Below are 144,179 nucleotides of genomic sequence, written 5' to 3' on the forward strand. Positions count from 1 at the left end.
TGCTATAACAGAAATACCACAAGTGAATGGCTTTAACAAAGAGAAATTTATTTTCTCACAGTCTAGTAGGCTAGAAGTCCAAATTCAATGCTTCAGCTCCAGGCGAAGCATTTCACTGTTGGCTCTGGAGAAGGGTCCTTGTCATCAGCCTTCCCTTGGTCTGGGAGCTTCTCAGCACAGGAACCTCAGGTCCAAAGGATGTGCTTTGCTCCCAGCACTGCTTTCTTGGTAGTATGAGGTCCCCCTCTCTCCTTGCTTCTACTTCCTTTTTATCTCTTGAGAGATAAAATTTGGTGCAGGCCACATCCCAAGGAAACTCCCTTTACACTGAATCAGGGAGGCGGCCTGAGCAAGAGTGTTACATCCCATCCTAATCCTTTTAACCACAGGCAGAGATTATGATTTATAACACATAGGAAAATCACAAAATGGTGGACAGCCACACTTGGCCTAACCAAACTGACACATATTTTGGGGGGACACAATTCAATCCATTACAGATTATAAGATCAGAAACCAAAATCCAAATTATTTGTCATTTAAATTTTTGCTCACATTTCATTACTAGTTGTTTGATGACGATAAAAAACATCATGAATATCTTTTGTGACAATATATCTCAAGTACACAGGACAATTTCATGTAAATTTAAAGATAAAGAGTTCATATAATGTTACTTATTAAAAAAAAAAAAAAAAAAAGCCAGAGCCAGTTGCTGTTGAGTCCACGCCAACTCTTGGCGCTCCCATGTGTGTCAGAGTAGAACCCTGCTCCATAGTGTTTTCAGTGGCTGATTTTTTTGGAAGTAGGTTGCCAGGTCTTTTTTTGAGACATCTCTGGGTAGACTTAAACCTTCAAACATTTGTTTAGCAGCCAAGAACTGTTTGCACCACCCAGGGGCTGCAATATTGTGTATCCCAAACTAAACCCACAGCCATTGAGTCAATTCCAACTCATAGCAACCCTGTAAGGCAGAGTAGAACTGTCCCATAGGGCTTCTGAGCTTTACAGAATCAGACTGCCACATCTTCCTTCCTCAGAGAGGCTGGTGGGTTCGAACCACTGACTTTTCAGTTAGTTGAGCACTTAACCACTGTGTTACCAGGGCTCTTTGTTACATGTACATAAAATTATAAATATGCTCAGATTCCTGAATACAAAATATAAATACTATAGACTTGGTTCTGTCAAACATTTCCATGCTTCTCAATCTTTCTAGGGTAAAATTCCTCACTAAGAATTTTGACATTTCTTCTTAAAAATAATTTATCAGCAGGCTAAGGTTTCTGAAACATAAAAGAGACTTGGCAGGGATGGAGGACCACTTTTATACAGGACCACTGATGATATAACAAAAATATTGTTTCTGTTGTTTTGTTGTTGTGTGCAGTTGAGTCGATTCTGACCCACAGTGACCCTACGTGACAAAGTAGAACTGCCTCGTAGGGTTTCCTAGGCTGTGATATTTACAGGAACAGACTGCTAGGTCTTTTCTCCTGTGGAGCCACTAGTGGGTTTGAACCACTGACCTTTTGGTTAGAAGCTGAGCGTTCAACCATTGTACCACCAGGGCTTCTTATAACAAAACTACCATAACCTGGCAGTCATTTAGTTCAGTCCCCTGGATCCAGGTTGCACATTATCCAATTCTTAAATTAGAGACACTACCCAGTTGCTTCAAGTGGAAACACTGCTCAATTGCATTAAAATAGTCCATTTATTGCTTCATTCTATTCTGAATTCTTTCCATATTATTCCTTTCTGTTGTTGTTGGGTGTCATCGAGTTGATTTTTGACTCATTGTGACCCCATGAGACAGAGTGGAACTGCCCTGTAGGATTTTCCAGTCTAATCTTTATGTAAACAGATTATCAGTTCTTTCAACCACGGAGCCAGTGGGTAGGTTTGAACCTCCAACCTTTCGGTTAGTAGCTGAGTGTTTAATCATCGTGGGTTCCTTTCATTTCCGTTATTGCCATTGTCAGGTGCTGACAAGTCAGTTCTGACTCATAGCAACGCTATATACAACAGAACGAAACACTGCCGTGTCCTGCACCATCCTCACAGTTGTTGCTATGTTTTGGCTCATCATTGCAGCCACTGTCAATCCATCTCGTTGAGGGTTTTCCTCTTTGTCGTTGACCCTCTCCTTTACTTCTCCAGGGACTAGCCTCTCCTGATAACATGTCCAAAGTACCTAAGACAAAGTCTCGCCATTCTCACTTCTAAGGAGCATTTTGGTTGTACTTCTCCAAGGCAAATTTGTTTGTTCTTCTGTCTGTCCATGGGATATTTAATATTCCGTGCCAACACTGTAATTCGAAGGCATCAATTTTTCTTCAGTCTCCATTATTCATTGTCCAGCTTTCACATGCATATGAAAAAAAAAACCAAACCCGTTGTCATCAAGTGGATTCCAACTCATAGCAACCCTATAGGACAGAGTAGAACTGCCTCACAGGGTTTCCAAGGAGTGGTTGATGAAATCAAACTGCCAACCTTTTGGTTAGCAGCTGAGCTCTTAATCACTCTGCCACCAGGGTTCTATGTGTGTATGAGGCAATTAAAAATACCATGGCTTGGGTCAGGTGCATCTTAGTCCTCAAAGTGACATCTTTGCTTTTTAACACTTTAAAAGGGTCTTTTGCAGCAGATTTGCCCAATGCAATACACTGTTTGATTTTTTTGACTGCTGCTTCCATGGGCTTTGATTATGAATCTGAGTAAAATGAAATCCTTGACAACTTCAATCTTTTCTCCATTTATCAAATGATGTTGCTTATTGGTCCTGTTGTGAAGATTTTTGTTTTGTTTATATTGAGGTGTAATCCATACTGGTCTGTAGTCTTTGATCTTTGTCAGTAAGTGCTTCAAGTCCTTTTCACTTTCAGCAAGGAAGGTCGTGTCATCTGCATATCACAGGTTGATAATGAGTCTTCCTCCAATCCTGATGTCGAATCCTTCTTCATATAGTCCAGCTTCTTGGATTATTTGCTCAGCATGCAGATTGAATAAACCAAAAAACCAAACCGGTTGACATTGATTCCGATCCATAGTGACCGTATAGGACAGAGTACAACTGCCCCATGGAGTTTCCAAGGAGTGCCTTGAATTCGAACTGCCGACCTTTTGCTTAGCAGCCATAGCACTTAACCAGCCATCAGGGTTTAAAACCAAGCCTGTTGCCGTTGAGTCAATTCTGATTCATAGTGACCCTATGCACAACAGAACAAAACACTGCCCAGTCCTGGACCATGCTCACAGTCGTTGTTATGCTTGAGGCCATTGTTGTGGCCACTATGTCAATCCATCTCGTTGAAGGTTTTCCTTTTTTTCACTGACCCTCTACTTTACCAAGCGTGATGTCCTTCTCCAGGGACTGATCCCTGCTGAGAACATGTCCAAAGTATATGAGACATAGCCTCGCCATCCTTGCTTCTAAGGAGCATTCTGAATGTTCTTCTTCCAAGACAGATGTGTTTGTTCTTTTGGCAGTCCATGGTATATTCAATGTTCTTCCCCAACACCACAATTCAAAGGCCTCGATTCTTTGATTTTCCTTAATGATCGTCCATGTTGCATAATGGAGGTAAAAAGAGTATGTCTGGAATAGAGGAGATCCCTTAGGGTGTCTGTTAGTGCTACCATGCCCTGTGATTAAAATCAGTGGGAAACTACAGCAACTCAATTCTGAGGTGACTGCTAATGGGCCAGACCCTTCAGGAATGAAGATTTGGGTCACCCCACCAGGCAAACTTTTTTTTTTTTTACCAGGCAAAAACCATGACCAGCTGAGATACTTGCTGAGGGTAAGGGGAACATGAAATGGGTGATGGAAGAAGGTAGTTCTAAATACCAGTTATGACCATGGGATCAGTTGCAGAAAGAACTGTAATTGTTATACATATTTCTTCCTTGTACATGTGCATCAAATATTTTTGTTTTCTCCACTTATAAAACATAAAATGTAAATGGGGCTAGTGTGTTTTGGGTTGTACACAAGTTAGTTGTATCATGTTGGGTGCAAGTACGACTTTGCAATTGTGTTTATTTAGTGATTGTGTATGGTTTAAGGAGATGTGTATAGGTGCTAAGTTGACAAGGAGTGGATTGTGATGGTTAAGGTTGTGTGTCAACTTGACTGGACCATGATTCTCAGTGGTTTGGCAGTTATATAATGATGTAGTTTGGCAGTTACACAATGATGTAATTTGGCGGTTATGTAATGAGGTAGTCATCTTGCACGGTGTGATTTGATGTGATCAGCCAATCAGTTGTAAGGGAAGTCTCCTCGGGGGTGTGTCCTGCGTCCAATATATATATGGACGTTCTGGCAAAGCTTGCTTGCTTACTCTGGATCCTGCATCTGGCTCACCATTATCTGACCTCCGGTTCTTGGGACTTGAGTCAGTGGCCTGCCGTATTGATTACAGATCTTGGGATTCATCATCCTCCGCAGGCTGTGAGCTAGTAAACTTCTGTCTTACCAGCTGCTCTTGGGTTCATCAGCCTCTGCAGTTACATGTGTCAGAAGCTTCCAGCCTTACTCCTGACCTATGGACTTGGGACTTGCCAGTGTCTACAACTTCGTGAGTTATTTCCTCTAGATAAATGTCTGTCTCTCTCTGTATATACGCTTCACTGGTTTTGCTTCTCTAAATAACCCAGCCTAAGACAGAGTGTGTCTGTGGTGGCATACTGGTTAAGTGCTACAGCTGCCAACCAAAGGGTCGGCAATTTGAATCCTCCAGGCCCTCCTTGGAAACTTTATGGGGCAGTTCTACTCTGTCCTGTAGGGTTGCTATGAGTCGGAATTGACTCGACGGCACTGGGTTTAAGACAGCGTGATATTAATGATATTGTTCAATAATTTCTGCATCCTGTTGGATCACCTTTCTTTGGAATGGGCACAAACATGGATCTCTTCCAGTAGGTTGGCCAGGTACCTGTCTTCCAAATTTCTTGGCATGGACGAGTGATAGCTTCCAGTGTTGCATCTATTTATTGAAACATCTCAATTGGTATTCTGTCAATTCCTGGAGCCTTTTTTTTTTTTTTTTCCGCCAATACCTTCAGTGCAGCTTGGATTTCTTCCTTCAGTATCATTAGCTCTTGATCATATTTTACCTCCTGAAACAGTTGAACATTGACCAATTCTTTTTTGTGCAGTGACTCTGTGTTTTCCTTCCATCTTTTAATGCTTCCTGCATCGTTCAATATTTTGTCCATAGAATCCTTCAATATTGTAACTCAAGGCTTGAATTTTTTCTTCAGTTCTTTCAGCTTGGGAAATGATGAGCATATTCTCCCTTTTTGGTTTTCTAACTCCAGGTCTTTGCACATTTCATTCTAATACTTTGTCTTCTTGAGCTACCTTTGAAATCTTCTGTTCAGCTCTTTTACTTCATTACCACTTCCATTCACTTTAGCTCCTTTTCTCTCATGGATTGAATTGTGTCCCTAAAAAATATGTGTCAACTTGGTTAGGCCATGATTACTAGTAATGTGTGGTTGTCCTCCATTTTGTGATTGTAATTTTATGTTGAGAGGATTAGGTGGGATTGTAACACCACCCTTACTCAGGTCACCTCCCTGATCCAAGGTAAAGGGAGTTTCCCTGGGATGTGGCCTGCACCACCTTTTATCTCTCAAGAGATAAAAGGAAAGGGAAGCAAGCAGAGAGTAGGGGACCTCATACCACCAAGAAAGCAGTACCAGGAGCAGAGCATGTCCTTTGGACACTGTGTCTTTGTGCCTGAGAAGCTCCTTGACCATGGGAAGATTGAGGACAAGGACCTTCTTCTGCAGCTGGCACAGACAGAAAGCCTTCCCCTGAAGCCAATGCCCTGGATTTGGACTTGTAACCTACTAGACTGTGAGAAAATAAATTTCTCTTTGTTAAAGCCATCCACTCGTGGTATTTCTATTATGGCAGCACTAGATGACTAAGACAGCATTTGGTACTGAAAGAGTGGGGTGCTGCTCTAACAGATACCTAAAATGTGGAAGCAGTTTTGCAACTGTGAATGGATAGAGTTGCGACAGTGGCAGAGGACTAGTTCAGCAGAGAACCTGCAGTGGCAGAGAATCAGCAGCAGCAGAACCAGGAGACCAGCATGAGATGGCACTGGGGCAGACCCAAGGAACGAGAGAGCTGAGTGCCTGTGTGCAGGAGGCTTCTTGGAGGAGTAGGGATGCCTCCAGGCACTTATCAGTGAAGCTAGGCTTGCCGACCCATGGAGCCAGAGAGCTAAGTGCCTGTGTGCAAGAGGCCTTCTGGTGGAATGGAATGCCTCCAGGCATTTATCGGTAGAGCTACAGAGCTTTGGAACATTTGCCCCAGCAGAGCAGATGCGGGCATGAGGCCCGAGGAGCCAAGAGGCCAAGAAACCAGGAAGCAGAAGCTGAAGAGACAACACAAGAAGCCGAGCTGCCTCAGTCTCGAAAGGTAGGGCCATGACCTCAGGGGTTTCAGAGGGTGTAGCCGTGGCCTCTGGTGTTTCTAAGGGTGGACTTGCCACTCAGAGGGACTAGGAGAATGGTGTGTCTAAAGCCAAGGGAGCAGAGTTGCTGTCCCAGGGCCAAGGGTTCTCCACTCAGAATCTGGAGAATGTGGCCAATACCTAGAGTCTGGAGGGCAGGGTCATTGCATAAATTGTCTCGGAGAACAGAGGATTATTTTCAAAGCTTTGCGGGCTAATGTATTGTGGTCTGCTGACTTGCTTGGTGCCTATTATGCCTTCTTTCCCTTCAGTTTCTCCCATTTGTCATGGAAATGTCTAGCTTGTGCCTATTCTGCCATTGTACCATTGGAAGCAGATAACTTGCATTCTAGATTTCACGGTTGAGGAATTTTTGGATTTTGGACTTGGAGTTAAGACTTTTGCTATGATATGATGGGGTGAATGTGTTTTGCATATTACAAGGATGTGATTTTTTGGGGGCCAGAGGGTGGAATGTCATGGATTGAATTGTGTCCCCTAAGAAATGTGTCAGCTTGGTTAGGCCATGATTGCCAGTAATGTGTGGCTGTCCTCCATTTTGTGATTGTAATTTTATGTTGAGAGGATTAGGTGGGATTGTAACACCACTCTTACTCAGGTCACCTCCCTAATCCAAGGTAAAGGGGGTTTCCCTGGGGTGTGGCCTGCACCACCTTTTATCCCTCAAGAGATAAAAGGAAAGGGAAGCAAGCAGAGAGTGGGGGACCTCATACCACCAAGAAAGCAGCACCAGGAGAAGAGTGCGTCCTTTGGACGCTGTGTCTTTGTGCCTGAGAAGCTCCTTGACCATGGGAAGATTGAGGACAAGGACCTTCCTCCAGAGCCCACAGAGAGAGAAAGCCTTCCCCTGGAGCTGACGTCCTGAATTTGGACTTGTAACCTACTAGACTGTGAGAAAACGAATTTCTCTTTGTTAAAGCCATCCACTCGTGGTATTTCTGTTATGGCAGCACTAGATGACTAAGACATTTACATTCAAGAGCAACTTTCAGAGTCTCTCCTGACATCCATTTTGGTGTTTTTGTTCTTTTTAATTACCTTTTGGTTTTTTCACGTGTGATGTCCTTAATGTCATTCCACAACTCGTCTGGTCTTCGGTCATTAGTGTTCAATATGTAAAGAATAGTGTTGAAATATATTCTTGAGATGATCTCTAAATTCAGGTGGGATATACTCAAGGTCATATTTTGGCTTTCTGTTAGGGTCATAATTTTAACAGATATTTAAATGACTTTCCATAGAATCTCCAAGGCTTTATCTGCTGCTCTGTCTACAGTTGTAAGGTCCTGCTCTTGGCAAGTTCAGAAAGATTTTAATTTTGCAGACTCTCTTAGTGTCTTAGGGGGCAGTGGTGGTTCAGTGGTAGAATTCTCACCTTCCCTGTGGGAGACCCTGTTCAATTCTTTGCCAATGCACCTCATGCATAACCGTCGCCTGTCTGTAAGTGGTGGCTTTTGCGTTGCTATGATGCTGAACAGGTTTCAGTGGCACTTCCAGACTAAAATATACTAGGAAAAAAGACCTGGGAATCTACTTCTGAAAATCAGTCAGTGAAAACCCTATGGATCACAGCAGTCCAATCTCCAACTGACCATGGGGTAACACAGGACCAGGTAGCATTTGGTTCCCTTGTGCACCGACTCCCCATGATTTGGGTCGGGACTCCATGGCAGCTATCAACAACTCAGTATCTTAGGCTCGTGCAGCATTTCGTTTTCCAGCCAATGCTTTTCCTTGTGGAGCATAGGGGCGAGAATTTGAAAAATATACTTAAATTTTATTTTCAGAAGTGATCATGTTTGCATCTACTTGTGTGTTATGACTTGGCTGCAGTCATAGGAAATTCAACGTCAGTGATTCATGATCCAGTGGTGCAAATCCAGGAACCAGATATTAAGATACGACATTGTAGATTTAGAAGTTTTGCTATGCAAAATCAACTTCGGTGTGGAGCGTATCCGTCATGTTATATTTCCAGGTGGGCCTGCCGTGGCCCCCAACAATCGTCTGGAGCAGGCTGTGTCTAATGGGATAACTGGTGCTTCAGAAATGAAGTGTTAGGTAGTCACCCATCAGAAGCTTAAATGACCTCATAATGCGTTTTTTTTTTTTTTTTTTAATGCGTTGAGGTTTTCCAGCAAAGGGGTGTGTCAGACCTAGCCTAAAGTTCTATTCGGGAATTGGCTTACTGATTCAGTCCTCTTGGCGGATCTCATTTATTTCCCCCTCCCAAACGTTTTATTATGCAGAAATTTCAAAATTCAGAAAAATTGAAAGAATTGTACAGGAAACACCCATATGCCCACGACCTAGATTTTTATTAACATTTTATTATATTTGCTTGTCACAGATCTGTCCATCTCTATCTCTTTCTCCACCCATCATTAAGGTCCCTCCACTCATCATTAAGAATTCCAGGGGATGCTGGTTGCACACCTCAGCTTCAGCGTCCGGGCAAGTGGGGGTATTTCCTCCCTAACCCGATTTCCGGGTCGAAGGAGGCATAGTCGCGGCACCAGAGCGCGGCGGGCCCGCCGGCAGTTCCGCCCATAGCCCCAGCCGCGCCTGCTGGGGGTCCGCTTCGTCTCCTGCGCGGCAGGAGGGCGGGGCGCAGCGGGCGTCCCGAGGCCACAGCTGGGCTGGAGGGTGTGGTCCCGGCCGGCGGTGGAAGCGGGAGCCCTGGCGGCCAGACGCGGCAGTCACACGCGGGAGGCGGACGCTGAGCGCGGGCACGGGCGCGGACAGCTACGTGCGCGGGGAGCACGGCGCTGCGCTCGTGTGCGCTCCTGTGAGCTCGTCGCCGCAGCCGCCGCGCCTTTGAGTCAGCAAACTCCGCCGCCGGTTCGCCAGGCCGCCTGCCCGCCGGCGCTGCCCTGCCCGGCCCTGCCCCGCACTGAGAAGCGGCCGGTAAGTGAGAGGAGACCTGTCGGGGAGGACTCTTTTGCACTGCCTGGGCTTGGGACCGCGGCCGGAGCGAGCCGGTCGCTTTTTCCATTTCAGAGGCGCGGGGCCCTTCTACCCGCATCTAGGTGCCGGTTCCCTGCGGGCCCCGGAGAGGTTTGGGTCCCTTGGGATTGGATCCAAGAAGGTGATTCCTTTCCAGCTGAGGTGTGCAGGGGAGAAAGAAGTGGGTTTGTCGGACCAAGGGAGGGCGATGCAAAGTATTGGTCCAGGGGTTCATTTGCTAAAAAGACACCCCAGGGAGAGGGGGTGGGGTAGAGGTGGAACCCTGAATTCTAGAAAAAGTGCTGTGGCATCTTACACCAGATTGGGTTTGGGTAGGTGTTTTTTTTTTTTTTTTTTTAATTCATGAAACGGTAATTTTGAGTTTAGAAATTAGGAGGAGGTGGGCAGGGTTTTGTGTGTGTGTGTGTGTGTGGGATTGAGGGAAAAGGCCCGAGAGAAAATCCACGTTGACTACCATGCCAGGGTAGGTGACACGGGAAATCAACGGCCTTGCTCTTCAGTTCTGGATGAATCATGCTACTCTAAAATGACACGGAGTATTGACGGGAATGGTCTCTGGAAACGTAGAGCAACATGTCCTGCTTTAAAGGAAGGGCTTCTATCCCTGCAAGACACGTTTACCTGTAAGAATAATGGAATTAGACATTTAGAGCAGGAAAGAGGCCTTCACGGGATATCGTTCTAATCTTTCATTTTACAGACAGGGAAACCGAGGCAGGGGGAGGGGCGTGTCTTGACTAGGGTCTTTCAGCCAGATGGGAGGAGAAACAGGCCTCCAACCTGGTGGTCTTCTGATGCCTACCCCGGAATTCTCTGTACCCTTGGTGGGTGGAGAGAGGGGAGGGTTTTGGAATGCATACACTCCCTCCACTCTAGGAGTTGGCTGGTCCCTGAGAGGGTGAGGTGGAGGACAGTGTGGACAGGGGACTCTCATCCAGTGGCCAAGCTGGGACAGCGTCCTCAATAGGACAATTGGGGTGAGGCGAGGGGCCCCTGAGGTGTTCCTGCCTTGCGTACAGTGATCAAGGGAGGCAGACTCATTCTAAGGCCTATATACACTTGGCCTTTTTTTTTTTCTTAAAAGGATGTGCCTACTTTTAGGTTGACTAGCAGCACTGTCCTAAATATACAAAAATAAAATGCATGAAGTAAATATATGAAGATGTGAAATAACGTGATTAGCGTTGACTTGTATTCCCTGATTGTCCTGTTTCCTCTGTCAGTCCTTTCATCTCACTTTGGGGTTACCATCTCAGTGGTGAGGAAATTGGTGTTGAAAGAAGGATGTGCTCAGGCTGACACATTTCCTCCTGGCAACCCCTTGAGTGCTATTCCCCCCCCACCACTCTGGGGTGTGGTAGGCACTTCCTCTTATTTAACCTCCAGCTCGGTTTCCTAAAAATAGAAATAAACACCTTTATTCTTTTTCAGATAAAAATGTATTAATTAAAGACAAACTTGTGTGTTCTACTACAGCTAGTCTGCATGACTTTGGAGCACTCTTGATATCTTTTTTCAGCCCGAGGGTCTCTTCTGCCGTTTTGAAGGGTTCACTTTGCTAGCCAAGCTTTTGTGGGAAATGGCTTCTTTTTCCTCTTCTGCTGTCAGGTCTGTGGTTTAACAACTACTTGTGAAGGGTAGAGAACTAGCTGGTTGAGACCATGGCCCAGGCAGGCTTTCATTTCCAGGAGTGGTAAAGAAGGGCTTTTGGCCGAGGTCCTGGTTCACAGCCATGGACAATCTTCTAAATTTTGGGTTGTTATCACCACCCATAGTCTTTCTCTTACTAATCTGGTGAGTATGAATTAGATTCGATTTTTCCTAAGCTTTGTTTAAATAAGAGATTGTATGAGGTAGTGGCTACAACTTCTTGTTTCAGACCTATCTAAGCCAAAATCTCCACACAGTCATTTGCTACCTGAAGTTCTGTAGCAAGGCACTTAACTTTAATAGATCTGAGTTATTCTTTCTTGAAAAATACAAAAAGGGTGATGATAATTCTCACCTCTCAGGATTTTTAATAATAATAGCTGAGATTTAGTGAGCTCCTACTATGTGTGAAGAATTGTGAGAAGAGTTTTTAATGTGGTAATCTCATTAATCTTCACAGCACATTTATGAAGCAGGTTCTGTTATTGTCCTCAGTTTACATCTGGGGAAGCTAAGCCCTGAGGATGTTTATGACGTCCCTAAACTCCTCAGCCTAGAGTTTTAACCACCTGGCAGATGTGTCCCAGATTTCTGTAAAAGCCGATAATTATTTAGGACTCTGTGTTCCAGGCCCTGTTTCAAGTGCCCGATGTATATTAACAACCCTTGAGATAGGTACTGTTGTACAATTTTTTCACAAATGAAGAAACTGAGGCATGGATAGCAAGGTCAGATAAATGGTGGGATGGAGATTTGAATAAGGCAAGCTGGGTCCAGAATCAGTATGCTAAGACCTCAATCAAGGACAGCTCTCATTGGTGCTTTCATTTATTTGTCCCTAAATAACCACACATCCCTGCCCCCACCAGTGTCTGCAAAGGATGTGCTTTCAGTTCTCTGAATGATTCAGCTTTGCCTGAGCTTTCATGATTCTCTCTACATTCCTGTTGTATTCTGCCATTTTTAAAAGCTTGTCTTCATGTGTTAGGCCTTGGCGATCCTGACCCAAGGGATACAGAGATAGGCCTTAAGGGGTCTGTGGACCCCTAAACATGTATGATTTCATAGTCATGTGCAAATGTGCATTAGTTTGGGGAGGGTTTCCACAGCTTTTGTCGGATTCTTAAACGATCACACATGGTGGAAAAAAAGGTTAGTAATGACTTTTGTATTTCAATAATCTGATTTTACAAATGAGGCGACCACGCTCCAGCAGAAAGGCAGATATGACTTAATCTGAACTACACAGCTAATTAGAGGTAGAAAGAAGACTAAAGCTCAGGTCTCCTGACTTCTAGTTTCAGATTCTTTCCATCACACCGCAGTAATTCCCTTTGGCATAAGTGGTGTCCCCTGAAAAAATTATAAAACACCAACAGACTTGCTCACCCCCCACTTTCCCATGAGGCTGCCCAGCATGTGAGAAACCAGCACAGCTTCCTGGAAGCTGCCATCACAGTACAACATTCTTGGTATGTTCTCTCTTTAACAGAGCCACTTTTCCACAATGTTAGATGGGCAACTGTGGCTCTTTAGCCAGGAGGATAAACAGTGCTTGGGAGAAAAGAGGAGAGAGTGAGAACATGCCTGAGGTGAGGTACAAGGAGGGTGTTCTGACCTCCTGGTAGAATTGTAGTGCTGGGAAATTTTTGCTTAGCAATTAGTAACGTCAGATAAAATTCCATGAAGTCCGAGGATTCTGTGTAATGTGTGAATCACTCCTGAAGTCAAAATCGCTTAATTTAGAAGAACATTTTCCTCGGATTACCTTGTCTTTAGCATTAAAGGAAACCCTGGTAGCATAGTGGTTAAGTGCTACGGCTGCTAACCAAAGGGTCAGCAGTTCGAATCTGCCAGGCCTCCTTGGAAGCTCTATGGGGCAGTTCTACTCTGTCCTATAGGGTCGCTATAAGTCAGAATCGACTCGATGGCACTGGGTTTGGTTTTGGTTTTGGTTTTAGCATTAAAAAACAACCAACCAAATAAACAAAAAAACGCGTTCGTTTCTCCATTCACATTTATTTCCTGGGTATAGAGCAAGACTCTAGTCCTGTTACACTTTCACTGGTGTTTTCCTTAACATACCCCTACCTCCACCCTCACATTCAAAACAAAACAAAAACCCATTGCCATCAAGCCTATTCGGACTCATAGCGACCCTATGGGACAAAGTAGAACTGCCCCATAGGACCCGCTGGTGGATTTGAAATGCCTACCTTTTGCTTAGCAGCTCAGCTCTTAACTACTGTGCCACCAGGGCTCCAATCCCACATAGTGAACGTCTAACCTGGCTTTCTGGCCTTAACAGTCCAGATCTCATATTATTCGCCTGTGTATGCAGAGTTGAAAACATGTATGTTTTCTTGCAGTCAAGAAACCCTGCTCCTTAATAGTGGAACTGACCATGATCTACGGAAGTGTTGTATTTCTAGCTGGAGTAGATGTCTCAGTTACCTGGTGCTACTGTAAAAAAAGCACCACAAGTTGGTTTTCTTTAGGGACCAAGAATCCATTTTCTCACAGTTCTGGAGGCTAAAAGTCCAAATCAGGATATCAGCCATGTCGATTCCTTCTTTGAGCCTCTCTCCTAGCTTCCGGTGTCTACTGGCAATCCTTGGCCTTCCTTTGCTTGTCGACAGGTCCTCACAGATGGGCCTCTCTTCCCCCTGTGTGTGTCTCTCTCTCTGTTCTGCTCTTTTAATAAGACACAGCTCAGAAGGGATTAGGTTTAAGACTCTGAATCCCTGATATGTCTTCATTAACATAGCAAAAGAAAACCCGTATTTCCAAACCGGGTCATATTTACAGTACAGGGGTCAACCAATAAAAACCCAGTGCCATCATGTCGATTCCGACTCATAGCGTCCCTATAAGGCAGAGTAGAACTGCCCCATAGAGTTTCCAGGGAGCGGCTGGTGGATTCGAATTGCCGACCTCTTGGTTAATAGCCGTAGCACTTAACCGCTACGCCATCAGGGTTTCCTAGTACCGGGGTTAGGACTTTTATATTTCTTTTCAGGCAACACGGTTCAGTCCATAACAATGCTTTTGATCCCCGCCCCTCCCCCCCCCCCCCCCGAGTCCGCAGCAGCCTGGATACCCTTAGAATATAAGAAACGAACATTTTACCTCCAAACTTTAAGTCTTGAACCCCTTTCTGGTTCAGACTGACAGTTCCCAATTAAATTCCTATTAGCTGCTAAGGCACCCTTCATCAGAGAGCCCTGGATCCTGGGGATGGAAGAACAGAAAAGGGGTGAGGGGAGGTAAAGGGGACACCGAAGGACAAAGACGGACTGCCTAGGACCAGTCCTATGCCCAACGTTTGCAATAGAGTTTTCTAATTTGTTTCCAGGCACGTTTTATGTTTATTTGGCATGATGACATGTTTTAGGAAAGACAGGGAGACCAACATCTCTTCAGTACTTAGTGTGCACTGCATGCTGCCTGGCACTTTGATTTACATGATTTCAATTAATCCTATGAAGTAAGGGTTATCAATTATACCTGTTTTCTATGGTTCAGAGCTCTTTCATGACTTGAACAAGTGGCAGAGTCTGGATTTGAGCCCACAGCCGATCCTGTGCCTGTTTTTTTTCAGTGCTCTGTGTTAAGGTTCCCAGCATTGTTTGGATTTAGGGCTGAGAGGGCATTCTCACTGATAAAACTGTCAACGGAAAATTTAAAGAACAAAATGGGGCAGGTTGTTAGATATAGGTCTTTGAGGTTCCCACTCGTGATCCTCAAATGTATTTCGTGTAGGTTATAAAAGACTAATTATGGGGTGGGGTTATCATACATTTTTTCACTCACATTACAGGCCACAAGGGCTTTGTCCTGGTTTATTTACAAAAACCATGAAGTAGATGTAAAATTTCTGAGCATTTTAGCTTTGAGATCAGTGGTGGAAGGTTATTCTTGTTTCCCACCTCTGTCCCCATCTCAGGTGCGCATTTCCCTTCTTTGTGCCTCTTTATGCATCCTGGATTCTGCACCGTTCCTACAGCATTTGGCCGTGGTTCCCTGGGTATCAGAGGAAACATGAAAATAAACAGCTTAAGCCTTGTGGGCTGTGTACCTTACATGACTGTCATCAGTGTGGGGCACTTGCCTGACGTGACCTTAGGAGCCACCTCCTTTGAATGCAGGAGACAGACCCTACCCAGCCTGACACCAGCAATGACAGTGGGAGCCGCCACCTCTGCAGACCCAAGAGGAACCCACATTAGCACTGTTGTTTTCCATTCAGATAGCCTCCATCTGCCAGTGGATTCCTGTGATAAAATGAAATGACTTAAAGGGTTAATAAGGCCTCTTCTTGCACACTCCTCGCACAGCTATCTCTCAAGCTCAGTGTAAGTCGAACTGCCCATCTATCTACCAAGCTATCTACCAAGCGCAGCCTGGGACCCTTGTAGGATCTCTTACCCATCTTGTGTCTGTGTTCTTATCCTTTGTTTTCACCACAGGTCTTCTTTTTGACTTAGTAAACCCATTGCTGTCAAGTGGATTCCAACTCATAGTACACCCATGATTTTCTGGTCCTCCCTACTCTGGTTTCTGTGACCAATTTTGCTTCAAGGCTTGGTCTTGGAGCTCAGAGGCTGGTGTTCTGACCCCATCAAGCCCAATTTTACCATCTCTACCAGTTGTTGTAAAGTCAGTTCTGACTCATGGCAACCCCATGTGTGTCAGGGTAAACTGTTCTTCGTAGGGTCTTCAGTGCCTAGTTTTATTGGAAGTAGATCACCAGGACTTCATTCTGAGACACCTCTTGGTGGACTTAAATTGCCAGCCTTTCAGTTAGCAATGAGCCTCTTAACTATTTGCATCACCCAGGGACTCCTAGCCATCTCTAGGCGGAAGCTGTTTTTGATAATCTTAGAAAGAGCAAACCCTAAATAAAGGAAGGTCAGATCAAGGTAATACTTTTACTTGGATTCTCCTCAGCTAAAGCTAGCTGCTGGGAGTTAGAAATGCATTAGCTTCAGCGTTGTCAGGGGCAGATCACCTAAGGACTTTGAACGGTTTTACCACTATTCTTTCAAGACTTACAGTATTCTTCTTCTTTTCTCTTTTTTTTTTTTATTGTGCTTTAGGTGAAAGCTTACAGCTCAAGATAATTTCTCATACAAAAATTTATACACATATTGTTATGTGACCGTAGTTGCAATCCCTATAATGTGACAGCACACTCCCCCTTTCCACCCCACATTTCCTGTGTCTGTTCAACCAGCTCCTATCCCTTTCTGCCTTCTCATTCTGCCTCTGGACATTTAGTCTCGTTTATCTACTTGAACTAAGAAGCACACTCTTCGTGAGTATTATGTTTTATGTTTTATAGTCCAGTCTAATCTTTGTCTGAAGAGTTGGCTTCAGGAATGGTTTTTGTTTTTTGTTAACAGAGACTCTCGGGGCCATGTCTTCTAGGGTTCCTCTAGTCTCAGACCATTAATTCTGGTCTTTTTACGTGAATTTGAGTTCTGCAGCACACTCTTCTGCTCCATTAAGGTCCCTCTGTTGTATTCCCTGTCAGGGTGGTTATTGGTGGTAGCTGGGCACCATCTAGTTCTTCTGGTCTCAGGCTGTTGGAGTCTCTGGTTTATGTGGCCCTTTTGTCTCTTGGGCTAATATTTTTCTTGTGTCTTTGGTGTTCTTCATTCCCTTTGCTCCAGATGGGTTGCGACCAATTGATACGTCTTAGATAGCTGCTTGCAAACTTTTAAGACCTCAGATGCCACTCACCAGAGTGGGATGCAGAACATTTTCTCAGTAAAATTTGTTATGCCAGTTGACCTAGATGTCCCCCAAAACCATGGTCCCCAGACCCCTGCTGCTGCTATTCTATCCCTCGAAGTGTTTGGTTGTGTCCAGGAAACTTCTTAGCTTTTGGCTTAGTCCAGTTGTGCAGACTTCCCCTGTATTACGTGTTGTCGAGACTTAAAATATTCTTGCTAATTAATTTATTTTATGCTTTAGCATGGTTATAAGGAACAGAGACCCCCTAAAGTTAACTTCGGCTGAGGGGACTTATTGTAAGGGTAAGAAAAGCCAGTTGCTGTTGTTGATTCTGACTCATAGCAACCTTATAGGACAGTAGAACTGCCCCATAGGGTTTCCAAGGAGCAGCTGGTAGATTTGAACTGTCGACCTTTTGGTTAGCAGCTGTAGCACTTAACCACTGTGCCACCAGGGTTCCTTTATTGTGAGGATACCACAGGCAATCTTCAAGGCAACTGTTTAGAATTGAAAGTCAGAAATAGAAGTTGTCCTTTCCTTCATTTCTCAAGGATTGTGAGGTCTCTAACTCCCCTTCTCTGCCCTTGCGTTCTCTCTGGGTTTTCTCTGCTCAAAATGGCTAGCCTGTTCCTGACTTCAAAGCTTTTCCTTTCACGTGTTTATCGCCCTCTGATATAGCCTCTCAACCTCTTGTCACCCCTACCCCCCTCTTTTTTTTTTTCCTCTGTGACGCAAAACTCAGTTTTTCCTCTGCTTCTCTGGGCACTTCCTCTCTGCTCCCCTACTTGCTCCTCTTTTCCCCTGACTCCTCCAGTTGGCAGCTCCTCAGGGCCTGTCCTGGTTCTCTTTCTTGTTTCTGCACTTTCTCCCTAAATCAGTGTTTTTCAACCTTTATATGCAGCAGAATCCTCTGGGAAGCTTGTTTTAGCAGCTGTCACTCTCTAGATATTGTAGTTCGGTAGGTCTAGGGGAGACCTCGAATCTATATCTTAATTCCCCAGGTGATCCAGATTCAGTGACAAGCGCTGGACAAGCTGGTTTTATTTATTTCCATGACTTTAAGTATCATCAGTAAACCTCTAACTCCTTGATGCATGTCATGGATTGAATTGTGTCCCCCCAAATATGTGTCAACTTGGTTAGATCATGAGTCCCAGTACCATGTGGTCCATTTTGTGATCTGATGTAATTAGCCTCCATTTTGCGATGTGTTACGAATCTTGGCTTATGTGCCTGTGTTTATGGTCCCATTTGGGAGTGAGTTGTCTGTTATGATAATGAGGCAAGATTAGGATGGGGTATACCTTGAGTCACTACGGTACTACAGGGTGTGACTCAAGTTACCACCCTTACCCCAGTCACCACTCTTACCACCTTTATTAAGTCAGGCCCTTACTTGAGTTACACCTTTTATCTTACAAGAGATAAGGAGAGAGAAGCAATCAGAGATAGGGACCTCAGTACCGCAAGAAGAGACAGGAGTGGAGCCTGTCCTTTGGACCCAGGGTCCTTGCACTGAGAACCTTCTAGAACCAGTAGACACAGAGAGCTGGAACACCAGAAACAGTGCAAGATAGAGAGAAGTGGCAGCAGAATTAGGAAACCGGTGCAAGACAGTGTGGGAGCCAACCCACGGGGTGAGAGAACTGAGTGCCTTCAGGCAGGTGGCTTCTTGGCAGAGTGGGGTGCCTCTGGGTGCTTATCAGCTGAGCTAAAGAGCTTTGTAACACTTGTCCCGGCTGGGCCTGGGCAAAGGCCAGGCTGAGGGGTGGAGAGCGAGAGAGAGGCCCTTCTGCAGACATGGCTGAGAAGAGGCTGTCGTGATGACTGTGGACCTTTCTCCAGAGTTGACAGAGAAAGCCTTTCCCGCAAGTCAGCACTCTCAATTCAGACTTCTAGCCTCCTGAACTGTGAGAAAATAAATTTCTGTTTGTTAAAGCTATCCACTTGTGGTATTTCTATTATAGCAGCACAAGATGACTAAGACAATGCAAATATTCAGCCCTCTATTCAGAGTCCAGGTATGTAACGTTGAATTTGACCGTGACCCCTTAGGTGTGTCACAGACATCTCGAATTAACTAGCCCAGCCCTGTTGGTCATCCCCTCCTTAGTTTGTAGGGACTAACGTTTAGACTGTTTGGGGGCCCTCTTTACAAAAAAAACTATCAAGCTCTGAATACGAAATGAGATAACAGACAGGACCATGGAAGTTTGTGTGGATGCTTTCCTTCTCTGCCTACACTTTCTCCCCAAATACATGCTTCTCCTGCCTTCCTCATCTACATAAATGTTTACTGCCATCCAGTCGTATGTTCAGGCCAGAAACCCAGGGGCCATTTGTTGTCTTCACCCCATTTCCAAGTCATCATAGATTCTTGGTTGCTTCTCCCATTTGGTCCATTTCTCTTCCTGCTCTCCTTCCCCCTTAGTTCAGGCTGCCTGTGCTCTTTGCATATTAGCTTCTGATCTAGTCACTATCCTGCCACTTTGGTGCCCTCCCATCCAATTTCCCAAGGGCAGCCACAGTAGTCTGTTAAAGAAAGGAAATTAGAGCATGTCCCTCCGCTGACTTGCTCAGTCCAACATGTAGATTGGATCATCTGTATAATGGCTGTGACTGGTGGGAGGGCCAGAGGTATGGGGTGGATGGAGAGGGTCAGGGAGGGATCACACTGTAAGTTTGACCTTCTGGGGGCCAGTTTTGGAGAAGTAGGGGTGTGTCTGGGGAGGTACACCAAAATCGTCAACTGCCAGTTGTTTGTTTAAGTCTTAGCTTACCATCTTTCATGGGAAGAGCTTGGGTGCTGTGTAAGACTTGTGAAGCAGAAACAAAGCAGGGCTGATGTCCCTTAATTCTTTGCTTTTAAATGCATCCCTGTGGTATTTAGATGGTAAATAGTAAAATCAGTCTATGCCTAATTACTTTCGGGGAAGAAGGACACATTCTCTCTTAACCCAGGTGTCACCTGCAGCCTCTTGTTTCTTAAAACAAAAAACCAGTTGCTGTTGTGTCGATTCTGACTCATGGTGATACCTTGTGTGTCAGGGTAGAGCTATGCTTCATAGGGTTTTCAGTGGCTGATTTTTCCAAAGTAAATCACCAGGTCTTTTTTCTGAGGTGCTCTGGGTGACAAGAACCACCAGCTTTTCATTTAGCATCAAGCCCCATAACAGTTCTCCTCCTCCTCCTTAGAGAACTGATTGTTGTTGCTGAGAATAAATCCAAAGTTGTGCTTCAGTTTTGCTAATTTCCCAGGTTGGGAGTGAAGGAAGGCTTATTTGCTCTTCAGGTTCCCACGTCCTGAGTGGTGTTTCTGTTTTTCCTTGGCGGAGGTAGTCCACCCCCACCACATGTTTTGTTGGTTCAGGAGACTTCACTAGGTTAAGTGGAGAAGTCATGTTGTGGGGGTGCTGGCCTTCTACTGTCTCCTGGGTCCCTCTCTGCATCTGTCATTCCAGCTTCTCATTCTCTCCCCCTCACTTTCTCAGATTCTTTGACCTCTTTCATAATGGATGCTCCTCAGTTCCTCCTTTCAACTTACAAACCCAACCTGATTAAAGTGCAAAGTACAGAACAAAGGGTTTTGTAGATAAGGGATCCACAAGCTTTGGAAATTACCTATTTCACTATGATTACCTTGCTTTGGGTCTTTTTGGGATGATTACCTTCTCCTTCCTCCTTGATATAGCAGCTCTTCTTATTGTAGAGTGGCATTTGGAAGAGCTGAGAGAAGGAGCGCTGTTCCTCTGCACCCACAGGTGGCCACCTCGCTACTGTCGCTCTAGGTTCCCATAGATCTAGGTTCTGATGTCTCTGAGAACATGACTTTTTATCTGCTTTTCTATAGGTGATCAAGGAGCCCTGTGCAGTAGTTAAGAATTCAGCTGCTAACCAAAAGGTCAACAGTTCAAATCCACCAACTACTCCTTGGAAACCCTGTGGGAGAGTTCTACTCTGTCCAGTAGGGTCTCTATGAGTCTGAATGGACTCAGTGGCAACGGGTTATTTATGGGTTATCAGACCCTGAGAAACTGGGCTCCTCCAGCCTGAATGCACATAATTTACTCTGATTTATTATCAGAAGCAGACTGGATGCTGGCTTTTCCTAATCAGGTCATTTCCTTGATGGTTGGGAAACCTTGAAAATTATGACCTCTGTTTTGAGAACTTTGCCACACTGAGTGTGTAGACAGACACATGTCCGACGCCCTTGAGTTACAGTCAATACTTCTGGTAAGTATAGTTTAAGGAATAATAACTTGGCATTTACACCACTTTTTAAAGGACTTTCTGTGTGTCTTGTTTTAGCCTTCTTGGATCAAGATCGGACATTGAACATCGACGAGTAAATGATCAGACTGCTGTAGTGAATGGTTTGACACAAGTGGGCTGAGTTTCAGAGCAGACAGATTTAAATACCCTGCTTCTGTGTATATCACTATCCCACCTGACAAAGCAGATACTTAGAGAAATATTATTTTTAAAGGAATAAGTTTCTTTCTCTCTTTATCAGGAGAAAGAAACCTCCGTATTTTTCACCTCAAGGGCCTTGGAAAAGTTGAGGATGGATAAGGAACAAGACACTAGGCATGTGCCTTCAAGCTTGCTCATTTGATCTTTGCAGCAGTCCCATGGGATTGGTAATTAATTATCCCCTCTTTACAAATGAGGAAACCGAGGCCCAGAAGGATTAAATGATTTCCTTCAGCAAAAGGCAGATTAACAATTCACAGTATAGCTGTTAAAAGCTGCCTGGCTTTTAACAGCTATACTGCCTTTCCTATCCACTGTGTAGTTCCTACTCATATAGGTGACAACCTTTGCTTAAAAGTGAAGTTTTCTTTTGCGTACCTCTCAAATGACTTGCCAGTTCTTCAGATTTGGACTGCTGTCATGTTGGCTATATTTAAACTTGACCAGTAGATCACAATCCTGTGGTTCTTGCTCTCTTAAGTAACTGAAAACTGCCTCCCCAGCTGCAGTTCTTTGCAGTAGAGGCAGTGAGCCTGGTGGAAAGATTGTTGTTTCCAGAGTGTTGCAGTGCTTTTCTTTAAAAGGAACTTTAGCACTCAGTTTAGAGTAGGAACGTTTTACTGTAGAATTTTTCTTTAATCTCCATACTTATACCCTTTTCTTATCCAGTCCCAAACTGTTCTCCAACTGTCTAAGACTGTTCCTTGTGGATGTCCTATATCATCCTAATATGTTTCCAGCATATTCTCTTACCTCCAAAAGCAGGCCCGCCTCTCCAACTTCCTCCTCTTGCTGGTGACACCACTCTTCTTCCAGTCACTGGCCTTTGAGTCATCTTTGACTTTCTTTCTCCATCATTCCCTGGGTCTGTGCATTCCAGCAGTACCCTCATGAAGCTCTTGACCTGTAATTTATCTCCCTGCAATATATCCTCCACACCGCCCCCCCCCCCCAGGTGACTCACTGAAATCATGTCAGGCTTCCACTTACTACAGCCCTGTCTTCTAGTAGGACAAAAGTCCAAATTCCTCTTCTTGTCATTCAGGGACTTCCCTGCCCTAGAATGCCCATAGCAGTCCTTCCAGACTTACCTCACAGTATTCTGCCAACCCAGGCCCTCTATTCCTGGGGATTTGGGCCTCTCACTTCTCTTAAAGGCATTGTTGTTGTTAGGTGTCATTGAGTGGGTTCCAACTCATAGTGACTATATAGGACAGAGTAGAACTGCCCCATAGTGTTTCCAAGGAGTGGCTGGTGGATTTGAACTGCCAGCCTTTTGGTTAGCAGCTGAACTCTTAACCACTTAGCCATCAGGGCTCCCTCAAAGGCATTAGGAACTTAAAAAAAAAAAACAACTGAAACCAAACCATTTGCCATCAAGTTGATTTCAACTGATGGGGAACCCATGTGTGTCAGAATAGACCTGTGCTCCATAGAGCTTTCAATGGCTGATTTTTTGGAAATAGTTTGCCAGCCCTTTCTTCTGAGGTGTCTCTGTGTGGGTTCAAACAGCTAGCCTTCCAGTTAAGCGCTCTGTGGCTCTGCCAGGACTCCCTCCATAGACGTTGTGCGCCATGGAGTGGATTCATAGCAACTTCTTAATTACCCCAGGCTGGTTCTGTTTTATCTGGTTGTCCCACTGCAAGTTTCAAGGACTAGTGAAGTCCTGTCTTTCCCATGAAGCCACTCCTCTCTGTTCTCCTATTTCTGGTAGCCCTATCATCACTGCTATTTCTTTTAGCACTTACAGTGAGCTTTATATTACAAGGGAACTGCCTGTGTCTTGGCTTCTTCAGGAATGCAAGGTCTTAAAACTCAGGGAGTATTACTTAACCATTAAAAAAAATCCCTTAGCCAGGTCCTAACCCAGTAGGCTCCCAGTGATTATGTTCTGAATTGCATCACCATTGGCCTCCAGTTATCCTTGGGTGTTCTTATGGCTGATGACCTCGGGCAGGTTTGTCCTGTGAACACAATACACTTTTCTCAGTATTACTTTGTTTTTGAAGATGAGAAAGTCATCCCCTGCTTCATATCCAGGCAGAACTCTGCCTCTCCCCATCTCAAATCCCCAAAGCATTTGAGCCATTAATAACTCAGTTTATTGGTTGGTGTTATCCACTCATTGCTGTCCTTTAAGTGTTGATTTCTCAGGATATAGCTTGGATGCTGTCATGGATTGAATTCTGTCCCCCCAAAAATGTGTGTATCAGTTTGGCTGGGGCCATGATTCCCAGTATTATGTGGTTGTCCTCCATTTTGTGATTGTAATTTTATGTTAAAGAGGATTAGGGGGGATTGTAACACCCTTATATCCCTGATCCAAGGTAAAGGGAGTTTCCCTGAGGTATGGCCTGCACCACCTTTTGTCTTACAAGAGATAAAAGGAAAGGGAAGCAAGCAGAGTTGGGAACCTCATACCCTGGGTTCCTGTGTGGAGAAGCTCCTAGTCCAGGGGAAGATTGATGAGAAGGACCTTTCTCCAGAGCTAACAGAGAAAGAAAGCCTTCCCCTGGAGCTGATCCCCTGAATTTGGGCTTCTAGCCTACTAGACTGTGAGAAAATAAATTTCTCCTTGTTAAATCCATCCACTTGTGGTATTTCTGTTATAGCAGCACTAGAGGACTAAAACAGAAGCCTTGTTAGATGTAGAGGATACAGTGTGGTAAGGCTCTCCTGCGTCTGTCTACCTGGATTCCGATCCTGGCTCTGTCACTTACTAGCCAGGTTACCTTAGGCCCTGTTTGCTTATTGGTACAATTAGGGTAATAATAACACTGGCTTGTGGAGTTGTTGGGAGGATTAGATGAGATAATGTACTTTGCAAACTTCACACGGTGCCTGGCACGTGGGAAGGAATTATTTTTAGTTTGATTGTTATTTTTGATTACTCATGTTGCTGGGTGAAAATCCCAGATTTTGCTTGGTGTGTCTTGTTATAGCCAATAAACAAGAGGCCAAGGTGGGAGATCAGAAAGACTTATTTCCTTGTACAAGAAAAGGAGCAATTGGGGCTGCAGCCTCCAAGACTGCTGGCATGCAGCTTGGGGAGGTGGGCTTTTACAGAGAGCAGGCAAGGAAATGCAAATTTATGAATATTCAGGATCAACCTTCACACACGCACTCAGAGCTTGGGGATGACTATGCATTTTCTTTAGACAAGTGTTTGATCCCCCAGGATGGAGGAAGGGATGAATTTTTCTTCATTAGGATGTTAAGTCTCCACCCAGAGGGGGGTTGAGGCCATCTATGGCCAGTTGTGTGGTTATCTTGTCAAGGAGAATTTCAGAAGAAAGGGTGGCTTATTCTGCTCGGTGTAGGAGGATAAGTCAGCAGTGTCTCTTAGAAGGGTTGGGCTCTGAGGCTGCCTGCCTCACTAATGGCTTAATTTTAACATTATTCCCCAATATCATCCTCCACCATCCAGTGGAGTTAGGTCAGGAGGAAAAACAGAAAAAAATAGAAGGCATGTTGTCTTCAAGGCATTTATTCTACCCTTGGCTGTAGCTGGCTAAAAGGTTTCTTTTCTCAAAAGGTAAATGATTAACCATGAGCAAGAGGAGGTGAGCTGGCGGGAGAGGCAGGGTAGAGGAAGCATGATATAGTTATGCTTATACTTGACCCTGATGTTGCTTTTAGTTGGGACTCATTTAATCAAATTTAACTTACCCAGTGTTTAAAGTTATATGTATGCCAGGCACTGTGCTACAGTGACAGAGCATGAATGATTTGGACAAGATCCTCGCCCTTATGGAACTCATACTCCTTGGAGAGGACAGACAATACATAGGAAGAGAGATTAATAGATAAAAATAATACGGACTATGATAAATTCTAAGTAGAAGGATAGAGCGTAGTCTGCTTTAGTGGGTAGTTAGGGAAGGCCTCTCTGAGGAGGGGATGTTGGAACCGAGACGTGGAGGATGGGAAGGAGCCTCCTTGGTGCTTTGGATGGGGAAGATTGGAAGGGGAAACATCAGAGGGAGCAAGAAGCACAGAGGCCCTGTAATGGATTAAATTGTGGCTCCTGAAAATACGTGAATCCTAACCCCTATACTTGGTGGATGTAATCCTGTTTGGAAATAGGGGTTTCTTTGTTATGTTAATTAGACTGTACTCACACAGGGTGAGTTCTAAATCTAATGACATCTGAGTTATGAAAAAAGCAGATTAGACACAGAGATACATACATACACACTGGAGAAGACAGAGGCCATAATGAGGATCTCTGAGGAACGAAGAAATACCTGGGGCTACCAACAAGGAATCAACGTGGCCTTTGGACTTTTAGCCTTTGGAATTGTGAGAAAATACATTTCTGTTCTTTAAAGGTGACTGCTTGTGGTATTTCTGTATTTCTGTTACAGTAATACCAGAACACTGAGATGAGGAACCCTGGTGGTGCAGTGGTTAAGTGCTTGATTCCTAACCGAAAGCTTGGCGGTTCAACCCACCCAGCGGCTCCTTGGGACAAAGACCTGATGATCTGCTCGTAAGGATTATAGGCTAGGAAGTCCTATGGGGCAGTTCTGCTCTGTTGAATGGGGTCACTGTGAGTTGAAATCGAGTTCACAGCGCCTAACAACAAGAAGAGGAAACTCGGACAGGCCCTGAGATGGGAAGTTTAGGAACTGACCTGGTTAGTGCAACTGGAAAGAATGAGCCTGCAGAAGTGTTAAGATGAGGTTGGTTGGAGAAGAGGACCATGTGGCTTGTCTGGATTGTACAAATTACCTCTAGAATAGTGGTCTTCGAAATTTTTCCATCATCAACACACCTGAGGGGGTGTGGGATGTGCTCCTGGGTGGGACTGTTGTGGGGGTGGTCCTCAGGGAAGGCTGGTGTAATGGACTGAATTATGTCCCCCCAGAAATGTGTGTATCAATTGGGCTGGGCCATGATTCCTGGTATTGTGTAATCTTCCTTTATGTTGTAAATCCTGCCTCTGTGACGTTAAAGAGGGAGGATGGGCAGCAGTTGGGGTAGTGAGGCACAACACGAAGTCCACAAGATTGGATTGTGTCTTGAGGCAATCTCTTGAGATGTAAAAGAAAGAAGCTAGCAGAGAGACAGGGGGACCTTATACCACCAAGAAAGCAGTACTGGGAACAGATCCTGTCTTTTTGGACGTGGGGTCCTTGCCCCTGAGAAGCTACTCCATCAGGGGAAAATTGATGACAAGGAATCTTCCTTCAAAGCCGACAGAGAGAGAAAGCTGTCCGCTGGAGGTGACACCCTGAATTTGGATTTGTAATCTACTAGATTACGAGAGAGTAAGTTTCCCTTTGTTAAAGCCATCCACTTGTGGTATTTCTGTTATAGCAGCACTAGATGACTAGGACAGCTGAGGTTTGTGTGATTTGAAAAGGGCCCCAGGTGATTTGGATGGCCCTCACCTTCTCTTCCTCCCCTAATTGATAAGCAGTTGCCCTTCATACTTGACTCAGAATCCTTGGGAATCTGGAGACATCTACATCTCTTTTTAATTAAATTTTGCAGGGTAATATAGGCACACTAGAAGAACATAGAATACTGTTAATTGATGAGAACATCGGAACGGATATTTAAGGATGAGTCATTGTTTAATTGGGTCACAGTGTGACCCACTTGAATCAATACTGTTTTGGATAGAAAATTATTATCCACATTTTTAGAAAGTTATTTAGAAATGACTTCAGAGATGACCTTTAAGATTTTATTGCACGCGGATGTCGACCCTTTGTTGAGAGGCAGCGCAAGGTAGAGGAAAGAACAACTTCCGGCATTCAGGACTCCTGAGTTTCCGTCCAGACCACACATGTGGCTTTGGGCTGTAATTTAACCTCTCTGGGTGTCGTATTCTGTAAAAGAGGGCAAAGAAGTCCTGCCTTGTCTGCCTTACTGTCATGGATGGGACAGTGCTTTATAAACTTCAAGGTAGCAGAAAATAAAATTTACTTTAAAACAATTAAATGCCATCTGCATAACAGTAACTCATATGGCCAGGATTTAATTCGTGACGATAGAACAGAGCATTTCACTGCTCACAGATGACTGGTCTCTAGAAGAATCTAAAAGAGAATGGTTTTATAACTTTGGAGTTTAAGAGTGGTCTTTCCTAGCAGACATAAAACCTAGCAGCCATAGGAAAAGATTGATAAAATCTACCCCCTTAAAAAAAAAAAAAAATCAGCATAGAAAAAAATCACTGTCAGCAAAATAAAAGATTACAAGTCAGAAAAATATATTTGCACTCTATATAATGGATTAGGGACTGATTTCTCTGATGCATAAAGAACTCCTACAAATCAATAAGAAAAAAAAAAAAAAAGAGAATTCTATGGAAAAACAGCCAAAGGATAGGAACAAACGATTCATGTAAAAGAAATTATAATGGCTTTTAAACTCATGGTAATGGTTAACTTCACTCATTATTTAAGAATGCCAATTAAACTGTACTGAAATATGTCACATTTTACCTAGTTGAGATTCTCAAAGATAAAAAATGTTTAAACCAGCCATATTTGACATGATGTGGGAAAACAGAATATACCTGGGTGAATATGTATTGCTTCCCTGCAGAGGGCATCTTGCCAACCTCTGACAGAGTTACTGATTCACTTGATCTTACTGGACCCAGCTGTCCCACCAAGAGAAATGTATCCTCTGGATATACTCCCACTGGTATTTGAGCTCTGTTTGTAATAGCAAAAGAGCAGAAAACCTAAATGCCCACCAGTAGGGGCTGGTAAAATGAATTACGGTACACCTGCACAGTGGAAGAGGACACAGCCATAAAAAGAGAAAGAAGGTGTTCTATGGATAGATGTGGAACAATCTCCATTGTTAAGTAAAAAAGATGAGGCATAGAAATGTAGGTGCCACTGCTGTTTACAGAAAAGTAGGAGGGCATGTAATAAATAAGTGTATATATTTACATACTTGTTGTCATGGATTGAATTATGTCCCCCCCAAAATATGTGTCAACTTGGTTAGGCCATGATTCCCAGTATTGTGTGGTTGTCCTCCATTTTGTGATTGTAATTTTATGTTAAGAGGATTAGGGTGGGATTTTAACACCACCCTTACTCAGGTCACCTTCCTGATCCAAGGTAAAGGGAGTTTCCCTGGAGTATGACCTGCACCACCTTTTATCTCTCAAGGGGTAAAAGGGAAGGGAAGCAAGCAGAGAGTGGGGGACCTCATACCACCAAGAAAGCAGCATCAGGGGCAGAGTGCATCCTTTGGACATGGAGTTCCTTACCTGAGAAGCTCCTCGACCAGGAGAAGCCTTCCTCCAGAGCTGACAGAAAGAAAACCTTTCCCTGGAGCTGATGCCCTGAATTAGGACTTGTAACCTACTAGACTGTGAGGAAATAAATTTCCCTTTGTTAAAGCCACCCACCTGTGGTATTTCGGTTATGGCAGCACTAGACAACTAAGACACTTTGTATCTGCATGAAATATTTCTAAAACAATACAAAAAAGGGTAAACATAAAATAAAAAACAAAGAGAAATTAAACCATAGCTGAGGTAAGGATTGAACCCAGTGGTGTGGATTCATTAGCATTGGTTTTAATTCCCAGATTATCAAGCATCTTTGTGTCTATTATGTATCATCACTGTCTTAGTTTCTTAGGGCTGCTGTAACAGAAATACCACAAGTGGGTGGCTTTTATTTTCTCACACTTTAGGAGGCTAGAAGTCCAAATTTAGGGTGTTGGCTATAGAGGAAGGCTCTCTTCTCCACTCTGGAGGAAAATCTTTGTCCCAGCTTCCCTCGTGTTCCTTGGAGATCGCCATGTGGCATCTATCTTTCTGCATTCATGTTTGCTTCTCTCGGTGCCTCATAGGCTGTTTTTATATCTTAAAAGTGATTAGGTCTAACATATACCCTATACTGTTAGGACCTCATTAACATAACAAAGATAACCCTATTCCCAAGTGGAATTACATCCACAGGCATAGGGATTAGGATTCTAACACATATTTTGGGGGGGACACAATTCAATCCAGTACCACTAGGTTAGTATTTGGGGGGAACAAAAAGAGGGAACATCTGGCCTTCAAAGAGCTCTTAGTTCGGGTGCATAGGACTGATGTACATCACAATCAGAGGATGGGGGGACCATAATCTGGACCATAATCGAGTGTCCAGAGGCTGGTGCACTGAAGTATGATGGGGATTCAGCTCCATACTCGTCAGGGCACTGCTGTGTTCAAAGTTATATGTATAAAGACTGTGGTAGGCAGAATAATGGCCCCCAAAGATGTTTACATCCTAATCCCTAAACCTCTGAATATGTTACTTTACATGGCAAAAGGGACTTTGCAGGTATGATTAAATGAAGGACTTTGAGATGGGGATTATCTGGGTGTTTCCCAACATAAATGCATGAGTTCTTAAAAGTGAAGTCCTCTTCTACTGTGGTCAGAGGGTATTGTGACTGCAGAAAACCAAAAACCAAACTCAGTGCCGTTGAGTCGATTCCGACTCATAGTGACCCTATAGGACAGAGTAGAACTGCCCCCGTGGAGTTTCCAAGGAGCACCTGGTGGATTCAAACTGCTGACCCATTGGTTAGCAGCCGTAGCACTTAACCACTACGCCACCAGCGTTTCCGTGACTGCAGAAGGATCAGAGAAATGGTATGTTGCTGGCTTTGAAGATGGTGGAAGGGGCCATGAGCCAAGGAATGCAGGTGGCCTCTAGAAGCTGGAAAAGGTCAGGACAGGGATTCTCCCCTAGAGCTTCTAGAAGAAACATGGCCCTGCTGACACCTTGATTTTAGTGAAACCTGTGTTGGCCTTCTGACCTAGAGTACTGTAAGATAATAAATGTTGTTTTAAGCTACTAAGTTTGTGACAATTTGTTACAGCAGCAATAGGATACTAATACAAAGATGATATAGAACAGCCCTCAGACCTTGATGTCATGGGCTTTCTAATTTAGGAGGGGAGACAAGACAACCTAGCCAATCAGAATGCCAAGCAAATGTGGAAAGTGGCATCAAGATTTTCAAGGAGCTGTCCATGAGGTGGTTGGGAAGGCTTGGGGAGGAGGTGGCCATCTGAGTTGTCTGTGAGTTTTGGCTCTGCATCTTACTAGCTGTGGGGCCCTGAGAAAGTCACATAAACTCTCTGTGCCTCAGTTTTCTTTATCTGCAAAGCAGGTATACCAATAACGCTTCCTAAAGGGCTGTTGTAGAGTAAATGAGTTAAAGTGTATAAATGCTTGGAGTAGTTCTTGGTCATTTTAAAGGCATTGTTTTTGCCATTGTTATTTTGCCTTAAACTGTGGGTAAGGCAGGGGTAGGCAGAAAGGAGGTGGTGGAGTGTCTGAGGACAACAGGCCCACTGTGCCTGGAGAGGAAGAGGAGGGGCCTCACTTGAGTGGTGGGAGCACTCAGGGGAGAAGCAGAAAAAGTCTATTAGGAGTATGGAGCCAGATGACCGTGGCTGGACTGAGAGTGTCCACTTAGTGTCCTGGAAGATTCATCAGGTGTACAATGAGCACACTAAGGTTGCCAATCAGGTTTCTCTAAATGGGGAGATGGCTATCATTTCTGACTGTGAAATCTTCTCCCCACTCACATTGTCTCCTTTGTTCTCCTAGCCTGAGCCTTCTGACCTCTAACCAGGATCACCTCCCCATTCCTCCTGAGTACCGCCTAGTGCCTTATCAGTACTAGAGCTCCAGGGCTCAGTTTCTCTATCTATAGCTGGCTCTCATGTTTGGATATGCAGTTATCTGCTTCTTCAAAACCAATTATCTGCTTTTCTGTCCCTGCAGAGAGAGGAGCAGAAACCTCAGCCGGGAGGCTTGGCAGGTCACCACAGCCTGGGCTTTTCTCTGTTGTCCTTCAGAAGCCAACTCCCTGTGGGCATTTTGGCTGTTGGGGGTTTGTGGCCTCTCAGCATGTAGAGCTGGTTTTTGACCAGATGACTCATGAGAATCTCCAGGGTTCTGGGAGGGAATGATCCTGACACCTGTTGAAAGAACAGAGCTCCTCACAGGGTGGACACACATTAAGCAGAAATAGGAATCTGGATTTTCCAGACCAGCCATCTCTTCCCTGTGCTTTCATCCTCTGCAGGAAGTCCCTCTTCCCTTACAGCCACTTAGATTCTTCTTGGTGGCTGTGGATTTTAAAGGCTCCGTCTCGGAAACCGGGGAACCCCAGCTAGGCTTTCTGTCCCCATAAGAGCTTTATGATTCTGCCCCTTTCTTTCTTTCTCTCTGCTCACCTCATCTTACTCCTGCTGTCTTTGTTCTCTTCATAATTTAGGGAATAGAGCCAATGTTATGGATGGAATTGTGTCTCCCCCAAAATACTCTAAGCTCTGCCTGTGGTTATAATCCTGTTTGGGAATGGGTTGTGTTTGTTCTGTTAATGAGGCAGGTTTAGGTGATTAGGTTATGTTTGTTCTGTTAATGAGGCAGAATTAGGGCGTACCTTGAGTCCATCTCTTTTGAGATATAAGAGATTAAACAAGCAAGTGAGCCAGTAGAGATGGGTGAATAGAGATGCCAGGCCACATGAAGATTGCCCAGGAGCAGAAGGTCAAAGAGACAAGGAACGTCCTCCAGAGCTGACAGAGACAGAAAGCCTTCCCCTAGAGCTGGCAGGCTGAATTCAGACTTACGGCCTCCTAAACTGTGAGAAAATAGATTTGTTTGTTAAAGCCATCCACTTGTGGTATTTCTGTTACAGCAACACTGGGTAACCAAGACAGCCAGTCTTTCAAGGTCCCTTCTCCACGTTATCTGATAAGTGCAATTTTGCAAAAGGACAAGTAGGTGATAACGAATTAATTCATCACCCTTCACCTGATCATATGAGGAAAAGGGCATTGTCCTGTTTGTCCTCGGGCAAATCATCAGCCTCCATTAAGTTTCTCTTTCATCATCAGAGAAAGAGACGATAATATTCTCCACCTCAAAGGGTTGTCGTGACTAGGATGTTGTTGCTTGTTAGCTGCCTTCGAGTTGATCCCCAACTCATAGTGACCCCATGCACTACAGAATGGAGTACTGCCTGGTCTGTGCCATCCCTATGGTCAGTTGTGGATCAGACTGTTGTGATTCATAGGGCTTTCACTGACTGATATTTGGAAATAGATTGCCAGGCCTTTCTTAGTCTGGAAGCTCTGCTGAAACCTGTTCAGCATCATAGCACCAAGCAAGCGTACACTGACAGATGGGTGATAGCCACACATGAGGCGCATTGGCTGGGAGTTGAACCCAGGTATCCCACGTGGAGGGTGAGAATTCTACCACTGAACCACCAGTCCTCATCTATGATTAGGATAAAATTCATGCATTCATTCATTTATTCATCAAATATTAAGTACCTACATAGTGGCAGGCACTGTGCCAAGCAGCCAGTTAAAAACCAGTGATGAAACAGGCATTGTGCCTGCCATTCTCTTGTGGAGACAGATGACAGACAAGAAACAGATGCCTGTGTGATGACAACCTGTGGATATATGGTAATGTCTGTGACAGGTTGTGATTTTAAATGGTGGCATTTAGTTACCTGCATGGTGATTGTGACGTGGCCTGGGCACGTAGTTGGTGCTGGTTGAGTGAGAGGCTGGTTCTGGGTGCTGGGTTGAGAGACACCTGAGAGGACTTTGTTTTCTCCTGTGCCTTCGTCTCTCAGTGGAGCTTGTCGTTCGTTACTCTGCCACCGCTCACAACTAGCCTCTGGTGGTACTTGTACACAGCCTGGGCTTTCCCATGGTGACTTTCCCAGAATGAATCACACTCCCTCTGACAGGTGACCATGGTGTCCAGGTTTGGCTGCTGTCATGGTGCTGCTTCAAAGTCCTGTGCACAGGTGGGGGAGAGAAACTTCGTTTTTGCAGCAAATGGCAGAAGTTTTTGTCACTGTTGATTTGATTATCATTTCCAGGAGGAGTAACTGGAGATTTAGGACCATTGTGAAATTGCTCAACATTATATTCTGAGAAAATTCAAGATGTCAGCAGTTGTGTGGGGATCTGGCTATCGGTACACTTCTTTCAAAGTGTAGGCCACACATAATTCTTAAAACTTTGACATTAGAATTGTGAACAGCCTTTGAGATCATGGTTTTAGATTAACAACCCACCTCCTTGTCATTTTACAGCGAGGAAGCAGAAATTGGAGAGGCTGTGCTCTTGAGAAGGAGCCCTGCTAACCAAATGGTCCGTGGTTCAAACCCCCAGCCGCTGCATGGAAGAAAGATGTGGCAGTCAGCTTCTATTAAGATTACAGCCTTGGAAACCCCATGGGGCAGCTCTGCTCTGTCCTGTAGGGTCAGTATGAGTCAGAATTCTCTCAGTGACAACGGAATCTTTTTAACACGTACTCCTGGGTAATAACAGACTTAAACAGAACCCGATTTTCTACTTTCATACACCATACAGAGTATTTAACTACTGTGGCTGTATAATATGTTCTAAAATCAGGTAGAGTGAGGCCTCCCACTTTCTTCTTCTTTTTCAGTAATGCTTTACTTATCCGAGGCTTCTTCCCCTTCCATATGAAGGGGAAGAAGCCTCGGATAAGTAAAATGTCATTGGAATTTGGATCGGAAGTGCATTGTGTGTATAGATGGCTTTTGGTAGAATTGACATTTTTACTATGTTAAGTCTTCCTATCCATGAGCAAGGTATGTTTTTCCACTTAAGTAGGTCCTTTTTAGTTTCTTGTAGTAGTACTTTGTAGTTTTCTTTATATAGGTCTTTTACATCTCTGGTAAGATTTATTCCTAAGTATTTTATCTCCTTGGGGACTACTGTGATTGGTATTGATTTGGTGATTTCCTCTTCGATGTTCTTTTTGTTGATGTAGAGGAAGCGAAGTGATTTTTGTATGTTTATCTTATAACCTGAGACTCCAGAGTATTTATATTAAAATATATACATGATGCATATATTACTCTGCCATAAAGAGAAATGAAGCCCTGATAAATGCCACAATATGATGAACCTTGAAAACACTATGCTGAATGAAATAAGTCAATCATAAAAGGACAAATACTCTATGATCTCACTTATATGGGGCAAATGTATAGAGATCAGAGTTGAATAGTAGTTACCAGGGACAGGAGGAAGGGGGTACCCAAACCCAAACCGAACCCACTGCCGTTGAGTTGATTCTGACTCACTGAGAACCTATAGGGCAGAGTAGAACAACACCATAGGGTTTCCAAGGCTGTAAATCTTTATGGAAGCAGACTGACACATCTTTCTCCTGCAGAGTGGCTGGTGGGTTTGAATCACTGACCTTTCCATTAGTAGCGGAGTGCTTTAACCACTGCATCACCAGGGCTCCTGAGGGTGGGAGGATGGGAGAAATTATTGTTTCATAAGCATTGAGTTTTTGCTTGTAGGGATGGAAAATTTGGCAAAAGATATTGGTGATGGTTGCACAACATGATCGATGTAATTATTTCACTGATGTAATTATCTCATCTCACTTGTAATTGTTTTCACATTGTATACGTGAAAAATGTTGAAATGGCGAATGATGTGTTATATATATTTTTACAAAAATAGAAAAAATGATGCACATTTAGGAATTAAGATGTAGAAGTTAACTGGCAAAAAGAAAGAACAGGCTAGTTGTGTGTGTTGTGTGTGTGAGCATGTATGTCCGTAGTTGTGTCTGTAGAGAGGCATGAAGGAGCATCTGTGTTTGAGACACATTAGGGTTACTGGTATTTCTCTCCCAGTCTTCCCTGAAGGGCTCATTATAAAACCACTTAGTTGATACCTGATCTTGTAGAACTAATACTCCAAAGTCTTTCCTCTCAGAGGCCCTTGTTTCACTCACCTGAAGCACTTTTTTTGATTAAGAGGTTGTTTAACTGGGTTTTTCACGGCCATCATGGGAGAACTTATAAAATGTGGGACTCTCTGAAAAGAGTATTCAGAGGATTTATATACCTGTAAAGACTGCATGTTAAAAAAAAAAAGGGTTAAATAGTTTAGGCCTTAGTTGAATTTGGAGCTCTGCCCAGCCAATGTGCTAAGTTTGTTTTCTTCCTCTTTCCCAGCACTGATGTAACAAAGCTCCTCCTGCTTGTCTCTACCCTGTCCCGCCTCTCAAAGTTCATTGCTCACTTGTGGCGTAAGAATAAAACCATTGTGAAATCAAATCTGGCTTCAGACTGATAATCAAATCCTGAGCCCTTAAGAACCTGGATTTCAGACAGGTAGCAAATGTAATTTTCTTCTTAAAAATGTGTTTTCTTAAACTAAAATGGCTTGTCTGTGGGTGTGTTTGCAAAGGATAGCCCATTCTCACTCATAACGGACTGGTTCGATTTTTTTATATTTTAAGTGAGTATGGGATGGGATGGTGCTTTGTAGCTTATTTAAAATATATCGTTCTGGAATCGTTGGCTTGCCTTGTGACGTTGACTTGTGAAAAAGTGCTGAGATTTACTGATTTTTATAGTATATATCTCATTTCCTTTATTTCAGCTGCTTTTAGTTTCGCTCTTGAATGTCAAGAGCATAACCTGTGAACTGCATGGGATTATGCTTAGTATGTATTAAGAAAAAGCATATCTGGGGAAGGGAATAGAGAGCAGATTAAAATAGCGGGAAAACTAATCAAAACAGAAATGTCATATGTAGTAAAAAGAAAAAGCATATCTGGGGAAGGGAATAGAGAGCAGATTAAAATAGCGGGAAAACTAATCAAAACAGAAATGTCATATGTAGTAGAGTCAACAAAAACAAATCACAAAAGAGATTCAAACAAAACGTGTTAACTGGGTTGATGAAAAGTCAGTAGTGAATTAGTGTGTTTGTGCACACAGAAAGACCTGCAGATGTGATCACTGGGGTGCTCATTTATAGGAGACAGACTTACGTGATAGTATTTTTTAACTCAAGGTATTAATGTAATGCAAAATTGAGTGGGGTGGCGAAAATGGTTAAGTGCTCAACTACTAGTGAAACACTTGTGGGCAGTAGATGTTTTTATTACTATTTGTGTTTTCTGTTCATTTTTTCCAGAAATTTTTAAAAAGATACTTATTTAAGCCTTTTGTCATTCTCATTACTAAGAGGTACTAGGTACCTGGGAATAAGTAAGCTTAGAAATGGAACCCTAAAGGGGGATTTAATGATGGTCTTCAAATAGGCCAAGTGTCCTCAGAATCTAAGATCTAAGAAAGACTCTGGTAGAGCCACTGGTGTGAAGTCGTGTTCGGGGTGGAGCTTTCTCGGAAGCAATTCTGATCCAACTGAATTAGAATTTTAAAGCACAAATGTTATTAGATCACATCTCCTGTATTTCTGATGGCAATCAGTCAAATAGCAGGTGGTGGTTGTTAGCTGCTGTCGAGTTGGCTTCTGTCTGACTCAGGGCTGCCACGTGCACAATGGAACCAAACGCTGCCTGGTCCTTGGCAGCTTGGACCATTGTGGTCCATAGGGTTTTTAAAAATAATTTACAGTGAAACCTGTGAGAGCTGGAACTTGACGGGACTGCCTTGGTTTTCTGGCTCTTGCAAGTTTTCTGCCTTTGACAGGGTGCAGTCTTACCACTTTTCTGTCACTATTAGTGGAAAATATTTGACTTTTCCTTTTCTGACAGGGTTTTCTGCCTTACACAGCTTCTGGCCTTTTTGCACGTTTTATTTAATTTAATTTTGGGGGGTTGAGAATACACACAGCAGAACATACATCAATTCAGCAGTTTCTGCATGTACAATTCAGTGACACTGATTACATTCATCAAGTTAAGCAGCTCTCCTCACCCTCCTTTTCTGAGCTGTTCCTCCCCTATTAATGTAAATTCACTGCCCCCTAAGTTTCCGATCTAAACTTTTGAGTCGTTGTTGATCCCGTGTAGATAGATCTTAAAAAAGCATAATGCTCGAGGCAGACACTCCTCACTAGTCATGCTAAACTGTTGTTTGGTTTTAAGAAGACTTCAGGGGATAATTTTGGTTTAAGATTTAAGGAATATCTCAGGGCAATAGTTTTGGGGGTTCATCTAGCCTCTATGGTGCCAGAAATTCTGGATTCCATGAAAATTTGAAATTCCATTCTGCATTTTCCCCACTTTGATTAGAATTCTTCTATAGAATCTTTGATCAAAATGCTCAGTCATGGTAGCCAGGCACCACCCAGTTCTTCTGGTCTGACAGCAGAGGAGGCAGTTGTTCATGGAGGTAGTGGCCGCACATTCCATATCCTCCTTCTGTTCCTGACTTTCCTTCTTTCTCTGTTAGTTACTCCAGGCAAATAGAGACCAATTATTGTGCCTTGGATGGCTGCTTGCAAGTTTTTAAGACCCTGGGCACTACACGGTGAACTAGGAGGTAGAACAGAAGCACTAAATATGTTATTAGGCCAATTACCTTGGATGTTCCATGAAATGATGACCCTAAACCTCCAAATCAAGGAGCCAAATCCCATGAGGTATTTGTTGTACCTAAGCAGCCTTTAGGAGCTACTCTTCTTTTTTTTGTCATTGTTGTCAATATATCTGTCTTAGTCATCTAGTGCTGCTGTCACAGAAATACCACAAGTAGATGGCTTTAACAAAGAGAAATTTATTCTCTTACAGTTTAGTAGGCTACAAGTCCAAATTCAGGGTGCCGGCTCCAGGGGAAGACTTTCTTTCTCTGTCGGCTCTGGAGGAAGGTCCTTGTCATCAGTCTTCCCTTGGTCTGGAAGAATCTCAGCGCAGGAAGCCCAAGTCCAAGGACGCGCTCTGCTCTGGGCGCTCGCTGCTTTCTTGGTGATATGAGGTCCCCCTGTCTCTCTGCTTGGTTCTGTCTTTTATATCTCAAAAGAGATTGGCTAATCTAATCTTGTAGACCTCATCAATATAACTGCCACTAATCCATTTTATTTCATCATAGTGATGGGATTTACAACACATAGGGAAATCACATCAGATGATAAGATGGCAGTCATACAATCATACAAGGAATCATGACTTAGCTAAGTTGACAGATATTTTTGGAGGACACAATTCAATCCATGACAATATCTATTACACAACTTTTGCCAATTCAACTTCTTACAAGTATACAACTTATTGACAGCAATTACATTAATCAGCTCTGCAACCCTACCCTTAATAATGCGATTTTCCTTCACCTGTAATTACAAATGCAGTACTCTATAAGCAGTTAACTCCCCACTTTCTTCCGCCCTCCTACCCACCCCTGGTAAACCACTAAGCAACTTTGGTCTCTATACATATGCCTCTTCTTGTCTTTTGATATAAATGAGGTCGCACTATATTTGTCATTTTGTGACTGGCTTATTTAAGTCAGCATAATGTCTTCAAGTTCTATGCATATTGTAGCATGTATCAAGAGTCCATTTCTCTTATTGGCTGAGTACTATTCCATTGTCTGTATGTACCATATTTTGTTCATCCATTCCTCTGTTGATCCATAGTGTTTTCATCAGCTGATTTTTGGAAGTAGATTACCAGGCCTTTCTTCGTATGTAAATAGCTAGGTCTGTGCGTATTTTGTGTACCATATTGCCCAAATGATTTTTGCTGCAGTGTTTACAGTTATGTATAGATATTTCTTATAGCTAAGTGTGCAGGGGTTCCTGTGCATTCTTTTTTTTTTTTAATTGTGTTTTAGGCAGAAGTTTATGTAGCAAATTAGTTCTCCATATAACGATTTTTATACAGCTTGTTCCATGACATTGGTTATGTTTTTCATAATGGTGACATTCTTCTTGTTTCCATTCTTTTTGTCCTGTTTCCATTAATGTAGCTTCCCTGTCCCTCCTTAGCTTCTTAACTTTGTTTTAGGGTAAATGTTGACCGTTTGGTCTCATATGGTTGATTAATGTGAGGCAGCACAGTATTCACAGGTGATATTTTTTATTTTCTAAGCCAATCTTTCATTTTGATGAAAGGTGACCAGCGGGAGTGGCTTCAGTTCCAAGTTCAAATGGTTTTCTAGGGTGATAGTCTCAAGAGTTCCTCTAGTCTATCAGTCCAGTAAGTTTGGCCTTTTTTAGAAATTTGAGTTTTGTTCTACATTTTTCTCCCATTCTAAGTGGGACCTTCTGTTGTGTCCCTGGTCAGAACAGTCGGTAATGATGGCCGGGCACCATCTAGTTCTGGTCTTAGGCTAGAAGAAGCTGCTGTTCTCGTGGGCCATTAGTCTTATGAACTAATTTTTTCCTTGAGTCTTTGGTTTCCTTCTCTGTCCTTTGCTCCAGATTGGAGGAGACCCATGGTTGTATCTTAGATGGTTGCTTGCAAGCTTTTAAAACCCCGATGGTACTCACCAACCTAGGATGTAGGACCTTATCTTTATGAGCTGTGTTATGCCAGTTGACCTAGATGTCCCCTGAGACTATGCTTCTGAGCTTTCAAACTGGGTAACTCAGTCCCCCAAGGTATTTGGATATGTCTAGGAAATTTCCTTAATTGTGTCCCCTGTGTGCTTTATTAAATACATGAATATATTTGCAGCACACGTAAACATGTGTATACATATGTCTGCAGATCTGTACATGCATGCTCATATATATACTCACATGTGCCTTTTTATACCCACATGTACATACATGTCTACCATGTAACCACATATATATCTTATTGATTGTTATTACTGTTGCTGCAAAATTGTCCGATTTTGTCCCTTATTCTTATGTACTTCTTAGTGTTTTCATTTACCTTGGACAGGTTGTGCAGTCTTCACCCATATTGGGTATTGCTTGTCCCATCACTGAAAACAACAAGTGTCAACTATCTAGAAAGTGATTCCCCCTCCCTCCACCTCCCATCTGAGATAACCATTAAAAAATGTCGTTTTCTGTGTGTATACCTGTTTTTGACTTTTTATAAAAGTGGTGCCATACGATATTGTTCCTTTTGTGACTAAGGTATTTCGCTCAGCATAATGTCTTCCAAGTTCATCCACATTATGTTTGTTGAGCTCCTCATTTTTCATTACAGTTGCATAGTATTCCATTATATGTATGCATCACAATTTCTTTATCCACTCATCCCTTGATGGGCAGTTAGATTGTTTCCATCTTCTTGCTGTTGTGAGTAATGCTGCAATGAACATAAGTGGCATATGTCTATTCATGTCACTGCTCTTATTACTCTAGGATATATACCTACGAATAGGATAGCAATCATAAAATCTTTCTAGCTTTTTGAGAAAGTGCTGTACTGTTTTCCGTAGTGGATGTACTATTTTACATTTCTACCAGCAATGTAAAAGAGTTCTAGTCCTCCCAAAATCTCACCAGCATTAATTATTTTCTGTTTTTATGATCATTGCCATTTTTCAGGGGTAAGGTGATATCTCATTGTACTTTTTTTTTTTAATTTTTATTGAGCTTCAAGTGAACGTTTACAAATCAAGTCAGTCTGTCACATATAAGTTTATGTACACCTTACTCCATACTCCCACTTGCTCTCCCCCTAATGAGTCAGCCCTTCCAGTCTCTCCTTTCGTGACAATTTTGCCAGCTTCCAACCCTCTCTACCCTCCCATCCCCCCTCCAGACAGGAAATGCCAACACAGTCTCAAGTGTCCACCTGATACAGATAGCTCACTCTTCATCAGCATCTCCCTCCTACCCACTGTCCAGTCCCTTCCATGTCTGATGAGTTGTCTTCGGGAATGGTTCCTGTCCTGGGCCAACAGAAGGTTTGGGGACCATGACCGCCGGGATTCCTCTAGTCTCAGTCAGACCATTAAGTATGGTCTTTTTGTGAGAATTTGGGGTCTGCATCCCACTGATCTCCTGCTCTCTCAGGGGTTCTCTGTTATGCTCCCTGTCAGGATAGTCATCGGTTGTGGCCGGGCACCATCTAGTTCTTCTGGTCTCAGGATGATGTAAGTCTCTGGTTCATGTGGCCCTTTCTGTCTCTTGGGCTCATAGTTATCGTGTGACCTTGGTGTTCTTCATTCTCCTTCGATCCAGGTGGGTTGAGACCAATTGATGCATCTTAGATGGCAGCTTGTTAGCATTTAAAACCCCAGATGCCACATTTCAAAGTGGGAATCTCATTGTACTTTTGATTTGCATTTCACTAATGGCTAATGATTGCAAGTATCTTTTCACATATTTGTTGGTCACCTGAATGTCCTGTTTGGTGAACTGTCTGTTCATATCCTTTATTTTTTGATTGAATTGCTTTATTTTTTTGTTCTTGAGTTGTTGAAGCTTTCTATATGTTTTAGTGATTAGAACCTTACCAGATATGTCATTGACAAAGATTTTTGTAGGTAATTTCTTTTTGGTAAAGTCTTTTGATGAGCATAGGTATTTAATTTTTAGGAGGTCCCAGTTATCTAATTTATCTTTTGTCATTCTTGCATTTTTTGTTTTGTTTGATATTCTATTTGTGCTGAGTATTAGGTCCTCTAGTTTTGAGCCTATGTTTTCCTCCAGGGACTTTATGCTTTTAGCTTTAACATTTAGGTGTTTGATCCATTTTGAGTTACTTTTGTTCATGGTGTAAGGCATTGGATTCTGGTTAATTTTTCTGTATATAGGTATATAGTTTTGCCAGCACCATTTGTTAAAGAGACTGTTTCTTGCCCATTTAATGGACTTTGATCCAGTTGTCAAAGATCAGCTGCCTGTAGATGAATGGATATGCCTCTGGATTCTCAATTCTATTCCCTTCGTCTGTGTGTCTGTCATTGTACTAGTACCAGGCTGTTTTGATTATCATGGCTGTATAGTAAGTTTTAAGACTGGGAGGTGAGAGGCCTCCTACTTTGTTCTTCTTCAATATTGCTGTAGCTATTCGAGGCCTCTTTCTTTTTCATGTAAAGTCGTAGGTTAGTTTTTTCATTTGATTAAAGAATGTTGTTGGGATTTGGGTCAGGATTGCATTACATCTATAGACCGCTTTTGGTAGTCTGGACATTTTCACAGTCTTATGTCACCATGCGTCTGTCAGTTCGTCATACTGTGGTGGCTTTGCGTGTTGCTGTGATGCTGAAAGCTGTCCTACCGGTATTTCAAATACCAGCAGGGTCACCCATGGTGAACAGGATTCAGCAGAGCTTCTAGACTAAGACAGACTAGGAAGAAGGACCTGGCGGTCTACTTTTTTAAAAAATGGCCAGTGAAAACCTTATGAATAGCAGCAGAACATTGTCTGATATAGTACTGGACAATGAGCCCCTCAGATAGGAAGGCACTCAAAATATGACTGGGAAAAGCTCCCTCCTCAAAGTGGAGTCGACCTTAATGATGTGGATGGAATAAAGCTTTCGGGACCTTCATTTGCTGATGTGGCATGACTCAAAATGTGAAGAAACAGCTGCAAACATCCATTAATAATCGGAAGTTGGAATGTATGATATATGAATCTAGGAAAATTGGAAGTCATCAAAAATGAAATGAAAGGCATAATAATTGATATCCTAGGCATAAATGAGCTGAAATGGACCGGTGTTGGCCATTTTGAATCAGATAGTCACATGGCCTACTCTGCCAGGAATGACAAATTGAAGGGGAATGGTGTTGACTTCATCATCAAAAAGAACATTTTAAGATCTATCCTGAAGTATAACACTGTCAGTGATAGGATAATATCCATATGCCTACACAGAAGACCAGTTAATAATAATATTCAAATTTACTCACTAGCCATTAATGCCAAAATTGAGGAAACTGAAGATTTTTTACCAACTTCTACAGCCTGAAATTGATCAAATATGTGATCAAGATGCATTGATAATTACTAGTGATTGAAATGCAAAAGTTGGAAACAAGAAGGAACAGTCATTGGAAAATAAGGCCCTGGTGATAGAAATGACACCAGAATTTTGCAAGACCAATGAGTTCTTCATTGCAAAAGCTTTTCTCAACAACGTAGATGACGACTATATATGTGGACTTCGCTGAATGGAAAACACAAGAATCAAGTTGATTACATCTGTGGAAAGAGACGATGGAAAAGTTAAATATCATCAGTCAGAACAAGGCCAGGGACCGACTGTGGAACAGACCATCAATTGCTCGTATACAAGTTCAGGGTAAAGCTAAAGAAAATCGGAACGAGTGACAAGAGCCAAACTATGACCTTGAGTATATTCCACCTGAATTTAGAAACTGTCTTAGAAATAGTTCTGATGCACTAAACACTGACATCTGAAGACCAGATGAGTTGTGGGATGACATCAAAGACATTATACATGAAGAAAGTAAAAGGTCATTAGAAAGGAAAGAAAGAAGAGACCAAAATGGATGTCCGAAGAGACTCTGAAAGTTGCTCTTGAATGTAGAATAGCTAAAGTGAAAGGAAGAAATGATGAAGTAAAAGAGCTGAACAGAAGATTTCAAAGTGCAGCTTGAGAAGACAAAGTGAGGTATTATAATGACACGTGCAAAGACCTGGAGTTAGAAAACCAAAAGGGAAGAACATGCTTAGCATTTCTCAAGCCGAAAGTATTGAAGAAAAATTTCAAGCTTTGAGTTGCAATATTGAAAGATTCTACGGGCAAAATATTGGATGGTATAGAAGAAGAAGATGGAAGGAACACATGGAGTCACTGTACCAAAAAGAACTGGTTGGTGTTCATCCATTTCAGAAGGTAACTATATAAGCAGGAACCAGTGGCACTGAAGGAAGAAGTCCAAGCTGCACTGAAGGCATTGGTGAAAAACAAGGCTCCAGGAATTGACAGAATACCAATTGAGATGTTTCAAAAAATGGATGCAGCGCTGGAGATGCTCACTTATCTATGCCAAGAAATTTAGAAGACAGCTACCTGGCCAACTGACTAGAAGAGATCCGTATTTGTGCCCATTCCAAAGAAAGATGATCCAACAGAATGTGGAAATTATTGAACAACGTCATTAATATCACACACAAGTAAAATTTTGCTGAAGATTTTCAAAAGCGGCTACAGCAGTACATGAACAGAGAGCTGCCAGAAATTCAGGCTGGATTCAGAAGAGGACGTGGAATGTGGGATACCATTGCTGATGTCAGATGGGTCTTGGCTAAAAGCAGAGAATACCAGAAAGATGTTTACCTGTGTTCTATTGACTATGCAAAGACATTCGATGTGTGGAATCATAACAAATTATGAATAACACTGGGAAGAATGGGAATTCCAGAACACTTAATTGTGCTCATGAGGAACCTGTACATAGGCCAAGAGGCAGTTGTTTGAATAGGACAAGGAAATACTGTATGGTTTAAAATTAGGAAATGCATGTGCATCAGAGTTTGTATCCTTTCACTATACTTATTCATTCTGTATCCTGAGCAAATAATCTGAGAAGCTGGACTATATGAAGAACGTGGCATCAGAATTGGAGGAATACTCGTTAACAGCCTGCCATATGCAGATGACACAACATTGCTTGCTGGAAACGAAGAGGATTGAAGCATTTACTGATGAAAATCAAAGACTACAGTCTTCAGTATGGATTACACCTCAACATGAAGAAAACAAAGAGGCAGGGCCAAGACGGTGGAATAGTCAGACACTTCTTGTGGTCCCTCTTACAATGAACACCTGAAAAAACAAGTGAATTAATTATATATGACAGTCTAGGAGCCCTGGACATCAAAGACAAAGTTGAGAAGTTGAACTGAGTGGCAGGGGAGAGGTGAGAGTTCAGCAGCAGTGAAGAAGTGCCAGACCTGACCTAGCTGGCACCCTGCAGGCTGAAGCTTGGCACACGTGGGCTGAGGCAAGCAGTAGCACTCGGGACTCGTTTTATCACATCAGAAGAAACCAAGCAGCAAAGAGTCTGTATAAGCCTCTGGAGGCAGGGGCAAGTGGCCCTGGATCTGCGAAAGTTAAGTGCAAGCATCTAACCTACCACTAGGGATCAAAATAACCTTTTCCCCTCTGGGACTTCTGTAACGAAGAAGTGCCTCTTCCCCTCACCTGCCTCCTCCCTGCTCTGCTCCCGTCCTGGTCTGGCAGTGTTCAGCAATTGCCGCCCCCCCGCCCCCGACCCCGGCCAGAAGTGGGACACGTTGTGCCTGAGCCAGTTTCCTGCCTTTGGAGGGGACAAACAAAGAAATGAACAAACAAAACAAAGAAACTGCCAGCTCCCCTAAGCTGGGAGCTCAGGGTTAACTGCACCCAAACCAGTCTTGCGGCTTTAAAAAATCTCCATGCTCTCTAAGCCGGGAACTTAGGCATAAGGGGTCCACGGACTTCAAATGCCTTTCACCCCTGCCTAGACCTGTGTGGGCCCATTCAACAGCATAGGCCCTTATTAGCATAGCATAACAGGGTGTATACCTGAGGCATATTTTCTACTGCAACAATTAGGGGAGTGGCAGACTCATGATATATGACACTGCCTTGCCTATTAAGTGGGGTCCTCACCCACCCACATCAGTGGCCTGAGAGGTGGCAGCTTCACCCATTCTTACCTAGCCACCCATGACAGGGGTCTGAGAATAAGTGGTGCCTCCCAGTCCTTACAGCCAACAGCATTGGGTGTCCAAAGTCTGGCCGCAAAACCCACTCACCTATGCCCTCTAGGGGACAGGGACATGCCTTCCATCTGGACACTCAGGGGCAGCTGTCAGCCACCTACCTTGCCTAGCACATAACCCCCTACTACAGCCAGATACCTTTGTCTGCTCCAGTCACCCCTATGTAACCCTGCTCATCTAGGACTGTAGGTGAGAGCCTGAACCACACGCTTGATGACTGATGACCTGGACACCTGAGCTGAATCCACACAAGAAAAGTAAAGGGACTCCCAGGCTCACATACCTAGTAGCAGCTCTAACCACCTGGTGACAGGACGTGAGAGCTTAAAAGATGACGGTAACAAAGTAGCTCACATGACCAGCCTATTTGGGCATATCAGAACAAAGCAAAACAAGAAGCTAAGACACAGTAAGCAAACATACAATAAATCAATATAATAACTTATTGATGGCTCGGAGACAAGTCAATATCAAATCACGTAAAGAGGCAGACCATGATGGCTCCAGCAAGCAACCAAAACAAAGAACCAGGAAATCTCCCAGAGGAAGAAAAGACCTTGGAATTACTGGAGGTAGAATTCAAAAAATTATTATATAGAGCTCTTAAACAGATCAGGAAGGAGATGAGGCAAAACTCAGACCAAGCCAAGGAGCACACAGACAAAGCAATAAGAGGAATTTAGGAAAGCTATACAAGAACAGCATGACAAATTTAACAGGGTGCTAGAATCCATAGAGAGACAGCAAACAGAACTCCAAAAGATTAACATTAAAATTTTAGAATTAGACAACTGAATAGAAAGTCATAGGAGCAGAATTGAGGCAATGAAAGTCAGAATGAATGAAATTTAAGATAAAGCACTTGACACCAATTTAGTTGAGGAAAAATCAGATAAAAGAATTAAAAAAAAAAATGAAGAAACCCTAAGAATTATGTGGGACTATCAAGAGGAATAACCTACGAGTGATTGAAGCACCAGAACAGGGGAGGATAACAGAAAATACAGAGAGAATTGTTGAAGATTTGTTGGCAGAAAACTTCCGTGATATCGTGAAAGATGGGAAGATATCTATCCAAGAAGCTCATCAAATCCCACACAGGGTAGATCCCAAAAGAAAGTCATCAAGACATAATCAAACTTGCCAAAATCAGAGATAAAGAGAGAATTTTGAGAGTGGCTAGGGGTAAACGAAAAGTCATCTACAAAGGAGAGTCAATAAGACTAAGCTCTGACTACTCAGCAGAAACCATGCAGGTGAGAAGGCAATGGAATGACATATATAAAGCCTTGAAGGGAAAAAAATATTACCAGCCAAGAATTATAGATCCAGCAAAACTGTCTCTCAAATATGAAGATGAAATTAGGGCGCATTTCCAGATACATAGAAGTTAAGGGAACTCGTAAAAACCAAACCAAAAGTCCAAGAAATACTAAAGGTTGTCCTTCGGCCAGAGAACCAATAATATCAGATAACAACCCAAGAGTAGAACACAGGACAGAATGACCAGATATCAACCCAGATAGGAAAGTCACAAAAATAAGTCAATACCAGAGCACTGAGAGTAGGGAAACAGAGACGACAATATGTACAAGATGGCAACATTAAAACAAAATAGAGGGACTAAATACTGTAGCCGTAGAACTTTCATACGGAGAGGAAGTTAAGGCGATATCAAGAAATAAAAGATTGGTTTAAACTTAGAAAAATAGAGGTAAATTTTAAGGTAACCACAAAGGAAACTAACAAATCTACATGCACATCAAAATAAAAAAGATGAAAAACGTGACTCAGCAAATACAAAATCAACACCGATGAAAAAGAAAATACACAAAGAAAATAAAAATCCTCACAACTGTACCCATAGGCAACATCATGATAAACAGAATATTGAAGTTGTCAGGGATTTCATTTTACTTGGATCCACAATCAGTGCTCATGGAAGCAGCAGTCAAAAAACTAAACAATGTGTTGGATTAGGCAAATCTGCTCCAAAAGACCTCTTTAAAATGTTGAAAAGCAAAGATGCTATTTTGAGGACTAAGGTGCACCTGATCCAAACCATATCTTTGATCACCTCGTATGTGTGCGAAAGCTGGACAATGAATATGGAAGACTGAAGAAGAATTGATGCCTTCGAATTATGGTATAAAGAATACTGTATATACCATGGGCTACCAGAAGTATGAAAAGTTTGTCTTGAAAGAAGTACAGCAAGAGTGCTCCATGGAAGCGAGGATGGCGAGACTTCGTCTTACATACCTTGGACATCTTTTCAGGAGGAACCAGTCCCTGGAGAAGGACATCATGCTTGGTAAGGTAGAGGGTCAGGGAAAAAGGGGAAGACTGACCAGACGGATTGACGCGGTAGCTGCAACAATGGTCTCAAGTATAGCAGTGATTGTGAGGATGGCGCAGGACCAGGCAGCGTTTTGGTCCGTTGTATATAGGGTTGTTATGAGTTGGAACTGACCTGATGGCACCTAACAACAAGTCTTCAAATCCATGAGCGTGGAATGTTTTTCCGTTTACGTGGATCTGTTTTAGTTTCTTGTAGTAGTGTTTTATAGTTTTCTTTATATAAGTCTTCTACATCCTTGGTTAGCTTTATGCCTTGGTATTTTTTATCCTTTTGGGGAATATTGTAAATTGTATTGATTTCTTGGCTTACTTTCTTGTGCATTGGTTAAGAAAGGCAAGCCTTACTTCACTCCCTCTCTCTCCGATCTTTGGAGATAAAAATATATGTGCAGATATCCAATCTAGCTTTTTATTGAAGTCATACAATTTTTTTCACTTTCCATTGTTCTTGCATCTTGAAGAAAAAACATACTAAAAATTCAGCCAACGGTGACATGTAACTTTTATGGCACACTTGCTAAATGCTTTCAGTACATTGTCTGATTTAATCGTCACAGCAACTGTATGAATTCCTATTATGATCCCTTTTTGCAGTGGTTAAGAGCTATGGCTGCTAACCAAAATGTTGGCAGTTCGAATCCACCAGCCACTCCTTGGAAGCCCTATGGGGGCAGTTCTATTCTGTCTTTTAGGGTTGCTGTGAGTCAACATTGACTGGACAGCAATGGGTTTGGTTTGGAGCCCTGGTAGCACAGTGATTAAGAGCTCAGCTGGTAGCCAAAAGGTCAGCAGTTCGAATCCACCAGCTGCTCCTCGGAAACCCTATGTGGCACTTCTAAACTATCATATAGGGTCACTGTGAATTGGAATCAACTTGGTGGCAACAGGTGTTTCCACACAAGGAAACTGAGGCTCTGAAAGGTTAAGTAACTTGTTCAGGGTCACACAACCTGACTGGCATAGTTGGGACTTGAATTCAGATGTTACTGGCTCCAAACCTGAGCTCTCAACCCTTTGATGCTGTCTTTCAAGCTAAGTATTGAAGATGACCAAATCCCTTTGTCAGTAGAGCAAGGTAAGGTGTGTGTCAAAAGGCCTATTACACTTCTATCATCGTGACAGTAGCTTATGAAAAATGTCAGGGGCCCCTGGAAAGCATGGAGAATCTTGTTGGGCTTAGATTTATTTGTTGAATCAGTAGAAGTGGATGTTGTTGCAATCTCTTTCTGATTGTTGTTTTCCTGATTGTTATTATAAACCTTGGATTTACAGTACGGAAGTAAACTAGGAGTTCTATCTAGTGTGTATCAACTGAAAGTTAAATTGTTTAGGAATGTTAGATTTGTATTTATAGTAACATTTTTGCTTCTTCCTCACTCTTAACCACTTCTGTGCCTCAATTCCTGTTGTTTTTTCAATTCCTCAATTCAGGTGGTTTTTTGACTGATCAGAGCTAAATAAAAACATAACGTGATGTGCCAGCTAAACAAGGGAGAAATATCAAGAGTGGCTGAAGAGAGGAAGTCAGGCATTCACTTCTCCAAACCTTGCTTACTTTCCTAGTAAATTGGTTTTCCTGATTCAGCAGAAGAGGAATAAAATGCATGGGGCTCTTGTTTATTTTATGTATTTATATATTTATCTTATTTCTATTTTTAAATCACAAAAGTAATGTGTCACAAAATATAAAAGTTGTTTACGTTTCAAAGGAAAAAATGAAAGTCCCTGTCCACGCTCACCCCCCAGTTCCATTTACTTTGGCTTATATCCTTCTGGAGCCTTTTTCTGTGCACATACAAACATACGTACACACACATTTTTACACGCTTAAACAGGGAAATCATACTCTCATTGCATCACAGACATTTTCCCATTCCAGCATGTAAAGATTTACCTCTTTTGAACAACTACAAGGTACTCTGTGAGTGTGTCTTGTTTTATGTAATCATTCCTTTACTGATGGGCGTTTGGGTTGTCTCAGCTTTTTTCGTTATAAACAAGGCTACTATGTGCAGCCTCACACATGTAGTATTGTGCCCGGGTGCTAGTCTTTCTGAAAGATAATGTCCTAGGAGTAGACATGCTAGGTCAGAGGGTATGTGGGCTGTAGACTTCAAAGTCAGTGTATTAGTTTCCTATAGCTGCTGTAACAAAGTACTGTAAACTGGGTAGATTTAAAACAACAGAAATTTATTATCTCTCAGTTCTGGATGTTGGAAGTGTGGAATCAAGTTCTTGGCAGGGCCCTGCTCTCTCTGAAGGCTCTAGAAGATCCTTCCTTACCTCTTCCTAGCTTCTATTAAAAAAAAAAAAGTAGTTTCTGGAAATCCTTGGCTTGTAGATACATCACTGCCGTCTCTGCCTTCCTCTGTGTCTCTGTTTCTTCTTTTATAAGGACACCACTTATATTGGACTAGAACCCACCCTACTTCAGTATGACCTCAAGTTCATTAAACTAATAATATTTGCAAATACCTATTACAAACAAGGTCACATTCACAGGTACTGGGGTTAGGACTTCAACTTTTTTTTTTTTTGCAGTGAAATATATATAACTAACATTTTGCCATTTTAACCATTGAGTGTACAATTCAGTGACATCATTTATTACCATCACCACTATCCATTTCCAAACGTTTCATGTCTCCTCAAACAGAAACTCATACTCCTTCAGCAGTAGCTCCCATTCCCTTCTCCCCCAGCCTCTGGTAACCACCAGTAAACTTTTGTCTCTCTGTGTTTGCCTCTTGCAGATATTTTATGTAAGTGGCATCATACAATATTTGTCCTTTTGTGACTGACTTATTCCACTCAGCATAATGTTTCCAGAGTTCCTTTATATTGTACCATGTATCAGAATTTCTTTTCTGTTTATGGCTGAATAACATTGCAGTGTACATATATACAGTATCATATTTAGTTTATCCATTCATCTGTTGATGGACATTTGGTTTTCCACGTTTTGGCTTTTGTGAATAATGCTGCAGTAAAGATTGGTGTACAGGTGTCAATCTCTTGAGTATATTCCTAAGAGTGGAATTGCTGGGTCGTATGCTAATTCTGGTGCCATAGTGGTTAAAGCAATCGACTACTAACCGAAAGGTCAGAGGTTTGAAACCACCAGTGGCTCCGTGGGAGAATGATGTGGTAGTCTGCTTCCTTAAAAAGATTTACAGCCTTGGAACCTCTATGGGGTCACTATGAGTCAGAATCAACTCAATGGCAGTAGGTTTGGGTTTTTTGGTATGGTAATTCTTGGTGGCACAATGATTAAGTGTTTGGTTGCTAACCAAAAGGTCAGTGGTTCAAACCCACCAGCCACTCTGTGGGAGGAAAGACCTGAAAATCTATACCTGTAAAGATTTATGGCCTAGGAAACACTGTGAAGCAGTTCTACTCTGTCCTATAGGGTCGCTTTGAATTGGCATTGACTCAACAAGACACGACAATAACAACATGGTAATTCTCTGTTTAGCTTTTTTAGGAGTTGCCAAACTGTTTTCCACAGTGGCTGCACCATTTTATATTTCTACCAGCAATAGATGAAGGTTCTAATGTCTGCACACCCTCATTAACACTTGTTAGTTGATTTTTCTGCTGATAGCCATCCCGTTGTGGTTTTGATTTGCATTTCCTTAATGATTGACAACCTTGAGCATCTTTTCATATGAATATTGGCTATTTGTATATCTTCTTTAGAGAAATGACTATTATAGTCCTTTGCCCATTTTTAAATTAGGTGGTTTGTCTTTTTTGTTAAGTTGTATAAACATCTTTTTTTTAAATTTTTTATTGTGCTTTAAGTGGAAGTTTACAAAGCAAGTCAGTCTCTCATACAGAAATTTATATACACCTTGCTTTATACTCCTAATTGCTGTCCCCCAATGAGACAGCACACTCCTTCCTTCCAATCTCTCTTTTCGTGTCCATTCCACCAGCTTCTGACCCCCTCTGCCCTCTCATCTCCCCTCCATATAGGAGATGCCAATGTAGTCTCATGTGTCTGCTTAATCCAAGAAGCTCATTCCATCCCATTGTCCAGTCTATCCCTGTCTGAAGAGTTGGCTTTGGGGATGGTTCCTGTCTTGGGCTAACAGAAGGTCTGGGGGCCATGACCTCTGGGGTCCTTCTAGTCTCAGTCAGACCATTAAGTCTGGTCTTTTTACGAGAATTTGGGGTCTGCATCCCACTGCTCTCCTGCTCCCTCAGGGGTTCTCTGTTGTGTTCTCTGGCAGGGCAGTCATTGGTTGTAGCGGGGCACCGTCTAGTTCTTCTGGTCTCACGCCGATGGAGTCCCTGGATTATGTGGCCCTTTCTGTCTCTTGGGCTCATAATTACCTTGTGTCATTGGTATTCTTTATTCTCCTTTGTACCAGGTGGGTTGAGACCAATTGATGCATCTTAGATGGCCGCTTGCTAGTGTTTAAGACCCCAGATGCCATCTTTCTAAAGTGGGATACAGAATGTTTTCTTAATAGATTTTATTATGTCAGTTGACTAAGATGTCCCCTGAAACCATGGTCCCCAAACCCCCGCCCCTGCTAAGCTGGTCTTCGAAGCATTCAGTTTATTCAGGAAACTTCTTTGCTTTTGGTTTAGTCCAGTTGTGTTGATCTCTCCTGTATTGTATGCTGTCTTTGCCTTCACCTAAAATAGTTCCTATCTAAAAAAAAAAAAAAAAAGTAGTTCCTATCTACTATCTAATTAGTGAATACTCCTTTATGTCCCTCCCTCCCTGCTCTCGTAACCATCAAAGAATATTTTCTTCTCAGTTTAAACTATTTCTTGAGTTCTTATAATAGTGGTCTTATATGATATTTGTCCTTTTGCCACTGACTAATTTCACTCAGCATAATGCCTTCCAGATACCTCCATGTTATGAACTGTTTCACAGATTCATCACTGTTCTTTATCGATGCGTAATATTCCACTGTGTGAATATACCATAATTTATTTATCCATTCATCCATTGACGGGCACCTTGGTTGCTTCCATCTTTTTGCTATTGTAAACACTGCGGCAGTGAACATGGGTGTGCATATATCTGTTCATGTAAAGGGTCTCATTTCTCTAGGATATATTCCAAAGAGTGGGATGGCTGGGTTGTATGGTAGTTCTATTTCTAGCTTTTTAAACCCAGCTTTTTAAGGAAGCACCAAATCGATTTCCAAAGGGATTGTACCATTTTACATTCCCACCAGCAGTGTATAAGTGTTCCACTCTCTCCACACCCTCTCCAACATTTATTGTTTTGTGTTTTTTGGATTAATGCCAGCCTTGTTGGAGTGAGATGGAATCTCATTGTAGTTTTGATTTGCATTTCCCTAATGGTTAATGATTGTGAGCATTTCCTCATGTATCTGTTAGCTACCTGAATGTTTTCTTTGGTGAAGTATCTGTTCATATCCTTTGCCCATTTTTTAATTGGGTTATTTGTCTTTTTGTAGTTGAGGTTTTACAGTATCATGTAGATTTTAGAGATCATTCGCTGATTGGAAATGTCATAGCTAAAAACTTTTTCCCAGTCTGTAGGTTATCTTTTTACTCCTTTGGTGAAGTCTTCGGATAAGCATAGGTGTTTGATTTTTAGGAGCTCCCAGTTATCTAGTTTCTCTTCTGCAGTGTTAGTAATGTTTTGTATACTGTTTATGCCATGTATTAGGGCTCCTAGCATTGTCCCTATGTTTTCTTCCATGATCTTTATCATTTTAGATTTTATATTTAGGTCTTTGAACCATTTTGAGGTAGTTTTTGTGCATGGTGTGAGGTATGGGTCTTGTTTCATTTTTTTTTGCAGGTGGATATCCAGTTATGCCAACACCATTTGTTAAAAAGACTGTCTTTTCCCTATTTCACTGACTTTGGGCCTTTGTGAAATATCAACTGCTCATATGTGAATGGATTTATGTCTAAATTCTAAATTCTGTTCCATTGGTCTGTGTATCTGTTGTTGTACCAGTACCAGGCTGTTTTGACTACTGTGGTGGTATAATAGCTTCTAAAATCAGATAGGGTGAAGCCTCCCACTTTGTTCTTCTTTTTCAGTAATGCTTTACTTATCCGGGGCCTCGTACACTTCCATATGAAGTTGGTGATTTGTTTCTCCATCTCATTAAAAAAATGTCGTTGGAATTTGGATTGGAATTGCATTGTATCTATAGATTGCTTTTGGTAGAATGGACATTTTTACAATTTTAAGTCTTCAATCCATGAGCAAGGTATGTTTTTCTACTTATGTAGGTTTTTTTTTGGTTTCTTGCAGTAGTGTTTGTAGTTTTCTTTGTATAAGTCTTTTATATCTCTGGTAAGATTTATTCCTAAGTATTTTATCTTCTTGGAGGCTACTGTAAATGGTATTGATTTGGTGATTGTCTCTTCCATGTTCTTTTTGTTGGTGTAGAGAAAAATCCAGCTGATTTTCGTATGTTTATCTTGTATTCCAGTACTCTGCTGAACTCTTCTATTAGTTTCAGTAGTTTTCTTGAGGATCCCCTAGGGCTTTCTATGTATAAGATCATGTCATCTGCAGACAGAGGTACTTTTACTTCTTCCTTGCCAATCTGGATGCCCTTTATTTCTTTATCTAGCCTAATTGCTCTGACTAGGGCCTCCAGCACAATGTTAAATAAGAATGGTGATAAAGAGCATCCTTGTCTGGTTCCCAATCTCAAGGGGAATGCTCTCAGACTCTCTCCATTTAGGATGATGTTGGCTACTGGCTTTATATAAATGCCCTTTATTATATTGAGGAATTTTCCTTCTATTCCTATTTTGCTGAGAGTTTTTGTCGTGAATCGGTGTTGAACTTTGTCAAATGCCTTTTCTGCATCAGTTGATAAAATCATGTGATTCTTGTCTTTTGTTTTATTTATATGATGGAGTACATTAATTGTTTTTCTAACGTTGAACCATCCCTACATACCTGGTATGAATCCTACTTGGCCATGGTGAATTATTTTTTTGATATGTTGTTGAATTCTATTGGCTAGAATTTTGTTGAGGATTTTTACATCTAACTTCATGCGGGATATAAGTCTGTAATTTTCTTTTTTTGTGGTGTTTTTACCTGGTTTTGGTATCAGGAACATGCTGGCTTCCTAGAATGAATTTGGTAGTATTCCGTCCTTTTCTATGCTCTGAAATACCTTTAGTAGTGGTGGTGTTTACTCTTCTCTGAAAGTTTCGTAGAACTCTGCAGTGAAGCTGTCCGGGCCAGGGCTGTGTTTTTTTTTTTTGTTGTTGGAGTTTTTTGATTACCTTTTCAATCTCTTCTTTCGTTATGGGTCTATTTAGTTGTTCTACCTCTGTTTGTGTTAGTTTAAGTAGGTAGTGCGTTTCTAGGAATTCATCCATTTCTTCTAGGTTTTCAAATTTGTTAGAGTACAATTTTTCATAGTCATCTGATATTCTTTTAATTTCAGTTGGGTCTGATGTATTATAGCCCATCTCATTTCTTATTTGGGTTATTTGCTTCCTCTTCTGTTTTTCTTTTGTCAGTTTGGCCAGTGGTTTATCTGTTTTGTTGACTTTTTCGAAGAACCAGTTTTTGGTCTTTTTAATTCTTTTAATTGTTTTTCTACTTCATTTAATTCTGCTTTAATTTTTATTATTTGCTTTCTTCTTGTTCCTGAGGGTTTCTTTTGTTGCTGTCTTTCTATTTGTTCAAGTTGTAGGGATAATTCTTTGATTTTGGCCCTTTCTTCTTTGTGTATGTGTGCATTTATTGATATAAATTGACCTCTGAGCACTGCTTTTGCTGTGTCCCAAAGGTCCTGATAGGAAGTGTTATATTCTCATTGGATTCTATGAATTTCTTTATTCCATCCTTAATGTCTTCTATAACCCAGTCTTTTTTGAGCAGGGTATTGTTCAGTTTCCAAGTGTTTGATTTCTTTTCCCTGCTTTTTCTGTTATTGATTTCTACTTTTATGGCCTTTTGGTCAGAGAAGATGCTTTGTAATATTTCTATGTTTTAGATTCTGCTAAGGCTTGCTTTATGACCTAATATATGGTCTATTCTAGAGAATGTTCCATGTGTACTAGAGAAGAAAGTATACTTGACTGCCGTTGGATGGAGTGTTCTGTATATGTCTATAAGATTGTGGCATTTAGATCTTCCGTGTCTTTATTGAGCTTCTTTTTAGATGTCCTGTCCTTCACCAAAAGTGGTGTGTTGAAGTCTCCTACTATTATTATGGAGCTGTCTATGTCACTTTTCAATGCTGTTAGAGTTTGTTTTATGTGTCTTGCAGCCCTGTCATTGGATGTATAAATATTTAATAAGGTTATATGCTCCTGGTATATTGTCCCTTTCATCATTATATAGTGTCCTTCCTTATCCTTTGTGGTAGACTTAACTTTAAAAGTCTATTTTGTCAGACATTAATACTACCACTCCTGCTCTTTTTTGATTGTTGTTTGCTTGATATATTTTTTTCCATCCTTTGAGTTTTAGTTTGTGTCTCTAAGTCTAAAGTGTGTCTCTTGTAGGCAGCGTATAGATGGATTGTGTTTTTTAATCTGTTCTGACATTCTCTGTCTCTTTATTGGTGCATTTACTCTTTACATTCAGTGTAATTATGGATAGGTATGAATTTAGTGCTGTCATTTTGATGTCTTTTTTTGTGCGTTGTTGACAGTTTCTTTTTCCCTCTTAATTTTTTATGCTGGGTAGTTTATCTCTCTATATTGTCTTTTCCTCATATTCATTGTTGTTGATTTTGTTTCTGCTGAGTCTCCATTTTTTTCTTGTATTTTATTTTGATGTGTAGGGTAGTTTGTCTCCTTTGTGGTTACCTTCATATTTACCCCTATTTTTCTAAATTTAAGCCTAAATTTTATCTCTTTGTATTGCCTTGTCTTCCTCTCCATATGAAAGATCTAAGATTACATTTCTTAGTCCCTTTTTATTGTTTTAATGTTGTCTTCTTTTACATAATGACATCGCTGTTTCCCTGTTTTGAGTGTTTTTTAAATCTTGATTTATTTTTATGATTTCCCTGTCTGGGTTCACATCTCATTGATCAGTCCAGTCTTTTAGCCTTGGGTTGATATCTGATATTATTGATTTTCTAACCAAAGAACTGCCCTTAGTATTTCTTGTAGTTTTGGTTTGGTTTTTACAAGTTCCCTAAACTTCTGTTTATCTGGAAATGTCCTGATTTCACCTTCACATTTGAGAGACAGTTTTGCTGGATATATGATTCTTGGCTGGCAATTTTTTTCCTTCAGTACTTTATATAAGTCACCCCATTGCCTTCTTGCCTGCATGGTTTCTGCTGAATAGTCCGAGCTTATTCTTATTGAATGTCCTTTGTAGGTAACCTTTCATTTATCCTTAGCTGCTCTTAAAATTCTCTCTTTGGTTTCGGTAAGTTTGATTTTAATGTCTTGGTGACTTTCTTTTAAAATCTACCTTATGTGGAGTTTGATGAGCATCTTGGATAGATATTTTCCCATCTTTCACGATATCAGGGAAGTTTTCTGCCAACAAATCTTCAACAATTGTCTCTGTATTTTCTGTTATCCCTCCCTGTTCTGGTACTCCAATCACTCGTAGGTTATTTCTCTTGATACAGCCCCACATGATTCTTAAGTTTTCTTCATTTTATTAAATTCTTTTATCCAATTTTTCTTGAAATATGTTGGTGGCAAGTGCTGTATCTTCAAGTTCACCAATTCTGCCTTCCAGTTGCTCAATTCTGCTTCTCTGACTTTCTACTGAGTTGTCTAATTCTGTAATTTTATTGTTAATCTTCTTAATTTCTGATTGCTGTCTCTCTGTTGATTCTTGCAGCTTATTAAATTTTTCATTATGTTTTTGAATAACCTTTTTAATTTCTTCTGCTACTTCATGTGTTCCTTGGTTCTGCATATTGTCTGATCTCCATCCTGATTTCATTCCTGATGTCTTGAAGAGTTCTGTATATTAATCTTTTGAATTCTGCATCCAGTAATTCCAGGAAGGCACCTCCATCCAGAAGATTAGTTGATTCTTTTTTTGGAGAGCTTGTTGAGGCAATCATGGTCTGTTTGTTTATGTGACTTGATATTGACTGTTGTGTCTGAGCCTTCTTTAAGTTGTTGTATTAGTTTATTTTATGTTTGTTTGCTGTATCCTGTCTTCTTGCTTTGTTTTGTTTTTATATGCCCAAATGGGTTGCTTGAGTGAGCTAGCTTGATTATTTTCACCTTTGGAGCTCTGACGTCCTGTCCCAAGATGGCTAGAGCTGTTATCAGGTATATCAGTCTAGGAGACCCTTCACTCTTCTTGTATGAAGTCAGCTCAGGTGTCCAGGTAGCTGATCATCAAGTGTGTGGTACAGGCTCTGTCGTACAGTCTTAGAGGGGCAGGGGTCATTGGTATAGGTACCAGTATCTGGTTATAGCAGCGGTCATGCTCTGAACAAGGCAGGGGGCTGAGAATTGTCCCCCAAGTGACTCTGAGGAAAGCATGTCCCTCTTCCCTAGAGTGTGCAGGTGGGTGGGTTCTGCAGATGGACCATGGGCACCCAATGTTTTTGGTTGTAAGGACTGGGAGGTACCAGTTATCCTTGGATTCCTGTCGCAGGTGGCTGGGTGACCTGAGTGGAGCCACCAATCCTTAGGCGCCTGATGTGAGTAGGTAAGGACCTTGTTTAATAGGCAAAGCAGTGTCAAACATCAAATACCCACCTTTCCACCACACAGCTGAAACAATTGTAGTCTGCCAACAAGGGCCTATTCTCCTGAAATAGGCCCACACAGGTCCATTCAGTGGGGAAAGGTATTGAAAGTCCACGGACCATTTATGCCTGGACAGGAGCCACTTCTGTTTTGAGGTCCCCAGGTTATTGGAGCTGGCAAATTATCTTTTCCCCCAGTTGCAAATTTATTCCTTCTCCAAGGCTTGGAGGATGGCTCCAGGTGCTCAACAGGGCCTTTCTCAGGCCCAGGGAAATCAACAGCTACTGAAGTCAGCTTCAGGGCTGGGGGCAGGAGGGGGGGTGGTGGTAAAATATACGCAAGTACTTAGGTTTTGCCAGTAAAATATATGCAAGTACTTAGCTTTTGCTGAGAGCGCCATTCTTCCCTGTTTCTGGACATGTGAGTAGGCTGTGCAGCTAGCTCCTTCTCCCTGAGGAAACTTTGGCCAAATGCTACTACCAGCCTGCTGCTGCTGCTCCCGGAAATGGTGCCTGAGGGATCCAGGCAATTCAGGTCTGGCAACTCCTCTCTACTTCCGAGCCGTGTCTCCCACCCCCTGCCACTCAGTCCATTTTCTGACTTTGCCTTTGATGTTCAGGGCTCTGTCATAAATATAATTGTTTCACTTGTTTTTTCGGGTCTTTGTTGTAAGAGGGAATCAGAGGAAGCGTCTGGCTATTCCACCTTCTTGGCCCCTAAACATCTTTTTTGAGGGACTTCAGTGCGTAACCTTCACGAAACCCTTAATTCAGGAAGTATGGAGGTGTGAACATTGACCTGTCTCAGATGGGATCATGTCTTTTTGACTTTCTGTGTCCACAAGGCAGGGAAAGAGTTGGATATAGCCCTGAGCCCTGTGTGTCTACACAGTTATTTGATGGGGCTGATGATTCTAGGAGTGTAGACATGGACAGTTCGTCCAACTTTCTCATTCTTTACAAATTTATAAAGGTAAAAACTTTCTAAATGTTCCCAAATCTTGCTTCAGTCCAGACGTATTCTCAGAGAACTCTAATATATTAAGTCACCTCCTAGGGTAAATACTGGTCTTGGTTTTCTTTCCCACTCTCTGCCTGCACTGGTTTTTCTCCTTGGTATTTTCTTAATCTTTGGACTTTGAATTGCTGACAGGATCACAAGATTAGCTTTCTTTGGAAAAGATTCCTTCTGGCTTTGTTTAATTTGGTTAGTTTTGTGTTTCCTTACTACTCAACCCTTTTGTGGCCCAACTACCTGGGGAAAGTGTTCCTTTCAGGTGCAGACCCTTAAGTTAATGTAGTTACCATTGACAGCTTCCCAAGATTTTGTTGAGGCAGGAAATGAACCACCTACCAGGAGGTAGTGAGGGAGCCCCACTGTCCGACCACTCTGTGCCCTCATGACTTCCTTGCCCTCTTCTCCTCCGTCCTCAGCAATGACTTATGTTAAGGCACTGTACATGTCACTTAAAGTTTTCAGTTCTATTTTACCAAATAGCTTTAATATTGGGTCCTGACTCATCGTAGGCCAGGGGTAATCATTGTTATATGCATCACTCCTGTCACACTCCTCCTGCTTCATTTCCTGTCTCCTTACCACCCTCCTCCCCATCCATGCAGACATCACTGATCATGGCCCCTTTCCCGTAGAGTCAGACAGGCCCTCTGAATCGTTCTGAAACACTCCAGCCAGTCAGGGCCCACACTTGAGAGGGGTAGGGTAGTGCTGAAACCAGTGGTACCCAGATTTGTGGAGCTCTTGGGTTACTAATATTTCAGAAACTAGGTTGGGGGTCTTACGTAAGATTGTCAAGTTTGTATTTTTCATGTAAAAGACATGAAACTCTCCCCCAGACCAATCAGATGGAATCATTGTCATTTTATAACAGAATGACGGTTTTGACACCCCAAAAGTAGGAAATTTATATTCTCATAGTTCTAGAGACTAGAAGTTCAAACCAGGGTCTTGCCGTATCGATTCCTTCCTTGTAGGTAGTCCTGGGCATTCCTTGGTTCCTTGGCTGGCAGATATCCTCAAATGATGTTTGCCTCCACTGTTGTTCCCTCCCCCTCACCACAGATATCTCTGCATATCGCTGTCTAATCTGCTCTTTTTATAACTCAGAAGTGATTACATTTAGAACCCACCCTACTGGGTATGGATGTAATCCAAACAGGATTACATCCATAGGTATAGGGGACAGATTTCTAACACATATTTTGGGGGGACACAATTTAATCCGTACAGACAGTGACTTAGGGGAGGAAACTTTAGTTACTCAGAGAAGATGACTTTGATAGCATGTGAGCCAGAAAAAAGATCTAGGGGAAAAAATTTCAAGAAGGGGGACTAGGAAGTGCCGAGGCCCTGAGGTGGAATGAACTTGGTGTGTGCGAGGGACAGAAAAGCGGCCACAGTGGCAGAGAGTAAGGGAGAGTAGGAGAATGCACAGAGATGAAGCCAGAAGGTAAACAGGGAACGTGTCACATGGGGCTTGTAAGTCATGGCATGGAATTTGGAGTTTATTCTTACTGGTGGCGTGATAGTTAAGAGCTACGGCTACTAACCAAAAGGTCAGCAGTTCTAATCCACCAGGTGCTTCTTGGAAACTCTATGCGGCAATTCTACTCTGTTCTGTAGGGTCACTATGAGTTGGAATTGACTCAACGGCAGCGGGTTTTTTTTTTTTTTTTTTTTTTGGTACGGTACCTGAAGATAGTGGGTGCTCAATAAATCTATTTGTTAAAGGAAGGGAATGCATTCATGAAAATGGAATTTGTAATATTTTCTCCAAATTATTATTATTTTTCCCTCTCCCTCATTTAGATTGGAATTCCTCTTGAGGTGTACATGTTGATCCTCTAAGCACCCCACAAATTCATTTCCATTACAGATATCTTGAAGCAACCTAAATGTTCAACAATAAAAGAAATGTCTACTCAGTGTAATGACTGATTATCTAGAAATATAGAATAATGTTTTTGTTGTAATGAATATTGAAGAAAAGAATAGAGACTTGTGAAACACTTTTGATTATAGTGTTAAAAATATGCGTAAGGAAATACACTAAAACTGTGATAATGATTGTTTATAGTGGTGGGTTATGGGTAGGGTGACAAGAAATAATTTATCATCTAAATCATGACACTTTTGAGCACTCAAACTGTGTGTGTATGTTGGGAAGTTTGTTGTTATTAGTCACCTTTGATTCATGGACCCTATATATAACAGAACAAAATATTTCCTTGTCTTGCACCATCTCTGTAGCTTTTGATATATTTGAGCCCATTGTTGAGGCTGTTGTGTCAATCCATCTCATTGAGGGTTTTCCTCATTTTTCCTGACCCTCTGCTTTACCAGACACAATGTCTTTTTCTAAGGATTAGTGTTTCCTGATGACATGTCCAAGTTAAGCAGGGTGAAGTCTCACTATCTTCACTTCTAAGGAGCCATCTGCTTGTATTTCTTTTAAAACTAATTTGTCCATTATTCTGGCAATTCATGGCATATTCAATATTTTTCGTCAACAGGGTTGCGGGGGGCTGTTAGTAATTACACTGGGTCAGGTATAAACCAGGACTGTCCTGAGCAACATGGGGGATAAGGTCACTCTAGTTATATAAAAAAGAAAAAAAAAAAGTTATATAAGAGTGACATTTTTTTCCTTCTTATTTTTCCAGACTTACTGAAAGGTACTGTTTTAAATTTCATTTAAATAAAAAATATGTAAGAAGAATTACCTTGCTTTAGAATATTTACTCTCAGAGGTCAGAGAACATTTCCAAAGGCTCTTTCATCCCGCACTTAAGTTTCTCCTGTTCTCCATGTGGTGGAAATGATAATGGGGACATTGGTCTCAAAGGATGGCTATAATGAAGCTGGGAATCGTTGTTTTCCCTCCCTAGATTTTCAAGAAGGAAAGACTAGAATGGCATGTACAGATTCCGATGACCTTTTCCTGTAACTGATAAGACTAGGCTCCTAGTAGGTTTAAAATGACCTAAGTTAAGGGCTTGCTTACATATCTTGATAAACCTGTTCTCTCTTGCCTTCCCCAAAGCAGTGTCAGAGTTAAAGATTAATTTTCAAGGTCTGCTTCTTTAGTTTTTTTCTACTAAAGTTTCCCTAATATAAATTTATTCTTGACTGATTTGTGCATGAAAAGATAATTTATTGGCTCAAATTTGAAGTACTATGAGACAAAATTAGAGAGAGATTAAAAAAAATACGTTGTAAGTAGCCTCTAAAAACTAAAATTGTAAAAAAAAAATAAATAAATTCCAAGGGGCCAGGGTGCCAGTGTTTACCTCTGTGAACTGTAAAGGGGCAGCTTGTACCATTTAGTTACTGGTGAGACCTTGAAAAAATCAGTTATTCCTTGGCTTTTAACTTTTCCATGTTGAAATGCAGGAGAACTAAATCCGTTGTTTAAGAAAATAAGGGGCATCCCCTCATCTAACTGTTCACTACCTGTGAAAGATGGACACTGAGATGGATTAAATTGTGTCCCCACCGCAAAAAACATGTGTTGGAATCGCAACACCTATACCTGTGGTAATCCTTTCTGGAAATAGAGTATTCTTTGTATGTTAATTAGATCATATCCATTAGGGTGGGTTTTAAGTCTGATCACTTCTGAGTTATGAAAAGAGCAGATTAGACACAGAGACATATACAAGAAGGGGAAGACAGATGCCATGTGAGTATTGCCAAGGAACCCCTGGCGCTGCCGACAAGGAACGAATCGACATAGCCGAGACCCTGATTTGGACTTCTAGCCTCCAGATCTGTGAGAAAATAAATTTCTGTTTTTTAAAGGCAGCCAGTTGTGGTATTTCTGTTACAGCAGCACTAGGAAACTAAGACTGAGGCACTTTAAATATCAAACAAGACAGGCATGTGGCCACGAACCAGGCAACAGGAATATTTGCGTCTGGTCCCACTGTTTCTCTCCCACCCCGTTTTCCACTGTACCCTCAATTCTGGCCATAACAAACCACTTCTTATTCCCAAACCTGACCTGCACTTTCTTGCCTCCATGCATGAGATCATGTTGTTCCCTCTGCCTGGTTTCCACCTCTCCATTTAACCTTCATCATTGAGGAAATTAAAGGGACTACCAACATGGACCCTGGAGTAAGGTTTTGTTGTTGTTGTTAGGTGCCGTCAAGTCAGCTCTGACTCATAGTGACCCTACGGACAACAGAACGAAACACTGCCCAGTCCCACGCCATTCTTAAAATCGTTGTTATGCTTGAGCTCATTGTTGCAGCCACTGTGTCAGTCCACCTTGTTGAGGGTCTTCCTCTTTTCCCCTGACCCTGTACTCTGCCAAGCATGATGTCCGTCTCCAGGGACTGATCCCTCCTGACAACATGTCCAAAGTATGTAAGACGCAGTCTCACCATCTTTGCCTCTAAGGAGCATTCTGGCCGCACATCTTCTAAGACAGATTTGTTCGTTCTTTTGGCAGTCCATGGTCTATTCAATATTCTTCGCCAGCACCACAATTCAAAGGTGTCAACTCTTCTTCGGTCTTCCTTATTCATTGTCCAGCTTTCACATGCATATGGTGTAACTGAAAATACCATGGCTTGGGTCAGGCGTACCTTAGTCTTCAGGGTGACATCTTTGCTCTTCAACACTTTGAAGAGGTCCTTTGCAGCAGATTTGCCCAATGCAATGCGTCTTTTGATTTCTTGACTGCTGCTTCCATGGCTGTTGATTGTGGATCCAGGTAAAATGAAATCCTTGACAACTTCAATCTTTTCTCCATTTTATCATGATGTTGCTCATTGGTCCAGTTGTGAGGATTTTTGTTTTCTTTGTGTTGAGGTGTACTCTATACTGAAGGCTGTGTTGAGGTGTACTCTGTACTGAAGGCTGTGTTAAGGTGTATTCTATACTGAAGGCTGTGGTCTTTGATCTTCATTAGTAAGTGCTTCAAGTCCTCTTCACTTTCAGCAAGCAAGGATGTGTCATCTGCTTAATGCAGGTTGTTAATGAGTCTTCCTCCAATCCTGATGCCCCGTTCTTCTTCATATAGTCCAGCTTCTTGGATTCTTTGTTCAGCATACAGATTAAATAGGTATGGTGAAACAATACAACCCTGATGCACACCTTTCCTGACTTTCAACCAGTCAGTATCCCCTTGTTCTGTCCAGACAACTGCCTCTTGATCTATGTAAAGGTTCCTCATGAGCACAATTAAGTGTTCTGGAATTCCCATTCTTCGCAGTGTTACCCATAGTTTGTTATGATCCACACAGTCGAATGCCTTTGCATAGTCAATAAAACACAGGTAAACATCCTTCTGGTAGTCTCTGCTTTCAGCCAGGATCTGTCTGACATCAGCAATGATATTCCTGGTTCCACGTTCTCTTCTGAAACCGGCCTGAATTTCTGGCAGTTCCCTGTCGATATACTGCTGCAGCCGTTTTTGAATGATCTTCAGCAAAATTTTGCTTGATTGTGATATTAATGATATTGTTCTATAATTTCCACATTCGGTTGGATCACCTTTCTTGGGAATAGGCATAAATATGCATCTCTTCCAGTCAGTTAGCCAGGAAGCTGTCTTCCATATTTCTTGGCATAGATGAGTGAGCACCTCCAGTGCTGCATCTGTTTGCTGAAACATCTCAATTGATACTCCATCAATCCCTGGAGCCTTGTTTTTCACCAGTGCCTTCAGAGCAGCTTGGACTTCTTCCTTCAGTACCATCGGTTCCTGATCATATGCCACCTCTTGAAATGGTTGAATATCGACTAATTCTTTTTGGTATAATGACTCTGTGTATTCCTTCCATCTTCTTTTGATGCTTCCTGCATCCTTTAATATTTTCTCCATGGAATCCTTCACTATTGCAACTCGAGGCTTGAATTTTTTCTTCAGTTCTTTCAGCTTGAGAAACGTCGAGCGTGTTCTTCCCTTTTGATTTTCCATCTCCAGCTCTTTGCACATGTCATTATAATACTTTGTCTTCTCGAGCCGCCCTTTGAAATCTTCTGTTCAGTTCTTTTACTTCATCAATTCTTCCTTTTCGTTTAGCTGCTTGATGTTCAAGAGCAAGTTTCAGAGTCTCCTCTGACATCCATCTTGGTCTTTTCTTTCTTTCCTATCTTTTCAGTGACCTCTTGCTTTCTTCATGGATGATGTCCTTGATGTCATTTGACAACTCGTCTGGTCCTTGGTCACTAGTGTTCAATGCGTCAGATCTATTCTTGAGACGGTTTCTAAATTCAGGTGGGATATAGTCAAGGTCATATTTTGGCTCTCGTGGACTTGCCCTGATTTTCTTCAGTTTCAGCTTGAACTTGTGTATGAGCAATTGATGTCCTGTTCCACAGCCAGCCCCTGGTCTTGTTATGACTGATGATATTGAGCCTTTCCATCATCTCTTTCCACAGATGTAGTCAATTTGATTTCTGTGTGTTCCATCTGGCGAGGTCCCGTGTGTATAGTCACCATTTATGTTGGTGAAAGAAGGTGTTTGCAATGACGAGGTCATTGGCCTTGCAATATTCTCGCCTTTGCTGTTCTTTAGAAGATTCACAGGTGCAGTGGGAGACCCCCCAGGGGTGAGCGCTCCTCGGATCCTCTGAGTGCAATGCCACGGCTCAGAATGCCCCCGCAAGCAACAGCCTTAACATCCCTTACGAAGACCCTGCCTCCGAGGTAACCAGGCGCAGATCCACCACGCTCACCAGGGAGGAGACATCAAGCAAGAAAAGCTGCAAAGCCAAGAAGGGGCTCTCTAATTCTGATTCCGATTCTAAACAAGTCCCTCATCCTAGCAAGGCCTACCCCATGGTGCCCCCAGCCCCACCTCCTTCTCCAGCTGAGGAGCAAGGCTACCTAGGCTCAAATCCCAATTCTGCCACTTAGAAGCTGTATGACCTTTGGCAAATTACTTGAAAACCTCTCTGTGCCTCCATTTCCTTATCTGTAACATGGGGATAATATTAGTACCTACCTCATGGGATTTTTATGAGGATGTATGTAAAGTGCTTAGAACAGTGACTGTCTGATGGAAGCGCTCTGTGTGTTGGCTATTTTGAAGTCTGGCCCATCCTTTAAGCCCTATATGAGCTGAGCAGCATGGAATTTGGAGCCTACAGACTTAGGTTTGAATTTGAACCCTGCCACTTAAAAGTTGGGTGACTTTGAATAGTATTTAACTCCTCTGAACATCACTTTCTCTGTCTGGAGTGCAATGATTGTTGAGTGAATCAGAGTGCCTGGGTGGCGAAAATGGTTAAGCACTGGGTTACTAACGCAAAGGTTGACAGTTCAGGTTCACCCAGAGGCACCTCAAAAGAAGGGTCTGGTGACCCAATTCCAAAAGGTCACAACCATGAAAACCATATGGAGTGTAGTTCTACTCTGCACACATTGGGTTGCCATGAGTTGGAATTGACTCTGTAGCAGCCATTTTGGTTTTTGACTGAGTGAATCACAAGTAACACTGTATGTAAAGTGCCTGGTTTAGTTTGGAAGACTCTCAACAAGTGTTAGTTTATGTCTTCCTCCTCCTATAACACTCTCTTTGTCACCTGATGTCTTGTGCCTACTTGGTTGCATTTCTTCCATTTTTTCTTTGTCTCTATATACGTTGCATTCATTTTTTGTTTATTCATTCATTTCCTCATTCAGTCATTTCATTCATTTATATACTCTCTCATTCAACACACATTTACTGATTACCTGCTAAATATGTTGGGTCCTGGAATCTACTATTATTCTAACTAGAGTCCAGGAGAGAAATGATGAGAGAGTCAGAACTAGGCCAAGGGTAATGGGGCTGGCGAGAAAGAAATGGACTGAGAGGCATTTAGAGAAAGGATTGTTAAGACTTGCTCACCAATTAGATTTGGAAAGTAAGGGAAAAGAAGGAATCAAAGACAGTTTCTGGGATTCTTGCTTGAGACACTGTAAGGATGCTTGAAAAGATACCGTGTGACAACCAGCTTGTTTGGACACAGTAGGTTTAAAGTGCCTATAGCATGTTTATTGGGTTGCTGAGAGTTGGAATAACTCAGTGGTAACAGGGCCTTTTTTTAATAGCATGTCTGGATGGAGATGCCCAGTAGGTGGTGGCCTCAGAAGCAGTTCTGTTTCTGAACTGCTTTGCATGTGATATGGGAGTTGTAGCCAAAATGAGAGTATGGAGCAGGAAGAAAAGAGGGCTGCCAGGGGTCTGCTGGGGAACTGCCCTTATTGAAGTGGAAGATGACATTGAGTCTGTGGCTTCTGCTGGGAAGCCATGTGTGGTGTGTCACAGCCCTTACCATGAACACGCCATTGTCGTCACCACCGACACTGCTGACAGCCCCCTTCATGAACATGCCATTGTCTGTGCATTTGAAGGCCAGCCATTGGGGTGTCAGTGCAGAAGTGGGGAGAATGCCCCTTCCCCCATTCTAGGCCTTGCCGTGTTACCTGTGAGGCCCTCAGCTGCACTGAGTGCCCATTCCCTTCCTCCACGACATGTCTCACAGAGTCATTCTTGAATAGATGTTATGGTGCCTTTCTCCAAGCCCTGTGCATCATCACCTTTCCTCTCCCCCATTGGATAAATACAAGGAAGGAAACACACCAACAACCACTTGACCTCATACACACTTTCACTGCTACTTTTCTGCCCCAACCATCACCTTTGGTCTGGACTGTGTCATTAGCCTCTGAAGGGTCTCCCTGCTTCTGCCATGGCTCCTACACTCCGTTCCCTATTTAGGGACCCTGTTAAAACAAGTCATATTATGTCACTCAACTGCTGAAAACATTCCTAAGGCTTTCAGATTCCTTATCATGGTCTGTCTGGCCCATGTGACCTGGTCCCTGCTTCCCTTTCTGAACTTATTGTCCACGTCTACCATACTCCAATCACACTGGCTTCCTTCTGTTACCCAGATATGCCAGGCTGTTCCACTTGAGGGCTTTGGCAGTGGTTTTTTAATCTTTCTGGAGTGCTCTTTCCCCACACCGCCTCTTTTATTGGCTTCCTCTTGTCTTTCAAATTTCAGCTCAGTTATTACCTCCTTGGAGTAGCCTTCCCTAACTACCCAAAGGTGAAGTAGTCTCCAAGTCCACAATGTCACCCTCAATCCTATCACCTTGTTTTTTTCTTAAAACCTTTTCATTATCTTATTTATTTGTTTACACGTTTACTTTCTGTCCCACTGTGATGTAACTGAAACCAGGACTTGGTCATCTTGTTCACTGTCCTATCTGATGCCTTCATCAGTGCCTAGTGTTTAATTGCTACTCAGTAAATATTGATTGAATGAATTAGCCAGGGCTGCCCATCTAACTAGAACGAGAGGAACTTGAGCTTGTTTGTTGGGGAAGGAGGAAGGAACTAGTGAAAAGGAAGAGGTTGTAGTTAAGGGAATGGGGTGATTCATGAACAAAGGCCTTGGAGGAGGTAGAGGGGATAAGATCAGGAAGATAGGGAACAGTTTGGTCCTTTGCTTTGCAGGAGAGTGAGTGTATGTATAGGTAGATTTCAAGGGAGCAGAGAACAAAGATGAAGGAATTTAAACTTGATGGTCTTACTGTTTTGATGAAGTGAGAGATACAGTTATCAGAGGACAGAGGGGGAGCAGAGGCAGAGAAGGGAGGAGGCTGGAGGTGAGATATAAGTTTTGGAGCTACATGGGATGAGTGGAAGGATTCCTGAATGTTGGAGGGCCCTACTGATATTAGAAATCATAACCTGGTGATGGATCCAGTTAAGAAACGACAGATAGGATTTTTCTCCAGTGGTGGGCAGCACAAGAGAAGATGGAGGAGGCACAGGTTAGGTTGGTCTGTGTTTGGGGGTTGTCTGGTAGAAGCAGCTGACCTGTCAATGGGAGCAGGAAGCTAAGAGGGCAAAATATTTGAAATGATTGACCATTAGTTCCAGGCTGGGTAGAAGGAATTGAAGTCCAGAGGGAGAAATAAGAAGGGTAAGATCAAGGTCCTGGTGATTTCATTCAAGTCTAAAAGCAGAATGGGTGAGAATGAGGAAGTAAAATAAGGAAGGGGGACCTCTGTACTCAGAAGGAGCTTTCAGTTGTATATTTCAAAGAATAGCTCCAGGTCTGGTGTTGTAACCACATGGGGTTTGGTAAATGAAGGATTAGGTCACAGGAATGAAGGAGACAGTCTAAGGCAAGACTAGGGAATGTTAAGTTATTACGCATGAATAAGGCTCTTCCTGGAGCAGCTCAGGAGAAAGTAGGGAAGAACATGTAGAGGAGGTAGGTAAAAGCATAGGAATGAGGAGCAGGGTCCTGGAGGGAAATAAATCATGCCATACGTGAGGAGGAGGGAGTTGGTCATATTCCTAGGTTGTAAGGACATCTTGATAGGTTATTGTCTGGAGCTACTAGTCAGCAGGGAAGCATGGTTTTCTACTGGCCCTGAGATGTGGGAGTGCCTGCGGAAATGAGCAGCTTTTACTTGGCAGGTTACAGGGGAAGGGGAGTGTAGAAAAGCCAGTGCATAGGTAAGGTAACGCTGCTGAGATGGATACAAATGTGGGGACATTTGCTAGCTCTAGAAGGAGAGTTACAGAGGTATAGTGGAAGGAAAGGTTAGAAGAGGAGATGGTAGGGGAAGATGGAGTCAGAGCCAGGTAGGGATGAGAGAACCCCAGAGGGTAGATGATGGCTGGAGGACTGTCCAGCTTGGACAGACATCGGGGTTCACAGGATGAAGGTATCTGGATACTAGGGCCATGAATGAAACAGTTCAGGCTCAGGATTTCAGTTAGGACTTCAAAAAAATTTTTTTATAGGGGATATAACATACATATAGTAAGGTGCATAAATCTTGAGTACAACTCAGTAAATTGTTATACACACACATGTTAACCACCACTCAAATCAAAATATAGAATATTTCTAGTACTTGAAAAGCCTTCCTCCTATCTCTTGAGCTTCAAGGTGATTATCTGCAATCTTCTACCCCAAGCCACTGTTCTAACTTCTATCACCATATTTTAATTTTGCCTTTCTTGAACTTTATTCAGATAGAATGATTCAGTATTTTCACTTATGTATGTGTCTTCTTTTGCTTAAAATAATACCTTTAAGACTTATCCTTGTTATCACGTTTATCAGTGGCTTATTCTTTTTATTGCTGTGTAGTATCCCACTGTATGACTCTACTACAATTTGTTTATTGATTGTTCTGTAAATGAGTAAATGGACATTTGGGTTGTTTCTGATACTTGGCTATTATGAACAAGGCTGCTGTGAACATTCTGGTACTTGTCTTTTAGTAGACATAGGTATTCATTTGTTTAATGTATGTTTAGGTAATACTTTGCTAGGAAGACGATGCAATACTTCTGCAAAGTCCTCTTTCTATGTGAAGGGGTAGAGTGAGCTGGAAAGAAATGTCTTTCCAACTGTTGGTAGGAGAGAAGGCAGGGCATTTTCTGCTGTTCTTTAGGAGGCTGTGTTGTCAAGCCTTACACATTCCTGTGGCAGGACACTCAGGTATATGTCAGCCTCTAGAGAACTCCATACAACCGAGTACAAACAGTTTCCCCTCTTTCTCATCTCTTCAAAACCCCTGTGTGGTGGCAGGGACAGGCAGGGGAGGCTGCTCTCAGTTAAGAGGAATGAAATGAGTGGACTAATTTACACTAATATGTAAATTACTAATACTCTCCCCAACTTCAGAGATTTATCTGCCTTTTTATTTATTGTGTTTTAAGTGAAAGTTTACAGTTCAAGTCAGTCTCTCATACAAAAACGCATGCATACCTTGCTATGTAACCCTAGCTGCTCTCCCCGCAATGTGAATGCACACTCCCCCTCTCCACCCTGTATTCCCTGTGTCCATTCAACCAGTTCCTGTCCCCCTCTGCCTTCTCATCTCGCCTCCAGACAAGAGCTGCCCACATAGTCTCATGTGTCTCCTTGAGCCAAGAAGCCCACTCCTCACCAGCATCATTTTCTCTCTTGTAGTCCAGTCTAATCCCTGTCTGAAAAGTTGGCTTTGGGAATGGTTCCAGTCTTGGGCTAACGGAGGGTTTGGGGGCCATGAAATCTGCCTTTTTAAAAGAGAAAAATTATTAGCCCAAATGAATCAGTAATTAGGAGCACCTTTGTAAGCGTGAGAAATATTCTTGGTTTGACCTGGACTAAGTTAGGGTTATGTTTGAGGGGAGAGGATGTCAAGTTGGAAAGTTCAGCTCTTGTGGTCAGTGCCCCTCTCTTTCATCTGTTTCTTTATGGTGTTTTTTCTTCAGTTCTGTTTCTTCTAGCCCTATCTTTCTTCCTCCCTCACACATCTTCACAGTGGCCCTCCGTAGTGTGTTGTGTATGAAGGGAGGTGGTGGTCAGGCCCAGTATGCACTATGTCTGAGTCTAAGGTAGCACTTTCCCTAAATGCCACCAAAATAGTTGTGAGGCTAAAATTCTACAACTTTTTTTTTACTTGTTACTAGATTTTAAACCCTAAATTTGGTCTACTATCATCTTCATGACCGTAAATGGAACTAGTATGTTGTAGTTCAAGCTACCTTAAAAAATGGGGTGCTTATTGGAAGAACATTGCATGGGAACCCAGGAGGTTCGCTTAGGCCGCAGGGAAAGGCGAACTTGCAACTCGCTCTGGTTCCAGGGTGGTCCTGCAGATGTCAACTGCCAAGGCTGTCTCTTGTAGTTCAGCTTTTCTGGCTGCCAGTCTCTTTGGCTTTTAATATGTCACAAGGTCTTTTATCTACATTGCAGCCTCTGGGCCCTCAGAACTCCAAGCCTTTCATCATGATCTCTTCATCTTTCTCTCATCCCTGTCAGGCCTCAGTTCCCAAAGAGAACTGCCAGTTCTCAAGGTATTTCCTAGTCCAGATGCTGGGAGGGAACCATTGCCCGGCTCTTTTCATGCCAGGCTGCGCCTTAGGTACCTGGCCAGCCTGTGGATTGGCTTCTCTAGAGGTATCAGGAGAAGAGAGTACAAGATGATACAAACAGGGCTCCCTGTACAACTCCCCTTGAGCAGGAACCCTGGTCCGAAAGCTTCCCCCAAGGAGAATGAGGTCTGGGAAGACTTTGGCACTGCCACATACATGCCCAACGTAGGGCAAAGGATAGAGGGAGCCTCCAGAGCAAAGATAAGGAAAACTGGCACTAAGGTAAAATTTGAATTTAAAATTACCTCACCGAAGGAATATCCCCATGAGATGAAAGTAAGAAGTTGATTTTTTTTTTTTTTTAAGTAGGAAAATTGCTTAACATTTTAGGAGGAAATGAAACACAAAAACTGAAAGTAACTTTGTTTTGGGGGGGGGTATTATGAAAGTAATTGAACATATTAGGTTTTTTTTTTTAAATACATGTTTTTCTGACTTTAAAAGTAACAAATGTATTGTGAACTCTTGGAAAAATGAAGAAAAGAAGGAAGTAAAAACCAGTCATAATCCCACCACTCAGAAATGACCGCTGTTAACTTTGTGGTATATAGGCTGCAGTTCTTAAGTAAGGAAATAAACGAAATACCCTGACTCCTTTGACTCGCTTAGGTGCCAGCTTCAGTGTGGTTCTCCCTGGCTTTCCTGTTTGAGAGCCTGTCATCATCCAACAGCTTCAGATGTTCCATGGTCCAAATTTCCAGTCCCCAGTGTGGACTGATGTTCACCTTGGTCCAGTCGGCAGCAGATAGGAGGGAGGAGCAGAGCTAGCCTCCTGGGGACTGTGGGTAGGTCGGTTCTCTCACGAGAGATCTGGTGGGAGACTGTTAGGGGCATATCTGCTCCAGGATGGGAGTTCCAAATCACCTAGTGTGGATTTCTTATTTTTCAGATTGTTTGGGTCCTGTGCTGAAGATGTTTCCAGAACAACAGAAAGAGGTATGTCATCACAAATCCAAAAATAAATAAATAATCCCTGAGGGTACTTTGATATTAAAAACCGCAGCCAACCTCAGCCTTGACTTACCAGAGGTTAGTTCTTCGTTCACTACCCATAAATCTTTGGTGGAGAGTCAAGATATTGGGGGGCAGTCCTAGAGGAGGGCTATTGAAAAAACAAAATGTCTACCCTCCAGCACCCGTTCTCCCCACTCCTCTTCATTGGTGCATCCTCTGCCTTCATTTTTAGTTCCAATGACTGAGCTGTGGAGTCCTCTGTATAGCTCTTTCCCACCCACTGCTTGTAAGCAATGCCTTTCCTCGTGTCTCAGCATTTTTTCAGGCTCAGCCTCCCACCTTGTGCTCTTTTGGGTCTGCTTTCTTGGTTTTCTACTCCACTGCCTCATACCTGAATCCTCTCATTTTTGGGTAACACCCCGGGGGTAACTGCATGCTGTTAGTCTCACTTTTGCTCTGCCTCTTGTCTTTGGGATCTCTTGGGTTGATTTCACACAATGCGGACAAACCTGTTCCTTTCTGACAGCAGCCTGACCTCCCAGGCCTCCAACTCTAGCTTCTTGAGCTTCTGTCTGACTGGGAGAAGGCTAGGACCACCGTGGCACCAAACCTTTCCTGAAGATCCCTGCCCAGGAAGTCCCCACTTGCCCACCCTGACTACTGCAGTACTGCACACATGGTTGTCTGATGAGCCAAGGAAACTGCACATGGGTCTGTTCAGGGAGCACACATTCACACAGTCACATAGTCCTGGGCACACCTTGCCCAAGTTAAAGACACTAAACAATCTGTCTCAGAGACTTCTTCCTGAAACTCCTTTGCTAGATCTCAAATCCTTTCTTTCATCCTTACCTTTGAGTTCAGGCTCTCCTCAGTAGCCTAGCCCATTTCTACCCTTAATTCTAGGCTGGTCTCTCTCATTTTCAAAGGCAGTGGGTTTTTTTGTTTGTTTGCTTGTTTTGTTTTTAACTTTTTCTTGGGCTACAATATATTTACAGTAAAATGCATAAATGCTCTGATCTTATATGTACAACTTAATGGAGTTTTACCTATGTAAACATCTGTGCAGCCACCACTCAAATCAAGGTGTAGACATTTCTGGCACTGCAGCAGGTGCCCTTGTGCCCCTTTCCAGTCATCCCTCCTGCCTCTAACCCCAAGAGGTAACCCTACAGTACAAAGACCAAGCATACTTCCCCACTCCTGTCTTAGACAACATTGGGACCGAGATGTTTGCTCCAAGAAATACTGGCACTGGCCTGACACCACCAGGCAGCCTGTACCCAGGAAGCGGGGTCTGCCAGCACTATTCCCAAGGCATATTTTAAGTTTTTCTTTTGGGGGGAAGAAACTACCAATGAAAGCAGCAACGACGACTTTTTCCACCAGAAGAGGCTTTTTTTCCCCCTTTATTATAAACTCATTTTAGTTAATAAAAACTAGGCACAGATTTTAACCAACAACATAAACAAAGCCTTTAATTGACCTTGAAAAAATCCTTTATTCTAAATAATTACATAGTAATATCATAATAGCAAAGACTTCTTCCAGTTAAAAGAGGCTTTTGTTCCATTTGTTATAAAAACTCATTTCAGTTAATAAAAACTAGACACATTTTAACCAACTACATAAAAAAGCCATTATTGACCTTGAAGAAGTCCTTTATTGTAAATAATTACATAATAATATTGTAACATTAGAAAAACCAAGGCAAACCTGTCACCGTGGAGTCAATTCTGACTCCTAGTGACCCTATAGGACAGGGTAGAACTGCCCAATAGGGTTTCCAAGGAGCGTCTGGTGGATTTGAACTGCCAGCCTTTTGGTTAACAGCCAAGCTCTTAACCACAGTTCTTCAACTGAAAAGGAAAAAAAAAAAAACTACTGCAAGTAGAAAAGAGGTGTTATGTTCAGGAATTTACTTTATAGCCTCTGTCAGCAATAATTGAACATCACAAGGCTAGTTTATGGCTGTGTTGTTATTAGCTGCCATTGAGTGGGGCCCTGACTTATGGCAACCCATGCACAATGGGATCGAACTGTTGTGATCCATAAGGTTTTAATTGGCCGATTTTTGGAAATAGATTTCCAGACCTTTCTTCCTAGTCTGTGTTAGTCTGAAACCTGTTTAGTATATCATAGCAACACAAAAGCCACCACTGAGACTGGTGGTGGCTGTGCATGAGGTATATTGGCTGGGAATCGAACCTGGGTCTCTTTCAGGGAAGGTGAGAACTCTACCACTGAACAACCACTGCCCTAAGATTCTGGATATTCTATAATGTATTACTGTTCAACACGTATCAATCCATTTCCCATATGTAGCCAGGATGATGTCCTGGCTCTTAACTCTAAGTAGGTCCCTGTTGCTCCTAGAACAAAATCAAGCTCCTGAATGTGGTTTCTAGGGCCCTGCAGGATCTGAACCTGCCTTTTACTTCGGGCTCATCTCCTGCCACTCCCCACCCCAGTGCACCCCTCACCCCTCTCGTCCTGAGTTGATTTTGGAGTGTTGAGTTCCCTGTGTGCTTTCACACTCCTGGGCTTTCACAGGTATGTTTCCCTCTGCCTGGAGTGATCTCTCTTCCCCCAGCCTTCACACCACATTGACTGGCTAACACCTCCTTACCCTTCAGGCCTCAGCTTCCAAGTCAAGAAGAGGCTTTCCAAATTCCTCGGTTATAAAAGTTGTTTTCACCTTGCTGCCTACCCCAACAGCACCCTGTAGTCAATGCATGTTAGAAGTGCTTTAAACATCCTAGTGGTTGACTGGTTGTCAGTGGAAAACAACTCAGGTCCCACTTTATCATTTATGTAAAGGCCAAATTCAATATCACTGATTGTTCTAGAATCTAGATCAAGGGTGAGACGTGTGTAAACACTTTCCTCTTGGTGTCCACGGCAGACATTACTAATTAATCAGGAGGTTGGTACCTCATCTGAGATCTATTTACCATCCTTGTTCAAGATTTGAAAGGCTGGAGTGACATCTCGGTCCCACCTGATAGTGCCAGTGTAGAAGTTTGGTAATTCGGCTTCTTTTTTTTTTTATTAAAGATTTTGGGGGTGGGAGTCAAATGCAGTCTCTCTTGTTAAAATTTCTTTATTACTGTAATAAATCTAGAGAGATGAGAAAAGAAAGTAAGAATCTCCCATGTTAGTTAAACATCTTCCGTTTGTGCATTGGTTTGAATTCCCAGGAGAGCACTATCCCAGCTGATGGATTTTCCCCATAAAAAGGCCTTGGCATTGGGCCACTGTAAAATTAAAAAGAATTCAGATTCATCCGTGCATGCAACTTTAATTTACAATTAAAATATTATGGTTACATATTTTAATAAGAATAATTAGATGTACCCAACTGAATCAACTCTTCTGTTTAATGAGACAGAAACCAGATTCTAAATGAAAAGGCAGGTGGCTGTGACAGGGAACATGTTTCAGACAATGTCTTTTGTGGAGTCAGGCATTTTTGTTCTTTTTATATTCTTATGTCCAGAAGAAGCAATTTGATTTCAAGAACCCTTGCTCCAGCCACCCTGCTGGTGTAGTGATTAAGTGCTACGGCTGCTGACCAAGAGGTCGGCAGTTCATAACCCACTGGGCGCTCCTTGGAAACTCTATGGGGCAGTTCTACTCTGTCCTCTAGGGTTGCTATGAGTTGGTATCGACTCAATGGCAGTGTGTTTGGTTTTTTTTGGTTTGGCCCCAGCCGTGTTGAACTTATGTTCTGTGATGTGTGAAGAAGCAGTTTCCCCCTGCCGGACGGCCTGTTTCTTGGAGTCTGGCATTCTAGCCCATGTACCCGTTATGCTGCCGTTTCCCCCATAAGGGCACTGGGCTTGTTCCTCAACCCAGAGCCCACGTGGTGTAAATAGAATGGTTCTATCATGTCATAAAAGTCTCTGGGTGACACAAATGTTTTGTGCTTGACCACCCACCTAGAGGTTGGCTATTTGAACCCACCCAGTGGCACTGCAGGAGAAAGACCTGGCGATCGCTTCCGTAAAGGTTACAGCTAAAGAAACCCTATGGAGCAGTTCTGCTTTGTAACGCATGGGGTTGCCATGAGTTGGAATGAACCTGATGGCAGCAGGTTTGGTTTTTTTGCTTACCTGTGTCATGTGACCTGTAGGTTGGCCTGGAACCGCTTTTATGTGTGTGTTTGGGTGAGGTGGGGCATATCTTCCCAGCTATTCTGGATCATGATGACTGAATTCTACCTTTAGAAATTTATACCTTTAGGCTAAAGTTTTCTTTTCTCTTCCAAATGTACCTCCTTCATTCTGAGTGTAATACTAATTCTCAGGCAGCTATTGTCACCTTAAAAAAAAAAAATTAGTGACAGTAAATCCATCAGCTCCTTGGCAGGGGATTCTCTGAGTGGAGCAGGCCCAAGTGGGCTCCTGAAAGTTCCAGGGAGCATGAGGACCCCACCACCGAGGGAGGAGACAGGACCCTACAGGGAGAGATGAGAGAGATGTGCTGCCATTTTGGGTGTGTTGTCTCTAAGTTTAGCATTTATATGTTCAAGATAATGCTTATGTTGACTGATGATAACATTCTGTACTTCCCCTAGGAAAGCATGATTTTCATGTTGGGAAACTGATTAGAACTGACTGGGCTGGGTACCAGTGAATATCATTTAAAAATATTCCCATACCCAGGGCTTCCACCTGGTGTCCTGGGATGCCGGAGACTTTGAGGAGAAGCGACAGAACACTCTCCCACTCTCCCAGACCTAAATTTGTTGCCTTGTTCTTTCCCACGTCTTCCCTTCCTCCCTCTCCCCTTCCCCCCTTCCTTCTCTCCCTCCCTTCCTTTCTTTTACTTTTTAGTTTTAATGTTTTATTATGAAAAGTTTAAACACACACAAAGCAGATATCAGTACCAGTTGCCGCTCTGACTCATGGCGACCTCATGTGTATCAGAGTAGAGCTGGACTCTATGGGGTTTTCAGTTTTTTGGAAGTAGATGGCAGACCTTTCTTCCAAGGTGCCTCTGGGTTCAAACCTCCAACCTTTCAGTTAGGAGCTGAGCATGTTACCTTTTGTACCACCTGTACCCATGACTCAGCTTCAGCAATTATTAACTGATGACCAAACTCTCCCCTCCCCCAGATCCTCTTACTACCATTCACTAAATAATTTTGAAACAAATTCTAGACATCGTATAATTTCATCTGTAAATATTTCAGTATCTCTAAAAAATGACCCTTTTTAGAAACAAACCACATTACCGCATCTTCAATAATTAACATTAATTCCTTCATATCATCAAATATTCAGTTAGTGTTCAAGTTTCCCTGATTATTTTGAAAAATATGTGTACAATTGGTTGTTTGAGTCATGATCCAAATAAGGCCCACGCATTGCATTTGGTTGATACTTTGCTTAAGTCTTTTATCCTCCTTTTTCCGTTTTGCAGTTTATTTATTGAAGAAACTGCATCTTTTGTCCTATTGAGTTTATCACATTCTGGTTCTTGCTGATTGCATCCATGTGGTGTAATTTAACACAGCTTGGCAATTATTTCTTGTTGCAAATAATTTTTTTTCATTGTACTTTTCCTAATATGTTTTGAGATACACAAGCAGAATTCTCCTTAATTTTGGGCACTACATGTGTAAAGAAACTTGCAACATTATGAACTTTTATGTCATGTAAAAGGCAGGCCTAGCTGAATCTCATCCATAGCTGTTTACCCTGAAGTAATAAAAGCTTTCTTAAAAGCTATCCTTCAAAACCACCAGGGGATGGCATTTAAACACACTTTAAGCTGTAAAATGGCAAGTAACATCCCTAATAGTATGTCTTTAAGGCTATTTGTCATAACTGTAATCGACTCGAGGGCACTGGGTGGGTGGGTGGTTATTAGGAAATAAAGGAAAGTTACTTGGTAATTCCATCTGCTTTTCAAGTTATTTGTAAAGGAAGTAGTGGGTGAAATGGGCTGGATTTTAGTTTCAAGATTGATTGTCATTGGGAGGAATGTCATGAATTGAATTGTGTTCCCCTCAAAATGTGTGTATCAGTTTGGCTGGGTCATGATCGCTGGTATTGTGTGGTGTTCCTATATGTTGTAAATCCTGCCTCTGTGACGTTAATGAGGGAGGATGGGCAGCAGTTGTGTTAGTGAGGCAGGACTCAATCTACAGGATTGGATTGTGTCTTGGTACAGTCTCTTGAGATATAAAAGACGTGAGCAGAGAGTGGAGGGGGGCGGGGGAGACGGACCTCATACCACCAAGAAAGCAGTGCCAGGAGCACAGTGCATCATTTGGACCCGGGGTCCCTCGGTGGAGAAGCTCCTAGTCCGGGGGAAGATTGATGAGAAAGCCAACAGAGAGAGTCTTCCCCTGGAGCTGACACCCTGAATTTGGACTTTTAGCTTACTTTACTCTGAAGAAATAAATTTCTCTTAGTTGAAGCCATCTACATATGGTATTTCTGTTACAGCAGCACTGGATGACTAACATGGGGGGTAGGGAAGGGAGTTAGGGGGGTTGGGGACCTGAATAGCACCCTGCTAAATAAGACATCGGTTAGATTCTGTAGTTGTTGGCTGTGTAAAGCAATGCCTAGCGCATAATTGGTACATAAGTCATTTTAATTGAATGAATGAGTCTCCAGTTTAAATACATAAACACATTAAACACTGCTTTGGAATTAAAAAAAAAAAAAATCCTGAGAAAGTAAGAACAAAATGAAACAGCTTTGCATTTTTGTGATAGAAAATGTAATCTTTGTCAAATTTCTTATCTAAACTATGAAAAATTAATACTTAGTACCTAGAGAGGTTCTGCGTTACTAGCTTTTCTCTGTATTCATCTTTTTATAATCTTTGAGTAAATATTTTTATAGCTAGCACGTAATCACTTTTACTGAGCTATAAAGTATATTGAAGCTAGAAGAGAGTAGAGACTGTTTTACTCTGGCAAAAAGGGAAACATTCCTGAAGAAAAATTAACACTACCAAATGAACTTTAAAAAAAAAACTTTGGTGGAGATTTTTTTGTTTTATAATTGCCTTGAAGCCAAGTCTTGCCTTCTTAAAATGCACTGAATTTTGAATCACTGGTTAAAATATAAGTTTCTGTCTCTCTCTTTGTTCACTTTTTTTTTTTTTAATATTTATAAATACCCAGGAATTTGAAAGAAATGTCCAGGGAGGTCCCATGTACCTTTCTCAGTCTTCCCAGTGTTAACATCTTGCATAATTATAGTGCAATGTCAATACCAGGAAATTGACATTGGTACAGTTTATAGCGTTTATACATGCACTCTGTGTGTGTGCGCGTTTGTGTGTGTGAAATTTTATCAGATGTGTTGATGTTGTTGTTAGGTGCCACCGAGTCAGTTCCAGCTCATATCAACCCTGTGTACAACAGAACGAAACACTGCCCAGTCCTGTGCCATCCTGAGAATCATTGTTATGCTTGAGCCCATAGTTTTAGCCACTGTGTTAGTCCATCTCATTGGGTATCTTCCTCTTTTTCGCTGACTGCTTTACCAAGCATGATGTCCTTCTCCAGGGCCTGGTCCCTCCTGATAAGATGTCCAACGTATGTGAGACAAGCTCTTGCCATCCTTGCTTTCAAAGAGCATTCTGGCTGTACTTCTTCCAAGACAGATTTGTTTGTTCTGTTCTGGCAGTCCATGTTATATTCAGTATTCTTTGCCAACACCGTAATTCAGATGCATCAATTCCTCTTTGATCTTCCTTATGCATCATCCAGCTTTCACATGCATATGAGGCAGTTGAAAATACTATGGCTTAGGTCAGGCTCACCTTAGTCCTCAAGGTGACATCTTTGCTTTTTAACACTTTAAAGAGGTCTTTTGTAGCAGATTTGCCCAACGCAATGCATCATTTGATTTCTTGACTGCTGCTTCCTGGGCATTAATTGTGGATCCAAGTCAAATGAAATGCTTGACAACTTCAATCTTTTCTTTGTTTATCATGATGCTGCTTATTGGTCCAGTTGTGAGGATTTTTGTTTTCTTTATGCTGAGGTATAATCCATACTGAAGGCTGTAGTCTATGATCTTCAGCAGTAAGTGCTTTAGTCCTCTTCGATTTCAGCAAGCAAGATTGTGTCATCTGCGTATTGCAGGTTGTCGGTGAGCCTTCCTCCAATCCTGATGTCATGTTCTTTTTTCATTTAGTTCAGCTTCTCAGATTATTTGCTCAGTATACAGATTGAATAAGTATGGTGAAAGGATACAACCTTAGCGCATACCTGTCCTGACTTTAAACCACGCAGTATCCCCTTGTTCTGTTTGAACGACTGTCTCTTGGTCTACATACAGGTTCCTGAGGAGAACAATTAAGTGTTCTGAAATTCCCGTTCTTCACAGTGTTATCCATAATTTGTCATGATCCACACATCAAATGCCTTTGCATAGTCAATAAAGCACAGGATAACATCTTTCTGGTATTCTCTGCTTTCAGCCAGGATCCATCTGACATCAGCAGTGATATCCTTTGTTCCATGTCCTCTTCTGAATCTGGCTTGTATTTCTGGCAGTTCCCTGTCCATGTACTGCTATAACCACTTTTTTTTTTTTTTTTAATTGTGCTTTAAGGGAAAGTTATAACCGCTTTTGAATGACCTTCAGCAAAATTTTACTTGAGTGTGATATTAATGATATTATTCGATAATTTCCACATTTGGTTGGGTCACCTTTCTTTGGAACGGGCACAGATATGGATCTCTTCCCGTCAGCTGGTCGGGTAGCCGTCTTCCAAAGTTCTTGGCATAGATGAGTGAGCACCTCCAGCGCTGCATCTGTTTGTTGGAACATCTCAGTTGGTATTTTGTCAATTCTGTTTCACCAGTACTTTCATTGCAGCTTGGACTTCTTCCTTCAGTATCATCAGCTCTTGATCATATGCTGCGTCCGGAAATGGTTGAACGTCGACCATTCCTTTTTTGGTACAGTGACTCTGTGTATTCCCTCCATCTTCTTTTGATGCTTGCTGCATCGTGTAATATTTTCCCCATAGAATTGTTCAGTGTTGTAACTTGAGGCTTGAATTTTTTCTTCAGTTCCTTCAGCTTGCGAAATGTCAAGCATGTACTTTCCCTTTTGGTTTTCTAACTCCAGGTCTTTGCACATTTCATTGTAATACTTTGTCTTCTCAAGCCACCCTTTGAAATGTTCTGTTCAGCTCTTTTGCTTCATCATTTGTTCCTTTCGCTTTAGTACTCTGTTCAAGAACAAGTTTCAGAGCCTCTTCTGACATCCACTTTAGTCTTTTTTTTTCTTTTCTGTCTTTTTAATGACCTTTTGCGTTTTTCACATGTTTTCATTCCATAACTCGTCTGGTGTTCAGTCACTAGTGTTTAATGCGTCACATCGGTTCTTGAGATGGTCTCGAAATTCAGATGGAATATACTCAAGGTTGTACTTTAGCTCTTGTGGACTTGTTCTAATTTTCTGCAGCTTCAACTTCAACTTGCATATGAGCAATTGATAGTCTGTTCTGCAATCAGTCCCTGGCCTTGTTCTGACTGATGATATTGAACTTTTCCATTCTCTCCTTGATTGCTGTGTATCTCACCTGGCAAGGTCCACATGTATTGTTGCCGTTTATGCTGGTGAAAAAAGGTATTTGCAATGAGGAAGGCATTGGTCTTGGCAAAATTCCGGCTTCCTTTCTATCACAAAGGCCATATTTTCCAACTACTATTCCTTCTTTGTTTCCAGCATTCGCATTTCAATAACCAGTAACTATCAATGAATCTTGATTGCATGCTTGATCAATTTCAGACTGCAGAAGTTGGTAAAAATCTTCAATTTCCTCATCTTTGGTGTTAGTGGTTGGTGTGTAAATTTGAATAATAGTTGTATGAACTGGTCTTTCTTGTTGACATATAGATATTATCCTATCACTGAGAGCATCATACTTCAGGATAGATCTTGAAATGCTTTTTTTTTTTTTTTAATAATTTTTATTGTGCTTTAAGTGAACGTTTACAAATGAAGTCAATCTGTCACATATAAGCTTATATACACCTTATTCCATACTCCCACTTACTCTCCCCCTAATGAATCAGCCTGCTCCCTCCTTCCAGTCTCTCCTTTCATGACGATTTTGTCAGTTTCTAACCCTCTCTACCCTCCCATCTCCCCTCCAGACAGGAGATGCCAACACAGTCTTAAGTGTCCACCTGATACTAGTAGCTCACTCTTCATCAGCATCTCTCTCCAACCCATTGTCCAGTCCCTTCCATGTCTGATGAGTTGTCTTCGGGAATGGTTCCTGTCCTGGGCCAACAGAAGGTTTGGGGACCATGACCGCCGGGATTCCTCTAGTCTCAGTCAGACCATTAAGTCTGGTGTTTTTATGAGAATTTGGGGTCTTGCATACCACTGTTCTCCTGCTCCCTCAGGGGTTCTCTGTTGTGCTCCCTGTCAGGGCAGTCATCAATTGTGGCCGGGCACCATCTAGTTCTTCTAGTCTCAGGATGATGTAAGTCTCTGGTTCCTGTGGCCCTTTCTGTCTCTTGGTCTCATAGTTATCATGTGACCTTGGTGTTCTTCATTCTCCTTTGCTCCAGGTGGGTTGAGACCAATTGATGCATCTTAGATGGCCGCTTGTCAGCATTTAAGACCCCAGACGCCACACTTCAAAGTGGGATGCAGAATGTTTGAAATGCTTTTTTTAACGAAGAGTACAACACCATTTGTCTTCAAGTTGTCACTCCTGGCATAGTATCCCATGTGATTGTCCAGTTCAAAGTGGCCAATACCAGGCCATTTCAGCTCACCAATGCCTAGGATATCTATGTTTATGTGTTACATTTCATGTGTGTAGTTTCGTGTAAACATCGTCACAATCAACATACATAACTTTGCCATCATCACATGGCTCCTTCCTGCTACCCCTTTATAACCACACTCACCTCCCTCACCCATTGTTAACCTCTGGCAACCACTAATCTTTTCTCCATCTCTATAATTATGTTATTGCACAATTGTTATGTAAATAGAATCCTGCAGTACAGTACTTTTGAAACTGGCTGTTTTCACTCAGTACAATTCTCTTGAGGTTCATCCAAGTTGTTGCAAGAGTGTAATTGCCAGGTCACATGGTAAGTTCATTTTTAGTTTTAAAAGAAACTGCCAAACTGTTTTCCAGAAGGGCTGTACCATTTTACATTCCCACCAGCAATGTATGAGTGATCCAGTTTCTAGTGGTATTATTACTATTTTTTATTTTATCCAGTGTGATAAGTGTGTAGTGGTATGTCATTGTGGATTTAATTTGCATTTCCCTAATGGCTAATGATGTTGAACATCTTTTCATGTGTTTTTCATCCGTATATCCTCTTTGGTGAAATGTCTCTTCCCCATTTTCTAGTTGAATTGTTTTCCTTTTTTAATATTGAGTTTTGAGAGTTCTTTATATATTCTAGATATAATTCCTTTGTGGGATATGTGATTTACACACATTTTCTTCCAGTCTGTAATTTGCCTTTTCATCTTTTTCACAAGTTCTTTTGCAGAACAAAAGTTTTTAATTTTGATAAGGCCCACTTTTTCCTTTTATGGATTGTGCTTTTGGTATCAAGTCTAAGAACTCTTCGTCTAGTCCTAGGTCTCAAAAATTTTTTTCTAGGTTTTTTCCTAAAAGTTTTATGTTTTACATTTAAACCTGTGATCCATTTTGAGTTCACTTTTGTATAAGGTGTAAGGTTTAGGTCAAAGTTCAGTTTTGGGCCTATGGATGTCCAGTTGCTCAGGCAACATTTGTTGAAAAGGCATTCCCCCTCCACTGAATTGTATATGTACCTTTGTCAAAAATAACTGGACATATTTGTGTAGGTCTATTTCTGGGTTCTATATTCTGTTCCATTGATTTGTGTGTCCATCCCTTCACCAGTACCATACTGCCTTGATTAGTGTAGCTGTATAATAAGCCTTAGAATCCAGAGGAGGTATTCTTTCTTCATTCTTATTTTTCGGAATTGTTTAGGCTGTTCTGGAGCCCTGGTGACACGGCGGTTAAGAGCCCAATACTGACCAAAAAGTCAGCAGTTCGAATGTGCCAGCCACTCTTTGGAAATCCCATGGGGAAGTTCTTCTCCATCCTATAGGGTCTCTGTGAGTCAGAATTGACTCAACGGCATTGTGTTTGATTTTAATATAGGGTCTTTCCCTTTCCATATAAATTTTAGGATAAGCTCACGTATGTCTTCATAAGATCTCGTTGGGATTTTGATAGGAATTGTGTTAAGCCTATAAGTCAATTTAGAGAGAATTTTTTTCTTTACTATGTTGAGTCTTCCAAACCATAAACATGGTATGTCTCTCCAATTATTTAGGTCTTTGATTTATTTCAACATCATCTTAAAATTTTCAGCACACAAATCCTGTACCTTCTTTGCTTTTTTAAATATTTTTTGTAATTAATTTTTTGAGTAATTCTCAAATATTTAATAAGCACATATGTGCCTTTTTTTTTTTTTTTTTTTTTTACTGTGCTTGGTGCTAGAAATATAAAATGAAACACAAATCCTTTGCGAGGTTCAGGGGACAGAGTTTGAACTGGTATTTTAGCTAGTAGCAAAGTAGATAATTTTTTCCCTCTGAAACAACATGGTCTTTGTTCTCTAAACAGCACAGTAACAGTGAAATTGGAAATTGTCTATGACTTATTGCTAAAAAGCCACTAAATATAACATGTTTGACAGCGTAGGCTTTGGAGCAAGGCAGACTTGAGTTTGAAACCAAGCTCAGCCACTTACTGGCCATTTGACTTTGGGAAAATTGCTTAAGCTTTAGAAGCCTCGTTTTTCTTATCTATAAAATTGGATGATAATTTTCCTGTAGAATTGTTGTTTTTCTTTCAAAGATATTTTGTTGTGTTTCAGGTGAAGGTTTACACAGCAATTTTGGTTCCCATTTAACAATTTTTTAATACAAATTTTTCTGTGATGTTGGCTACATTTTCCGTAATGTCACCATCTCATTATTTCTATTCTGTTTGTTCTGTTTCCATTTAGCTTTCCTGCCCCTCCTTACTGTCTCATATTTGCTTTAGGGTAAACGTTGACTCTTTGGTCTCTCATAATTGATTGTTTAAGGGAACGCAGTACTCATGAGTGATATTATATATTTGCCAATCTACTATTGGCATTGGTTTAATCTAGTATTTGGCTGAAAGGTGACCTCCAGGAGTAGCTTTAGTTCCACGTTCAAAGGGTATCATAGCGCAATAGTCTCAGGGGTTCCTCTAGTCTCTGTTGGTCCAGTAACTTTGGCCTTTTTTAGGAATTTGAGTTTTGTTCTATATTTTTCTCCCATTTTACCAGGAACTTCTTTTGTGTCCCTGGTCAGAATGGCCAGTAGTGGTAGCCGGGCATAATGTCCTCAAGATTAATCCATGTTATGTTTCATGAACTCCTCATTATTCTTTATACTTGCCTAGTATTCCATTGTATGTATGTACCTCAATTTGTTTATCTATTCACCCGTTGATGGACACTTGGGTTGTTTCCATCTTTTTGCTATTATGAATAATGCTGCAGTGAACATAGGTGTGCATACGTCTAGGGTTGTGTTAAGAATGAACGGAAAGCACACGTGAAATGTTTAGTATAGTGCCTGGCACATGTCAATGCCCTATGCAGTACACCTACTCCTCACTTATTGACATGGTTAGGTTCCAAAGACCACATCTTTATGCGAAAACCAGCATTATGGGAAAATGGAGGATGACTACCTCAGATCACAAAAATGGAGGATTTCTACATTACTACATAACTGCCAAATTACATCATCACATAAGCCAAATTACATCATTACATAACTGTTAAACCACTGAGAATCATGGTCCAGTCAAGTTGACATATGACCTTAACCATCATTGCTGAGAGGCCAGCATTGCTGTCGCCTCTCACCTCGGCATTCATTACTGCCAGACATACATCATTAATGTGCAAAAATAGTCAGATAATATATTTCTTACTGTTGTTAAATGTGAAGTGTCAGATGATGAGGTAGTCGATAAGCGAGGAATAGGTGTACAGCTATTCTTCTTATTAATTTTGCCTCATGTTAAAATCAGTTGCCTTCAAGTCAGTTCCAATCCATGGTGACCCATGTATGTCAGAGTGGAGCTGTATGTACTTCATAGGGTTTTCAGCAGTTGATTTTTCAGCAGTAGGTCACCAGGCCTTCCTTCTCAGGGGCCTCTGGGTAGACCCAAACCTCCAACGTTTTGGTTAGCAGCTGAGTGCCTTTATCATTTGCACAACCCAGGGACACTTCACCTTGTATTAGGGATAAGAAAAAAAAGACAAAGTAGAAATGAATCAAGATTGAACCTCAGGTTGTGAATGGGAAAACAGGGTACACTGAAATCAAAGAGTGGTTATTATAAGAGAACACTGGAGTTAGATTTTCAGAGTCTAGCCGTCTCTCTTCAGAAGCCTGTTTTACATGGAGAACAGTAGGGATCGGTTAGTTTAAATTTTTAATTCCACTTTGCCTGGCTTTTTCTTTCACACTAGATGTAGTCATTAGGCCCAAGAAGTCATTAAAGTGTTTAATAAGGTTATTAAATTGACTAACTGCTGCTGCGGAGGCAATTTTCATAGGAAATCCATATGATTCTAGGTATGGAACTCCAGAGATGTCCTCTGTGGCTGACAGGCTGTCAGCGTTGCTTTGAAGGATGGTGAGCAGCATCGTGAGGGATGTGTCTAATTAAGGGATTGTAGGTGAACCTTGGCTTCCTGGGTGTGCTGTTCATAGCTGGAAGTGTGGTGAAACTTCACTAATTCCTACTAATTGCAGGGTGGGGGAAGGGAGACCCCTCAGAATTATAGAATATTTTAAAATAAATGTACTTTTATTACTTTCAAGTACATATTTTAACTCCAAGTAGGCTAACAAATTGTTGTCTGGCACATGCCTTAAGGGACCTTAACATCACTAAGTTACCGACGCTATCAGAGTGATTTTCGATTATTTCTATGTAAATAGGTGCTTCTGAAGTCCTTTAGGGTGCTTGGAAACAGTTTGTTCTCATAGATCTTAAACATTGCTCTTGTAGCCTTATGCTGTTAATTGGCACACCCTTAGAGGAATGGGTTTGTTAAGATAAACTTTACGCCAGCTGCTAAAAAAAAAACTTATAATTAATTCATAGAGTCCAAGAACCCAACTGGATGAGGTTTTAATTTCAATAAAAGTTTGATCTCTTTCCCCTGAAATCATTCATTCATGCCTGCATTTATTCATTTAGTGATATTAATGGGGTGCATTGGATGTGCTGGGCAATCAAGTCTCACAAGACAGCCTTGCCCTAAAGGAGCTTAGCACCTGGTAGAGGAGGCCTACAGGTAACTGCAGCACAGTACAGCATGGTGAGTAGGGACTTGACCAAGGCATGACTCAAAGCATGAGGGGCTGAGCAGAGGGTCCAATAAATCAGACTGGGTGAATCTTAGAAGGATTTCCAGAGGGAACAGTGACCAAGTTGAATTTTCAAAAATGAATTAAAGTTAGCAAAAAACAAAAAAGAAAGAAAAGGAAAAAAAGCAGGAGGTGGAGTGGGGACAGCAGTCTAGGCAGAGGGAACAGCATGTTGTATCTGGGGACCTGAGCTTGGATTTTGGAGCAAGGTGGAGTAAGACTCATGGAAGGTTATGTGTGCTACTTAAGGAGTTTGAACTTGCTCATGAAGATTATGGGGGGAGGCTCTGAAGGATTATCAGCAGGGAAGTGACATCCTCAGGTGTGTGCTTCGAAGCCATTCTTGTCGTAGTGCACAGGGATGAATTGGATAAGGGCCCGAGGATCAATTAGCAGCTCTTGCATTGATGCTGAGCGAGAGGTCCTTGAACCAAGGCAGTGGCAGAGGAAATAGAGTTGCAGGTGGTTCAAAGGAGGGTGAATCTGAAGGTCTTGATCAGGGTGGATTTGGGGGGCAAATCAAAGAGAGGAGCGACCAGGGTAACTGGGCTGTAGCTGGGTTATTAGGGTTATTGTGGATGTCTGTCACTGAGATGAGCAGTGTGATGTGGAGAGAGGGCCGTGGACTCCACTCTGAGTGCTTGTGGGTCTTCCGAGTGGGGCTGTCGAAGCAAGAAGCCAGATGTGGGAGAGATGTCTGAGCTGGGATGGAGAGGCAGTTGATGGTTTCAACAACCACCTCAGCTCACATGGGGTAGTTAAAACCATGTGTTTGGATGATGTCACCCTGGAATTTCAACAAGGTGTGAAGATCAGCATCTGGGGATGACTCTTGGGGTCATAGCAATGCTTAAGGGAATGGAGAAAGCAGAAGAGTTTGCCAGTCACAAAAGAATTGTGATATTCAGCACTCCAACCAAGTTAACAAAGGTTTTCAGGATGGGAAAACATATTTGAAGTCTTAGCACAGCAGTTAGTTTTCAGTGTGGCATTTAAAATGCATTGCTGTGTTCTTAGAAGACATTTTCTTACCAGCATGGTTTTAGAATATGTATTCAACGTATCCTTCCCTAGATAATGATTAGAGTTCAGGAGCAATAATAACGGTAGGCTTCAAGAATTCTAACCCATTGAGATGAGGAAAATAGATTCTTTGCCTTAATTTGGTATTATGCTGCCCATTCCTTCTACAGATATTATGAAGTGCCTGCTCTGAGCAAGCACTTTAGGTCACTCTGCTTTTCCCTGCAAAACTACAGTGTTAGAGTGTTTGCTGTTGGGTTCTTAAATTAGCAATTTATACTTTAATAAAGGTATACAGTTGGTTTAGCTTCTCTTAACTGATTATTGCCAGTGTCTGTGGGAAGACTTCAATGCTTTGGCTTCATAAGCTTTTTCCTTTCTATATAACACTATTTTACACTCATATAGCACTTTATAAAAATTTTCCTAGTGCTTACATGTGTATTTTATAGTTTGATCCTCCTAACAAACAGCTGAATCCCTGGTGGTACAACAGTTAGAGTGCTTAGCTGCTACCTGAGAGGTTGGAGGTTTGAGTCCACCCATAGGTGCCTCAGAAGAAAGGCCTGGCAATCTACTTCTGAAAAGTTAACCATTGAAAATCCTATGGAGCATGTGATACACATGAGGCAACTAGTTCAACTGGTTAACAAACAGCTCCGAAAGGTTGCGCAGGCATTATTTTCATTTCTTAACGAGCAAAATGAGGCTCAGTGAGTAAGTTCATATTTAAGGAAGTGGGTGAGCCAGGATTTGCCCCTAGTCTTGTGACCATAAATTCAGTGCTCTTTCCATGAAAAGGGACTGATTGCTCAAAGTCTGTATGTTAACGATTTGGCAATAGCTAGCAAATAGGGGGAAAAAAGCCCAGATTGTTTTTAGAACTATTTGTCATTACTACCGTCATCAGTTAATAATATAGCGAGTGGTTAGAGGGTATGTGGCACTGTAGTAACTGTGAATTTATAATTTTAGTTCAGAAACATTTTTTTTTTAAGTATAACTTTGTAAAAAATGTACAAATGTCTTTCCTTGTCTTTTCATTTTTGTTTAATCTGGGTAAAGGCCCACTATTTCAGTAACAACTGCACACCCTCTACTGTTCATGTGGAACACTGAGCTGTTGGAAATATTTTATCTCCTTTTGGGTGTATTCAAGAACTTCAGCCTCTCCAGTGGAAAGTAGAGCTACCAACACCCTCTGAGGGAGTGTGGCTTACATGTGACCTGATGAGTAGATGCCTTGCCCAGTAGTTTGGCTTAAGGGGCGGGGGGGTAGGGTGTCCTCGTCAGTTGATGTCAATGTTCTGTCCTTGCTCAGCTTGTAGGCAGGGCTTGACTTCTCCAGTAAGCACAGTAGGCACAGTGCCCAGGGCCCATTGTACTTCTAGGAGCCCAGGAAAACAATTTCTTAAAATCAGAAGAAAAAAAATAAACTTTCAGGTCAAAGGAAATGTTTTAGTATACACTATTAATATATCAGGGGCAGTGGTGGGCCAGTGGTAGAATTCTCGCCTTCCCTGGGAGAGGTCCAGGTCTGATTCCTGGACCACGCACCTCATGCATGGCCACCGCTTGTCCGTCACTTGAGGCTGCATGTTGCTGTGATGCTGAGCAGGTTTCAGTGGAGCTTCCAGACTGAAATGCACTCGGAAGAAAGTCCTGGCAGTCTACTTCCAATAATTGGCCAATGAAAACCCTATGGATCACAATGGTCCAATCCACAACCAACCATGGGAATGGTGCAAGACTGGGTAATGTTTTGTTCCACTGTACACGGATTCGGCATGAGTTGGGGGCTGACGTGATGGCAGCCAACAACATTAGTATATTTATTTTTATACCAATGCAGTCATAAAATATTATTTTAATAGATTTTTTTTTTCTTTTTGTGGCAGAACGGGCCCATGACGGAAAAAGTGCTCAGGGCCTACGAAAGTCAGAATGTAGCCCTGAGTATATGTGGGAGCACATGGCCTACCCTGGACTCCTGGTTTTCTCCCTTTTTCCTAACCTACTTGTCCTTCTGTTCATTGGTTGATGAATTGGTTGTTTCATTCATTCTAAGAACTGAATTGTGAAAAATACCACAGGAATTTGCATTTAAAATACACACCTACAGAGACACAGCTTGCCAAGAGGCGGAGGTGAAAAGCGTACAGAGTGAGAGCAGGGTTACCTACTGTTCCTGTTTCCACCCCTGGCAGGATCTGCTTTATCCCCAACACAATCACCCTTTAAGTTATGTGGAGGTATTACAGACATTTTGTTTTAACAATTGTTTTATAGTCCCTCTTATGATTTAGAATGTGTTTTTAAGGAATAATGACCAGAATGTTTGCCGCATCGCTGTATGGTTATTTTGTTCTTATTCTCTCTGTCTCCTAAATGATTTTAAAATTACACAGTGAAAAGATCGTCCAGTAAAATGTATTAGGACATTGGCTCACAATCCCTATATACTGAGGACGGGCAGCGGGGCAGATGTCTCAAATGCAAGAACGAAGTGTGGACTTTTTTTTTAATCCTCTGTACTAATTATTATTTTTTTTAAACAAAATGGAGCCACAATATCCAGAAAACCCCATGATCTTTCTTTTTTCCTCTTCTGCTCTGAAGTGTTTACAGCCTGATTCTCAACTTTGCCAAAGTGAAGCAGTGTGAGATGCCTAAAATTTTAACCTCTAAGCCCCAATCTTCACAAAAAGTTAAAATATTCAAAATTAAATTCAATTAGTAACTTTTATGATCATCTTAACATTTTTATTACATTTTAAAATTAAAATTTTGAAACATTTATCCTGACAAATAGAGTATTTCTTTGGCTGTCCATGCTTTTGTATCTTTTAACCCAACCTATCTAATTTAGTAAAGACCGTTTTTTGAAAAATATTGTTTTAAGTTTTACTCCATATTCCTAATTTTACTATTTTAACAAAGGACAAAATTATCCACTGTATATGGTTTTTTTGTTTTACCATCTCTTTTGCCTGTAACAGAAGGTTATTATGAAGATGAAATGACTTAGTATACTGGGACGTAAAAGAAGGTGTGCACATTTCTGTTAATAAGTTATTACTACCCATTCTTGTGAGGCTGGATTGCATACACAAAGTCAGTTTCAATTCTCATTGCTTACTTTTCGCATGCCCTTTGCTCCCATTTCTTGAGTTCTAGGAGTGATTTATCAGGCAGGGCCAGGGCCTAGAGTTTTAATTTAGAGAGATGAAGAAAGTAAGAAATGACAGCTTTTAAAATTTGAGAAAAATATGAACCTATTTTTCATGATTAAAAATTAAAAATCAGTGTTTGAGTAGACTTTCTTATTTGTCTACAAATAACCTTATGTAAAGCTATCCAAAAGTGCCCCAGCCCAATTTTGCCTTAATTTATAAATTCTACTGTGGCAAAAAAAAAAAAAAAAGCTTTTTGGACTCGCCTGTGGTGTCTGATTCATTAACTTCACTTCTTGTTTTTTTTTTTAAAGGATTACAACCACATTGGTTAAAGCTTCAGGTCTGTTCTAGTACAGTCATTCCTCTTCGCTCCTTCTGGGCCTTCTTGAAATTCTGAAACATTTTCTTTGTTTATGATGCCCTTACAGGAATTTGTAAGTGTCTGGGTTCGAGACCCTAGGATTCAGAAGGAGGACTTTTGGCATTCTTATATTGACTATGAGATATGTATTCATGTAAGTATACAGTCAATAGTCAATAGAAATCATAGTAATTTTTTGTAGCATACATTTTATGAGACTTATGATGTACTTGAAATTTATAAAAGTTCTCTTAGTTCAAAGAACTGAATTTCAGTGATTACAACTAATGCTTATATCTTAAATGAAGTAGTAAGATGGTTCCTAAAGTTTAAAAATTCCTTTTTGAATTCCTTATTACTTTTGTTAAGAGTTTAAGGTTTATTGCTTTCATGTAGGAAGATGCTAACACAACTAAGATTCCTGGTTAAAGAGGATAGCTCATTAACGGTATTTCTTTTGAATTTGTTATAGCATATTTCTGAATAATGTTGCCTGATAAATCTTTAGTTTTGAGAGGATGTAAAGGTCTCTGGAAAAAAAAAAAAAAAAAAGATGTGTATAATCAGAAAGTAGGAAACAAATATGCACAATTAATTTGCCTTTTTTTTTTTTAGATTCTGAGTAATTAACTTTATAAGCAAATAATTAGAAATGATGTATTTTATTTGGAACTGATACTCTATCATAATCTCTTGAACAATGTTGTGTGGTACGTGACCTTCTGTGACCATTGTGAACAGGAGTCAGAAAGCTTTTTCTGTAAATGGCCATATAATAAATATTTTCAGCTTTGCAGGCCATATAGTCTCTGTTGCAACTACTACTCAGTTTTCTGATACAGGGTGAAAGCAATCACAGACAATGTGTAAATGAATGAGCATGATTATGTTCCAATAAAACTTTATTTGCAAAGACAGGTGGCAGGCCAGATTTGGTCCACCATAACTTATCAGCCCCTGAACTTAGTAATAGTCATTTTTTCCATCTGATTTAGTCTAGACTTCTTTAGTCCAAAGGAACTGGCTCAGATTGTATCTGTGGCCAGATAACACAAGTGAAGTAAGATTTTAGCCGTCATTTAATTCATCTTCCCATTGTAAGTAGCTAAATGGGTATATTGGACACCAGCCATAAAATTTTTATTTATTTCCTCCTTCCCTTTTTTTTTTTTTTTTCTTTTTTCTTTTCAAGGTTCCCCAACTGAGAAAATAAGCAAAGTAGAATCTCAGAGCTGCTTTTTTGTTGCTTGTGTTGTTGACCATTGCTAGAGTATGCTGTGTATTTTGATTTGGTTTTGGTTTTACTTATAAACTCACACCAAGATGCATTCTGTGTGGAAAGGTATAACATGAGTACATAAAAATAAGCATTTTAAATGCATATTTAAAATGAAAATTTTAAATTACCTCTTAACTTTCTTTAAAAAAAAATGTCAGCCTTTATCATATACTTTATGGTAGGCATGAAATTTAATTATTTTTAAGGGAGTTAATGAAAGTATAGATTCTTTTCTACTATATAAATGGCATGAAGTGCATTCAGAAATCTTCATCTCAAGCCAAAAATGATTGGTTCAGCGCATATTGTTTGATGGTGTTCTGGTGTTTGTCTGAAATGCTAATAAATTGACAATGAATAAATGACAGTGAATAAATCTTGGCTTGATGGGTAGCAGAAACAAGCAAATAAATTTAGAGGAACTTAATCAGTTAGCGATTTCAGTATACTCTGCCCTGGAAGAGCCTTCTGCTTGTCGTTGTACGATGAAAAGTAGGTGGCTGGGCTGGACAGGTCTAGCCTGCCTCTCCTGGATTATACCCATGGAGCTGTGAAGATAGAGACGCTGGTGTTTAACCTGTTTTAAGTTAACCTCAAGGGAAATGATATCAGGCAATTCAGAAATCTTAACAATTACTTGGAATTTTAAACTAAAGCCAGATAGCCTATCATATATAACTGTTCTGAACTTGTTCTGCAAATGAAAGATTTACAGACGCTGATATAGGTAGGTGCCAGGTGGATCTCCAGTTACTGACATTCACGGTGATTCTAAACAGAGAATTAAAGGGAGTAACCGAGGAAACAGGAGTCCCTGCACTGGCCTGGTATTCTTTGGGGAGAGACAGCTGAGAGGAGACCCTCCCCAGCCTCGTTAGGGCACTAATTCTGGTGTAACACAGCCTGCCGGCTCAGTCCCCAAGGAACACATTAGAGGGAGGCTCTGGTGTGCTTTGGACCCCACCCACAGACTGTTGTTGTGCAGCAAGCTCCATCCTGTATGCTTTGCTGCCGTATCACCCAAGATAATGGGATTTGGACTAATGGCTACTTTGGGACAAGTCTGTCAACCTCACTGCATCCTGAGCTTTTCTGAACTTTATACCCAGAATATAAGGAACTGCACTATACATTTTTATGTGAACAGTTAGAGAATTAATGCACATAATTGCTTAGATTTCCAAGGAGAAAACAACTGCCAGTAGAATAATAACAATTTTGAAATCATACAAATGGAGGGACACACACACAAAAATTGTTTCTCATTCAGCAGCGTAAAGATTGTGAAATAGAATTTTGAAATAAATATAGAGAATAGAGATACTTTTTTAAACGAGTAGACAAATATTTGCCAGTCTTGTGTTTTAGCCAGAGGAGAAGCACACATATTTGTCAGTCTTATGTTTACCCAAAGGAGAAACACTGTGGTTTAGCTTAGGACAAGGACTCTGTAGGTGGCTTTTTACAAGTCTGCCTTAGGGCAGCTGGAAGGAAACCAGCATTTAGTAACTAATGACATTAATGGACAACATTTATCAGGTGCTTATTATCAGTCCTCACAATCACTCTATGAAATAGGTATGTCCTATTTTATTCCCATTTTACCACTCAGGAAAGGGGACTTCAGCGACTTGCCCTGTAGCAGAGCCTGGGCTGTAATTAGGGGCTGCTTTCCTCCAGGCCGACCTTCCTCCCGGGGCACCACAGGCTTCTAACTTGGACCATACTCCCGTCATGTCTAGTAGAGAAGAGAAATGTTCCTTTCTTAACTTCAGGATTTCTGTGATAATCCGGAGGGGACGCTTCTGTGATGTCATGTCAAGGACCATGAGAAGGTGTCCCTTATCCTCAAATGACTCTGAGCTCTCATCAGTCATTAATACTCTAGAATTTGTTTTTGACAACCTGTTCTTGAAAGCAAGTGCTAAGCTAGGTAAGCAGGAAGCTGTTCCACGGTTTAGGCAGTGGCCAGATTAGAACTCACCCCAGGATACCACCTGCTCATGGATGTCATCCCAGCTGTCTTCAGGACGGTCGTATGGGTGGGTTAAAGGCAAGATTTGAGAGTACTGGAATGAATGTAAATACACTTTTGGTTGTTTAACTCCTATTTAAAATGAATATTGAAGCATATAGTAAGTTATAGGAGTCCCTGGATAGCACAAATGGTTAACATGCTCCCCTGCTAACCCCAAGGTTGGCAGGTTGGCAGTTTGAGTCCACCCAGAGGTGCCTTGGAAGAAAGTCCTGGTAATCTACTTCTAAAAAAATAGCTATTGAAAACCCTACAGAGCACAGTTCTCCTCTGAGCCACGTGGGGTCAACTCCACGGCAACTTTTTTTTTTTTTTTAATATAGCGTACTGTAGATATAAGAAAAGCATTTTTCCCTCAGATGAGGCTGGTATTTATTTTTCCATTTCTCTCAACAGACCAATAGCATGTGTTTTACAATGAAAACATCCTGTGTTCGGAGAAGATACAGAGAATTTGTGTGGCTGAGGCAGAGGCTCCAAAGCAATGCATTGCTGGTGTAAGTGACTTAAAAGGTGTATTGTGGAGACATCATTATATTCAATAACGAAAAATTCGTACGCATTAAGATAAGGCGTGAAGGGCTTTGTAGGCTTTCTTCCTGATTACAGTATATAGCTTTAGTTAGTGTTGTGGTTACCGCATCTGAATTTAAAATTGATCATTTGAAGTCCACCAGCTTTTATGGACGCGGACTGTGAAGGGCTTCAGAAATGTTAAAAGATAGGCTTCTCCTTAATTGATATCCTCGTACCTTTATTAATAGTTGTCCGATAATTATTATCAAGCATAATTTGCCTCACTGTAACCAAACCGCCCTGATTTGATCAGTAAAAAAAAAAATTTTTTTTTCCTCTTTCTTATAAAGGCAACTGCCAGAGCTTCCATCTAAAAACCTATTTTTCAACATGAACAATCGCCAACATGTAGATCAGCGTCGCCAGGGTTTGGAAGATTTCCTCAGAAAGTAAGTGTACCGAAATTCTTGTGGTCGGGTCACAGATGTGAACAAAGCACTCTGCAAGATTTTGGTGTCATGATCACGTGGGGGAGACTGTTACTGTGTTTGCATTGCTAATAATTGCTCTAGGGAGACACTCAGTTCATTTCCTATATTAGAGCACCATCTTGTGGCTTATATCATATGGCACATATCTAGGACCAAGCCCAGAAAGAAAGCAATGTTATTGAGTCACATAATAAATATACAGTCCCATAAGTTGTAAAACAGTTCCAAATTACTTGGGAGTTTATCTGACAAAAGTGAAATTTGCCGGGAAACAAATGTGCCTAGTTAGAAAGGCACTTCTTAGATACGGTCTTTATTTACAACGTTTACCATTGACAGACCAAAATCAGCTCTACAGTGGGCTGCTCTAAGTTAATGGTTTAACTCTACTGTTTGTAGGGAGTGCTTATAAGGGAGTAGTTACTGGCATTCGAATAGTCTTCTCGGTGGGTTATTAACTCTGGAGTATTCTGTGATGGTGGCTACTGCAGTTAAAGCTATTTGAATTCATAACTGCTATCATCTCCCTTTTATTCCACTCTTTGGAATTCTAGAATACTTATCCCATGGGAAGTAGTACATCACCGTGGTTTCCATGCAGACTCTGAGGCCAGACTGCCTGGGTTCAAATCCTGGCTCTGCCACTTACTTGCTGGGGTTTTGGGCAAGTCCTTTACCTCCTCTGTGCCTGTATTTCTCTTGTCTGTAAAATGGAGTTAATAATAGTACCAACTTCATTAGGTTGTTGAGAAGATTAAATGAGTGAATGTATGTAAGTCACTCACAACAGTGCCTGGCATATAATGTGCATTAAGTGTTGGCTGTTAGAAGTATTTTAATACACTTAGAAATGGAACCGTTTTCAGCTAATTTTTCTAACATCCTATTTTATAGATGAGGAAGTGGGCTGAGTCACTGCTAGTTGGTGACAGGCCCCAGTCTCCTGAACCCTCTTTGTTTTTCAGAATCTGAAGTAATCTCCTTTGAGTTCACGAAATTGTACCTTGGAGCTAGCCTGAAATAATACACTGCCTTCTCCCCATATGGCTCACTCAGAAAGGACTTGGATATTAAGTATGCACATGAATATTAATATTTATTGCTATTAGATTGACATAGTGCCTTTCCTTTGAAGGGGTCATGGAGACGTACAGAAATAATCCAAGATTATAAATTGTGGGAGGATGGGGAAAGGAAAAGAAGGCAGAAGAACAAAAAAGAGGAGAAGCGACCAGAAGAACTGATTACAGTGAAACAGTGGCTGAGCCAGCCCTCGGAAAATATGGCAGTGGTATTCTTTTGGGTGGAAACCCTGGTGGCGTAGTGGTTAAGTGCTACGGCCGCTAACCAAGAGGTCGGCTTTTCAAATCCGCCAGGCGCTCCTTGGAAACTCTATGGGGCAGTTCTACTCTGTCTTATAGGGTCGCTGTGAGTCGGAATCGACTCGACGGCAGTGAGTTTGGTTTGGCTTGGATTCTTTTGGGTATCACAGGCATGACAGAACAAAGATCCGGTCAGGTTGTTTCTGCCCTTCCCTTTGGGGACAGCTCTAATTTTAATTGTTGTCTGCATGAGGTCCAGGTGGCTGATGGCCTCTCCCTTAAAATGTCTCTGCAGCTCAGGTTTGCAGAGCGGCCCCTCACTCCAGGTGCTTCCCCAGGGATGCTGCAGACTGGCCATCACCAGTGAGGACTGGGCAGGGGGCGGCCGAATCCTGCAGTCCCTGTCAGCATTGGGGAGCTGCTTGTCTTTTGTAGAGTAAATGTCTCCTTAGTTGAGGTCAGAGGACAGCATGTGTCTCTGTGTTTATGTTGCTAGTAAAGTGCAGGCCATGTGTTTTTGACCAGGAATCACTTCATTGTTTTGAACACAACCCTTTCTTCCACAGCTGATCTACCAAAATTAATGGCCCAGTGTGTCTCAGCTGCAGTCGGGTTATGTTGTACTAGGTTGTTTTTGCCCACGATACATTTCAGCTACTTGCTGGTTGTATCTGATGCAAATGTCATAGTAGAAAATGGCCTTCCAGGTCCCCCATGAATCTTGGCTCCTGATTTTTTTCTAGCTACATGACCATGGAAAAAATCACTTAATTCCGCTGGACCTTGGTTTTTTATAAAGAATAGGATCATGTAACACATGCACTGCCAACCTCACTGGGTCACTGAGTTGTTTAAATGATAGCTCAGAAAGGACTCTGAAAGCCATGCAGTTGTCATTCATTCAACCAATATTTATTAAGTGATTGCTCTGGGCAAGGTTTGGGGACTATAAGACACAAATCCTTGTCCTCTTGAAGCTTCCATCCTAGTACTGGGGTTACTGGTAGCGAAAACCACTGCTAACTGCTCCATAGAAGAAAGGCTTGGGTTAATACTGACTCAGTGGCAACCCCATGTGTTACAGAGTAGCACTGCTCTGTTTGGTTTCTTTGCTGTAATCTTTATGGAAGCAGATTGCCAGGCCTTTCTCCCATGGTGCTGCTGGGTAGGTTTGAATCACCAACTTTTACGTTAGTAGCTAAGAGCAAACCATTTGTCTCACCCAGCGACTTTTTTCCATAGGTTTATAGCCATTCAAAACCCTATGGAGCACAGCTCTACTCTGAAACACATGCGGTCGCCATGAGTTGGAATTGATTAGATAGCAAAAAAAATTTTTTTTTTTTTTATGATTACAATTGGTTTCTAATTTATCCTCTGGAGGCCAAATCATGGGACACTGGGTTCTCTTGTGATGTTATTTGTTCCACTGTGTTATGTGACCATTTGTCTCCAAGCTAATGAGTTTTATATAAAAAAATGAAAGCTGGTTTTTCTATGTGGTTTGAATATGAAGGAAACAAGGAGTCTAATACTACATGCTTGGATTCAGACCCGACCTGAACACTGCGCCCCTCCTAGTTCTCCCCTCCTTCCTGTGCCCTTCAGATCCTGGTGCATAGCTCTCCTATTCTTTGTCCAGTTCCATGCCTCTGCCCCTGGTGTTCCCCACTGCCGCCACCGCGCCCCCCTCCCCATTTCATCTTGAGAAACTGGATGTGATCTGCAACTGGGGCGCTGTGGTGCTGACCTCTGCCTGCCGTCCCTGAAGTCCAATTGGCTGCGCATTAAGTAGGGTCACCTCATCAACAGCCTCATCTTGCTTGTTTGTAGAGCACTTGGGAACATGCAACGGAAGCTACCATGATGTTAGAAGAGGAAATATGCTTGAGTTATAGGGGTCTAGCATGCATGTTTAAAATTTGATTTTTATGTAAGTTTTGAAGTTGTAAACCAAAAGCACTATATGGTCAAACCCTTTGAAACCAAAGTACTGCTATCTCTGTGCATATGTGTGTGTGTATAATATAAATATGCAAATGTGTTTTCATTTTAAAGTCATTTGTTTAATAATACATACTTAATAACAAAGTACATATCCAGGCAGTTCTTCATAGAAGAATTAGAAAATTGTTTCTTTGACTAAGTGCCAAGTAAGAATAATTTATGCCATTTATTGAACGCTTGCTACCAGCTTGGCATTTTACGTTTAATCTCAGTACTTATAACAATCTTGGGAGTTGGGTATTATTATCTCAATTTTATAAATAAGGAAATAATAGAAAAGGTGGAGGTACTACATTATAAATAAACTGGCAAATTTATAAGTAGCAGAACTGTTAAGGAGCCTGGTGGCACAGTGGTTAAGAGCTCGGCTGCCAACCAAAAAGGTCGGCAGTTTAAATCCACCAGCCACTTCTTGGAAACCCTGTGGGGCAGTTCTGCTTTGTTCTATGGGGTCGCTATGAGTAGGAACCGACTCAACAGCAACAGGTTTTTTTTTGTTTGTTTATATGAGCCCTGGTGGCACAGTGATTAAAGTACTCAGCTGCTAACTGAAAGGTTGTTAGTTCGAATCCACCAGCCACTCCTCTGGAGAAGGATGTGGCAATCTGCTTCCATAAAGATTTACAGCCTTGGAAACCCCACGGGGCAGTTCTGCTCTGTCTTATGGGGTTGCTATAAGTCGGAATCAACTTGACGGCAGAGGGCTTTATGTGTGTGTGTGTATATGTGTATATATGTATACACGCACACACACGTATACATGTATATACGTATATGTATGAATATATGGTTTTTATATATGTGTGTACATGTATGTATTTATATATTTTTAAATGTCTTTGTGTTCAATAGAGGGCACCACAGCACAGACCATGAATGTCTTCAGTGAATATTTGTAGGTTTATTTTTTTTTTCTCACGGTAAAAGGTAAACAGGCTGAGTTGGAAAACTTTTATCTGCATCCATCTGCCAGTCTTCTACACATTACACACATGTGCATATATATCATTATATTGGGTTCAGGAGACACAGGACATCCTCAGTTAGGATTAAGTGATTTTGCATAGCTATACGTTTTTCTGAACTAAGCCAATATATAATATACCTAATAAAATCATGTTGAGGAAAACCAGATTTTCAGCAGTTCAGGGGAAAAACAGATTTTGTTTTGTTTAGTTTAAGGTTTTTATAGGGAAAGAAATATAAATACCTTTTCAGAAATTCCTTTAAAACTCTAGAGGCTATTTTTCATTCCCTTTTTAAAGGCTTAAAAATCATATGCATTTGGTTTATGGAGGCTTTAAAAATAACATTTTATTGACTGTTTTATAGAATCCTCTTTCTATTAAGTTTGAAGTTGATTTTCTGGTATTAGATTTGTTTGTGGAAAATGTGGCACAAATGTGACTAAGAGAAAAAAAAAAAGACTTAATATTATTATGCTGGTAGTCACCACACTCTGACGTATATAAACCAAATGGGAACGCACTCTCAAAATTTTGCATTTTAAATTTTGAAATGAAATGACCACAGAATAAAAAGCACAAGTACATTTTAAGAACTTATTTTTGCTTATTTAAGACTGATATCCACGGAATATGGTGGCATAAATGTAGCCGAAAAGACAGAGGAGATTGAAGACAGCAAACAGGTGCTGAGCAGACGCGGGTTTTTTTTTTTAATTGTGCTTTAGGTAAAAGCTTATAGCTCAATTTCTCATTCAGAAATTTATTCACATATTGTTTTGTGACACCGGTTGCAATCCCCACAATGTGACACCACACTCTCCTTTCCACCCTGGATTTCCTGTGTCCATTTGTCCAGTTCCTGTCGCGTCCTGCCTTCTCCTCTGGCTTTTGGGCAGGAGTTGCCCACTTGGTCCCGTATACAGGATTGAACTAAGAAGCATGTCCCTCACATCTATTATTGTTCATTTCATAGGCCTGTCTAATCTTTGTCTGAAAAGTGGGCTTCAGGAGTGGTTTCAGTTCTGAGTTAGCAGAGTGTCTGGGGGCCGTAATCTCAGGGGTTCCTCCAGTCTCTATCAGACCAGTCTGAGTCTGATCTCTTTTCATGAATTTGAATTATGTTGTACATTTTTCTCCTGTGCTGTCCGGGGCGCTCTGTTGTGATCCCTGTCAGAGTGCAGGCGCACTGCTTTTGAACCCTGGGTCAGTGTGGGTGTTCAGATGTTCCCTTCACCGACCATCTCCCTCTCTTGTCTGAATTGTGAGCTGGGTGGACTTGGCTCCCTCTCTTCACCTGTATGTCCTCCAGATGGCAGTATTGAGCAGAAAAGAAAGCCCTGGGAAATAATGAGTCTAATGTACAGTAAAATTGGAAATTGAATTATAGCTCAGGAAAAAGGACAGTAGCCTTGAGGTCCCGATCAACCTGGACTCTGATCACTTTTGTTTGCCGTACCCATGTGTTAGGTTACTAGCAAGTTAATAACAGCACGTAAGCAGTTCAAGGCTCAGTAGAATTGCTTTAGACATGAAATAAAGCTAAAATGAATTTGTGTCCAATATCATTGGCATTAGTGCTCATTACTTTTGTGGTGTAATGCCTCAAACCATCTAAAATCAATTTTAAAGATTACCCATTATTTTATAAAGGAAATAAAACACATTTCCAGCAGAAACAAAGCAGTATAACCCATGAACAGTTACTTGTCCGATGGCTGGCAGGAAACCACTGTCGGAAGGACACAGGAAGCACTGCTCAAACTTCACAGCGAACGAAAGTTAATATTAATGAGTTGTTGCTATATAACTCTTTTCTTAATTTGAACTGTTTAAAACAAGAGTGGTAAACATTTGGAAATGCAGCAAATAAATCTTGAAGAGTTGTAAAAGGGATTTACTACTGTACTATTTGTACTTGGTAAATTAATCTTTATCATGTGACACAAACGGTCATCTTCTGGGAGAACCCAGGATGGAGGACATGGAGGGACAGGATGTATTTAGCTGCTTTGCTTGAGGTTTTGTCTTTTAAAAAAGTGCAAACATTTTACTTTTCCTTTTAGGAGGCCAATGGAGACTCTTTTCTCAGACTGCATTTGTAAAAACCTCTTGAAGCAAAAGGGACGGCGGCTAGATTTTGGCTTGGGTCCTCTGCATTTTTGACCTTTGCTTAGTTGAAGAAATAATTGTATTTTATTTTGAAGAAAAGGATGTGGTATTCTAATAACCTTGGATTTTAAGTACATTGATACGAGTGCCTGAAAGAAATGTACCTTTCTAATGATTTGTTTTAAAATGCAAAAAATAAGCTAAGGTTTATTTGGTCTGAAATACATGATCTGTATTTCATCGTTCTCTCTGTGAAAAATCCCATGTTAAGCAGAATTATACTTGGGTTTCAGTGTTCTAGTTTTGTCCTGTATATCTGGTCTTAGTATCTTGGGTTGTGTCATTAATAGCCTATTAAAGAGACTAGATTATCATACATCCAAACCTTTGCTAAAAAGATAAAACCAGTTTTTATTTAAATGTAAGGGTGTACTCTCACTTGATTTCCTATTCTAAGATAGGCATTTCAGAAAAAAAGCACATTCACTGATAACATGAATTTGAACATGTGTAGATTTTGTTACAGGGTACTCTTCTTTAATCTTCCACATGAGGTAGTTCTGACGCACTAGTTGAAATCTGTACAATGTTTATAAACTTTGATCTTGAATGTGGGAAGCCTAGTGTGTACTTATCACAAAATCATCATATTTTAAATATACATATTTACTATATATATGTAAATCAAACCCTTTGCCGTTGAAAAAAAGTGAGTCAATTACAACTCACAGCAACCCTATGGACAGAGTAGAACCACCCCATAGGGTTTCCAAGAAACTCCTGGTGGATTCAGACTGCCAACATTTTGGTTAGCAGCCAAACTCTTTAACTACTACACCACCAGGGTTTCCTATATACACACACACACATATATATAGTAAGATGGGCTGGGAGCAACTTTATTTGGTTGCTCATTTTGACAGCATAGCTGAGAAGACTTTGGAGAAATTTCTAGTCAAACTTAGGTACTAAAAAAAGCCATCTCACAACTCAGCCCTTGTAAACATGTACTTACATATATAAGCATACTCATAAAGTTTTAAAATGTAAAACATGCTGAGAAATGTATTGGCTTAAAAAAAAAAAAGTCTTAGCACCACAGGTAGCTGAGTTTTGAAGTTTTATGACAGCCTCTCCAATAAAGATCACTGAATTGACATGCTCGTTGGCAGAAAAAATTTTTTTTAAGTAGAAAAAACTTCTATGACTATATAAGCAAAATAGTCCCGTAATTAATCCACATGGTCATAACAGATGGTTAAATGGAAGAAATGTCCTTGAAGTTATTCTTTTAACAGATGTTCTTAACTATTAGCTTCATGTTTTCACTCACCTAAATTTCCAAATAATTGAATAAAAGTTAACATATGCTTTCATCCTTTTAATAGGCATAGTCCGTGATGATGTGAAGTTTGCCGTAGTAGAGAAATGACTTCACTGGTATATTTCTACTGTGTTTTTCTCTCCCACCCATCACTGTCCACCCTGTTAGTTCTGTCCATCCCTGTCATTTTTTCCTTTTTCCGTCACACAGGGTCCTACAGAACGCGCTTCTGCTTTCGGACAGCAGGCTTCACCTCTTCCTGCAGAGCCACCTGAATTCGGAAGACATCGAGGCGTGCGTTTCTGGGCAGACTAAATACTCTGTGGAAGAAGCAATTCACAAGTTTGCCCTGATGAACAGACGTTTCCCTGAAGAAGAGGAAGAAAGAAAAAGAGAAAACGATATAGATTATGATTCAGAAAGGTATTTCCTTGCATTTTGATTTAATACATACGTATTTATGTAACACATCGTGCCCATATGCGTGCATAGATATATACACACACTTCATTTTTTTGTTGATGTAATACTAAGATAATGGAAAAATTAATTGACTGAGGTTTTATTGAGCTGTGACAGCTCATCATAGTCTTCACACACACCTCCACACTGAATTAATGAATGCAGTAGAAATTCAATTATCTGCATTCTGATTATGTGACTTTCATTTAGTCAGACTTGAATTATTCGCGTTTAAATTATCTAGCTAAAAAAATATCCAACTGCACTCCAAATGGCTAATTAAAAGTCCAAATTTCCTGTCTCTCTTTGTGACTGGAGATAATTAAAGTTCTCCTCTGTTACTCAGGCTTTGAGTGTGTTGTGAAAACCAATTTCCTCTTTTTATTATTTTCCCCCTCTCTTCTTTTCCAGTTCATCCTCTGGGCTTGGACACAGTAGTGATGACAGCAGTTCACAGGGATGTAAAACCACCACTGCTCCCCAGGAGTCCTGAAGAACACTTCTAATGTTACTATCCCAGTCATAGCAAATTCTGTCCAGTCATAGAGAAGAAAGCTTGCTAATAATATATTCTTACCTAAAGCTCACTGTCATGATATGAGGTATTTAAATTCTTAAAGATGTTGGCTTGTTTATTAGTGGCATTTTTATGTTGCCTTATTTTGGTTAAGCTGCTGTAAAAAGCTAAAAGCCTGTGAATGCCATACTGACCCTTTATGGGCAAAAATTATTGGTAAGCAAGATCCGGCCCTCAAATGAAATGCTTTATATGTTTGGGAAAAAAACCTAGTTGGCTTTATTGAATTTTAAAAGATAAGTTAAAAAAAAAAAAAGATCATAGCATTTAAAATCAAGATAGAGGGTTCCTCCTTCTGTCAACGGGGCAGTGTCATCATAAACCCATTTGGAAAGCAAGTACGTTAACCACGATGGAAAGAGTGTCGGTGTAGAGCACACAGCCCCTCTCAGACATGTGGTTGGTATTTTGTGGATACCTCTCCTGCACTGGGAAAACACTTTGCTTTTGGGTGTTTTGTTGAAATACAGTAAGAGTGTTTAACCTTTCCAATATTCTCGTTCACATTTAGATGAAAAATATATCTTACAAATAGGACCATGTTAAAATACTGTTTACATCTTAGAGAAGAAAAGAAATAGTACTAGTAATTTCACTTATACTTACAATATATAGACTCAGAAATACATTTTCATTGTCCAAAATCAGCTTAAGCAAACGGTTTCTGGAAATGAATCATTTGTTTTCATTATCATTATGTAATTAGAATTACAGGTTAATGATTTATTTCTGGCTAAATATGCAATTTCTTGTCACTAGGTAACGTTCAGTATCAGTAGTGGTTAATTGTTACTTATCTTTAAGTCAGAAGAAAGATTTTATAAAAATTAATTTAATTTTACCAGTAAATAGTCCTGTAATTTAGAAAAGGATGTTAACTTACTAATTTCAGAATTAATAATTCATTTGTAAGTCTTTTTATGCATCTACCTGAGGATTGGTATAATTTGAATAAAATGTCTTTTTTGTGTATGTGCGACCTAACGATAAGTGTCTTAGATAAACCACTTTGAACTTCAAAATTTTAGATGAGGCAGCATTTTCTTGAGATAACTATCCAAGTTTCTTCCTTGTTGAATGGTTCACAATATCTCTGTGAAACTAACTGGAATATGTTTTTCTCATGGAACTGGGATAACTTGTTGCTTTAATTAAATGTTATCTGACCTAACTGGAGGGTCGCAGAGGCTGCTACAAAATGCATTTTATTTTAACTAGGAGTTTAACTATTACCTAAAAGTCTTTGAAATGCTTGTAAGTAAGAACCAACAGACAAAAGTTAAATTCAGAGTAAGAATGATTTCCATAATTCCTCCTTCTTGTTGTTTTTGTTTGGTCTAAAATATTATTAAGCTTTTGTAAATATTCTGATTTGATGTATCTTGGATCCTATTACCTGAGACTGATTATTTGAATACAGAGGATTGGGGGGGTGGATTTAGCAATTTCTTATTATCTTGATAACACGGAAAGCTTGCTATCAGGCTTGTAAGAATGACCCAAACCCTCTTTGCAATATGTATTTGATTTCACAATATTTCTGTTTTATGGCAGTTTTGAAAAAAGCATGTACTACGCCACCAATTGTCATTTATCGATGCTGTAACATAGCTGTCAGAATTGGTACTACGTAATGCCTACTACTTGGGCACGTAAACATCATTAAATCATTGTTTTCACATTAAACATGGAAACAACAACCTTAGTTTGTTGGATCACTTATTTTATACAACAGAATATATTTCTTCTGACTTAGATCTAAATCCAGGGTGTTTAGATTATCAGAATTTTTTTATAAAGGACTTTGGAAAATGTGGTTTAATTTTTCACTATGGTTATACAAAATTGGAACTTTTATCCTTTTGTTTTGGTATCTAAGCACTGGCTTCTTAAAACTGGTTTCTTGAAGCTGAGATATGGTTTAGCTGAACTGTAGCCCCCACTGGTTTTCTTGCTTTTGTTCAAGTCTCTTATTTTCCCCTGTCATATTTTTATAAAGCTTTCTTTAGAAAAAGAAAATAATTGTAGAAGTAACTAGATATTTATCAAAAAGATTTTTTTTAATATGACTTATATTTAAAAATTCTAATTCTGAATGTTTTGTGATTTACCTACAGCAAAACTGTATCTCCCTGGCTAGCTCTGAAAGGGTAGACTATTCACCTATAAAGCCACTTGGTGTTTTCTTTTAAAACTGGTTTTACATATAACCCAAAGGTGTCAACCATGGAAGTCCACAACCTGTTACTTAGGCTTCTTTTAAAGTATCACTTGGAGGAAAGTGATTTAAATTGTAGCTAAAATTTCAAAATTTAAAAAACTACCAAGGAAAACATACCTGTTTTATCAGTAGGCATTTATGTCTTCTAAGATTAAATATCTTGGGGGAGCTGTTCAATTCTAGTTCACATTTTACTGAATAATTAAATACAAACAAGTGATATGCAATAGTAAAGCAAAAGAATAAAAATTTCCTTTATGGCTATTAAGAACTTAAACAAATTCATTTATTCAAGCTACAATTACTGTTATATCCAACAGTAAATTGGATATTGTTTTGAACTCAGTTCATGGGGTTTTTTTTCCTTTTTTTTTTTGTGGTGTCTTAAGGATTCATCATTATTGAGCTACTCTGGTACAAATACGGGTTTCAGTATTTGAGCTGTAATGGAAGAAACGTTTTCAGGAAAGGCCTCTAAAATTTTAAGGCAAAAATAAGACAAAAAGCTTATTCTGCTTCTAAATAGTCTTTCTCTTAGTATTTAAATTACTTGGTTGGTATCCTGTGAATACAATGCAGCATCTTTTCAGCAGAGGAAACAATTTATTTCAACAGTTTTGTGTTTTTGTTTGGAATACAGACCCTTTCTTTGTTACATATAAGCACATTTTCAAATACAAAATGCTGTCTGAAGTAAGTTATTGCAATTTGACATTCAAAGCATAGATACAACTTTCTTTGCAAATAAAGGTCATAAGAAATTAATACATTTTAATAGCGTGGAGTTCAAAAAAATTTAGAAGGATGTAAATAAGAAACAATTTCTTTAAAATTTGAAATATTTACAAAGGATTTTGGCTCTATTCTTTGCCATATGCATCTTACAAACGAGTCACAGTTGTGCCTTTAAGTCAGACACAATTGCTCTTCAGTCTTGCTGGAAACTTTTCTAGATCATTGTTTTGAACAGTGCATTGGACACTAATTTATTTTAGCTGCTCTAAGTCTGGTAGTTAATGACCCTTTTCTCTTTCTCCAGCATTCCAAAGACTTCTTTTCAAAAGATACAGAGAAAAAGACAGAGAAAAAATTAAGCTACAGTTTTCTTCGGAATTTATACTCCGGTCTAAAGATACTATGCAAATAGCTTATGCTAAAGAGGAAAATACCCTTTTTGCCCCGACGAGAAGTGTAGATTCATCCAAAACCCCACACCACTTGTCTTTGCTGCTAGAAGCACAGCCCGGGCATAACTTGTGGCTGTGTTTTTGCTAGTTTCTTACCTCCGGGCCTTCTTTATAGCTTTGCCCCCCACCCCACTGGCGGTGGCGCTCCCGCGGCTGCACTCTCGGCCGCCTGTTGGCTGCGGCGCCTCCGCGGCTCGCGCACACTCCACGGCGCCGCGTCCCGCACACGCGCGCTCCCGCCGCCTCCCGCCCAGGCCGCTCTGGCGGCGGCGGCAACTGGGTGGCAGGTAGCGAGCCAGCAGGCCGCCGTCCGGTAACCCATGGCAACCGCCCTGGTAACCCATGGCAACTGCGCTGCGGAGAAAACCGAGTGGAGGGGGGCGGCGGGTAGTGAGTGGGAACAACGACCACAAAAAGACAGCGATTTACAGCGCAGACCTGCAGCGCCCTCTCCCCTGCCCCACCTGCTTCAAATGTGGGCTCCGAGAGCCCCCTTTCCAGCGTTAAAACGACAACTCTGGGCTTGAGGAATATAATAAAGTAATAATAGTGCAGGAAGGCCTTGGATGGTGGGTTTGGTGTGAGAGGGAGCTTTGAATACCGATGACACTCCGGGCCTTCAGGCTTAATCGTATCCAGGGCCCCGCTGGGTGTGTGTGCACACGTGGCCCGGGGACCCCTGCTGCTCAGGTGGGTTTTCCGGACAGCTGGGTCAGGGTCCCCCGGCTGGAGCCGCCCCCGCCGGCGGCGGCGGCGGCGTTGGAGCTTCCCAGACTAGGGCTAGACCCGAGTCTTTGTTCTCCAGATGCTCGTGCGGCGCTGCGACCCCCGCGCCCCGCCGCCCGGCCTGAGATGGCGACGACGCGCCGCAGGGGCCTGGGTGTGGCTGGGACCTGCAGGGTCCCCATGAGCGCCCCGGGGCGCAGCGGGGATGGGGCAAACCCTGCTCGTTCCAATTTTTTTTTTTTTTTTGCATATGCATCGCCTACACAAGTTCATGTCATTTTCTTTTAGTCTCCCCAAGACCCTGAAAGCCGTCCGTTGGGCACGCCATCGCATTAACCTACCCCCTCCAGACTGGGGAGGGAGGGGACAGTCGCGCCTAGTGGCGGGACTGGGCCTCTGGGAAAGAAGCGCATGCCTCCCCAGAAACGACCCTGAGTCAGGGGTTAATGATGGGGGAGCAGAGAGAGATCAGCCCCCACCCCATTAGGCTGGGGCCCCAGAAACAGAGCTACGTTCTTTGCCTGGGGAAACAAGTGCGCGGCCGGCTCGCATAGCGGGTGCACGGCCCCCGGCAGACAGAGGGGGGCGCTGCCGGGCTGGCATGGCCACGGCAGCTTGCCGGGGAACGCGTTTTCTTGAGTCTGGCTAGTTGTCTGCGTCTTGGGCTGGTGGTAGAGCCCCCAAGTGTAAGGAACCTACGTCCTACATAGATTTGTCCGTGGTCAGGGGCATCACTTGCTGGCTCACGTATTCGCAGAACCCCAAGCCCGCAATCGTGCCAACCCCTGGAGCTGCCTGCGTGATGCAGGAAACACAACCTGCCCTGGTTCCATTTAATACAGAGAGCCTGAATTCTTTCCTTTGAGTCGATTCCGACTTATAGCCACCCTATAGGACAGAGTGGAACTGCCCCATAGGGTTTCCAAGGAGTGGCTGGTAGATTCGAACTGCTAGCCTTTTGGGTAGATGCCGCAGCTCTTAGCCACTGCGCCACCAGGGCTCCTGAAGTCCACTCCACAAGGAAATTCAGTGGAGTGAAGATAGGCTTGGAAGCCCTACGTTCTAGGTCTAGTTCTCCTAACTACCGATTCCAAGGACGTTTTGATTTTTTTTTAAAGGGAAAGGAATTGGCCTGGATGATTTTTGAGGTCCTTTGAGATTCTAAACCTCAGTGATTCTACCATCTGTAAGTGGTGGACCAGTTACAAATCCAAATAGCAAAGCCACCAGCAACATCATTTTGAAGGCAAAAGACCTACACAAGTATAATGTGTGCACACACACGGACTACTTGTCAATATGTTCCTGAAAAGATGATTAGGTCAACAGTGTTTTATCTATCTCATACGTTCACTGGTGAAGGAAAACCGGCTATATAAACAAAAGCCCAAACCCATGGCCGTCCAGTAGAGTGCAACTCATAGCGACGCTATCGGACAGAGTACAACTAGCCTCACAGAGTTTCCAAGGAGCTCCTGGTGGATTCGAATTAGCAGCCGTAGCTCTTAACCATTACCCCACCAGGGTTTCATGGCTATATAAAGAGTCCTGTTTTAATCCTTCCCTAAAGAAAACAATCTTCTGCTGCAGACCTTAGGGAAACTGGGTCTCTTTTCAGACATATGCATGTTCTGGGTTCCTCTGCCTATCAGGCACCTGGTACAGAGAAGTCTGTGTGAACTGTTAGAGGTAAAAGACAGGTACTTTCCTGCTCTGGGGTCCATTCAGTATGATCCCAGTACAGTGGTGTACTGGGAGCCCTGTGCTTTAATTTTTTTTTTTTTTTAACAAAAGCAATTACAGAAAAGTGCAAATTTAACGTGTGACATTTAACATTTTGCGGTGGCAGGCAGCCTCCACTTAAATGGGGCCTTTCTGTGGAACAACAGGAGCCAAAAGGCCTTGTGTCATGGAGTAATGTAAGACACAATCTGGGCTACAAACGCACAATGGATCGGGAAGGATTTATGTAATTAATTGACCAGTCTTAACCCGTTATCGTGATGTAAGGAATTTGGAACTCATTAATTTGGGCTCTGACAGATTTCATATTAGAGCTGGCAAATATGGATTGAGCCTCTTATTCTTGTAGCAGCTGGAATTTCCATGACAGTGAGAATTAGTGAAGAAGACCTATTGCCAGAGTCAAACTGCTTCTTTGTAATCAGTAGCCCTGCTCTGCATTAAAAGGATAATGAAAAAAAAAAGGGGGGGGGCATATTACCTGGCAGAAAGAGCCGAAGGGGCTTGTGCTCACTCTGCTAATATGTGTACTGAGCTCAAGCATTTGCAGTTGAATGAAAACGTTAATTTCAATCATAAAGTTATGCGGTTTCTCAAGCACCTTAAGAGAACAAGAAGGTCCAGGGGTCTCAGGGTCAGGTTTGGTATTGTTGTCAAAGTTAAAAGACAGAGCCTTTGAATTTCCACTATGTGCACACAGAGACTGTATGAAGAAGGAAATAGAAGGCTTGTGAGGGGCAAATGGAATTTCTTGTAATGTCATATACATAAATGAGCAATTCAAAGCACTGAAGGAGAGATGGGCTTTCTGAGAGCCACTTACTGTCTCCTGGTCTGAGCTCCTTAGTGGACCCCCACAAAACCCGGAACTCCCATGATAAGAATCTAGTCGAAAACTTACGTGTCCCCTTCACACTGTATAATGTTTAATGACTCATCCATTTGGAAATGTTGACCTTCTTTGAATTTTAAGAAAACTCAGTAAAAATCTAACTTTCATTTTTTTCCCACTTGACAACGGGAAAATTACTAGGTTGGAAAAAGGTGCCAGAAGTTAAGCTAAGTGGTTTTTTTTTTTTTTTTCCTTCTTCTTTCACGGTAAGTTTCCCTTATTGGTGTGCTATGTGATAAAGCTAATATAACACCTGCCATAAGGATCATTAATACAGGAAGATAAGCAAAGTTGTGCATTTAAAACATTTCAGGGTATCATTTGCCTCTTTCTGCTGATAAAGAAGCCTTTGGTAACAAACGCAGAGCACAGACACAGAATATTTAACTTTCAGAAAGCCACCAGTTGGCCTTTCCTAATGTTATTACTCATAAATGCTCTTTAAAGTTGAATGTTGAACTGCTCTTGAAATATGTTTTTAATTCATACATATATTGCCTTTCAAAATTTTCCAGTCAAACACAACCTAAATTTTAACATACCGAGTATTGCCACAATATAAATCTTAGCAAAAACAAAGATTTTCATTCCCCTCCCTCCCTTTTTTGCTGTCTTGATGCCAACAAAATTCCAAAATACATCATTTTCTTTTTAGTTTGTAATAATGGGATTTGATCTATCAATGTAGCATTTTGGTACGACGATTTGTTTGTGATTATCTTGTTAACGAGTGATTTCTTCAGCTTTAGTTCCATTTAAATGAATGCATAAAGATAAACACTAGAAATTTGCATCAATGTATTAATGTTATCCTTCACGTTGAGAGCAAAAAGAGAGCTAGTAGTTGTTACTGATATTATTATTTCAGTGGGAAAGCTATGAAGATAAACAACTGGTATCAGGAAGGCTTAGATAACCAGTATAAACCATGACAAGGGCGATTAATAGTGTATATAAACACACTTCAAGTTTGTATACAGGATCTCGGCTCTCACCTAGAGTGGAGATACAGAATTTCTTTGTATCTTTTTAAAGTGATGATTCCTAATTTGACAATTGCAAGGTTATCAACTCATGTGCTGTGTGTACTGTTTCTGTATTAGAGCTGTGGAGTGGACATATTAAAGTGTGATTTACTGGAGCGAGTTTTGGTCTGGATGAAGTCTAGTGAAGTGGGTTCTGAATCTGCCCCTAGCATGCACCCAAGGGCAGCTCCCAACCTCTCTGAACCACAGTTTCCTTATTAAAAAAAAAAAAAAAAAAAATTTTTTTTTTTCCTTATACCAAACCAAAAAACCAAACTCATTGCTGTTGAGTCGATTCGACTCATAGCGACCCTATAAGAGAGAACAGAACTGCCCCATAGGGTTTCCAAGGAGCAGAGTGGCTGGTGAATTCAAATTGCTGACCTTTTGGTTAGCAGCCATAGCTCTTGGATACAGAATGTTCCAAAGGATATAGGACAAGAACACTAATTTTGAGGAATGCTAGTTAACAGCGGTGGATTATCCAATAAGCAAGGTAAGCACAGTCCTTACCTTGCTTACCAGATCATCTGTAGTTTACGGTTTCACTTTTTTTCCCCACCACATCAAAGATTGTGCTTCTAGGTGTGGCTAGCATCCGTCTCTCCCAACCCCACAGCACCTCCCTACAGAATCAAAGCCTCTTTTCAAATTTACAATCCCTGACAGGGACGGATTACCCAGTGTCTTAGTCATCTAGTGCTGCTGTAACAGAAATACCACAAGTGGATGGCTTTAACAAAGAGAAATTTATTCTCTCACAGTCTAGTAGGCTACAAGTCCAAATCCAGGGCATCAGCTCCAGGGGAAGGCTTTCTCTGCCAGCTCTAGAAGAAGGTTCTTTTCATCAATCTTCCCCTGGACTAGGAGCTTCTCCATGCAGGAGCCCCAGGTCCAAAGGACACCCTCTGCTCCCAGTGCTGCTTTCTTGATAGTATGATGTCCCCCACTCTCTGCTCACTTCCCTTCCCTTTCATCTCTTGTAAAATAAAAGATGGTGTAGGCCAAATCCCAGGAAAACTCCCTTTACATTGGATCAGGGATGTGACCTTAGTAAGAATGTTGCAATCCCATCCTAATCCTCTTTAAAATAAAATTACAATCACAAAATGGAGGACAACCACACAATACTGGGAATCAAGGCCTAACCAAGTTGACAGATACATTGGGGGGACACAATTCAATCCATGACACCCAATAAGCATGAGCTTACTTTTGCTACATACTTATCTGTAGTGCACAATTTCACATGTGCAATTGTGCACTACAGATTAATAAGCACAAGTAAACCTGTACTTGCTTACAGAGTAATCCTCTCCTGTGGTAGTAGGTGTTACTCAAAAAAAAGGTGGAGAGAGTGGAAGTTTCCATGGTAAAATACATTTCAGGCACATTGGATTAACCACAGTTTAACATTAATTTTCTGCAGGACTTCTCAGTGCCTTTCGTGTGTTAACATACACTGTGAAATCTCGAAGAGGGGGGTATTGTGTACTGCTTTCCTAAAATGATTCCAAGAAGAGAATCTAAAATTCTATCATCGTTGGGATCTGTAATACTTTGGATTATGTCTAGAATAATTAAGAGACAATTTTGTTCTTCTTTGGTCAGCTTGAAGCCAGGGATGTAAGGAACGTGTGGACATCACCAAATGAGAAGGATTCCCTTCAGAGACCAGGTTCTGTAGAGAGACAGGGAGTATGGTGCTGAATTTAATTCTCACTTTCACTGCTTGCAAGATGAGTGACCTGAGGCAACTTGCTTAACCTTTTGGAGTTTGTTTCTTCGTTTACAACATACAACACAAGGATAGTTCAACTTGAGGGCAGGCATGAGGTGCAGATGAAATCACTGCACGTTCCCTCCACTTGAAAGTCTCTTTTTCTTTCCCCCTCCCAACACCTTGCTTGGCTAATTCCTACTAGTTACTCCTGACTCTTATTAGATGTTTCCTCTGCTTTGATGCCTTCTTCCATCACCCACCCCAAGTGAGGGGGCCCTTTCTCAGTGTTTTTGCAGATCTCCCCACTTCACATCTCCACATATCTTTCTGACAGCACTCATACCCCTACACTGCATTGCTCGACTGCCCTTCTGTCTGTCCAGTACCCACTGGAAGGGGAGGACTCCATTTCATCTCTGACCTCACCCCAGCACCAGCCCACAGTTTAATACAGAGCACATTCGCAGAGTCAAAGGTAAATTACTGTCATGTGGTAGGAGCTATCAGTTAAAGCAAAAGGCTCACCAGTTACCAGTTGCTGTCAAGTACATTCTGACTCAAGGCGACCATGACTCCCTGCACTCCATAGGGTTGCCAATGGCTGACTTTTCAGAAGTAGATTGCCAGGACTTTTTTCTGGGGCACCTCTGGGTGAATTTGAATCACCAGCCTTTCCGTTAATAGCTGAACACTTCACTGTTTGTGCCACCCAGGGACTTTTAGGCCCTTCTTGAAGCCCCTTTCCTGAGGCAGACCCAGCAAAAGTGGCAAAAGAAGAGCTTAGAGTATGGTAGTAGGTAATTCCAATATGGGTGTCTCCTTGAACTTGAGAAACTTCCACTGTCCTGAGAACCCCCATGTACTCTACATTCCAAGTTATAGTGCCTTGTTTCTCATTTCTCTTTGGAGGCATACCTCTGAAATGGTAATATAACTGCCCATTTGTGAGGTCTACATGACAGTAAATGAATGTGTTGCTCAAGATTACTCTTCTCATTGATCAAAGAGACCAATGAAAATTTTTGATGAAATATTTCCTTCTATCAACTTGTTTCTGATGTACCTAGCAAACGATTTCTGTAGTAGAATGGTTCTTCAATAAATGGTTGATGAATAAGCTGAAATATTTAAGTAGCTGTCACCTCTAAGTATATGGACAGGTTAGTATTTTCTCCAGATGTATGTTGCTACATCATATTGTTATTGTTATTAATTGCCGTTGAGTCAGCTCTGACTCATGACCTTATGTATAACAGAAGGAAACGTTGCCCGATCTTACACCATCTTTGTGATTTTTGGTATGCTGAGTCCATTGTTGTACAACTCCATATAAAGCAGACACCCGGTCTGATATTTAGAGTTTTACTGAAGTCTCCTAAAAAACACCAATAGAGTCATTTTTAATTACAAACAACTTCTGAAGAGCATCTGTCCCCTTCTCTCTCTCTGGATATATATGAATACATATATATCTTTCTGTGTGTGTGTACATATATACATATATATTTACATTCTGCCTGTATATGTCCGTATATATTCTTCTTTAGCTTCTTTTCAAACTCCTGGCAATGTCCAAATGTCCTCTTTCGAAATGTCCAACCCCAGCCCACACTGGTCCTTGTATTCCCCTCCCTTTTCTCTAACCCTCCATATCTGTTCTTGCTACTCCTCTTGCTTTTGGTGTAAACCCATCAAGACAGTCTCAGATCATTGTGGCTCCTCCCCACACTAATCCCAACCTGCGCAGCCAGCAGCCAATGCTCAGGAGCTCATCGGGCAAAGACAGAATTCTCCTGACGAGGGAGGGTGGATTGAGGGAAGTGGGCTGTGGTAGGGGAGGCGTGGAGAGTGGCAGTGCTCACAGGTTTTTGGTTTTTTTTTTCTCTGTCACAGTGGTGAACAGCGTCAACCCAGCAGGCTAACTCAGCAAATAGAGTTTCCTGGAACTCCTAACATTTTTAGGTTCAATTAATAGGCACTATTTTTTCTTTTTTTTAATAGGCACCCAATTTTTGCTTTCCTTTTCTTTTTTTTTCTTAGGTCTCCTTACCAAGTTCACCCCTCTTGCCTACAGGGGCCCTCACCTAAAAGCCACCATGTGAAATCTACCTTATTTCTGAGGACCATTGGAGAAAAAATCTGCAACCCCTTTGGTAATCCATTATGAGGATTAACAACTTCTTTTAGAAAATTATTTAAGTCCATTGCCTCACGTTACATTTTAGGCCCAACCTATGCCAGATCACATAAGCCTCAGGGGCCAGGCAGGCAGCGTAACTGTGCGAGGGGCCTGATATGAGGCAGCAGGGAATAGCAGAAACTGGGGGACTGGAGAGTATCCCCAGCTTAGAACACTGAAGCTCAAAGTCTTAAAATGCTGCGTTGGACTATGCCAGAAACGGAGAGGGGAAGACAAAAATGTGTCTATAGACATGTTTTCTAAATGTGCCTAAATGAATTTCTAAAATATAGAACATAAAAATATTTTATAAGAAAAATTAAGTTTTTTCTCAACCTTTTATTCACTAGTCTAAATGTTCTCAACATTACTATTTCATCCTATGTTTTACTATAATAGTTTATGGCTCTTTCCTGTATCAAAAGTTTCTCTACAAATATATTAAATAAGCAGCACTGGTGGCCCAGTGGTTAAGATCTTGGCTACTAACCAAAAGGTCAGCAGTTCGAATCTACCAGCCGCTCCTTGGAAACCCCACAGGGCAGCTCTACTGTGTCGTATAGGGTTGCTATGAGTTGGTCGATGGCAATGATTTTTTTTTTTTAATTATTATTATAAGTAATAGACTTCCAAACTCAAAAGGGACGTATTTGTGAAGATTTTGACAGTGAATTGTACTGTGAGCAGTTTAAAGTTGTCTTAATTCAATCTAGGTATTTGTGTAGCTTGTGGTCCAGTCTGACCTTCAGAGCTACAAAAAATATAACCATAATAAACATTTACTGAGTTCTAACAGTGTATTGACCTGAAAAAGAGCCAGAGAATAACAAAGGAATGGCGAAGGCAGGTGAAATAATACTGTTTGTTAGAGTAAAGGAGATATTTTGAAATGGGATGTAAGTACATAGGGAATTGGAGTTACATGGAGAATGCTGTAACTGGAACAAAGAGACCCCAACATACAAGGGATCAAACAAATAAGACCCCAAATAAACAAGAAATCGCTTTCTCTTTCAGGTAACTCTCCGAGGCAGATGGGTAAACCCTGCTCCGGGAAGTCACTCAGGGACTTAGGCTGGCAGAACCGCTCTGCCATCCTTAACATGCACTCTCCAAGGTTGTTCGAGTCATCCTCCCCTCCAGCTGGTAAGAAGGAAAGGTGAGAACAAATCTGGGGCAAACACCTTTTAATCGATTTCTCAGTAGAAATTTTTAAACATGCACAAAAGTAGGCAGAATAGTATAATCCATTCCCATGTAGCCAACACTCAGCTTAAACAATTATCTTCATATTGGATGAAATTGTATCATTTATATTTCCCAAATATGTTCTTTGTACTTGATGGATTGTTTTAAATCAAATCCCAAACATCTGGGGCAAGCATTTTAAGAACGTGCTCTGGAAATTGCACATGTCATTATGTCGGTTGGTGAGAACTCAGTCACATGGCCATGCCCAGCTGTAAGCAAGGCTGGCAAATGTCTCTAGCTGGGTGGCCATGTGCCCAGGAGGGAGAATGCCACACTTGAGATCACCGGATTTGAGGGGTGGGGTTGGGGGAGTCCTTTAGAAAGCCCATAACCCATGAACCCATTGCCCTAGAGGCAATTCTGACTCAGTAACGACCCTGTAGGGCAGAATAAAACTGCCCCATAGTGTTTCCAAGGAGCGGCTGGTGGATTTGAACTGCCAACCTTTTGGTTAACAGCCAAACGCTTAACCACTGAAAGACCATAAAGACTGAAATGAACATTTCTATGCTGCAGTAGGAGCCCTGGTTGCATAGTGGTTAAGAGCTTGGCTGCTAACCAAAAGGTCTGGTAGATCAAATCCACCCTCCACTCCTTGGAAACCATATGGGGCAGTTCTACTCTGTCCTATAGGGTCACTATGAGTCAGGATTGACTTGATGGCAACGGGTTTGGTTCTGTTGGTTTTATGCTGCAGTGGGATGATAACTGCATACTACTTGATACCTTGTGAAAGCCACAGTGAGAGTCATACCTTTGGGTTTTCAGCAAATGCAACATTTGCTGAACAAAAACAGAACAGCAAGATGAAGTGGCTTAGAAAGACACAACAGGATCTTGCTCTTTCACTGTAAAATTAGCTGAGATTCTGAGTTTAGAGGAGAAAGAGTCAACACATGTGGAAATCATGAAGATGCTCTATTTGCATTTGCTGTTGTAATCCTATGTCTTTTAAGGTTGTAAAGGGTATATGTGTGTTTAAAGTTTATGTATTTTCATCTAACAAAAAGAGACTAAGACTCCACCAATCTTAAAGTGAGCAAAAGAAGAGCTAGCTCAACAAATCAGTTTATCGTTTTCCCCCCAATGGCTGTGATCTTGCAGAAGAAGATTGCCAGGAGTTTCTTCCAAGGTGCCTCTGGATGGATTTGAACCATTAATAGCTGAGTGCTTAACTGTTTGCTTCCCCAGGGACTGCTACAAATCAATTTACATTAAGAAACATTTATTGAACATGTACTATTCAGAGGATTACACTGGGTCCTCCAGGGGCGGGGCGGATTAACCAGTGAGCAAGGTATACAGGGCTTACAGTGAGCAAGGTACGCACGAGTTTACTTGTATCTACCTACATGGGTGAAACTCATGCACACCTTGCTTACTGGGTCGTCTGTCCCTGTCCAGGGAATATGATGATAACAAGCATATAGTCTTTGTTCTCCAAGGCTCTCACTCTGAGGGCCCATACATATGAAAACATCTAACCATAACGCAAGACAGGCTGAATTAATGCCATAGCTGAGGGTAGTGGACCTCTGTTGCTTTACCTGCCCACTGTTGTTCTCATTCTCATTCTTAGAGACCACCCCACTTCATTCTCATCAGTGTGGTTTGAGTGGAGCTGACTCAATCTCCATCCCCCCAAGCCCAGCCAATTAAAACCCAAAACCCAAACCCAGTGCCGTTGAGTCGATTCCGACTCATAGCAACCCCTTAGGACAAAGTAGAACTGCCCCATAGAGTTTCCAAGGAAGGCCTGGCGGATTCCAACTGTCCACCCTTTGGTTAGCAGCTGTAGCACTTAACCACTTTGCCACCAGGGTTCCCAGCCAATCAGAGCGGTGATGTTTTCCTGGCTAGAGTGATTGGTTCAGGGGTGGGCATATGACCCTATCAAAACCAATGACTTCTGTGCCACTGTTGGGAAGTGAGATTCTCTTTCATCCTTTAGGGTGTCTGGGATCAGTGACAAGCCTGGGGCTGTGGGAAGTCATCCTGTCACTGTAAGGGGACAGCCTGCCTGAGAATGGAGCCAACACAACAACTAATAGAGGAGCGAGATGAAGAGAGGGAGTCTTAATAACCTCACGTAAGCCTGTTAAGTACTTCCCGTGTCAAGCGCTGCAGTAAGCACGTCGTTCCTTTGTTTACTCATTCACCAACTCACTTGTTCACTTTACCTGCATTGTTGCATTCAATCCCTGTGACATTAATATGAGGGATGTAGCATTATCACCATTGTATAGATGATCCTACTGCTAATTAATGGAAGTGTTGGAATTGAACGCAGGTCTGCTTCTAAAACCTTAATTATTTCCCTATATGATTTTCCTAGACAAGTTTATTAGGGAGAAAATAGCTTGTATTGACCGATGTAGTAGTCTCTTAGCTCCTAGAATGGCGCATTTACATAGAAGGCACTCCTTATATATTTATCAATGAAGTGCATATTTATGATGCAAAGGATACTGTACTGTTAATTAGAGTGGGGAGCCCAAGAAGAGGCACAGGAAGAAGGAGGGAGAGGATGAGTTCAAGTGTGGCAATGATGACTTTGGGATGTGGGTACGGGAAGAGATGATAGGCCTAGAGATAAAAATTTGGGGTTGGAATCAGGAGAAAGGGCGGAGATGCAAATTTAGAAATCCTAAGAGGGGAGAATTGACTAAGAGAACCTTTGCTCACACATCATCTCAGTAAGGCCTTCCTTGACCACTTATTTAAAATTGCAATCTTTTCTCAACCCCTCCTCTGTGTCCTCCCTATTTGTCTTCATGTTTCTTCCCTGTTTCATATTCACAATAGCACTTACCTCCTGTATGTATTTTACTTAGGTGTTTGCTTTTATCTGTATCTTCTGCACACCCACTGCAGTGTAAGCTCTGTTTGTACAGAGAGGTCACTCTTCCCTGTGGTATCCCCAGGCCTAGACTAATGCCTGGCTCATAGGAGGTGCTTAAAAGGGATTTGTCCAATGAATAAATGAAGGAATGGAAGTAGATGAGATTGCTCACTGGGGGCAGAGATTTACAATAAGGTGGACAGAAGGCCAAAGAAGAGGAGCTCCTGGAGATGGCTAAGAAAGTGTAAGAGGCAGAAGGCAAATTGGGAAAGAGCAATCCCCAAGCATAGAAGAAAGCAGAGGGGTTTCAAGAAGGAAGTAGTGGGTAGTAGGGTCAAATGTTGCTTGGTGGTAAAAAAAAATGGCCAAGACCATTACGTTTGGAGTGAGTTCTCCTTGGTAAGGCAGCACATGTGGTCGAGCTCAGGCTTCAGAAACAACTGATGAGAATCTGAGTTATATAAACTTGGGAAAATCCCTGAACATCTGCAACTCGGTTTCGGTACCTGTAAAATGGATATAATATCGACCCTACCTCAAAGCATAATTTTGAGGATACAATTAATTGCTATATGTGAAAGGGCTGCTATACGTGTGAACAATTACCATTGTGACTGATTTGCAGCGGGTAAAATAAATATGGAGAATAAGTATATAAAAATAAAGTAAGTTATGATTTCTATCAACGTAATTATTTGGAAATCATTGATTTCATGGCAAAACAAACTACATGACAATTCTTGCTGTCATTTTTAAACACCATACATATTTATTTGAAAGTGAGCTCTTTGCATTCGTGAATTGGGGGCACTGTCCTCATTACTTCTGCTTCCGGTTGTCCATACCCCTTTTGGCCCTGGCTATTTATGCAAATGCACAACCACAAAGACAAGAGACAGCAATTCAGCTCTCTGTCAACTGGTCTGGAGAGCTGCATGCAACCATCCCCTTCCCCCACCCCTTTCCCATGCGTCTTGTTTTTCACCCTCTGTGGCCAGTAGATTGCACATCTCCTGTCTTTCTAGAAAAACCACTGATTGTATTTACACATTAGCCTTTTTATGTAGTAGGTTCTGAGTTGGATTTAGTCCCAGTGGCTGAAAGTTCAACATTTTCTGAATGTTTTCCTCCAAAACCACAACCACGTTGGCAACAGAGAAGCTGGAGGGATGAATAGGCTTCCATGTTGCTTGGTTATAGATAGGGAGGTGCTGGCAGAAATTTGCAAGCATTTGCATATATACAATTGTCTGTCTGATGTTTGCTCCCATGCTTGCTCTCCTCCTCTGGCCGCCTGTTTCCTTTGTGCCGTGAATTACTAATACAAACACAGATAATGAAATTTCTGAGCCCAGCCTGCAAAGCAGACACACATTTTGGAAGGTATCTAGGGAAAATGGATAGGTTCTCTTGATCTGGTTGCTTTATCCAGACAAGGAAAGGAAGAGGAGAAAGTAATTACAGGCGCTTGTCTTTGAAGCTAGAATGAGTGGCGTTGACGGGGTTTCTTTTCAGGGAATCTTGTAGCGATGCTATTTTCTTGTTAGTAGCAATAAGTATTATCCCTGGAAATAGAGTTTATGTGTTAAAATGTGTGTTCAGCAGATGGGACACTGTCCACAGGAAGCAGAATCAGTTGTGTCCTTGGGCCTTCAGAGCAGAGTGGGTCTGGGGGTGAGGTGGAATTTGGCCCCAAGATGGAGGCATTTCCCAAAGAAGCCATGATAGTTCATATCTGAGAGGTAGGAAGAAAGTAAATTTGCCTCTAAAAGCATCTTTTGGTAAATCACTACTTCTGCAAACTCAGGAACCATCAGTTTCTTAAGCAGAAGTGTGGCTTTGTTGGGCAATTGGAGTAATGGCTCTGAGGCCCTGATTAGGTGGCAGCGACATCAGAAATGGGCACTATGCCTGACTTCAGAATATGTTCCTATTTGTTATTAGAAAGTTGCCTGGAGAGAAAAGCTGAAAAAGCAACTTTAATTGGAAACTTTTTAGGGTAACAAACAACATTTTCTTATACCTATCTCTTCGGTGGACCAAAAGTTAATACTCTGGTAAGCAAGCCCCTAAAATTAAGCCCATGCTTTGTTAAACAAAGAAGCAATCAAAAGAATAAATTATTGTTTCAATTGTCATTATACTGCCTGATTTATGGTATAACATGATCAAAAATGTGTCAACTCTTTTTTTTAAAATAATCTTTGATTTTACCTATCTCTGACCTTGTAACATCTGTCATGTAGTAAACACCAACTCTGTTTGTTGGCACAACAACAAAAAATTCTGTTTCCAAACAACCGAAGTTTGTGCTGACAGCTTGTATGAAAAGAACAAATATTTGCTTTTTATTTCATGTAAATACTCGCAAGCTGTCAAACAAGACAGGCTTAAAGAGGCTAAGATTTTGTCTTTCATAGCTCACTAAGGGGCAGCTAAGCCCTATCAGAAAGAATTTGAAATGTAGACTGCAGTGTGGAAAACAGACCTCCCACTGGTTGAAATGAACACTAGCAGAAACATATTTTAACTTAAAAAGGTTACGAAATGTTTATTTTGTCACATAGCTTAAAATACATTGGAAATAGAATTTAAAAAAGAGAGAGAGATGGTTTAAAAGACTATATTGTAACAGCTATTACTCTATTGGAGCCCTGATGGCGAAGTGGTTAAAAGCTACGGCTGCTAACCAAAAGGTTGGTAGTTTGAATTCACCAGCCACTCCTTGGAAACAGTTCTTGGGCCAGTTCTATTGTGTCCTATAGGGTCACTATGAGTCGGATTCCACTCAATGGCAATGGGTTTATTACTCTTTTGGAAATGAGTTTACTGGTATTATAACACTGTAAATAGACATATATGAAATGATATAACTTTACATTGGAATAGGGCTGAATTAAAAAGAAAACAGCAACAGTCGTCGTTTTTGGATAAAGCAGAGATACAGTCTTTGAAATTACTGACATTGAGGAACTCATTGGGCAACTGCTGAGTTCTTTGCTTTCCGTTCAACTCTTTCCTAGCATACCCTTTATAGCCCATATTGAGGTAGGTAGAGGTACACCGTTAGAATTTCAGTCTTGTGGCAGAGAGTAAATGAAAGAAAATTTCTCTGAAAAATGGAAACAATGTTCATCCTAATAAAGCTGTTGGACTATCCACTATAGAGATTTAAGTTAGTCTATGAAATTTGTTAGCGGATATAATGGATACTAATCTGAATATGACGGGTTCGTTACGTACCATGTTTTCTCTGTTTGGATTCATGCTGTCTGCCATTTTAGGTGGGACTGTGAACTGCGTTTGCCCCCCGACTTATTTCCTGTTCCATGATGCCCACTGTGCATTACTGCTGGGATATGTCAGCCGCAGAGCTAGCTACCTTACTGGCATGACTGTCATCCTCACTTTCCTTCATATAGTGAAGAATTAACTGTTTGGGTACTGTCACCTGCCCCATACAACACCCTTTATAACACAGAAGGAGATTTTTAATAAGACCTCCAAGGGATCTGCTGCCATTTTTAGAGGGAAGGTTCCTACAAAGGAAGTGCATGGAAACTCCTAAGAGAAAGCTGTTGAAACACCCCTACTGAGAGGAACCAGTGTCATCCCATTTTATTGTCTACCTGTCACCACAGCCCTCGCCTGATTCTGACAGGCTGCTCTTTTCTCCTGTAGCCAGTGCTGCTTAATGTCATTTTCTTGGTTGAACATCTTTATTTCTGACTTGTTACAAACCATTAACTAGTTTTCAGGCTTCAGTGTCCTGGCTAGTTTTGACTAGTAAGTCATTTGGCATAACAAGGTTTTTCTTTTATCTTCTTGCTAAAGAAAATCTCTACATGAAATGATCAATGTTCCAATTTTTATGAATCCTAGCAAATAGGAAGTGCCTGTCATCCAATGCAAGGCATCTTTTCTGAAAGCATATTCTAGTTCATATAACAGAACTTGACAGACACACTCGGTAACCATTACACTGTTTGTAGAAGGCTTCAACCAATTTAGGTAAGAAGCAGAGAATTTTATAAATATACTTGCCTTGTGGTGGTTTCCAATAAACACAACGCTATTGTTTTTAATTAGATTTTCTAGATGAAATGTTTTCAAACATAAAATCCTTTGGACATATTTTGAAAAGCATTCAGTGCTCTAATGGTTGTCAGTCTCTATCAACACTTTTAAAGTGTAAGTTAAATGCAACGTTGCAAAAATGAAGACTGGCTGCTTTGGACATAGATGTTCAAAATAATATATATAGACGTGTGGCTTGATGACATAGCTAAAGCGTTAGAAACAACTCAGACTTTAGTTTGCTTTTGCATAAATCTATTCTCACATGAAATTAACATAACTAAAGCTTTAGGTAATCTTTTCCTAAATTATTTCATATTATTAAATTTTTTAAAAGTAGAGTTTTTCAAAAATACACTTAAATATTTGCTTCTATTTAATTTTAGCATATATCAGATTGCCATACTTAAATCCCAAATAGGAATATTTATTTACTCTTGCCTATTTAATGGATTAAGGAGATTTTTAAAAACTCAATTACTCACCTAGACATTCCATCTCTAGGACTGTATCTTAGTGACATAGTTGAACAAGTGGGTAAGCAGATACATTCAGTGTATGTGACCTTGCTTTTTCATTGTGAAAAATCTGTGACAGTTTCACAATCTGTTAGTAAGGGAATGGAACATTACACTGTCGTTTAAGAAATGAGCTACTAATGAATGTGTTGGTGTGGGAGGACGTCTAGTATATTGTGGAGTGAGAAAAACAAGTTGCAGAACAATGTATTGAGTGTGACACCATTTTGAGGGTGTGAAGAACTCTCTCTTCACCTCCTTTATCTTTGTACGGACATAGAGAACAGTCTGGAAGGACATGTACCAAATAACCTCTCGGGTGTGAAGGTATGGGGTGAAGAAGAAAAAGACTTGGTATTTTGGTTTTACGTACCTCCATATTATTTGAATTTAGATTCTCTAGTGTTTACAGACACTAAATTAACTTGACAACCCAATTAAACACTTTAAAAAAGGAAATCTCATGTCATAGAAAGGAAAGGATGAAAGAGATAAAATGTAGCTACTTGAAATCTCTAACAAAGAAGCATGGCTCCCCTCCATGCAGTTAACTACCGCACTCAGAGCATTTGTGTGTCTCTGTGTATTGTAACACACAGAACTTCAAAATCTGGGTACATGTGCTGTCAATCCCAAGTCTATGTCATTTGAGGCAGCAGCAGTGGGCCTCAGTTGGTTTCTTGGTGCTGTATTTCAAATCAGCTCATAAATTATTAATCGTACATGTGTAGGTCAGAGGCACACTAACCCTGACAATCATTCCATAATATTCTCTGTTTAGCATCAGAAGAGAAGAGAAGGCAATGATCAATATGCAACATCAGAGGTACATTTCACATAGATACGGTATATGCACTTAGAAAAAAAGCGTCAGATCTTTACAAAAACCTGTCAGCCTGGCATTAATCTTGTATTATGAATAATGTGGCTATCTATGAATCTTTAATATTTTTTAAATGATGAAATTGTATGGTATGCTCTCCCAAAGCAAATTTGATAAAAATGTGAGAATAGTTTGATCAATGAAGATGTTGCTATACATGAATTAAAAAATTTAAACCCAGCTCATTAAAGTGGAAAAACCAACAGCCATACTTTGACCTTGGGGTGAATCTTCACCCCAAATAAATTTAGTTCTACTATTATCATCCAAAATGCCTAGAAATTATTCTTTAAACAAGTTATAAAATAATTGTTAGGTTAAAACCATCATCCCACAAGACAAGACACCTCTCTGGTAATAAACTACTGGCAGCCAATATGGTGCTGGCTTCTAGCTTATAATAAAAACCGTATTTGAAAATTCTTAACAAACATAAAGATTAATGTTTCCTGTATCAGATACAGCGGTGCTTCGGAAAGAGCACTAATCCATTGGCTTTGCTGGAAATACCGTTCTATTCATTTTTTGTTTTTTTTTTTCCAGGAAGTCATCTTGAAATAATTTGTTCCAGGTTTAATTTTCAGTGAAAGTAAGAGAAGTAGATCAAGAACTTTGCTTATGAAATTTGCCTAATGAAGAAATTTTAATCAGTGCTTGTTGAACTGAAGAGAAAAATATAGTTTGTTTCCACAGATTTGAGGAGAATTAACATGTATCTGATTGTTAATATTTGATTCTTGTTTAATTATTTATGATATCAAGGAATGAATCTGTCAAGTAAATAATGAAATGCGTGCACGCAGCATATGTAATTAGGTTAGGTGCATAAATCCTAAGTGTTCACTTTATAGTTGTCAGCGTAAAATTTATTAATAATGAGGAATGTTAAGTGAAGAAAATTCTTAACACGGGCTACTCATTAGTGTGGATTATAGCAATTGTTGGTCAAAAAAGAAAAAGAAGAGGAGGCAGGGTTCATTTTCTTAGTTGTGCTTTAATCACTCAAAAATGTTAGTGAACGGGAGCACATTTTCCCTTCTCTTTAGGAATGGATGCTTTGAACAAATGTTACAAATGGAAAAATACCATACTAAAAAGAGACAGGCCCCGGGTTTCTAGATGCAAACAATTGCTTAAGGGGGAAAATTCAGCTAACATTTGAGAAGGAAAAAATTACTTTTATGATTCAACTGTCAGATTCTAATCTTAAGATCTGGCTTTAAGTTCAAGGTGATGGTGAAAAGATGGCACGCGGTAGATTGTCAGCCAGACTCTCCCATCTTCCCCTTTCTTCACTAGCTGAGTGGGGGCGAAGCGGAGCAGCACTTCGTCAGGCACATTCCTTGTAGCCTGGGCTTGCCTGGGACACGCAGTGAAATAGGGATTTGAGGAGGCCTCCTATAGCAGAGGAGCCCGCGTGGCACAGTGCTTAAGAGCTTGGCTGCTAATCAAAAGGTCAGCAGTTTGAATCCACCAGCCGCTCCTTGGAAACCTTATGGGGCAGTTCTGCTCTGCCCTATAGGGCTGCGATGAGTTGAAATTGACTGGACAGCAATGGTTTGGGTTTTTTTTTTTTTTTTTGCGTGCAGTGGTGAGTAGGGCTTGACAGTAGCACTAAGTGGGGTCCCTGGGTATAACGGGCTGGAGGTTAGAAGACACACTGTCTGTCCCTGAGGATATAGTAAGAACTTTGCCCTGCAGGGACCTGGCTGAGTGGGTACCAACTCCATATTAAGGTGTCTCACTTGAAAACATGGATGGAGTTAGTTCTGTTCTTAATGGTAATCATTAATAGCATTGTGTGGCATAAAGGGCAATCAACCAGAAAACAAGACAATGAGATTCTAGACATTCTCTGTTCCTAACTAGCCTGGCAACTTCCAGAAAGTTCTCTAAACTCTTTGATGTTGTTAGTTGCTGTCAGTTGGTTCCAGCTCATGGTGATTCCACGTGTGCAGAGAACTGCTCCATGCAGTTCTCAAGGTCGCGACCTTACCGAAGCAGACCAGCAGGCCTGTCCTCTCAGGTGCCTCTGAGGGGGTTTGAACCACTAACCCTTCAGTTTGTAACCTAGTGCTTAACCATTTGCTCCTCCCAGGGACTCCTTTTTAAATTCTTGTTGTTGTTGTGTGCCATCGAGTCAATTCCAACTCACGGCGACCCTATAGGACAGAGTAGATTTGCCCCGTAGGGTTTCCTAGGCTGTAATTGGACTGCCAGAAGAACAAACAAATCTGTCTCAGAAGATGTGCAGCCAGAATCCTCCTTAGAATCAAGGATGGCGAGATACTTCTCATGTATTTTGGACACGTAATCAGGAAGGACCAGCCCCCGGAGGAGGACATCATACTTGGTAAAGTAGAGGATCAGCGACAAAGAGGAAGACCCTCAACAAGATGGATTGACACAGTGGCTGCAAGATGGGCTTAAGCATAGCAAAGTTTGTGAGGATGGTGAAGGACCTGGTAGTGTTTTGTTCTGTTGTATGTAGGGTTGCTATGAATTGGAACTGAGTCTGCAGCACCTAAGAACACCAACAATCTTTACAGAAGCAGATTGCTTCGTTGGAGCTGCTGGTGGGTTCAAACCACCAACATTTTGATTAGCAACTAAGTGTTAACCATTGTGACACCAGGGCTCCTTCTCTAAACTCTAGGGCCTCAGTTTCTTCACCTATCAAATTAGTGGGCTGTGTTTCTGGCTTTTAATGATTCACAGAATTGGTGTTATAATTCATCAAATTTGATGCAATCAGTTCCATGGACTTCTTAAAAAAAAAAAAAGAAGAAGGTAATAGTATTATCTGAACATCTATCATCTGACTAGGTATTGTTATAGAAGGAGTTATACGTTTATTAAAAGATGAAAGATATCACAAAAGGAAGTCTATGTGCTATTTTAGTAAATGACATGAATCTGGATGGTTAGCTGTAGACAACATCAAAGAACTTTTTTGCCCTACATATAAAAAGAATTAAAAAGACAATACAATGCCTATTTAGGTTAGGGAAGTGACATTATAAAACAAAGAATGGAAGGAAAAAATGGTATAATTCAGTCAAGCATTAATATCGTTAAAGAAAAAACCCTACATGCAGTCCATGAAATAGTTATATTGAAAAAACCAAAACAAAACAAAAGCAAAAAACTAAAGAAAGTCATGATTTCGCCACCACCCCACCAAAAAATCAGTTGAATTCAGCCAATTAATTTGCTGTTGAGTAAAGGAACATTAGTTTTTTTAAAGGAACATATACCATTTTTTCCAAACATATTTTTGTTTGTAGAAAGAACCAACATAAGAATAATCTAAATGTGATTATTTTTAACTTTCAGATAATAAACCATCACAAGTTGGAGAAGGAGCCTGAGTGGTGCAAGTGGTTTGCGATTGGCTGCTGACATCAAGTTCAGCGGGTTGAACCTACCACATCACTCTTCAGAAGAAATGCCTGATCTGCTTGCCTAATGATTACAGCCAAGAAAACCTGATGCAGCAGTTCTAAAGAGTACAGCCAAGAAAATCCTATAGAACAGTTCTAAAGATTACAGCTAAGAAAATCCTGTGGAGCAGTTTTACCTCGTAACACGTGGGGTCGCCATGAGTCGGGTGCAGACTCCACCACTGCTAACAACAACCCAACAACAATCCCTCCTTCTTCCTTGTGAGTCATCTCCCTTTCCCCCACCCCCAGCCCAGATTCTTGAGAAAAATAAATTATTGCTTTAAGCCACTATGCTTTGGGTGGCTTGTATGCAGGAATAGATGAAGGTGGACTGGTTAAAATTCAGCTTTTGTATTGGTGTTACTTGCCTGTCCCCTGCTCTTTCCCCCATATGCCTGAAGGATAAATCCTGACTAGTTACAAATTGTGATAATCTCATTTCTCTTGCCAGTGTAATTTTAGAGATAGGCATGTGACCCAGCTCTGACCAATGAAATACAAGAAAAGATCCTCTGAAAGGTCCTCTGGGGGGTAATTCCCCCATTCTTAAGAGATTTAAGGTAAGAACAGTCCCTCTTCTTTGGTTGGACTTTGTCTTGTCTTCAAGTGATGCCTGGAACAATGGCAGCCATTTTGAGGCTTGAGGAGAACTACCCAAATGGTTTGTGCTTGTCTACTGACATAAAGGTTGGTGGTTCAAACCCACCAGGTGGCACCTCAGAAGAAAGACCTGGAGATCTGCTTCCATAAGGATCGGAGCTAAGAAAACCCTATGGGGCAGTTCTACTCTAACACATGGGGTCACCATGAATTGGAATTGACTGGGGGGGGGGCAGTGATTTTTTTTTGTTAAAACTAAAATCAAACTCATTGCCCTCAAGTAGATTCTGACTCATAATGACCCTATAGGACAGAGTAGAACTACCATATAGGATTTCCAAGAAGCGGCTGGTGGATTTGAACTGCCAACCTTTTGTTTTGCAGTTGAGCTCTTAACCACTATGCCACTAAGGCTCAAGCAAATAAGGCTGGAGATGGGTTAGGCAGAGACTGTGGAAAGTCACAAATACCTTGCTGAGGAGTTTTCGGGCTTTCTTTTCTTGGTGGTGGGAAATGTTAGAAATATTTGACCTGGTCATCATTTATTGGCCTGGAATGAATTAATAAAGCATATAGTATTTTTTTTTATAGTATATATTTTTGTATGGTTTATTTATTTTTGCATGTTTTAATGAAAAGTGTGCATGATTTTTAAGCAAACAAAAAAAATCACGCTCAATTTTCCATTCCAATTTGGGTTCTATGTTTCAAAGCAGTTGCCAGGTGAAACTAGTGACTGGTTTGGTAACCATTGTCTTCCAAAAAGTTAAAACACAAACGAAGGGCAGACAGAGATTGGTTGCCAGAGGCTGGAGGGGAGGAGGGGGGAATGCAGAGCAACTACTTATTGGGTACTGGGGTTTACCTTCTGAAGTGATGAAAATGTTTTGGAACTAGACAGAGGTGGTGGTTGTCCAACATAGTGAATAAATGCCACTGAATAGTTGTCGGTTGCACCTCAACAAACAAACAAAGACGTAAGTTCTCCAGAGAGACCATTTGGAGGCCAGTAAACAACAATTCAAAAGCAGTTAAGCTAAAATGCCTGGGGCTGGGAAAAGAGAAGGTTAGACGTGGCTTCTGATGTTCCTGGAGAGAAGAGATGCCTGCCTGGGTAAGCAAAGAGACGCTGTCCTGAGAGAAAAGAAGTTGAAGAAAAGCTGCTTAGAGCCTGGACACTGAATGAGGTTGGAGATGAGAGGCCAGGATGAGAGACTGGAAGTGTGAGGTTCTGCCATAGGTGCTTGGAGCAGATGTTCTTCATTCCTTTATAGATGAAGAGGTGAAAAAGTAGAACGGGAAAGACTTGACCAAATTTCAGTTGTTTTTGTTTATTTCTTTATATCTTCTCTCATACCAAAAAGGACTTAACCTGGAATAAACATGAAGCAACATGATTTCACCGCTGGCAGACTGGGCTTGAAAGACTTTTCCTCAACTTTAACCCTTGTGTTACATGTAACTTAACTCCATAAATCCAGTAAGGAATCACACCTGGCCACGATATCATCTAGCAGAAGAAATGGGGACCACTCCTGTGTGGCCTTTTTTCAGAGGAAGGAAGCATTTCCCAGAAACCCCCAGCAGATTTACACTTGCACAGGGTTAGCCAGGACTGGTCACATGGCCTTTTCTGAACCAATTCCTGGAAAAAGGAAGGGGTAGGTCATAAGGGACTTGGATCTACCCCAGGTCACATGGGAAAGGGAGGGATGGCTGCAGGTGTGGGGCACAGCTGCTGGAGCTGCACCCAGAAAAGAAATATTGCAGAGTGGTTGAGAACGTAGGCTCTAGTGGGGACGGGCCTGGTTTCTGACCCATGCTACACTCCTTCCTAGCTGGGATACCCTGAACCCCTTGCAGGGGCTTCTCTAGGCCTCAATTTCCAGAAGAGCAGTTTTGACAAAAATGAAGGAATCTAGGTAAACCACCTGACATAGTGCCTTGTGCATAATACCCCTTGCAGTGGATTGGATTCCAACTCATGGTGACCCCCTCTGTTACAGAGTAGACCTGCTCTATTGGGTGTTTTTAGCTGTAATCTTTGTGGAAGCAGATTGCCAGGCCTTTCTTCTGTGGTGCCACTGGGTGGGTTCGAACTGCCCTCAATAAGATGTTTGCTGCTATTATTTTGTTGTTGCCACTGCTGTTATTAATAAAAATGACCTAGCCCCTGCCCTCCAGGAGTTTGCAAGTTCAAATGTGATACCTGGAACTGTCACACAAGAAAGGCGGTGACTACTTGCCAAGGTGTGAGCCCTCCCCTCTTTATTCCAAAGGAAGGAGAAATGCTGTGTAAAGACTGCTCTTCCTTCTGCACACCGCCCCATGAGGAGCTCAGCTAGGCCAGGGACTTGGGAGATGGTTCTGTACAGTGAAGGGGCCCTGGTGGCACAGTAGCTAAGCGTTTGGCTGCTGAAAGGTCGGTGGTGGAACTCACCAGCCACTCCCATGGCAGAAAGATGTGGCAGTCTGCGTCCATAAAGATTACAGCCTTGGAAACCTATGGGCAGTTCTACTCAGTCCTGTAGAGTCTCTCTGAGTCGGAATCCACTCCATGGCAACGGGTTTGGTTTCTGGACAGTGACTCAGCATCGTCACACGTCCTCTTCACCTGCTCAGCTTACTCGCCAGGTGAAAATAGGGTGCTGGGGATGCTCACGTCCAATGTAATCAACATGGGGGGGGTGGCCGAGACGAGTGCGGGTCCTACCTTTTCCATCAGGCTTCATTCAATGTTAATGAATCATACCCACAGAGTACTACATTTTTCTGGCGTTTTCATAGCATTAATTAGATCACAAAGTTAAGAGGGCATTTGCTGAACACTCCTGAGCACATCTTAGGAGATGAGCAGTTTTGGCCACCCCCACCCCCACCCCCTTTCTTTTTCCAGACCGGGCTGCACTGCTGCCTTCAGAGCCCAGGCCCGCCCGGCGCCCGTGCCTCCCTGCAGCCTCGGCGGCGTCGGGACGCGGGTCAGCGGTCTCGCGGCGCAGGGCCCGGGCGGAGGAGCGGCCCGGCCAGCTGGGAGCCGTTTATTATCTCGGACAGCGGCGTGCCTGCGCCTCGGGCGGCGGCGGCTCCCGGGGCCTCCGCCCGCAGCCGGCGGCAGCTCGGAGGCAGGCGGCTGAGACGGGAAAGCCATTTGCATTCCCCGGCAGTCATTTTTATATGCGGAGGTAATGAAGTTGTCAGCAGCGCCCCGAGTGTGGCAGAGCCTGATATTCAAATAGCCCTGCCCGCTTCGCCCTGCCTCCCCCTACCTCCCCGCCTCGTCCCCAAAACTCGCCGGCAAATCCCCGGCTTGGCGCGGCCCCGCCGGCCTCCCGCGCCGCTCCCGCCGGCGGCCCTGCGCCCATTCCCCGCCTGACGCCCGCGCGCCCCCGCTTTGTCTGTGGAGAGCCTCCACCACCACCTCGCGCCCCGCTCTCGCCTTCGCTCTCGCTTCCCTCTGCCTTTCCCCATCCTGGCCCCGTCCCCCGCGTCTTTGTCTGTTGCCCTCCCCTTTCCACCCTTCCTTCTGGGTCTCTGGGAAGACTGGGCACCAGAGACCAGCTACCTTGTCAGGGAGCCCGCAAACCCCGAGGTGCACGGCCTGCCACCCTCCTGACAGCATGTTTGGGGAAGAAGATTGTAACGGTGAGGTCACTACACTCACACTTCACGCCATTCTTTCTCTCTCCCTCTCCCTTCTTCCAACACGCCCCACCCTCTTGTCTTCGTTTTCAAGAAAGATGCCTGGATACTGACATTATCCCTTTAGGCTAAAGTAAGTTTTCTTCCCTCCTTCTAAATGCGAATTTGTGGTCATTTTTACGATTTTAAAAACCAAAACACACGCATGCACCCAGCTGGTAGGAAGAAAAGGCTGTTCAGCAGGTGCAGCACTGGTAAGGGAGTGAGGTGGAAGGACACGCACGCACCTGGCTTGAGATAGGGAGTGGACAGTGAAGGAGGGGCGTGAACATCTGAGCCCCTGATGCGTTCTCCGAGGCCTCTGTGACTGTGCTATCCACTACCGCAGCCACTGGCCACATGTGGCTGGTCTGAATCAGGATGTACTTTAAGTATAAAATACACACCGGATTACAAAGACAATGTGAAAAAAGGAACGTAAACATACATTAATTTGTAAATATTGATTGGATGTTGAAATGATACTTTGAATATATTGGGTGAAATAAAATATATCATTAAAATCAATTAAATCTGTTTCCGTTTTCTTTTTTCAAGAATGTGGCTGCAATGAACATCTAAAATTACATATGTGACTAACATTATATTTCTACTGGACAGCGCTGGTCTAGAGCTTAAGACCCAAGGTGTTTGGAACAGGACAAGGTTAGATGGAAGATCCTTGATCTGAAGTATCAAAGGCCCAAGAAAATAATTAGGAACTAATTGGGGTTACATTGGAAGCCCTGACGACATGGAGTTGGAGTTGTGGCTTCGATTGCATGAACGATTTGTCCCTTTTCCTTTTTGTTTATGTAAAGAAAAACCCACACTCCTGCTATGGCCATGCCACAGTTCCATGGGCCATTCCAGTGTGGGAAGTTGGGCCTCCAGGAGTGTTTTGTGCCTTTTAGGAGTTATTTGTCGCACGCTAGACTTGCTGACATGCTGTTCAGAAAAGTGAATACTGTGTATGCACTGTAACAACTCTTCCATAAGTATATTTGGTGTACATTGTGTTCCTCCGCACGCACGGGCTGTGGAGTAAGGGCTCCCGGAGTATGCATTGACACGATGCACTGCAAATGATCCAGGCATGGGGGAGTCCCCGAGTGTGCATTGACTCCACACACACCACAGCCCCTACAGGGCTTTTATGGCACAGCTTGCCAATGATCCGTGCGCTAAAGGCTCCCCGAATACACATTGACACGATAGACTGGAGTTGTTTGGGTCTATGGTGGCAATGATCCGGGGATAATGGCGGTATCTTAGGCATTTCATTGAGATTGGCGTGCTCATGGTCCTAATGGCAGAACCAGAACTGTCCCAGTTAAGCCCCACCGTGGCTCCCGGTGCAGAGTGCATGGGTATTTGACCTTCTGCATGATGACATTGCGACATCACTAATGTTTGTTATTGTTTTAATATCATTTAATGTTTTAACTGAAGTAATTGAGCTAGAATTTTTCTTTTTTTCCCCAAATGTACTTTTTGGAATTCGGTACCTAGATTGGGGGTTCTGGTATCGACAGTTTCACCTGGTTAATCATAAGCTGAAGACCAAGGAAACATCATACGTAAAAAGAATAGTGGTTTAGGGAGACTAGGCTTGGGATATGCATATGAGTTTGAGAGCGCATTAATAGGGAACAAATACCCTAGGTGCTGAGAAAACCTATTTGGCTAAAGTGAAATATATAAAATGAGAAGATGGTGGTAAGAAGATGGAAAACACTTTTAAAAAACCATGAAAGTAATACATTCAGTAGTAAAGTAAATCAAACACTGCAGAAGCATATGAAATAAAAAAATTAAATTCTTCTTCCATCACTCCCATTCTCTCTTCTGTACCATCTACTCTTATAACCAGAGTTAATATATCTTTTGTGTATTATTCCAGTAATTTTTATACATATACAAATACGTATATTTATCCTTTGTTTACATACGTGGGTTAATACTAAACATTGCTCTTCAGTCCCTTGTACTTTTCAGTGAATATATTGACCATCTGTCCTTCTCAGCACATTTAGATCTATCACATCTTTTGTAATGACTGCACGGAGTTCCAGGGTATGGATGTAGCAATTTGTTTTTGTTTTTTGCTATTTCAACCATAGCTGCAATGAATGTCCTTATATATTTGCTTTTGCAAATTTGTGCGAGAATATTCCTAGGATAAATTTTTAGCAGTGGAGGTACTGGAATAAAGAGATGTACATTTGAAATGTTGATACATATTGCCAAGTTGGTCAGCATAATAGTTGTACCACCTTACACTCTAACTAACAGGACATGTGTCTACTTTCCCACTCCAGGCCAACATTGCATGTTGTCGTGGAGGCTACTTCCTATGTGTGAGTCAGTTTTACCCATCAAGCTCTCGGCACAGCTTTATGGTGGGAGCCCAGCACTGGGGCAGTGATAAAGCAGTAAAGTATGGAAGTCAGCTACCAAGCAGGAAGTCCTGTTAGTCAAGATAAAAAATGATTGATCCATAAGACACACTGAGCTCGGTTGAATTTTGATATTAGGCTATCAACATGAGAGGCTTGGAATTAAAAATTGGGTCATGTTAATTCATCACTTAGCAAATATTTAGAGAAGTTATCAGTGACTCCTCCACTGGATTGTAAGCCCCTTGAGAGCAGAAGCTTTCTCTCTTATCTTTGTGGTGTCCACAGAATTGAGCGTGGAGCTGGGTCTAGAGGGTTTTTGGTTTTGTTTTCCTTTTTAATTTGGTCGTTTACTGTGCCTGGCTCTACCTGAAGCTGGGGAGTCAAGATGACTAGCATTTAATCCTCACTCCCAGGAGTTCACAGTGGAAGAAACTGAGATGTACCAGCAAAGTGCTCATTGTAAGATGAATCATGAGCAAACAACTTGGAAGCAGTAAGTAAAGTTTCCCCAAAGTTTGTTTTTTGAGCTGGGAAGGTATTTGATATTTGATCTTGGAAGATGATTAGGGGTTTCCAGACCAACAGGGAAGGACTTCCAGACTGAGGAAACCACAAACAAAAGGGGTGGGGCTTTGTGGAAATGCTGGTGTGAATGGCTCCTAAGGGTTGTTTGTGGGGAAGGATGGGGAGCACAAGGGGAGACCCCTCCTACTTATAAGGAGCTATAGAGTGCGAAGGGAGTGAGATGTTGGGATGGACTGGGGTTCTCATTCAGACTCTGTAGCTGAATTATAATGAGGCATCTGTAAGTCATGGAAATCTTGTTGCTTTAAAGTGCCTCATTTGTAAAATGGAATATGTGGGCTAGATAATTTCTAACCTTTTTATCAGCTCTAAAATCCTGAGGCCTGTGAGCTACAGGACTTGGACTTGCCTGTAAGGACTTTATATTCCATTCTAGTGCCTAGGAGCACTATGTTGTGTGTGATATCTCAGGGTGACCCTTTACGATGACAGCAAGTGGCTGGCTATGGTTTGCTGGAACTACCTACCAGTCCACTCATTGTGACCTCAAGCACTGCATGTGGTTTTGGCAAAGAAAAGAGGATACTAGTGAGAATGAAGGAGCCCTGATAGCACAATGGTCAAGCACTCATCTGCTAACGGAAATGTTGGTGGTTCAAACCTATTGCAGTGGCTACATGGGAGAAAAGACCTAGCAATCTGCTTCTGTAAAGATTACAGCCAAGAAAACTGTATGGGGCAGTTCTACTATGTCAAATTGGGTTGCTATGAGTCGAAAGTTGACTCGATGGCTCCTGACGACAAGTGAAAAAGAAAACAAAACAACAGCAGGCTGTGTACATTTTTGATGATTATCCTCACGGGCAGTTAAATCCTACCTCCACTCTCAAACTTGCACAGACACGCTTCAATGGTTTCTCCAAAGTATATTGCAAAGTTGGGTGTCAGTGTCCTGTTTCCTGGAATTCACGCGCTGAATGAATTTCATCGGCCTAGATAAACGTGCCATTTATCTTTTCATCTATGGCAAAGGGAAACATTTTAACTGAGGCAATGTCTATCTAAAGAGAGAGAGAACCCTAGGGCCTATTAATTAGAGACCTCCCTCCAAGCTGACACCAGTATGCTTTGAAAATTACTACCCAGCCTGTCTTACTCCAAAGAGTGAGGAACTTGGCTAAAATCTGTGCTAACTTCTAGATGAACTTTAATTATATAATTCCCCTAGTCTCTAGACTCAGGGTTTTCCAAGTGGTATTTGAGGTTATCTAGAAACAAAATAAAACACAAGCAGACTGCCTATAGAACCAAGCACGTGCCATAATAACATTTCTTGTCACCAGTGACTCCCCTAAGATGAGAGCGTTCGGTGAAATAATAGAATCATTGAAGAAGGGTGTCTTGCTGGCCATATCAGTTACTCTGTGGATATTTGAATTTTACATATGAAAGCAAGTGGCCTGAGAACACTCTGCTAAAACCTCACAGTCAGGCCATCTGTCCAAAAGAACTTTCTATGTGATTACCTTGTATGTGGAATCCGTGACAAAGACCTTCAGGTGGGACTCATGACTGAACCAAATTTGATGGTTTCATTGACATGGAGCAAAGGCTAGTCAGTAAGAATAAATTTCTAATTTCCTCAGAAATCAAAGGACAGCAGAAGGTTGTTAACAGTATGAAGACAGAGAACTCTTAGTGCCTGGGTTGAGGAAGTGTCAATCCCAAATTATTGTCAGGACTTTGGGGACATGGAACCCTTGCTCAGACTGCAGAGTCCTTCATCAGTGATCCACTCCCAGATTCAAGGGGGAGAGTAAAGATTGTTCTGGAAGAATGTTCATTGTGAAAGAGTGTGTTCCTCAACCAGAATGAAGCACAGCAACTGACCGAGATTGTCATATATATCATTAGGTGTCAGAGATCTTGGATATTTCTATACCAGTGAAGGCCAGGAGTAACAAAATTACCCATTTGGGACCATGAGCACCAGTTGAAAGTAATGCTGTTTGTTAGTCCATGATTGGTAAGACATCACCTTCAAACATTTGTCATGACCATTTTCTAAGATTATTGAGACTAACTTCACAGCAGTTGTTTAGTTGATATTTCTGGAGCTGTTGTGATTGTAGAGTTTGGTTTCTACTTGGAGAAGCTCAAGAAAGAACAAGGTTATGTCACTCAGGATTAATATTCCAAAAGTGCTTATGTGCTTTTGATAGCAAAGTGGGCCATACCAGGTACTCAACAAGAACTGATCAAACAAACGAATGAAGAAGGAAGGAAGGAATGATCTAATGTTAAGTAAATAACAAAAAGGCTACAGAATTGTATATCTAGTATAATAATACCAATGTATGAAGAGAAAATAACTGCAAACCTAATCCTTCTAAATATGTAGGTAATAGGACCTACCTACCTGTCACTAAAATTTGAAACGAGAGGAAATTATTAGAAAAAACAGGATCAGTTTCTAAGGCCTTCGTGCCATTTGAAAGACCCAATTGTAGAAATATTTCTCAAAGTAGACTGTATTTAAATCTAGACATGTCACCAATTGACTTGAAATCTCAAGTTTCTAATCCAATAAAATAGCTTTGAACAAGTCCCACATACCCAGTGAGTTGTACTAGTGTCTCAATACTTAAAACTTGTGAAGCATCTACCACTGAGGTAGAAACTGAGGAGGGAGAAAAAGAGCCCAACAGAAAATTGCAAAAGTCATTCCAAGTTCATGAAAGAATCAGATCGCCAAGGTGAAGCAGAAGAGTTCCTACAAAGAAATTTAAAAAAAAAAAAAAAAATTTTTTTTTTCTCTTTTGCCTTAGAAAATACTTGGCATCTCCCGTGAATGAAATTCAGAGTGCATGCAGAAGGTTGACTTTCTGTAACGGTCATTTAACGGCTGAGAAAGAAAAGCCTCCCTACGTCATACCATGGAGCTACAGAGAGTGCAGCGTCCTCCAAAGGCCCTGAGAGAAGGCATCCTGGCAATGGTATAAATGAAGGAAACACTTCTTCCTTTTGTTCTTGATCTGAAACAGCAGAATACCTCAGAGTTGTTTCCTTGGTGTAAAATATAAGCAATCTTGAGGATAAAATATAGATAATAAGTTTCATTAGGTAGCAACATTTTAGCATCAGACCTTAAGGAACCACCAAAGCTATGCAACAGGCAACGCAATTCTTCAATGGCCAACGTGGCTGCTTTAAGAAGCACAGGTATTTCTTCACCTCCTGGTAGAATCAGAGATGATCTCTCCCAGAGTACTTTCTTTTGCAGGTTGAAATGTTCTATGATTAGATATGCTGCTATAATCGAGTTTTCAAACGGAGATTAGCAGACTCAATGCATTGAGAGACACCTTTGGACAAGGTAAACCTTTTTTTGTTTGTTTTAAAATTTTTATTTTGCTTTAGGTGAAGGTTTGCACAGCGGGTTATTTTCCCATTCTATAGTTTGTGTGTAAAGTCTCCCATGACATTGGTTTCATTCCCCATAAAGTGTCAGCACTCTCCCCACTTCTGCCCTAGGTTCCTCGTTTCCTTTCTGTCCTTCTTTTCTACCCCTTCCTTCCTGCCTTCTTATCTTTGCTTTTGGGCAAATGTTGCTCTTTTGATCTCGTGTAATTGATTGTCCTAAGGAACTCGTTCCTCTCAGGTGTTATTGTTTATCTTATGGGCCTGCCTGTGGTTTGCCTGAAAGGTAGCCTCTAGGAATGGCTTCAGTTCCAGGTCAGAAGGGTCTCTTAGGGCCATAGTCTGGGGGGTTCCTCTAGTCTCTGTCTCAAGGTAAATTTCTTTACACCTGCAATCAGCAATAAAAATATCTCTGGATGATTCTTAAGCACATCATACTCGGAGAACCACTGGGGTTGTGATGATGTGATCAGCAGTTATTGATTGGTTCCATTAAGTACTGGGAGTTATAAGCTGGAGGAAACAGGGCATGGTTAAACAAATACTTCTTTTCAAAAATAAAAACAGCTTTATTGTTTTTCTCAGAGAAAAGCAGTGTATGCTCATTGCAAAAAGATCAGATAATGTTGGAAAATCTAAAGAAGTACTTACACGCTGTGTTTACGAATAGTATATTAACCTTTTAATATCATATTTGTTTCAAATATTTTTGTGTCATTTGCTTATTCATTTTTTTAATTGTAGGGGTTTTAATTTTTTGTGAAATAAAATTGGTAAGGTTTTTCCTTTTCATTTGTGACCTTTGACTCATGATAAGACCACGATTTTCCCTAGATAAAAAAATCTTCACCCTCTTTCCCTATTACTTTTACAGTTCTAATTTTTACATTTTAAATTGTTGATCCCTCTGGAATTTAACTCAGTATAAAGAATGAGATTGGGATCCAGCTCTATTTATTTTTTCCAAATGGCTAGCTACTTTTCTCAAGACCATTTCTTGAATAATTTATCTCATTCCCACTGATACAAAACGCTACTTTTTAATGTACTGACTGTCCACGTACACTTTCTGAGCTCTACCATGGTCATTCGATCAGTCTATTTCTGCGCCAGCATCATACATTTTAGCATCTGGTTACTATTCTTTTTTTGAGAATTTTTCTGCCTATTCTCGAATGTTTATTCCTCTAGATGAATTTTTACAATCATTTTTCAAAGGCTCAGTAACGATCCTGTTGGGATTTTGGTTAGAACTGCATTTGATTTATAGATTACTTTTTGGGGGGAGAATTGGCTTATTTATTCTGAGTCTTCTTAAGTGAGAATGAGACATGCTTTCCCAATTGCTCAAGCCTTTGTTGGAACGTCCTTCTGTGTGTGTGTGTGTGTGTGTGTGTGTGTGTGTTTGTATGTATGTATTTTACAAATAGGTTTTACCTGTTTCTTGTAAAGTTTATTTCTGGGTATTTTATGGAGTTTTGCTGGTTTTATCATTAACCATATGGTTCTTAGGTTTATGCTTGAACAAGCTTCTCTGGGGTGGAATGTAAACTCAGGGCTGGACTGCTGTGGTTTTAAGGAGTCAGCATGTGATAGAAGCCTATGATTTGGAGACAAACCCAAGTGGGTCTTCCACATAGCTTCCATTCTGCCATGCGATTTGGGGCAGATACTCCTTTCTAAGCTTCTTTTTCCCATCTGTAAGATAGGAAGCCTCCCAGGGTTTTGTAAACATCATTGGTAATACCTGAATTACCTAATGTGGGGTGTAGCACTTAGTGGGTCATCGGAAGCGTCCTGGTACACAGTGGTTAAGAACCCACCTGCTAACCAAAAGGTTGGCAGTTTGAATCTGCCAGCTGCTCCTTGGAAACCCTGTGGGGGCAGTTCTACTCTGTTCTACAGGGTCACCATGAGTTGGAGTTGACTCGAAGGCATTGGGTTTGATTTTTGGGTCATCAGATATAAGAGCTGTTTGAGGGTCACTTTAATGAGTTTGTTTCAAAATTTCTTACAGAGTTGTGATTCCTTAAGACTTTCAAAAGCGTAGTTTTATCCAGCAGGTTTTTAAAACAATATTCTTAATGAAAGTGCTGTTCTCATAGACTTTCTC

General features: G+C 41.5%; 1 protein-coding gene and 1 long non-coding RNA gene across 5 annotated transcripts; both read left to right on the top strand.

Moving 5' to 3' along the window:
• Window positions 1-9,041: 9,041 nt before the first annotated feature.
• SNX10 (sorting nexin 10) lies at window positions 9,042-108,428 on the top strand. 4 transcript variants are annotated; one of them, XM_049894446.1, is made up of 8 exons: window positions 9,042-9,410; window positions 25,703-25,827; window positions 73,583-73,629; window positions 93,706-93,792; window positions 97,349-97,449; window positions 97,819-97,917; window positions 105,900-106,112; window positions 106,563-108,428. In XM_049894446.1, the coding sequence occupies exons 3-8, from the start codon at window positions 73,606-73,608 to the stop codon at window positions 106,642-106,644; spliced, it is 606 nt and encodes a 201-aa protein (XP_049750403.1). In that variant the 5' UTR covers window positions 9,042-9,410; window positions 25,703-25,827; window positions 73,583-73,605; the 3' UTR covers window positions 106,645-108,428. The 4 variants fall into 4 exon arrangements, with proteins under 4 accessions (XP_049750403.1, XP_049750401.1, XP_049750404.1 ...); XM_049894444.1 differs by lacking the exon at window positions 25,703-25,827; XM_049894447.1 differs by lacking the exons at window positions 9,042-9,410; window positions 25,703-25,827 and adding an exon at window positions 25,851-26,608.
• Window positions 108,429-118,289: 9,861 nt separating this feature from the next.
• On the top strand, window positions 118,290-132,566 carry LOC126082056 (uncharacterized). Its single transcript, XR_007518496.1, has 4 exons — window positions 118,290-118,398; window positions 119,442-119,583; window positions 121,627-121,764; window positions 131,332-132,566. It is a non-coding gene; the product is annotated as an uncharacterized LOC126082056 (long non-coding RNA).
• The last annotated feature ends 11,613 nt before the right edge of the window (window positions 132,567-144,179 follow it).

Source organism: Elephas maximus, chromosome 8 (genome assembly GCF_024166365.1).
Source record: "Elephas maximus indicus isolate mEleMax1 chromosome 8, mEleMax1 primary haplotype, whole genome shotgun sequence".
In the NCBI taxonomy this organism is placed as follows: Eukaryota; Metazoa; Chordata; class Mammalia; order Proboscidea; family Elephantidae; genus Elephas; species Elephas maximus.

Excerpts from the sequence above, each read along its gene's own strand:
- SNX10 (XM_049894446.1), top strand. The coding sequence starts at position 73,606 with ATGTTTCCAGAACAACAGAAAGAG. Across the intron at positions 73,630-93,705 it reads TTCCAGAACAACAGAAAGAG|GAATTTGTAAGTGTCTGGGT; the intron begins GTATGTCATCAC and ends ATGCCCTTACAG. Across the intron at positions 97,450-97,818 it reads CAAAGCAATGCATTGCTGGT|GCAACTGCCAGAGCTTCCAT; the intron begins GTAAGTGACTTA and ends TTTCTTATAAAG.